At 42.1% G+C, this 144,179-nt stretch overlaps 1 protein-coding gene and 1 pseudogene across 8 annotated transcripts; both read right to left on the bottom strand.

The window, feature by feature from the left end:
• Positions 1-52,302: 52,302 nt before the first annotated feature.
• LOC116274132 lies at positions 52,303-53,343 on the bottom strand (annotated as a pseudogene).
• Positions 53,344-65,074: 11,731 nt separating this feature from the next.
• TMEM154 (transmembrane protein 154) lies at positions 65,075-119,647 on the bottom strand. Of its 8 annotated transcripts, none has more exons than XR_004182646.1 (8): positions 119,357-119,647; positions 91,840-92,100; positions 91,711-91,749; positions 83,234-83,261; positions 81,911-81,996; positions 79,791-79,848; positions 74,847-74,950; positions 65,075-67,523 (listed from the first exon to the last, which is right to left on the bottom strand). XR_004182646.1 is itself a non-coding variant. In XM_003899270.4 (7 exons), exons 1-7 carry the CDS (start codon positions 119,418-119,420, stop codon positions 67,508-67,510), a joined length of 552 nt encoding a protein of 183 aa, XP_003899319.1. In that variant the 5' UTR covers positions 119,421-119,647; the 3' UTR covers positions 65,075-67,507. The 8 variants fall into 8 exon arrangements, 3 of the variants coding, with proteins under 3 accessions (XP_003899319.1, XP_021794555.1, XP_021794559.1); XR_004182645.1 differs by lacking the exon at positions 74,847-74,950 and adding an exon at positions 67,869-68,027; XR_004182647.1 differs by lacking the exons at positions 74,847-74,950; positions 119,357-119,647 and adding exons at positions 67,869-68,027; positions 102,382-103,815.
• Between the last annotated feature and the right edge of the window lie 24,532 nt (positions 119,648-144,179).

Below are 144,179 nucleotides of genomic sequence, written 5' to 3'. Positions count from 1 at the left end.
GCAAAGAAACTAAAAATCTTGAAAAAAAAGTGGAAGAATTGACGGCTAGAGTAATTAATGCAGAGAAGGTCATAAACGAAATGAAAGAGATGAAAACCATGACACGAGAAATACGTGACAAATGCACAAGCTTCAGTAACTGACTCGATCAACTGGAAGAAAGAGTATCAGCGATTGAGGATCAAATGAATGAAATGAAGCGAGAAGAGAAACCAAAAGAAAAAAGAAGAAAAAGAAATGAACAAAGCCTGCAAGAAGTATGGGATTATGTAAAAAGACCAAATCTCCGTCTGATTGGGGTGCCTGAAAGTGAGGGGGAAAATGGAACCAAGTTGGAAAACACTCTTCAGGATATCATCCAGGAGAACTTCCCCAACCTAGTAGGGCAGGCCAACATTCAAATCCAGGAAATACAGAGAACGCCACAAAGATACTCCTCGAGAAGAGCAACTCCAAGACACATAATTGCCAGATTCACCAAAGTTGAAATGAAGGAAAAAATCTTAAGGGCAGCCAGAGAGAAAGGTCGGGTTACCCACAAAGGGAAGCCCATCAGACTCACAGCAGATCTCTCGGCAGAAACTCTCCAAGCCAGAAGAGAGTGGGGGCCAATATTCAACATTCTTAAAGAAAAGAATTTTAAACCCAGAATTTCATATCCAGCCAAACTAAGTTTCATAAGTGAAGGAGAAATAAAATCCTTTACAGATAAGCAAATGCTTAGAGATTTTGTCACCACTAGGCCTGCCTTACAAGAGACCCTGAAGGAAGCACTCAACATGGAAAGGAACAATCGGTACCAGCCATTGCAAAAACATGCCAAAATGTAAAGACCATCGAGGCTAGGAAGAAACTGCATCAACTAACGAGCAAAATAACCAGTTAATATCATAATGGCAGGATCAAGTTCACACATAACAATCTTAACCTTAAATGTAAATGGACTAAATGCTCCAATGAAAAGACACAGACTGGCAAACTGGATAAAGAGTCAAGACCCATCAGTCTGCTGTATTCAGGAGACCCATCTCACACGCAGAGACATACATAGGCTCAAAATAAAGGGATGGAGGAAGATTTACCAAGCAAATGGAGAACAAAAAAAAGCAGGGGTTGCAATACTAGTCTCTGATAAAACAGACTTTAAACCATCAAAGATCAAAAGAGACAAAGAAGGCCATTACATAATGGTAAAGGGATCAATTCAACAGGAAGAGCTAACTATCCTAAATATATATGCACCCAATACAGGAGCACCCAGATTCATAAAGCAAGTCCTTAGAGACTTACAAAGAGACTTAGACTCCCATACAATAATAATGGGAGACTTCAACACTGCACTGTCAACATTAGACAGATCAACAAGACAGAAAGTTAACAAGGATATCCAGGAATTGAACTCATCTCTGCAGCAAGCAGACCTAATAGACATCTATAGAACTCTCCACCCCAAATCAACAGAATATACATTCTTCTCAGCACCACATCGTACTTACTCCAAAATTGATCATATAATTGGAAGTAAAGCACTCCTCAGCAAATGTACAAGAACAGAAATTATAACAAACTGTCTCTCAGACCACAGTGCAATCAAACTAGAACTCAGGACTAAGAAACTCAATCAAAACTGCTCAACTACATGGAAACTGAACAACCTGCTCCTGAATGACTACTGGGTACATAATGAAATGAAGGCAGAAATAAAGATGTTCTTTGAAACCAATGAGAACAAAGATACAACATACCAGAATCTCTGGGACACATTTAAAGCAGTGTGTAGAGGGAAATTTATAGCACTAAATGCCCACAAGAGAAAGCAGGAAAGATCAAAAATCGACACTCTAACATCGCAATTAAAAGAACTAGAGAAGCAAGAGCAAACACATTCGAAAGCTAGCAGAAGGCAAGAAATAACTAAGATCAGAGCAGAACTGAAGGAGATAGAGACACAAAAAACCCTCCAAAAAATCCATGAATCCAGGAGTTGGTTTTTTGAAAAGATCAACAAAATTGACAGACCGCTAGCAAGACTAATAAAGAAGAAAAGAAAGAAGAATCAAATCGACGCAATTAAAAATGATAAAGGGGATATCACCACCGACCCCACAGAAATACAAACTACCATCAGAGAATACTATAAACACCTCTACGCAAATAAACTGGAAAACCTAGAAGAAATGGATAATTTCCTGGACACTTACACTCTTCCAAGACTAAACCAGGAAGAAGTTGAATCCCTGAATAGACCAATAGTAGGCTCTGAAATTGAGGCAATAATTAATAGCCTACCAACCAAAAAAAGTCCAGGACCAGATGGATTCACAGCTGAATTCTACCAGAGGTACAAGGAGGAGTTGGTACCATTCCTTCTGAAACAATTCCAATCAATAGAAAAAGAGGGAATCCTCCCTAACTCATTTTATGAGGCCAACATCATCCTGATACCAAAGCCTGGCAGAGACACAACAAAAAAAGAGAATTTTAGACCAATATCCCTGATAAACATCGATGCAAAAATCCTCAATAAAATACTGGCAAACCGGATTCAACAACACATCAAAAAGCTTATCCACCATGATCAAGTGGGCTTCATCCCTGGGATGCAAGGCTGGTTCAACATTCGCAAATCAATAAACATAATCCAGCATATAAACAGAACCAAAGACAAGAACCACATGATTATTTCAATAGATGCAGAAAAGGCTTTTGACAAAATTCAACAGCCCTTCATGCTAAAAACGCTCAATAAATTCGGTATTGATGGAACGTACCTCAAAATAATAAGAGCTATTTATGACAAACCCACAGCCAATATCATACTGAATGGGCAAAAACTGGAAAAATTCCCTTTGAAAACTGGCACAAGACAGGGATGCCCTCTCTCACCACTCCTATTCAACATAGTGTTGGAAGTTCTGGCTAGGGCAATGAGGCAAGAGAAAGAAATCAGGGGTATTCAGTTAGGAAAAGAAGAAGTCAAATTGTCCCTGTTTGCAGTTGACATGATTGTATATTTAGAAAACCCCATTGTCTCAGCCCAAAATCTCCTTAAGCTGATAAGCAACTTCAGCAAAGTCTCAGGATACAAAATTAATGTGCAAAAATCACAAGCATTCTTATACACCAGTAACAGACAAACAGAGAGCCAAATCATGAATGAACTTCCATTCACAATTGCTTCAAAGAGAATAAAATACCTAGGAATCCAACTTACAAGGGATGTAAAGGACCTCTTCAAGGAGAACTACAAACCACTGCTCAGTGAAATAAAAGAGGACACAAACAAATGGAAGAACATACCATGCTCATGGATAGGAAGAATCAATATCGTGAAAATGGCCATACTGCCCAAGGTTATTTATAGATTCAATGCCATCCCCATCAAGCTACCAATGAGTTTCTTCACAGAATTGGAAAAAACTGCTTTAAAGTTCATATGGAACCAAAAAAGAGCCCGCATCTCCAAGACAATCCTAAGTCAAAAGAACAAAGCTGGAGGCATCACGCTACCTGACTTCAAACTATACTACAAGGCTACAGTAACCAAAACAGCATGGTACTGGTACCAAAACAGAGATATAGACCAATGGAACAGAACAGAGTCCTCAGAAATAATACCACACATCTACAGCCATCTGATCTTTGACAAACCTGAGAAAAACAAGAAATGGGGAAAGGATTCCCTATTTAATAAATGGTGCTGGGAAAATTGGCTAGCCATAAGTAGAAAGCTGAAACTGGATCCTTTCCTTACTCCTTATACAAAAATTAATTCAAGATTGATTAGAGACTTAAATGTTAGACCTAATACCATAAAAATCCTAGAGGAAAACCTAGGTAGTACCATTCAGGACATAGGCATGGGCAAAGACTTCATGTCTAAAACACCAAAAGCAACGGCAGCAAAAGCTAAAATTGACAAATGGGATCTAATTAAACTAAAGAGCTTCTGCACAGCAAAAGAAACTACCATCAGAGTGAACAGGCAACCTACAGAATGGGAGAAAATTTTTGCAATCTACTCATCTGACAAAGGGCTAATATCCAGAACCTACAAAGAACTCAAACAAATTTACAAGAAAAAAACAAACAACCCCATCAAAAAGTGGGCAAAGGATATGAACAGACATTTCTCAAAAGAAGACATTCATACAGCCAACAGACATATGAAAAAATGCTCCTCATCACTGGCCATCAGAGAAATGCAAATCAAAACCACAATGAGATACCATCTCACACCAGTTAGAATGGCGATCATTAAAAAGTCAGGAAACAACAGGTGCTGGAGAGGATGTGGAGAAATAGGAACACTTTTACACTGTTGGTGGGATTGTAAACTAGTTCAACCATTATGGAAAACAGTATGGCAATTCCTCAAGGATCTAGAACTAGATGTACCATATGACCCAGCCATCCCATTACTGGGGATATACCCAAAGGATTATAAATTATGCTGCTATAAAGACACATGCACACGTATGTTTATTGCAGCACTATTCACAATAGCAAAGACTTGGAATCAACCCAAATGTCCATCAGTGACAGATTGGATTAAGAAAATGTGGCACATATACACCATGGAATACTATGCAGCCATAAAAAAGGATGAGTTTGCGTCCTTTGTAGGGACATGGATGCAGCTGGAAACCATCATTCTTAGCAAACTATCACAAGAACAGAAAACCAAACACCGCATGTTCTCACTCATAGGTGGGAACTGAACAATGAGATCACTTGGACTCAGGAAGGGGAACATCACACACCGGGGCCTATCATGGGGAGGGGGGAGGGGGGAGGGATTGCATTGGGAGTTATACCTGATGTAAATGACGAGTTCATGGGTGCAGCAGACCAACATGGCACAAGTATACATATGTAACAAACCTGCACGTTATGCACATGTACCCTACAACTTAAAGTATAATAATAATAAATAAATTTAAAAAAAAAAATGTAATAAACATTAAAAAAAAAAAAAATTTTTTTTTAAGAGATGAGGTCTTGCTGTGTTGGCCAGGCTGGTCCCAAACTCCTGGCCTCAGGTGATCCTCCTACCTTGACCTCCCAAAGTGCTGGTACTATTGGTGTGAACCAACACACCCAGCCCTCAAGATAGATTAAAACAAAACAAAACAACAGCAACAACAACAAAAAAACCCCACAAAAACCAACAACCCACACACAATCCCCAAGATTCCAAGCATTGGGAAAAGCTTCTTAAAGAGTTGAATTATAACAGATTCAGGGCATTTTTTGAATATCCCTAATGAGGAAGTAATATAGAGTTAATGCTTTATAGTTGAAGGCTCAGTTCTACTACTTACCAGCCAGGAAAGTCACACAGAGTGTCTGAACCTCATTGTCCACATCTCTAATACAAGGGTTGTAATAACACTTATCCTTTACAACAGACAGTTGTTATAACAAAGATAAAATGAGATCAATGAAAGCAAAAGTATCTCTCTATCATTGTCATCATTGTGATCATTATTCCTTCTCTCCCTAGAAAAATACAGATTCCCCAAGAGATACCCAGGAAAGTGCCTACATATTTTTAGGGTATAATTCAACCCTTGGTGAAACCTTGAAAAACTGGAAATATGTAGGTTTGCTTTCAATTTCAGCAGATTGTTATCACCAAAGCTGCAGCATTCCGACATGCTGGTTATGCACTGCACAGCTCCAGGGGACACCATTCATGTGATTCAGGACCCATAGCTGAAAACTAAGGTTTAGTAGGTGAAGATTTCAGATCCTACCTTCTGTAATAAACGCGTAAATGGTTAAGCAAACCAGATAGCTAGCTATCCAAACAATTGGCACGTGGCCCTCATATTTTCAAATAAATTTGAGAAGTGTAAAAAATTCAGTGAACAAAAAGGATCTCTATTCTGGAGATGTAGCTAAGCCTTTTTTATTATTCATTTATTTATTTATTTACTTTTTCATTAAAAAGCTAAGCCTTTTTTATTATTCATTAATATTTATTATAAATAAATATTATTAATTTAGCCATGGCCCAGGCTAGAGTGCAGTGGCGCAATCTTGGCTCACTGCAAACCCTGCCTCCCAGGTTCAAGCAATTCTTGTGCCTCAGCCTCCTGAGTAGCTAGGATTACAGACGCCCACCACCATGCCCAGCTAATGTTTGTATTTTTAGTGGAGACGAGGTTTCACCATGTTGGTCAGGCTGGTTTCAAACTCCTGACCTCAGGTGATCCACCCGCCTCAGTCTTCCAAAGTGCTGGGATTACAAGCGTGAGCCACCACGCCCAGCCAACTGACCCTTTTTTTTTTAAAGTGATAAAAGATATATACAAATACTACAACTAAAAAGAGACAACAAAAAGTGGAGGAATTTTAGCTAAAAAAAAAAAAAAAAAATCCCACTTATTTGGAAAGGTATCCAATCTTATTTTACTACAAAGAAAGTGCTAAAAATACATTAAGTCCTACCTCCAATTCTGATATCAGCCACAACAGAAATGTCTCCTAAAATGCAAATTTTAAATAGTGTCCTAAGAGAAAACAACACAAAGTTTCTTCCTCATGCAAATGAATTTTGCCCTCAAAAAGAGGAGACTGTGATACCAGAGCCTCACCTACTTGAGGGCAGGAAACTTTGACCCTAGACAAATTTGGACATTTTCCAGAAGTTTTCGCTCCTAAAGTATATGCAGTTCCAACCAACAACTCAAAGCAATTTTTTTTTAACTTAAAAGTTATCCCAATCTTTGTCTGAAAGAGTAAACACATTAAAATAACATGAACATTCTAGAGCGAAATAAAGTAGGGAGCTAGCTCTACCAGGCACTAAAACATATCATAAAGCAAGCTTGTCTAACCCATGGTCTGAGGGCCGCGTGTGGGTCAGGATGGCTTTGAATGCAGCCCAGCACAAATGTGTAAACTTTCTTAAAACATTATGAGGCTTTTTTTGCCATTTTTTTTCTTTTAGCTCATCAGCTATTGTTAGTATATTTTATGTGTGGCCCAAGACAATTCTTAAGCCAAAAGATTGGACACCACCTGTATATAAAGCAATACTAATTAAAACTTGGTGGCACTGGTATGTGAATTGAGTTGACAAAGCTCTCCGTGAAACATAATAACCTATAGTTAAATTCTAGTATGTATAAAACACAGTTAAAAATTGTATCACAAATCAATTCACTCCACATTACTCTCACTCCACATTACTCTCCTTTATTTACTTCCCCTTACTTATTTCTATCATAAATTATCTTACTTATTTGCTTGTTTATTATCCGCCTTCTGTTTTAGAATGAAGGAAACATTTAGGATAAAAACTCGTATGTACACTAAGAATATAGCAAGGGAACAATAAGCATTTGAGAAAAGATTAAAAGAAAATACATAGATTTACAACATTGGGGTGATGGGGATGGATTGTGTCTTAATTTCCTTCATCTTTTTTTTATTATCCACATTTCCTGTAATGTGTTTATACTGCTTGGTGATTAAGACACAGATAGAAAAAGATCATATGTTTTTCAGAATCCACTAAACTTCCTGGCATTTTAATAAAGAATTTCAGTCTTAATTTTCAGAAATTGTAGCAACAGGTTTTGCCAACAACTACCCTCACAAAAATCTCTTGGTTAAAAAAGAAGGGGGAAAAAACAGAATAAAGCAAAAAAGAACTGAAAAGGAACATCAGGATGGTGGTTCATTAGAGTGCTCCTAATCACTAAGGATAACACTTGCATTGGATTATTCGTTAAAGCTGCTGATTCACAAAATATAACTGTGGTGGGTTTCTATACATAAACATCAGCGCCCATCAAGACCTATCAAAGATCAGCTACAATAATAAAAGTTCTTAGAATTATCTGGCCCAGGCCATGTGCGGTGGCTCACACCTGTAATCCCAGCACTTTGGGAGGCTGAGGCGGGCAGACCACGAGATCAGGAGATCGAGACCACCCTGGCAAACACGGTGAAACCCTGTCTCTACTAAAAATTAAAAAAAAAAAAAATTAGCTGGGCGTGGTGGCGGGCACCTGTAGTCCCAGCTACTAGGGAGGCTGAGGCAGGAGAATGGCATGAACCCGGGAGGCGGAGTTTGCGGTGAGCTGAGATCATGCCACTAGTCTGGGCGACAGAGCGAGACTCCGTCTCAAAAAAAAAAAAAGAATTATTTGGCCCAATGCCACAGCCAAGTGCATGATGAACAGAGTCTGCAGCCCAGTAGTTAATTGAGAATAAAAGGCCTAGGGTCTATATGTTCTGCAATTTTTATAATTTCAGTGGTATTCACTTTTTCTTTTTTCATGTAACACTCCATGCTATGGTTTGAATGTTTGTGTCTCTCAAAAATTTATGTTGAATCTGAATCCCTAGTGTAGCACTATTAAGCGGTGAGATCTTCGAAAAGTGATTAGGTCATGAGGGCTCTACCCTCATGGATGGAATGCATGACTATGTAAGAGGTCTTGTGGGAGTAAATTCATCTCTACTCATTCTTCTGCCATGTGAAGACACAGCATTCATCTGCTCCTGAGGACACAGCAAGGCGGCGCCATCTTGGAGGCAGAAAACAAGTGCTTACCAGACACTGAATCTGCCAGCACCTTGATCTGGGACTTCTCAGCCTCCAGAACTGTGAGAAATAAATTTCTACTATTTGTACATTACCCAGTCTAAGGTACTTTGTTATAGCATCAAGAATGAACTAAGACACTCCACAAAAGTTTTCCCAGCCTAAGGTTCTCACATCTGTTTCTTCAACTCCATGGTGATCTACTTCCTGGAAATCACATTTCTCTCTTTCCAGGCCCTCTCCTAACCTTGTCATACACATGGACCTTGGGCCTCTCAGAGATCCCCAAATCACCTCTGGTTTATCTGAGTTTCATATGTTTTTCAACTACCTAGTCTCACCTTGATGGATAACGTCATTTACTTTTTCTATAAACAGTTACTGAGTGCCTATGTATGGTAGATTCTAGCCATTAACAAGGGATGCCTCTTTTCTTAGAGCCTGTAGTTTGCTAGAAGAACCAAGCAGAACCAAGTGAACAAACAAAGTAAGTATAAATTTTGGCAAGTTGTAGGAAGGAAACAAATAGGATTGCCTGTGAGGATGATTTGGGAAGGTCCTCTGAAAAGGTAAGATGAGATCTGAAGTATGAGGAGGGATAGCCTGGGGCAGGAAAAAGCACAGCTTATTTGAAGGCTTATATAGCTGGAGTATCATAAGCAAGGAGCTAAGTGGCACAAAAAAAGATGAGTGTGGTTGGAAGATGCCAGATCAAGCGTGGCCTTATAGGTCCTGGTAAGGAGGTTGGCTTTTATTTAAAGTGCAATTTGAAGCAATGAAAAAGCTTTAATCTGAAAAACAACATGTATAATTTACTTTTAGTTTTGTTTTACTCTTTTCCTTTACTTATCAGTTCTCAAAATAAATGAGTGGGTTCCTAAGGATTATTTCCGTATAAACTTTATAATGAGTTTGTCAATATCCATAAAATAACTGGGTGAGATTTTGATTGGAATTGTATGGAATCTATAGATTAGGTTGGGAAAAGCTGACACCTTGACAATATTGCATATTCCTATCTATGAATATTGAATATCTCTCTCTCTCCATTTAGTTGTATCCTTGATATCTTTTAACACAGTTTTTTTAGTTTTCCTTATCCTGCAACCTTGCTTTAATCACTAAAAAAGTCCAACTTTGCAGTAATCACTAATGAGTTTCTTTTTTAATGATTCTTTGGGGTTTTCTACACAGGCAGTCATTTAATATCCTTCAGAGTTTTTTTTAGTACATCATTATTAACTCATGAATTTAAACATTTTGATCTGGTTCAATCTCTTATAATTACTATTTTATCAATACTTAAATTATCCTTTCTTGGGCCAGTGGGATTCTCTTTAAGTGGCCTCCTGAGTCCTTTTGACATGACCTCAGTAGCCTTGAATTGCTTCACTGCTAACTGGTATGACAAGATATTCAAGGCTAGTCTTTCACATTTCTTGCTCCAGACCTGTAGTCAGCTTATTCTCCAAGTTGCCCTAATTTCTTTTATTGGAAAATTGTAGTTAGAAGTCACAATTCTGGATGTTATTTTAAAATAATCCTTGCTTTTATGTGAAGAATGAGATAAAAGAAAGCTGAGTGGAATCGGAGAAACTGGTTAGGAGGCAGTGTGTGTTACCCCCAGTGAAGAGACAATGGCAATCTGGACTGTGTTACTGGCAAAGAAATTGGAGCGAAATGGGTGAATTTGAAATATATATTCGTGTCATGGCCAATGAACTTGCTATTGGGTTAGATGTGGGGAAATAAAAGAAGAGAAAAACTTGAGGACAACTTTCAAGTTATTGGGGGAAGACAGACGGAGCATATCATCAGAATAATGACTCTTCTGGGATAGACACGAAGTGGAATATTAAATCCCTATTTCAAAATCCTAGTGGCTTAATTTTATTGTAAATATATTATACAAATACTGTTTCAAAAAATCCCACATACTTTGTAACTGTTTATATTACTTTGTCTTCTCTTGCAGTCCTTGTTGACTAAATCTGCAATTTAGCAGTTGCAAGCAATATGTTCACGCAGTCTAATGGTCTGCCTTTTTCCATGTAGACAATTTAAAATATTGCTTTAAAGAGTACTCAATATACAATAAAAATATTTGACATACAATAATTTATTTAAGTATTTGGGGGTATTTCAGTTGCTTCCAATTTTTAATTACTGTATTTTAGTTAAGACTCAGTTATAAGCAACAAGTGATTTAAGTTACTTTAACTTGAAAAAGGTGATTTATTGTAAAGATAGAAGGGTATGCCATGGGGTCAAAGAATAGGAAAGTAGTTGGGCATCTGGAAGGAGACAGAAATGGGTCGGCCTTTTCTTTGTTTCTTACCTGTTTCTCTTGGTAAATCTGTTTTGTTCTTCTTTCCTTTACCCTAATTACCTCTTTGTAGGGGAGTAGAGTTACCTCATAGCCTGAGATTATTTTATCACCCTGACCACATACAAAGACTAACCTGCAATTCTCTGGTCTAGTTTCACATTCTAGCTTGTGTTAGACTGATTTCTGGTTGAACTGTAGATCAGGAGGTGGGATTACCCAAGACAAACATGGCTGCTAGCGACTCACCCTCTCGAATGGGAGTGGGAGGAGTTCTAGGGAAGAGAGGATGGCTCATGGGCTGGGCTGACCCCTAAAAGATGTCTCTGTATTTTGAATAATGTTACTATAAACAAATTTGCAGAAGTTACTTTTTTTCTTTGTACATTCATCGAGGCAAAATTACGGGGTCTCAGAATTGGAACAGTTTCATGACTTACTCCCTATGCCAGCCGGGCTGTGTTGATGACATGAGAGGAAATAAGGAAGTTAGGAAATACTGGTCTGGCAACTCTCAGGAAACTCTTCCTTATCTCCATGATTCACCTTTTAAATCACTGCCTCTTCTACTCTCAGTAAGTACCAGAATGAATATATGCTCTTCACTTTTGTTTTTTTTGTTTTGTTTTGTTTTGTTTTGTTTTGTTTTGTTTGGTTCCCTCAGTAATGTTTGTTGAACAGAAGAAATTAGAGGGCAATCCAATCCGATGCTCATGTAGTAGCATCACATCATTAAGGGAATTATGAAGTCACAAATTAATTTCTTCTCACAAATAAATAACCCATACCCTCTAATTTTCTTATTGGTCCCATTGTTCAATTCTTGTAAGCACTTTTCTGGTCTTTGCCATCCTCTTTCTAATTTCTCCCCTCAGACTGATGATCTGAAAACATCCCCTTCAGAGTACAATACTAAGAAATGCTCATCAGCATGAACTATTAATTTCTCTGAGTAAATGATAACTTTCAAGGATATTGATCACCTAAGTACTTTACATTTTTTTCACAAAAGTTTTTCCACAATTTTTCCACATGGTTCATTTTCAGTCAGGTCCAGAATTTTAACCTACCCTGGGATTCCGTAGCTCATGAATTTGGGAATTGGACAGGAGTCGGTACAAGATCACAGGAATTGGGAGGAAGAGTAGAGAGAAGCAAGTCCAAGGATTTCCCAGGTCAACGCTGTCCAGGATGACATGGGTTGGTAGACCCTGAAAGAGGCCACATGAAGGCAGATAGGAAGTGAGATGTCAGCCAGTTGAAAAGATGGGAGGCATCCAACTAAACTAGAGGAAATGGCAAAGTATGGCCTCTGAGCAGGATAAGTAGCTACTGAAACAAAGGGTCCTGACTGGGCAAGGAGGCAAAAGCAGGCATGGGGTCCAGGTGTCCAAATGGGAGTCAAAGGGGTAAATAAACCTGGTCCAACCAATGGACCAGGCAGATAGCCAAAAAGGTTTGATCCCATATATTGAGGGAAGTATTTGACATGTGTTTTCAATACATTAAAGTGCCAAAAAATTGACCTTTTTCTTCACTCTATTGTGATGTCCCCATGTTGCTTTATTAAAATAGTGTAATTCAGAATTCACCAAGAGCCTGACTCTTGGTTCAAAGCCTCATCCTTCTGTCCTGTTTTTAAATGCAAGTGAAGAGGGCTGACATAGTCTGGCAGGCATGTTTTTGTGCGCAGCAAGACAGAACTCGTCATGTACCATTGTCTGGGGCTGCAATGTCCTCTGGAGGGTCACACAGTCCTTAAAATTTGAGTATTTCCACAGTTATAATGGGGAATGAAGAAGTCCTTTCCTCATATCATTCATTGTTTTACACACCCCAACCTAATTTTAAGGGTACAGAGGGAATGGCAGCTGGTTTCTGAGTTTGTAGGAAAAAGTACTAAGAGCAAATAAGTAGTTGGGAAATTGTCTTGACATTTATGGAATGAACGAGGCATTATTGTGTAATAGAGGGGCTTATAACTGTTCTGGGAACACTATTCCAGTGTGTTAGAGATGGTTGGCCATTTATTTTAAAGAATTAAAAGAATAGCAAAAGCCACTCTAGCGGTTTCAGAGGAATAGCTGTGGGAAAAACTTACAGAAGAGGAGGGGGAGGGGAAATGTATGAGGGCTATTAAGCAGCTGTCTGTTAAGGAACATTTAATTTAAAATAAGATAAACATTCATTGTGCTGTAAACAAACAAACAAACATTTTTTGCAACATTTTCATTCCCACCTCCTTACGTTGGTGTTTTCAGACTTTATTAGAGTGTAGTGTTGAAAAACGATGTGAAGCTCAGATAGATTATGGTTTTATTCCATTTGTCAGTATTGAGGGAAGTATTTGGCATGTGTTTTCAATACATTATAATTTTAAAAAATGCTTTTTTCTTCACTGTATTGCAAGTACCTCCATGTTGCTCTGTTTAAAATTGTATAGTTCATAATAGATTAGGAATTACTCTAATAAATATGGTCAAATTTCTCATTTGACACAGAACTGTGTGTTCTTCTGTCTTTGTTAGTTACTAGACCCCTCTGTGTACTTAGTTCTTAATAAATATTAAGTTATATATTTGCTTTCATGTCCTTGGCTAGAAATTACATGACTGGCCATACTCTGAAATTTTGTACCATTTTGGTTAATGCACTTTTTGTAATAATGAATCAAAATAGATTTATTGTCAAATGCTTTCTTCAATTCAAAGTACAGAGAAAGGAATTCCAGGATCTTGAAAGCGCTAGGGAAATGTGACTCTGTAATGGAATTGTGTCTAATGAAATCTCCAGGACCAACTGAGGAATGTTCTTCTCACCATAAACTCCAGAATTGGAAGAATTCTTTTAAAAGAGGAATATCTCAAATGAGATGTTATTAGCAATTTTAACAATTATTTCAATTATCCTGGGTTATGCATGATAACTTGAATCTATTAAAAGGAATGAATTGGGCTCTGAATTAACTAGATGGGACTATAATTTTTCAAAGCAGCGAACTCCAACTTGTATTTAGTAGTATTTTTTTTTACTATGTTTCTGACCTAGTTTCAGACATGGACTTGCAAACCCCAGGTCCCTAGGAGAGTAGGAAGAAAAGTTACTCACTTATATTCTGCAATTTATTACACTAATTTATGGTCCTTCAAGTCTGGGCAGGGGATGGGCTGTTGTTTTATAGAAGAACCTTTTTGTCCTTTGTTGGGGACATTTCCAGCAATTTAACAATTGACTCTAATAGAATCTTATGAATAAAACTAATGAAAACATGAAGAAATGAACTCTAGAGACCAAACATACAGTAGCTTATTGTTCACTCTCTGGAGAATAGAAATACCTTCTCTAACAAGGTACAATGGTGCAAACAGGAACTAACACTCGGGTTTCAATGCACCAGGCACTCAGGGTCAGGAGACGGCCAATACTGCTGACCTTAGTCAGGTCAGTATGAACAAACTCAAGAAACTGGATAAGGGAACAAATAAATGTGCTTTAGCTTTTGGATGAGTTCATATGATTATTAAAATTATTTTAAGAGAGAACAAATTATCAAATCTAGTTCTTTGTCCTTTGACCCATATCAATGCTTTTTTGTTTATTTATTTATTTATTTATTTATTTATTTTAGGGGCCTATGTATAATAAGCAGTGCTTTCTTCTCTTTCTGTAAGGCCAGTCCTTATTTTGATTACTGCCTTGGATCTTGGGGAGTATATGGCTAATATGAAAAGGAAGGATTAGTACAACTGAAATACCTAGATGGTTTTTAATTACCAAATTCTTCAATACGTCAAGCCTTTTACTGGAGTTGCAAACATAGAGAGACTCCACCAGGGCTAATTACTTCACTTGCCGGGGTCTGAGTGTCCTCACTTATACAATAAGGGGTATATGTGATCAGTGCTATCCAAGTCTGTTACCCATGCCACTGGTAGTATAGAAGATGACTGTAGGTGATAATGGACAATTACTTTAAGTGACCCAATCTTGGCTCACTGCAACCTCCACCTTCTGAGTGATTCTCCAGCCTCATCCTCACAAGTAACTGGAATTACAGGTGCCCACTGGCTAATTTGTGTGTGTGTGTGTGTATATACATACATATATATATATATATATATATATATATATATATATATATATATTTTTTTTTTTTTTTTTTTTTTTTTTTTTTTGAGATGGAGTTTCACTCTTGTTGCCCAGGCTGGAGTGCAATGGTGCGATCTCCACTCACCACAACCTCTGCCTCCCGGGTTCAAGCAATTCTCTTGCCTTAGCCTCCCGAGTAGCTGGGATTATAGGCATGCCCCACCACGCCTGGCTAATTTTGTATTTTCAGTAGACACGGGTTTCACCATGTTGGCCAGGCTGGTCTCGAACTCCTAACTTCAGGTGATCCACCTGCCTCGGCCTCCCAAAGTGCTGGGATTACAGGCATGCACCACTGTGCCTGACCCAACATTTCTGAATATTATTGTTTAGTAGTAAAGTAGGTAGTTTTTAAGGGAAAATTTTAAATAAATGATATAAGGATGACAAAACAGTGACACATTATTTTCTAATGAGTGATATTCGGGAGACACTAGACAAGCTAGTCCCTAAAGTATATTTTAGCTTTAAGTCTAAAGTGTCTATAATTTTTAAAGCTTTTCTTCCAAACTTTACTCAATTAATCTCACTAGAAAAGCCATAATTAAATAAAACAGATGAATGTTAAACAGTAGAAGTAGAAAGAAAGAAATGCCAAGTGCTTGGATAATTCTTAGACTTGAAAATCACTCAAGAATTAAAACTGGGCCAGGCATGGCAGCTCACACCTGTAATCCCAGCACTTTGGGAGGCCGAGTTGGGCGGGTCCCCTGAGGTCAGGAGTTCAAGCCCAGCCTGGGCAACATAGTGAAATACCATCTCTACTAAAAATACAAAAATTAGCCAGGCATGGTGGAGCGTGCCTGTAGTCCCAGCTACTCAGGAGGCTGAGGTGGGAGAATCACTTGAGCCCGGGAGGCAGAGGTTGCAGTGAGCCAAGATCGCACCACTGCACTCTAGCCTGGGTGACAAAGCAATATTCCATCTCAAAAAAAAAAAAAGAATTAAAACTAAATACCTTTCTTCTTACATAGGATTTTCATGCAATTATCTAAGCAACTTCATGCAACACTTTCATAAAAGCCTTTAAAAAATCCCCATCTTGAATTATAAATTCTGTAAATATGTCCCAAATGTTTATATTATGATCAACACTGGTGTTCTAAGAGAGTTGTAAATTCCATTGTGGTTACCCTTTAGCTGCTTGTTGAGATGGTGGCACTTATAAGAAAGGTAATAATAATACATATACTAATTTTGTTTCTTGAGTGCCCAGCAATAGCCTTGCACTTCATAAACTTTACCTTATGTAATCCTCACAACAACCCTACAGATGTATCAGTTCCCCTATTTGCAGGTTAAGAAACTGCAGTTCTTTGAGTTTCCTAACTTACTATTACTCAAGGGCTCACAGCTAGACTGTGGTGAGCATTTAAAAAAATGCTACATAGGTCTGTCTCATTTCTAAGCACATGCTTTTTCTACAACATAAAAGTTTTATGTAAGAGCTTTAAAGAAACATCCCTCTGTCTCTCTACATAGGAAATAAAGAGCCCTTTGGACTTGACCAAGAAAAGCTTTTGAAGGAACTCAAATTCTTGAAGAGTCAGTCAGAGACTTAGGCTGGAGAAGTAACTACAGGGTGGGTCACTTCAAAGAAATAAGTGGCTGCCCTAGATATCTGTCATCTCATCTTAACAGTTGATGCCAGCTCCCAGGGTCTCTGGATTGAGGCTCTTCCTCGCCTCTGCAGATCACCACTCCTGCCAGGGTAAAAGCTCGCTTCTTTCCTTCCTGCAGTGGCTTTTTCCTCCCCCACAACTTATCTGTTCGAATCCCTAGGTAGGAGCCTGCCCTCTTACCGCCCTTTCCACCAACTGTTAACTTTCAACAGACAGTCACCACGCTATTTGTCAAGGTAAAACATCACCCCCAACCTTCCGTCCCATTTTATCATCAAGGAGTCCCCTTTAGGATGCTCTTAAGAACTCAGAGGAAAACCGCCCATTCATTCCTTTTCTTTGATAATTCTCTATGTCATCCCAAAACAATGTGGGGAGATCTGAAGTTAGAAATTATTTCTGAAAATAAAATGACCAACCCTCCGATCCTCGCAAGAAAAGAAGTTTTTACATATATATATATTTTAAATAAATAGACCAAAAGAAGTATCTTATCAAGTGAGGAAATAAAACTGAAAACATCTCTGGTATTTGGAAAGCAGTCTTAATCATCAGGATGCTAAGGTGAGAAGGAAGCTACCTGTAGGCATACCTTGTTTAAAACACAATGGTTTCAGTTATAGACAGCTGACAGGTGCTGAGAGCAGTTGCTCAAGGGCAGAGAGCCCAGCAAAGAAACTATGGATGCAAATCCTTGGCTTAATCTCACTATAAATTATCTCTTATCAGCTCCTTTCTCACTCATAGGCAAAGCCCTGAAGGAGGTTGCATCCATAAGGTGCCTCTTCAAGGCCCCCCCGCCAACCCAATATATGGATTGACATTTTTATAGCTCAAAAATGGCTGAATATCGGGAACACCAATCTGTACCTTTCCTCCCCATGATAGGAGGTGGGATGTGCACTTCTGTATTTTACTAGGTCTCCGCCTCTGTCACTTTGCCTCATCCACACTGCACACTGCATGTCTGCATGTGGATTGTCCCTTTGCAGTGCCAACTCCCACATCCAGACATCATCTTAGCTCAGATTGACCCCTGAGCTTCAGCCTGGGCAGATACTCCGCTCTTTGGCCCCTGTCCTTGTGCAATCTGCTTGGGAGAGAGTTTTAACTTTACAAGGATCCCATCCAGAGAAAAGTAGGGACAGGATGTTCTTTAGGGAATTCCCAGCACTGAACAGGGCCCAGAGGGTCACTTAGTATACATATACACACCAAAGCACAGATGCCCTCACCCCTATTACATACTGTACACTGACGTTTTCTTTTCTTTTCTTTTCTTTCTTTCTTTTTTTTTTTTTTTTGGAGACAGAGTCTGTCTCTGTCGCCCAGGCTGGAGTGCAGTGGTGCAATCTCTCACTGCAACGTCTGCTTCCCAGGCTCAAATGATTTTCCTGCCTCAGCCTCCTAAGTAGCTGAGATTACAGGCGTGTGCCACCACACTAGGCTAATTTTTGTATTTTTAGTAGAGATGAAGTTTCACTATGTTGGCCAGGCTGGTCTCAAACTCCTGATCTCAGGTGATCCGCCTGCCTCTGCCTCCCGAAGTGCTGGGATTACAGATGTGAGCCATCATGCCCAGCCACACTGACATTTTCTAGTTTATTTTTTTCTATTTTGTTTTACTTTTTTAATGCATGTGGGTACTCACTAAATTTACGTCATGATCTGTGGATGGGCCATGACCTACAGCTTGAAAATTACTGCTCCATGGGGAAAATGTAGGCGAAGGCCTTCGGGATAAATTATTTGTACAAACGAAAACTTATTAAAGTGAGCTCCTTTGTTAAAGTGATCTCGCTTTCCTGCATGCCATGACCTGGTCCTTTGGTCGTATCTCACTCATTTTTTCAGGACCATGACCCAGCGTTCTGTGACCAAGGGGGCTGGATGGTGGCTTTCCGACCTTATCCTTGCCGTCCTTAGGCCTCCGCTCCCCAGCTTTACCCCGGGCTTTCTTGCCCCGTGGAAATGTATGTGTGCTGTGATACGAAATTGTAACTTCAGAGACTCAACTGTTTGCCATTTTAAGGAGTCTATGTTTTAATCTAATTCTAAACATTCAAGATGTATTTGGCACAGTTTATCTTAACCAATAACACCACACACAACAAGTGGACCCGAGCACTAACATCATCTCAATGATGAAGAAGATTGAGATTGAGAAATGGCAAAATTACACTTCCCTAGTATAATATTTTTCAATGTCTATTCTATTCTATGAGATTAAAACTAAGTTAGAATTTGTCTTCGTAACTTTTATTATAGATTGTGTTACTTATTTGTGGTATTTGATTAGTCAGTCTCCTCTGCTAGAGGAGTTCAATGAGAACAGAGATTATTTCGTTCACTCCCCAGCAACTAGCACACTGCTTGGTACACAGTAGTTTTCAATAATTATTTATGGAATGAATAAAGAATTCCCTTTAAGAAGACATCTGTAAGCTATTTTTTTCCCCACAAAGGCTTTAAACTTTCATGCCTTATAAGCTAGAGTAATGAATGTGGATTTGACATTGTATCTAAAAACTTGTAGGGTCCTACAAGTTTGGGTTATCTTTAGAATCCCAATTGGACCCAAGATTCAACTGTCACTTTCTAATTATGATAGCTGCCATCTATTGCAAACCTCACAATAACTCTAGGAGGTGGGTAGTAGTATTGTCCTCCATTTCGCAGAAGAGGAAATTGAGGCCCAGAAAGGTTTAATCTCTATCTCTTAAGGCAATGCAATTTTGACTTTATACTGCCCTTTTTGAAAGATCTTGTTATTCTAAAAAAAAACAAAACAAAACAAAACTTTTTTTCTCCCTATTCTTGTGAGAATCTTTTGTGCAAAGGGAGCATTAAGAAATGGCATGGAGAGGAATGACTTTAAAATCAAGTTACTCTGGCCGGGCGCGGTGGCTCACGCCTGTCATCCCAACACTGGGAGGCCAAGGCAGGCGGATCACTTGAAGTCAGGAGTTTGAGACCAGCCTGGCCAACGTGGTGAAACCCTGTCTCTACTGAAAATGCAAAAATTAGCCGGGTGTGGTGATGCATGCCTGTAGTCCCAGCACTCGTGAGGCTGAGGCAGGAGAATCACTTGTACCTGGGAGGTCGAGGTTGTAGTGAGCTGAGATCACACCACTGCACCCCAGCCTGGGTGACAGAGAGTGAGGTTCCATCTCAAAAAAAAAAAAAAAAGATTGGATATTAAGACAGAACTTTAAGGACCAGGCTAAAGCTGCTCTTGCCAACACCTAGATAACAGTGAAGGTTGACTGTTGGTTCTTCCACTTTCCTTCCACTCCTTCTTTTCCCTTGTCCAACCCCACCTCTGACCTTAGGAACTACACTGACATTCTATCTGCGTGCTCACAATGGAAAGGTGTCAATAACTAACGAAGTATTAGCTGATAACATTCAGGCAACAGTCCCCTTAATTTCCTCTCCCAGGTAGCACAACTAGGGCTTGGACAGCTGCTGGAGATGCCATGGTGGTCCAGCCACCAGGCGGAGCAAACCCATGGAATGATATTTAGGTGTAAAAATCAAAGAGGGAAATTACACAGATACCGAATGATCCTTTGGTGGCCAACTCTGATCTTTTATGAAGAAGAAGTTAGGAAACAGGGTGAGAAATAGATTTTAGGGCTACTGGAATTGATTATTTTGCAATGCTAAGGAATGGCGGGAAAAGGATTATACAACATAATGAGGGAGACCTGTTACTGGTCTTCCCACACTGACTCACTCTGACCCAGGGTCATTTCTTACCTATCTGGCCTGGTGATTTCACATAAAATATATATATACATATATGTATATAACATACACACATATATATGCAAAAATATATATATACATATGTTAAGCAGAAACTACAAAAACCCGAGTTCCTTTTTTTCCATGTCATGTAAAATAAATTTTTCTTTTCCTTCTTTTTTGAAAAAGAGAATACAGTGGCGATATAAACATCATTTTTTTTTAAAAACATGTAAATATTATAACTAACAAAATTTCTTCATTTTTGCTTGTTACTTCCCACATGCATCATTCAAATATAGTTTTATTTGTAGTGTACATACATTTTGTGCAGAAATATTTAACAGTAAATAAATCCACCCACTTGAATAAAAATCTGTGCTTCTATCTGTTTATTAAAATTTACTATATACATTGCCAGATCCTTTAATTTACAAATTCTCCACAGGTTCGTTTATTCTTCTTGTTTCCAGGAATGAAGGCTACTACAGGACATTAGACATTTTGCTTAACTTTTGGACTTGTGCTGTCAGGGAGATTTTACTTGTAAACTAAACCTGATACACAATTGAACCAAACAGGGCATTTACAACCACAGTGAATTCACAATAGCAAAGATATGGAATCAAGCTAAATGCCCATCAAGTGTGGAGTAGATGAAGAAAATTTGGTACCTATGCACCATGGAATACTATGCAGCCAGAAAAGAGAACAAGATCATGTCCTTTGCAGCAACATGGATGGAGCTGGAGATCATTATCCTAAGTGAATTAATGCAGAAAGATAAAACCAAATACCACATGTTCTCATCTGTAAGTGGGAGTTAAACATTGAGTGCACATGGACACAAAAAAAAGGAACAATAGACACTGGAATCTACCTGAGGATGGAGAGTGGGAGGAGGGTGAGGATCGAAAAACTACCTATTGGGTGCTATGCTTGTGACCTGGGAGATGAAATAATCTGTACACCAAACCCCTGTGATACCAAAGTTACCTAGATAACAAACCTGTGCATATACCTCTGAACCTAAACAAAAGTTGGAAAGAACAAACAAACGTAATAAATCAAGCCACAGTGCCTTTTGGGTTCTCCCTAGCTTTCATATGGCATCAGCTTTGACCACTCCATTACAGTTTCTCGTCTTGCAATGAGAGACCATCCATCTCCACCTTCTCAGACACTCTCTTGCCTGCTTTCCTGACTTCACATTCTCCTGGCGCCCTTCCTGCTTCTTCAGCCGTTCCTTCTCAGGCTCTTTTCTGGCTTCTCCGCAACACAGTCTTTAAATGTTGGGATTTTCCAGGCTTCAATTCAGGGCCCCCATTTCTTCTCTCACAATATTCTCTCCCTAGGGCAGTTCATGTATTCTATCTATTCTCATTATTTTAATGACTTCCCCACCCTCCTCTCTAGGCTCATATACCCCACATATTCACACTACCCCAGCTTATCAAACCGCCCACCTGCCATTTCCCTTGTTTTACTGAAGGTGGAAGATGCTGGTGGAAATAATCACAGAAACATCATAGAGCAAGCCATCTTTAAGAATTCTGAACTTTCCTCTGCCAGTGTTTATGGGAAGAGATAATGTCAATAACTGTGTTAGCCAAGGCTGCTCTTGTTGAATTATCAGTAAAAATAAAGAAGTCATTTGATCTGACAAAATGAGTGACAAAAGGGGTTTATCATCGTGAAACGGGTTCTGATAAAATGTTCAAACATCTGGCATTCTCTCAGAGTTGGATATCCCTTTCTGGTTTATGAAAAATGCATTTTTAGAAAATACCTGGCTTGAATTCCTTCCGTTTTGTTAATTTGGTAGGCAGTTCAAAATACTAAATAGTGTGAGTTAGCCAGTCTATTCAAGTGTTTTGAAAGGAAAGGAGTGTGCATTGAGTGGCATTACAGAACTAGAAAGCAAGATAATTTTATAATATTCCTTTAGATTTGCATTACTTTATTTAACTATACAAAATGTATGCAACTTCTTTATTATCACCATAATGGCAAAGATGAACAGACTTTTTTTTTTTTTTTTTTGAGCCAGAGTCTCACTCTGTTGCCCAGGCTTGAGTTCAGTGGCACAATCTCAGCTCACTGCAACCTCCACCTCTCGGGTTCCAGCGATTCTCCTGCCTCAGCCTTCTGAGCTGGGATTACAGGTGTGTGCCACCATGTTGGGCTAATTTTTGTATTTTTAATAGAGATGGGATTCCACCATATTGGCCAGGCTGGTCTTGAACTCCTGGCCTCAAGTGATCCACCCGCCTGGGCTTCCCAAAGTGCTGGGATTACAGGTGTGAGCCACTGTGCCTGGCCTAGAAATATTTATTGATTTAATTAATTACATGTGTATCTTTGGCTGTAGCATTATATATAAGGGTTCTCTAGAGGGACAGAATTAATAGGATAGATGTACATGTGAAGGCGAGTTTATTAAGGAGTATTGACTCACATGATCACAAAGTGAAGTCCCACAATAGGCTGTCTGCAAGCTGAGCAGTAAGGAAGCAAGTCCAAGTCTCAAAACCTCGCTGTAGGGAAACCAACAGTGCAGCCTTCAGTCTGTGGCTGAAGGCCCGAGAGCCCCTGGCAAACCACGGGTGTAGGTCCAAGAGTCCACAAGCTGAAGAACTTGGAGTCTGATGTTCCAGGGCAGGAAGCACCCAGCACAGAAGAAAGATGAAAGCCAGAAGACTCAGCAAGTCGACTTCTCCCACCTTCTTCTGCCTCCTTTATTCTAGCCGTGCTGGCAGCTGATTACATGGTGCCCACCCACACTGAGGGTGGGTCTGCCTCTCCCAGTCCACTGACTCAAATGTTAATCTCCTTTGGCAACACCCTCACAGACATAACCAGGAACAATACTTTGCATCCTCACTCCAATCAAGTTGACACTTAGTTTTAACCATCACACATTTTAGCAGCATGTTTCAATTGATCAAAAAGGAAATAGCTCAGATACATAATCAAGTCTAAGGGGAGCTGGGCTGAGTGACCAAGCAGGCCCTCCCAGAGCCCCTCAGTTTTTCTTTTAAATGGAATCATCCCCACAGCAGAAGTAGCATTTTTGCCTGAGTGTGTGGGGTGGTGGGGAGACAGGGACTTGTTAACATGCAAAGTTACCAACCCAAGGGAGCAAATACACCCATATATAAAAACAGAAACTGAGGAGAGCTGACACCGAGAAGGGTTGAATAACAAAACCAGGGTGCTTATATCAGCCATGACTTCTAGGCAAGATAGGAGATTTTTTAAAGATTGTACTAAAACTAGATGTTATAAACATCCTCTCTACTTCTATGAGAGCCTGCGGGGACAGCTCAACACAGAGCAAAGGATCAACTGAGAGAGAGAGAGAGAATTTCCTGGGTAACAGGTGGCCGCTGCAGGCACTTGCTGCGTGTGTATTGACAGAGGGAACACTTGCCTTCTGCTCCACACTCATACATATCTGGCTTACGACAGAAACACAGTCGACGAAGGCTCTGTTCTTAAAGGGAGCGCTTTGGGCAACTGCAGATGGAGAAAGAAAACTAATGAAGAGCCTTCATGCAAGGAAATGACCATTTTGATGATTACAGGCATGGATGAAGAACAGCATGGAGCCTAGAAGAAGATTCTTAATGAAAAATATCTAGGGGAAAGTAGATCCTGAGAGGCCAGCATGGACACAGTAACCTCTGTGAAATCTGGCTAAGAATCAAATGAAATCCTCAGTGAGATTAAAGGTTAACATCAGAACTGCCCTGTACATTTTTATACGTTTAGTAGATATACATTTTGATTGGGTTAACTATTTGGTTAACTCTATATTGTTAGCTGTCAGAGTATGGATTCAATCCGTCTGAACTTATTTTCTGAGGTGTATGTAAAGCTCTGAGTTAAAAAAATCTAGAGGCTTTGTTAAAGAAAGAAAGCTGTCCTTCATGAACCCCACTATCAACTGCAATCAAGACTCCAGAGTGGACAGACCAGCCTGGAGAGCAGTAAAACCAGGTAAGCAGCACCTCTTCAGGAACAGGGATGTGAGGAGGTTTATTCCTGCCTGCTCATAGTTGTTTTACTTCGAACTCGTAAGAATTGAGGTTAATGAACGTGACGGCTTCTGATTGTACAGTGAGAGGTTAAAGAAATAAGGAGAAGGACTAACAGAAGGTTCTTACTTTACCATCTGCCATAGTTCGGATGTTTGTCCCCTCTGGATCTCACGTCGAAATGTGATCTCCAGTGCTGAAGGTGGGCCTAGAGGGAGGTTTTTGGAGCGTGGGGGAGGATCCCTCATGAATGTCTTGGTGTCCTCCTCATAGTAATAAGTGAGTTCATGCAAGATCTGATTGTTAAAGAGTCTAGGGTCCCTCTTACTTCTCGCCTCCTTTTGCCATGTGTGTCACGTTCCACCATGAGTGGAAGCTTCCTGAGGCCCTCACCAGAAGCAATGCTGGTGCCATGCTTGTGCAGACTGCCAAACTGTAGCCAAATAAAACTATTTTCTTTACAAATTACCCAGCCTCAGGTATACCTTTTTAGCAGTGCAAAATGGACTAATACAGAACATTTATGCTGAGGAATGTGGTGTTGCTGTAAAGACACATGAAGATGTGGAAGCAGCTTTGAAACTGTGTAATGGGCAGAGGTTAGAAAAATTTGGAGGGTTCAGAAGAAGACAGGAAAGTTTGGAACTTCTTAGAGACTGGTTAGTCTTAGAGACTTCTTAGAGACTGATTGTGACCAAAATACTCATAGAAACATGGACAGTGAAAGCCAGGCTAAGCAGGTCTCAGATGGAAATGAGGAAGTTATTGGGAAATGGAGCAAAGGTCACGCTTGTTACACCCTAGCAAATAACTTTGCTGCGTTGTGCCTATGTCCTAGGGCTCTGTGGAAGGTTGAACTTGAGAGTGATGACCTAGGGTATCTGGTGCAGGAAATTTCTCAGCAGCAAAACATTCAAGAAGCTGAGTGGCTGCTTCTAACAACCTACATCAGATATGAGAGCAAAGAAATGACTTAAAGTTGGAATTCATATTTAAAAGGGAAGCAGAGTGTAATGTTTGGAAACATCACAACCTAGCCATGTAGTGGAGAAGGAAAAAGCATTTCAGGACAGAAATACAAGTAGGCTAAGGAGCAACCACTTGGTAGAGAAATTTGCATGATTAAAAAGGAGTCAAGTGCTTATAGCCAAGATAATGGGAAAAGTGCCTAGAAGGCATTTTGGAAATCTCTGAGGTAGTCCCTCGCATCACAGACCTGGAGGCCTAGGAGGAAAGAATGGCTCCAGGGGACAGGCTCATGGCACCTTGACCTGTGCAATCTCGGGACACTGCTCCCCCCATCCCCACTGGGGCTCAAAGGGTCCCAGGCACAGTTTGGGCTATTACTTTGAAGAGTGCAAGTCACTGTAAGCCTTGGCAACTTCCATGAAGTGTTAAGCCAGCAGGTGCTCAGAATGTAACAGCAAAGAAGGCTCAGCGGTTTCCACCTAGATTTCAGAGGGTGTATGGGAAAGTCTGAGTGCTTAAGCAGAAGCCTGCCACAGGGGCAGAGCCTCACAGAGAGACTCTACTTCCTCTTGCTCCTTTTTGCCATGTGATGCGCCTGATCCCCCTTTGCCTTCTGCCATGAGAGGATGCTTCCTGAGGCCCTAGCCAGAAGCAGTACTGGCTCCATGCTTTTACAGCCTGCAGAACTGTGAGCCAAATCCTTTTTTCTTTATCAATTGCCCAGCCTCAGGTATTCCTCTATGGCAATGCAAAATGCACTAACACATCACCTTTTTTACTTTTGTCTTTCACCTTTTCAAAGTATAGAAGGTCCTCAATTTATAGTGGTTTGACATACGATATTGTGGCTCTATGATGGTGTGAAAGGGAAATGCATTTAGTAGAAACCATACTTTTTTTTTTTTTTAGTTTACACTGATAAGAAAGATATAGACTTTATGTTAGATTATTTTGCCCAACTGCAGACTAGTGTGAGTGTTCTGATTGCATTTAAGGTAGGTTAGACTAAGCTGCGTTGTTCAGTAGGTTAGGTGTATTAAGTGCATAACAATGCATATCCTGTCAACAGACTTAAGATATTTTCAATTTAGGATGGGTTTTTCAGGATATAACCCCATCGTACATAAATCAAGGAACACCTGTATGTGTTTGTCCCTAAAAAACAGGCTGCAATCTCCCAAGACCACTGGCATCCCTTGCTGGGGATGGTGTGCAATGCATTATCACCTTCACTCCAAGGGAGTGATGACTGAGCTGAGAGTCAGAAAAACAGATTTTAGTTCATGTTCTGTACTAGCAGCTAGCTGGAATGACCCTGTTCAAGTCTTCTGATTTTTTCATGTCATTTCATAATCTACTTCTGCTGACAGTACTCTCCCCTCATCAGACCCAGGGCCCTTTCTAACTTGGCTCTTCCTACTCCCACTCTATTTAACTCTGCCTGGAGAAGCTCTCCATGGGCTGGACCCATAAACTCACCTGGGCTGGGGCCTCTTTCCAAGAAAGCCTCTGTCAGCTTGCAAAGGATCTAAGACATTTCTCTACTTCCATCCCCTCTCCCAGTCCCCCTTACTTATCTATAATTCCAATGCCTTCCAGGCCAAGTCAAATCCTGATTTCCCCAAGAAACATTGCCAGAGTCTCTCAGAATCTGTCCTCTGTCCTCCAGGGTGATTTACGTACATGTCTCTTTCTCCTGCTCCTGCTTAATTATGGATTCCTCAAAGGAGGGGTTAAATCTCCTTTGCCACAGCAAACATTTTGCTTTGTTGAGTCTGTTGGACAAAATAATTGGTTTGAACAAAATAATTTGTACTAAATTTGTATTAAATAAATGTCATTGGGATACATGTAGAAAATTTCTGTTTAGGTTATTTAATACACACACAACATATTCTAAGTGTTTCTAAAATGCCTTTATTGAGATATAATTTACATGCCATAGAATTCACTATGTAAAGTGTACAATTCAATGTTTTTAGTATATTCACAGGGTTATGCAACCATCACCAGAATCCAATTTTAGAATCTCTTTGTCTCTCCAAAAGGAAACCCCGTACCCATTAGCAGTCACTCTCCATTTCCACCTATCACCCAGCCCCTGACAACTACTCATCTACTTTCTGTCTCTATAGATTTGCCTATACTGGACATATAAATAGAATCATACAAGACATGGTCTTTTATGACCTAAGTTTTATGCTATTGAAACGCTCCGAAATTTTTCTTTTTGAAAGGTTGGCTCCTTTAAATAAACCTCTGGCAAAATCCATTCCAGAAGGGAGAAATCATTAATCAGGCAAGAGGAACACTGAATGACCTTTCTAAGGGTATTTGTATTTTAGCAGGGAATGACAACAACGTCGCACAAATACATGATTCTTATTTAAGAGGAAGACACTTTGGGCAAATGTAGAACACATCATAGGAGCAGTTGTCCCCTCCTAAGGCTGACTCTTGCTTCTGGCATCTTCTGCTCCTCCCAGTCCTCCAGCATACCCTGCTTGGAGAAATTGTCAAGCTCTTGGAAAGGGCCAAAATTCACTATGTACCTTCTCGCTAATAGGATGAGGCTGAGGGTTTTTTTTTTTTTTTTTAAATAACTCTTGAAAAGTTTCCTGAGAAGTAAACGTATCCTCTCTAAGAAATAAGTATAAATTTTTATCACCAATCTCATGTATTCTAAGATGCACATTTTTTCACACTTAAATGTTCCTCAAATTGGGATGCATCTTACAGTTGCTGCTGGCCTGGTGACAGTCAAGGAGTTGCCATTGCTTACAGGAGCACAAGCCTATTGTAGCTGTTCACAGGGCATTTTAATTAAGATGTGTGCCTGGTTGGTCCCACCCATGTGAGCTCCCAGGCTGCTGGCAATGTGTATGCTATGATTTGACATCAACATTCTACACAATGTCAATGTGTAGGAATTTCAGGAATACCCTGGCCTTATATTTTCCTGTTAACAAATGCACAAGAGTGATATGCAATCTAAAAATAACCTGTGTCTAAAGAAGTCTGAAGGAGCATTTTCAAACTGATTATAAAGAAAAAAGCTTATGTTAGAGTTTAATTAGGTATCTGTTCCTTTTCTTAGTGATACAAAAAAAAAAAAAATGATACATTTTACGATCTTCCATTCTGCATCTTAAACTCAGTATATCCCTGGTGTGTTATCTCAGTCTATGCTCTTCATGCATCAGAGAAGGGTTGTGAAATGAAGCAGAATTCTGACCGAAGTAAGGGGAGCTGAAAAAGGGAGCTTTGCTTTAGAAACTTTTGAGGTTACTTCTCATTCCCTGGTGCTTGTACAGAAGACAACAACAACAACAAAAATCATGACAGAGAAAAACAAGTTGGGTTACACAAGATTCTAGTGGGATTCAGTTTTCAGAGTGCTGGCAAATAGCCTGGAAACAGCTCTATAAGCTCCTGGAATCCTCCAGAGGACTGCAGAACTCCATAAACCATATGCTGACATCATCCCTGTCTGGGCATAGACAGGACCAGCAGCCACCCAGGAATGGCCTTAAAGAATCCCTAATGAATTAATCATCATAAAGCAGCTTGGAAGCAGGAGAACATGCTCATGCCGTCAGTCTGCCTTTGCCCAGGAGTTCCACCTCCCATTCACCAATTAACTTTACAGTTGCATCTGCCTTTCCTGCCAAGCTCTCCCATAAAGGAATTTATCACCTTCTGTTCTGCTTTTCTTCCCAAATGTGAATCAGAAACCAACAGCACTGTTTAAAAAGGCACTTTCAGCAATCCAATTATGCCCCCAAGCACCTTTACACAGAATGAGTGAGCTCTTCTGCCCGTCCTTTTGTGGCTTTATTAAACCCTGCTGGCCCAGAAGCTCACTGCTAGCTTGGGCCAATCATAATAAGAAACACTTGTTTATGTGCCAGGTACTGTTCTAAGGGTTTCATATATATTAACTCATTTCATCCTCATGACAATCCTTTGAGATCAGTACTATTATTATCCCGTGTTACAGATAAGGAAACTGAATCATAGAAAAGTTAAGAAACTTGCCCAGGGTCACACAGCTCCAGGAAGATGAGATGAGGGTTGAACCCAGGCAATCTGGCTCCAGAGTCCATGCTTGTAACCACTCCACATGCTCTATAATGAAGAAAGATGGTCAGACATTTTACTTTGCTTTTTTCTAAGTAAAGATGTGAAAGTTAGCTGGTCCTGTGGCGTTCACACCTTAATCAGTCTTGCTTGGAACTCAGTATATATAAAGGATCCAATCAGAGATGCCTTGTTTGAAATGTGGGTAAGGGCCTGCAGGCATTGCCCCTGTATGCCTTCCTGCTGAACCCCTGCAGTGGCCTTGGGTATTTCCTAGGACACCAGGGTCTTCCGGAAATCACAACGGGGAAACCTCCACCTAAATGCCTCTTCTTACAGATGAGTTACCTGAGATCTCCAAGCAGCCGGAGTTCCCAAGGCTGCAGAGCTCAGCAGGGGCAGAGCTGCTGGCAGAGCCCAGCTCCCCTGACGCTCCACCAGATTCTGGCTCCCTGGCCCCACCCCAGTATGCTGCCTCTGCATGTCAGTTAGCGCCTGCAACACCGCACTTAATGAGGACAAACAAATGTGCTCATCGCATTGAGTTCAAGTGTGAATGATGTGGTCTTTCTGCTCCTGCTTAGCAATCCTTTCTCTGGAAAGATCTAGGGCAGACACCACAGAGCTTTATACATTAACTTCCAGAGAGCAGGGGTGGGTTTACTGGGAAGCCCTCAAAATCAGAGCTGCAGCAGTTCCGATTAATCTCAATTAGTCTCATCTTCAAGGGAATTTCCACTATCACTATTATTTCATCCATGGATATTGTTTGGAAGCCTGTCCTTCTAACCTATCCCTAGTACGATAGGGGATAGAACCCTTAAACCACCTGAGAAATTTGGAAGGGCTCATGCAAGTTAGTAATATCTCTTTTTTTCTGGAGTATACATCTCCAGTTTCTTCTGTATGGATCACTTTGTATTTGCAGAGAGCCCACAAAGCGTCATTGTTTTTGAAAGCATTGCCTCTTGAAAATAAATCTGTGTCCTTGCCTCGCAGCAGGCGCTATCAAGACCTTTTCTGAGGGCTCAAACCAGACAGACGGAGTAAGTGGCCATGAAGTAGTAGTAACTTACAATTACTGCTGTGTATTTTTAAGTTAATAAATAAATAATTGTTCAATTGCAACACTTTCCTTTGTGCTAACTGAACTTTTACACATGGTGTACATCTACTGTGATAGTAGGAGTAATATCTCCCTAGGATATTATGAATAATACCACAGGCTGTACATCCACTGTAATATCCTACTCCTAGTAATATCTCCCTAGTATATTATGATATCACATCACAGGGTGTATACCCACTGTAATATTAGAAGTAATATCTCCATAGGATATTACAAATGATATCACAAGGTGCACACCAACTGTGATATTAGCAGTAATATCTCCTAGGATAGTAGGAATAATACCACCAGGTGTACCACTGTGATGTGAGGGTAAATATACCTAGGATATTACAAAATGGCATCAAAGTTGTACACCACTATCATCATGGGGTTATATGTTACAAATTATTATAGTTATATGCAGAATTGTACACCGCTGTGATGAAAGTAGGGTAATATCTCCCTCACGATGGCCCTGGATAATATAGGTGGGTACACCTATGATAGCATGGTGGTGGCGCACCCGCAGATGTGAACAACCTCTCCATAGGATGTGCAGGTAATCACAAGGTGCACCAGCTGCTTGTGCGTTAGCGGTAATATCTCCTAGGATAGTAGGAAGAATACCACGAATTTATTTTTCCCGCAGGTAATTGGAATTAATACCTCCCTAGGATGAGTAGATATGTCATGGCACTCCTCTGTGATGTGCTGAGTATTGCTCCTAGGTCATCTCCATGTATCACGGGGTGCCCTGTAAATATTAGAGTAATATCTCCTAGAATGTTGAACTCTGTATCTGGAGTTGTACCCACTGTGATATTAGGAGTAAAATATCTTCCTAGGAATATATCAGGGCCGTAACAGGTGCTCCTGTGATACTGAGGGAGTAATATCTTCCCACAGATATATCAGATAATATCTACCTAGGATATTATGTATAATATCATAGGGTGTACACTCACTTTGGTATGAGAAGTAATTTCTCCCTAGGATATTATGAATAATATCACATGGTGTATACCCACTGTGATATGAGGAGTAATATCATCTCCCTAGGATATTACAAATAATATCACAGGGTGCACACGAACTGTGATGTTAGATGTTAGGATATTATGAATAATATCACATGGTGTATACCCACTGTGATATGAGGAGTAATATCATCTCCCTAAGATATAATGAATAATATCATAGTGGGTGTACACATATGGTATATACCCACTGTGATATTAGGGGTAATATTTTTCTAGGATGTTATGAATGATATCACAGGGTGTACACCCACAGTGATATTAGGAGTAACATCTCCTAGGAAGATATTACTCCTAATATCACTGTGGGTGTACACCCTGTGATATCATTCATAATATCCTATTGATATATTACTCCTAGTATCACAGTGGGTGTACCTGACATGGTCATTTAATAACTTTTTTATAACTCCAGTCACATGCATAAAAAAATCGACATTGGCCAGGCACGGTGGCTCACGCCTGTAATCCCAGCACTTTGGGAGGCTGAGGCAGGCAGATCACAAAGTCAGGAGATTGAGACCATCCTGGCTAACACGGTGAAACCCTGCCTCTACTAAAAATACAAAAAATTAGCTGGGAGTGGTGGCGGGTGCCTACAGTCCCACTCCTTGGGAACTAGGGAGGCCAAGCTTGCAGTGAGCCGAGATCATGCCACTGCACTCCAGCCTGAGCGGCTCCAACCTTGAGACTCCATCTCAAAAAAAAAAAAAAAAATCGACGTAGACTTGCCTCCCTTTCTGACATTGTCTGATGGTGTTTTGATAACTTTGATAGTGTGATACATTTATGCAGGATAGAAGGAAAAAAGGAAATAATCATATTTTTTGCTCATTACTGATTTTTTAAAAATCCTCCCTTCCTCTGCCTGAATAGATGCGTTATATTAAGAGTCAAATGGCAACCACTGTATTAGGTTCGCATCTCTGGCCATCTTCAGATATGTCTGTCTTTGTCTTTTGTAAACTTAGCCAAGTTATTTATGCTCACACTTAACTTCTCTCTAGAAATAATGCCATTCCAGTCATTAAGAAATAGGAATTCTTAAGAGAGAGAATTCACAGGTATGGCATTATTGTGGGGAAATTGAGCTGCTTATTTATAAAAGACATTATTAACAAAGGAAGAGAATTCCACTTTATGTTCAGATGGCTATTTTCTTGGATCTCATGCAAATCTTGATGTCATAGTCTGGGGCAGGAATGAGCACCAAGTAAATGCCTTCTTAAGTAGATGCAGCCAAGTATAAAAGAAAATATATACTGTCCCTTAAAATTTAGTCTATGGACCATAAATGCTATTAGAATTGCCTCATTTCTTCCAGCAGTTTTCTAATCTAATTGCCGTAAGTGGAATACTTTCAATACACAGATGTTCAGTCTCCACCCAAGACCTCCTAGGTCAGAATCTATTGGGATCTGTCCCAAGCAGTGTGTGTAAAGGTTTTCTGCTATGCCTACCCTAATTGGCTAAGAACAACAACTGTCAATGGTTCATCCTTTGATATCCTTTAAAAAACAAAAACAAAACAAAAAAACCCTAAAGCATTTTTGTAACTTTTTATAATGTTTTCTTGATTCCACTGATGCCAAAATTAATTTTCCTGGTTAAAACATCACAACTCCAGGCTGGGCCTGGTGGCTGGTGCCTGTAATCTCAGCACTTTGTGACGCCAAGGCGGACGAATCACAACTTCAAGAGATCAAGACCATCCTGGCCAACATGGTGAAACCTGTCTGCACTAAAAATACAAAAATTAGCTGGGCATGGTGGTGTGTGCCTGTAGTCCTAGCTACTTGGGAGGCTGAGGCAGGAGAATCGCTTGAATGTGGGAGGCAGAGGATGCAGTGAGCCGAGATCCTGCCATTGCACTCCAGCCTGGGCAACAAATTGAGACTCCATCTCAAAAAAAAAAAAAAAAAAAAAAAAATCAGAACTCCAGAAGATGATTTGAAGGGTAAAATTGACAGCAAACGATCCTTGGGGGAAAAGACGGGATAGAAAGTTTGGGGACTTCACCAAGTTTCAATTTGAAAGAAGTGCAGTGTATGCAGGTTAAAACCTCTTGTCAACTGCTGACTTTATGAAATGACTTGGTGTCAAGCCAGTAGCAGACAGGTGCCTCTGTGCCACTAAGTATTGACTTGACCCTTGTCATTAACAGGCAGGTTTAAGCATAGTGGCCCGGCAGCACAGCCTCTGAGGCATGTAGATATTCCCTTTCCTGGGTGGGACCTCCAAACCTTGGGAAGAATTGGACTGAGTATCCGTGGAGAGGGCCTTCCAAAGCTGTCATTCCCAACCAGTGCTCAATTCCTTCTGGAAGCACATTTCCATACACACCCAGCATTGCTGATAAGACAGGTTGCTGTCCTGGAGTGTGAGCTGTGCAAGGGTGAGAAATGGTTAAACAAGGCATAAAAGGTAGGCAAGATTATACGAAGCTTAGGTTAACAGGTATTTTCATATGTCTACAAAGCCATTTTACACAAAAAGATCATTCTCCCTTATGTAAATCAACACCCTTTCAAAATGGAAAAACATGAAATAAAAAGGAATCACAATAGGTTGAATATAGTCTGAGCTACGGTTTTCTATGTGCAGATGCCTGTCGTGAGTAGCTTGTAAAGTCAGTCACTGTGACCGTTCATGCATAGGCTTTGCTGATTTTACAAATACATAGTAATGCAGCCGCCTCTCCAAGGGCAGGCTGCAGCCTGACGTTTGCACAGCCAGCAGAAATAATTTCTTGTGGGAGATAGAATTTCGTCGTTTAGCAATATTCCATCAAAGGAAGCTGCACCCTCAGCCACACACGCTGTCTATTTCAGGGGAGTTGGCTGCCCTTCCCCTGGCTGCTTCCCTTCTAATTAATAGGCAGCCAGCAGGTAAATCAATGCATTTTACACAGGATGGCAGAGTAGATTCTGGATATCTCTATATTAGGAATATTTATTATGTGATGTAGCCACAAGGTTTTAAAACATATGTGTTGATTTTTCTTGATTATTGAAGTAAATCATGTTCAAGAAAGAAAGGTTGAAAAATAATAAACCTTGAAAAAATCATTCTTAATTCAGTCATTCAAAGATAACCATTCTAACATAGTAGTGTACTTTGTACCCTTTTTTTTTTTTACAGTATTGGCATTATAATATAAAATCAGTTTGCCCTTCTGCTTTCTTATGTAAAATTATCTTGTACATGCTGGACATTTAGTTGCTCCTTTTTGTGATTATAAATAATGTTCCAGTGAATATTCTTCTATGCAATGTTTAGTCTATATCTCTGATAATTTCCTTAAGGCAGAATTCAGGAGGTAGGATTTCTAGATCAAAAGATGTAAATAAATAAATAAACAGCATGGCATTTAAACAAAGATCTTCTGGGTTCATTGGAAAACACACTGCTGGGCTTACTGGTTGTATACTGCTGTTTCTGGGTAAGAAAAAACACTGCCATCCGCTTTCCTCATACCAACTCTTCTTAACACTAAGGTAGCAGGTTTGATGCTTTCTCTAGAGGGGAGATGATGGAATGAAGGGACCAATGCTGTCCAGCTTCCTCTGTTCCTTCTGATCTTCCTCTCATCTCTACCCTGTTCTGTGCCCTGGATGCTGATCTTTGTGAAATACATTAATGGGCTCCCTTTGCTCATGAATCTCAGTTGGGTTCAACCAACGGGAGACTCTGGCTGTGGATTGGAGAGGGGTAGGATGGAGAATAAGGGACTTTATTCCTCAGGTGCTCCCTGAAGAATTGTTGTGGGTTGTCTGCATCTTTTTCTTTTCTTATCTGCATTTTTTGGTGTCATGAAATATACATGATATTTACCATCTTAACCGTTTTTAGATGTACAATTCACAATGTCAAGCAACCATCGCTACTACCCATTTCCCAAACCTTTCATCATTCCCAACAGAAATCCATACCCACTAAACAATAACTGCCCATTATCCACCCTCCTCCCCGCTCCCGGTAACCTATATTCTACTTTCTGTGTCTATGAATTTACCTTTTCTATGTACCTCATATAAGTGGGAATCATATAATATTTGTCCTTTTATGTCTGGCTTATGTCATTTAGCATAATGTTTTCAAGGTTTATCCATGTTGTTGTATGCAGGAGGATTTCCTTCCTTTTTAAGGCCGAATAATATATTATTGTATGTATAGATGCCACGTTTTGTTTCTCCATTCATCTATTGATGGATTTGGGTTGTTTCCACCTTTTGGCTATTGTGAATGATGCTGCTATAAATGTTGATGTACAATGGCTGCATCCTTTTACAAGGCCAGAAATCCTGCCAGGTGGCCCTGTCCATTCAGCTACCCTGTGTTTGTTCCAATAACTGCTCCTTTTCCTTGGCCCTTTGGGCCTAAAGTGGTAGTGGCCCCCTACTGTTTATAATCTTAGAGTATGGTACCATCCCTTGTGGGTTTCTCTACACCCTATCCATGACTCTGTACATCTTCTCTATTAATTTCTTCAAATTACCCAGTTTGAGTATGCCATCTATTCTCTGCCAGGATTCTGACTTTCACAGAAATTTTGATGTAAACTGTCTTCACTTTAGACCTCTCAAGTTGTATCTGAGTATATGGCCAATGCATCCCATCTGTAGATCCTGACAAACATCTGGAACTTCAAAATAATACAGATGCTCAGGCCTCATTCCACTGCAATCGATTCAAAATACCTACTGCTATGACCTGGAAAATGTTCATTATAAAGATGTTTCTCAGCGATTCTAATGCTGGGAAGGTCTAACATGAGTCCCTGCCATTTCAACTCTTGTTTGCAGCCCTGACCCAACATGTAGTTCTAGGTCTATTTTAGGAACTTAGGCCAATTATCCTAAGTGAATTAATGCAGAAACAGAAAACAAAATACCCCATGTTCTCAGTTATAAGTGGGAGCTAAACATGGACACGAAGATGGAAACAATAAATACTGGGGATTCCAAAAGCCAGGAGAGAGTGAGAGGGATAAGGGTTAAAAAACCACCTATCGGTTACCAGGTTCACTACTTAAGCAATGGGATCATTAAAAGCCCAAACTTCAGCATACCCATGTAACAAACCTGCACATGCACCTACTGAATCTAAAATTTTAAAATGAAAATGGTTGGGTGCAGTGGCTCATGCCTGTAATCCCAGCACTTTGGGAGGCCGAGGCAAGCAGATCACTTGAGGTCAGGAGTTCAAGACCAGCCTGGTCAACATGGTGAAACCACTTCTCTACTAAAAATACAAAACTAATTAATTAATTAATTAAAATATAAAAGAAGAATTTAGGCCAGCATTTCTGAACTAAAATACCTAAGGTGAAAGTATTTGAAAATTAATCACACTTTACTCACATGTACATTCTAAATTCACTTTGTTTCATATTGGATTGTCTTCAAAATGATCAAGCTTTTAGGAAGAACAGAGAATTACTTTCATACCCAGAGACTGTCTTCTAAGCTGCCAAAATCTTGTCCATTTTTCTCCAGGCATCGTCTTACTGTGTACTAGACTTTTTATGATTACAATTCTATGGTAGCAGTAAAGTGCTAAGTCTGAGGAGATACCAGCATGCAACCTACATACTTCTAAAGGTTGCTTTACTAACAATACTTCTTGTGTATACCTCCCAAAGTGTACAAATACAGCTGTCCTGAGTAGAATGTCAAAAACCACACTAGATAGCATTTCCATTCCTTTCTGGCAAACTGGCTGTGAATCTGAAGAGTATTCAGAGATGAGGGGGAGCTGAAAGGCGAGATAAAAAACAGGCTTTATTTACCTCAATATTTTGCCAAAGGCAACTCAATTCAGAGTATTACATAATTGTTTGCTTATTACTTCATTTTTATTATCAACCCTGGGAGGTGGTAGATTTGAGTAATTCATTTAACTTCACTGATCTTCAATTTCTTCATCTTCAAAAAAGAGAGACAGAGAGACAGAAAATATTTTGCTGTACGAAAAAGCATCCAAGATCTTATCAAATTAAAAATTCTTGGTTCATGAGTTCTATATTGCAAATGAGAAAATGAGGTGCAAAGGGGTTTAAATGCCATCTCCAAGTTCAAAAAGTGATATTATAGCAGGATTAAGTTCAAATCCCAGCCTCCTGGTTCCTAGCAGAGTACATAGGCCAAAACAAAGCCAGTCAGAAGGTTAAGGGGAATTTAATTTGCAGTAAAATAAATCAACAGCAAAAAGGGAGAGGAAGCAAGCAAACAAGAACCGATGCTGCAAATACTGGCTTTCCCTCATCACTGGCTAGACTGAACAGGAGTGTGGTTGCCATGGTTAATGCAACCACTAAGTCCTGAGGTTTTAAAAAAATATTGCAGATCAGGTGTGGTGGCTCATGCCTGTAATCCCAGCACTTTGGGAGACCGAGGCGGACAGATTGCCTGAGTTCAGGAGTTCAAGACCAGCCTGGGCAATATGACAAAACTCTGTCTCCACAAAAAATACAAAAATTAACCGGGCATGGTGGTACATACCTGCAGTCCCAGCTACTGGGGAGACTGAGGCACGAGAATCACTTGAACCCAGGAGGCAGAGGTTGCACTGACCCGAGATCATGCCACTGCACTCCAGCCAGGGTGACAGGGTGAGAGATCCTGCCTCCAAAAAAAAAAAAAAAAAAAGCAAAAAATGTTGAATACCTGTAACCTTAAGTGAACTGGATGGGAGCTATTAAAAATGGCCAAGAGGCCCTTGTCTGGTTCACTGTGGCATTCACTCAGTTCAGGTCAACCACTAGAAATAAGCCATGGCTCTAGATGCAATCTGAGTTGCTCCACAGCCAGATGGGGATTATTCACAGGGCTAAAAAGTATCCCTTCTCTGGCTTGATGAATCGTTCAACACTTAACAAACCTCTTTTGTCCTCTCATTTATAATATAAGAAGTTGATTTACTAAGTTTCTTTTTCCTTTTTTTTTTTTAAATGAGATGGGGTGGCGGTGGGGTCTCATTACGTTGCCCAGGCTGGTCTCGAACTCCTGGGGTCAAGTGCTCCATCCTGTCTCAGCTCCCCAAAGTGCTGGGATTACAGGTGTGAGCCACCAGTGCCTAGCCCAGAATCACTAAGTTTCCTTGCTGCTCTTTAACTTGAAAGATCAATAACCTTCATTTTCTAAGCATCTTTTTTGAGTCTGCAAGAGGCTGCCTTATAGTTGACAAAATTGCTTGCATAATAACTCAGACTATGAACTGTTGGTAAATCGAGTTTTTAATGTAATATTTAAATGTAATCACATTTGGGAATATCACATTTATCACTTGAAGAACTCAATCGTAAAACACTATCATAATCACTACAGCAAGTTGCTGTTTTTAACCAGAAGTGGTTAAGAGAGATAAATGTGCCAGGTGCAGTGGCTCACGTCTGCAATCCCAGCACTTTTGGGAGGCCAAGGTGGGAGGATGGCTTGAACCCAGGAGTTTGAGGCCAGCCTGGACAGCATGGTGAGATCCCATCTCTACAAGAAATTGTTTTAAAAATTGGCCAGGTGTGGTGGTGCATTCCTGTGGTCCCAGCTACTCAAGAGGCTGAGGCAGGAGGATCACTTGAGCCCAGGAGGTGGAGGCTGCAGTGAGCCATTTTTGTGCCACTGCACTCCAGCCTGAGTGATAGAACAAGACACTGTCTCAAAAAAAAAATTATTTTTAGCACGTAACGCATAACTTGTGTTTAGTTTAAAAATCAGAAATAGGACCAGTGAGGTGGCTCACACCTGTAATCCCAGCACTTTGGGAGGCTGAGTCAGGAGGATCACTGGACGTCGGGAGTTGGAGACCAGCCTGGCCAAGATAGTGAAACTCCATCTCTACTAAAAATAAAAGAATTAGCCAGGTGTGGTGGCTTGTGCCTGTAGCCCCAGCTACTTGGGAGACTGAGGCAAGAGAATCACTTGAACCTGGGAGGCAGAGGCTGCAGTCAGCCGAGATTGCGTCACCAGCCTGGGTGACAGAGCAAGACTGTCCCCCCCCCAAAAAAAAAAAAAATAAAAATAAAAAATACAGAAAATAAAAATTAGAAATAAGTTTCTACTGGGGGGAAGAAACCCAAAAAACTTCTGTTGCTCATAGGTACTGGTTTAGGAAGGTGTACTGCAGGTTGTCCCAAATACAGAAACATACTTTCACTTCTGCAGCCTGTGCAGCCTTTTACCAGCACTGATAGGTAACTAAATTTGAAATAATTTTGACACGCCACACCCTAGCATTAACTGTTGGAGCCACTGGCACTGGCAGGAACTAGAAGGCAGTACGGCCAAGCCCTAACATTTTTGGCTGTGAAGACAAGATAAAATGAAGCATGTATGCTCAGGACAGCTTCCTGGAAGCCAGGTGTTAGCTTTTTCCTGCCAGTGTCATTGTCAGATTCACTTTCTGCGTGTTTTGGGCTAATTGGATAGCACCGTGAGCCCACTGAGGCCTTATGTCTTCACACTGCAATGAATACATGAAACAAGAATTGAACATTCCTAATACTCCTCAGTAATTTTAGTTCCTTTTGTTCCCTATTCACCTCTTTAAAGAAACATCTTTTTCATTATAGCAGTGAGGAAATGGCTCATTGAAATATGAACAAGCCTACGCTGACAAATTACAAGAGGATGAACGGAGCCAGGCACAGTGACTCATGCCTCTTAACACACTGAACCTGGTAAATCCCAGCACTTTGGGAAGCTGAGGTTGGCGGATCACTAGAGGTCAGGAGTTTGAGACCAGCCTGGACAACATGTTGAAACCCTGTCTCTATTAAAAATACAAAAATTAGCCAGGCATGTAATTAGCACGCCTGTAATTCCAGCTACTCAGGAGACTGAGGCAGGAGAATGGCTTGAACCCGGGAGGTGGACGTTATAGTGAGGCAAGATCATGCCACTGCATTCCAACCCGGGTGACAGAGCAAGACTCTTTCTTGCTTACAAAAAACTCTGTTTTGTTTACAACAAACAAACAAACAAAACACAGAGGATGAAAGGTGGTGAGCACCACCTTGCTGATGAGATGGTAAAAGACTGCTTCCTCCATGGTAGATAGGAAGGATGGGCCTGGGGGGCTTGGCGGTGATGCCAGGTTTATTGTGTTGGATCACGATGTGGGCTCCTGTTGAGAGCATGTGGTAAGGCTACACCCTTGAAGTCAGAGGGAGGAATTTTCTTAATGGGGGGTGTGTGTGTGTGTGTGTCTGTGTGTGTACCGTGGGGATTATCCCAGGCAAAAGGCTGGCCTTCAGTAGAGCGCCAGAAGTTCGAGGGCAGGCAGGCGAACAGCACCAGCAGCCCCTTCTTCTCACAGCCTTCCCTTACTCCTCAGGCCAGGAGTTAGATGTAATTTTTTGACCCCATCTCTCTGGGGAGAGAATAAGACAGACTCTATTGTGGAGGCAGCTCAGGAGCAAAGCGTCAGGGTACCTCTGTCTGAGAGCCAGAGGAGGTGGGGACCTGTTGTTACTCTGAGTCTCCAGTCAGTCTTGCTTTAAGGATTTCAGCCCAGCTGTGGTTGTGCTGTGAAGAATTAAAGGTAGAACTGCGTGTCTTCACCAGGTTCAGTGTGTTACGAAGGTAAGCTTCAGTCTCAAGTGGGATCGTCCCAAGGGATGGTGAACGTCAGGGAGCAGAGGAGAGGCATCCGGCTTCTCCCTCTGTTGCTAACCTTGAGACCGTTTGCAGAGCAGGTAGGCATGGGACACTTGAGCCAGACTTTGTAGATTTATGTCTCATTCCCCTTACCTACTACTTATTGACTTTGGGCAGGTTACACAGCCTCTCTGGGCCTCCATTTTATTGTCTGTGAATGTGGCATAATAAGTAACAGGTCGACTGCGAGAATTAAAGGAGTTTATCTGGTAACCTGTTATACTGTGTAGTGTTGGCTTTTAAGATGAAGAATGCTGGTGATTTCCTTACAATAGGATTCACAGGAACACTGGTGAAGGGTGAGCAGCTGTGGAAGGCAAAGCCAAAGAAGAGGAAGGGTGGGAAGAAGATCAGAGAAAAGGAAGATGTGGCCGCCCATGGCAATGGGTGAGAAAAGGTTAAAAAGGACACCCTGGCAGGGTGCAGTGGCTCACGCCTGTAATCCCAGCACTTTGGGAGGCCGAGGCAGGTGGATCACGAGGTCAGGAGATTGAGACTATCCTGGCCAACATGGTGAAACCCCGTCTCTACTAAAAATACAAAAAACTTAGCTGGGCATGGTGGCACGTGCCTGTAGTCCCAGCTACTCGGGAAGCTGAGGCAGGAGAATCGCTTGAACCCAGGAGGCAGAGGTTGCAGTAAGCCAAGATCGCACCACTGTACTCCAGCCTGGTGACAGAGCGAGACTCTGTCAAAAAAAAAAAAAAAAAAAGGACACCCTAAGCTGCCACCTCCAGCGAAAACGTCATGGCATCTTTGTTTCTGCCCAGTGGGGAAAAGGGCAGGGTGGGCTCTCAGCTCGGACTGCAGTATTCCCACTAAACAGAGCAGAGGATAACTCTTCTCTTGTGCCACAAAAAGAAGCCCAGAGGGGTTGAGCAAGAGTGCCAAGGTTGGAGGCTCAAGCCTGTAGAAACGGAGACTCTGTTCCTAGAGTGAGAACAACCAGCAGCAGGCAGTTTCCCCAGCATGTCACAGGAAGTATCTCTTTTGAGTAATACAGTTTACATAATTTCAAGGTCTATGAGGCATCCCAGTAAAGCCTGGCTTGGAAAAAGAACACCCAGATAGTGAGTGTAAGTGGATTGAACTATGGCCCCTTACAAATATGTCTAAGTCCTCGGTCCTAGTACCTGTACATGTGACCTTATTTGGAAAAATGGTCTTTGCAGATATAATTCAATTAAGGATCTTGAGGTGAGATTATTCTGCATTAACCAGGTGGACCCTAAATCCAAAGGCAAGTGTCTTTGTAAGAAGAGGAGAAGACACAGAGATACAGACAGAAGACCCTGTGGAGATGGAGGTGGAGACTGGAGTAATGCAGGCACAAGCCAAGGAATGCCAAAGATTGCCTGCAGCTGCTAGAGGCTAGGGGGGAGGCCTGGAACAGAGAGGGAGCACCAATGTGTGGATTTTGGACTTCAGCCTCCAGAACTGTGAGAGAATATATGTTATCTTCTTTATGGTACCCAGTTGGTGGGTAATTTGTGATGGCAGCCCTAGGAAACTGACACAGTAGGGGACCAGCAGACCTTGTATGTCACACGAAAAGCACAGATGAGAACCAGACTCCCCTGATAACTCACGGTTTTCATCAGTTCCTTTGGGAGTTGCCACACCAGATATCCTTTAGAGCAGGGGTCCCAAACCCCCGCCAGGTACAGTCTGTGGCCTGTAGGGAACTGGGCCTCACAGTAGGAGCGGTGGGGGAGTGAGCATTACCGCCTGAGCGCTGCCTCCCGCTAGATCGGAGTGGCAATAGAGCCTCCTAGGAGCACGACCCCTACTGTGAACTGCACATGCGAGGGATCTAGCTGGAGCACTCCCTATGAGAATCTAATGCCTGATGATCTGAGGTGGAACAATTTCATCCCCAAACTATCCATGCCCCTCTGCCTCGTGGAAAAATCGCCTTCCATGAAACCAGTCCCTGATGCCAAAAAGGCTGGAGACTGCTGCTTTAGAGTCTGGGTTTACGGTCACTCTATTGTAAAGCACAGAAAGTTTTCATTCCATAGGGAGGGTTGGTTTATCTGAATCCACTCCTGTTACACTCCAGGAACCCTGAGTGGGAAAGCCCTGGGGACACAGACATTCCTTTTAACTCCTGCCAGGCAGACAGCCCATGGGAGAGGCTGCTGCCTAGCTATTCTGGCTCATTTCTGGCTGCTCCCTACTGTTTGCAGAAGACTCTACTAATGGAAAGTTCCGGCGCAGATGGGCCTCTTGACACGAAAGGTTTCCTGTCAAGGAAAGGGAGAGCCTTGCCCTCCTGGGTCTGGGTTGCAGTCATTATTTCTGCTCTAAGCAAACACCCATCTCTCCCCTAAGCTGCCTTACAGTGGGCTTCCTAGAAACACATGTGAGATGGTTTCTCTTGCAGTCAGAGAAGGCTGGGAAGCCTGCCTTCATGAGGGGAGGGCCCCTGCAGTGCAGTTTGGTAAGCATCTTGATGGCAGACACCCTGCCCTATGCTCTGCCCCATCTCCAGGGCTCTCCAGGCACCCAGCACACGGTTCAGGTTCAGTGCGCACCTGTGGAACCCTTTTCTCCAGCTGCCAATGAGAATTTCCACAGGAGCCAACTCCAACAGTAGGGTGGAGGGCTCCTGTGGTGGGATTAGGGTTTGCACAGACCAGCTCTGGGGCAGATGCTTGAGGCAGGGGATTGCATAAAAAACTGCATCCCCATCTGTTTCTGCTGCCCTTTCCACACCAAACTGCTAAGCCTCTGTAAGAGAATTACCTAGCTGGCCACAGAGAGGAAGGACAGAGAGCCCAGCAGAAGTCCTCTGTCCATAAAAACAGAGGGGTCAGCTTCCAATGTGAAGGATGGCCCGTTGCTAGATGGATGCAAAGATGACATTCGGAGCCACTTCATTTTCAAATGGGCAAAAGCAAAGCAATAGCCCTTCCTCTTCATCTGGCAGGGTATTTTCTTCACGCAGCAGCACTTAGCAACGGCTTCATCCCTCCTGATTAGTGCTGCCATTAGAGAAATGATTCCTCAGCACAGTGAGTCATCTCGGAGCCTGACAACTGTAACCATTCCAGATGGTGAGAACATCAGTGACCATAATGGCCCTTCCTGTCAGTGTTTGCTGCGGATTGTTCTCGGAACCGCAGGGGACAGACACAGGCTTGTAGCCCGTAGAGATTTACAAGGGGTGACTGCAAAGTGATGACACTGAGTCCACAAGCCACATGTGGAAGTCAGTCGCCTTTTCTGTATAGTCACAGTTTACATGAGGGGGCAGAACACAACACCAACTGGGAGAGGCAAAGAACAAAAAGACGCATGCGACCCAGCAGACTGCCAGGCAAGAAACAAGAAACAGGTGCTCAGACTGTCTCTGGGACAGAGCTGTCAACATGAGGGCTCTTTGCGGGCTTCTTTCACAGACAGACTTGCAGGCCTCAGAGGAAAAGAGAGGCGTCCAAGATGTGTGCCTTTCAGTGTGAAGGGAAAAAAAAGAAGCAATCTGTGGTTACTCATGTAGACAGCAAAAAGTCCAACATCTTGGCATTTCAGATTTTCAGGGAAAGATATGCCAAGTTAAAGAAAAATAAAGCCAGTTTTTAGAATTTGTGGAAATGACTTCATGAAGCTGGTTAAATTAAGCAGCTTCCCCCCACCTGAATTTCTGGCTCCTTGGGAGAGCTACAAGAACGTTCTAAGCACAGCTGAATTTATTTTACCAATTTTCAGGCTTACGTTATAAAAAATAGTACAGGCAAAACCTCATCATCATTATGGCAAAGTGAAGTGCTCATTTCACAATTGGTTGTTTAAAGTTAATACTAAATCAACTGAGCAGCCGCTAAAAAGATGAGGCATTGGCTGAATTCCTTGTTGTTACAGAGATAGCAGCTGAGTTAATATATACATGGAGATGCTGGCAGACGGTGCCTTTTGGTAATAATATTCATTTTTATGAATGGCTCATTTATTTTTTATGCATTCCTCTTTAGCCCTGCCCTCATTTCTCCCCTCCGTACTAAGTCTGGGTCCCAGGACTCTGAAGGTGGAAGAGGAAGGATGGTGCTGCATGCTAATGGAGAGGAGGCTGCCGCCCAGGATAGCTCCAAGGCAGTGAAAAATGAGGAGAAAAAAAGATGAGGAAAACAACTCAGTGGCAGAAATTGGGTGCCAGTCAGCTGGTTATTTACTGAGTCTACGCCCAGTGTGTCTTCGTAGGTGTGTTTGTTTCAAATCCAGGCAGTGACGCATGGCTACAGTGAAGATCTGCCTGCTCACCTCCTGCAGGGGGAACTTAATATGCACAAGGCGTTTTATCTCTTTCATCTAATCAACTGAAGAACGAGAGGAGCACACTCTCATTTGAGGTACAACCCTCAAAGAAGAATGCATCAGACCTTTGTCTTCAAAGTCACTGAGGCAGGATGGAGAGAGGCTGTCAATTGCTCCAGCTTTCCTTGCGGCTGCCCATACGTTTACAGCAGAGCCCTGAAGGGTCTGATCAACACTATTAAACAGTTTCTGTGATTTGTCTGCCCACCAGGCTATTCGCTCTCCCAGAGTGTCTGAGTGTTTACCAGCACTTCAGCAGGAGGGCACTGAGACTGCCCCTGTTATCCCCCAGAACATTTCTTCCTCTCTGCTTGGCTCTCCCTCCGCATAGCCGTCCTGTGGAACACAGATGCCAATGGGAACACCGGAAAAGGGATGGTTAAGGAGCTCTTTGGGCTCACAGGCCACAGCTGCAGGAGATCTGAGACTCCTCAAACAGATGAGAGGCAGTTGAGCAAAGTGGTTAAGAACTTTAGCTCCAGAGGCAAACTGCCTTGCCTGGAATCCTGGGTCTCTGCTGACTAGATGTGTGACCCTCAGCAAGTTGCTTAACCTCTTTGTGCCTCGGTTTCTGGGAGATGAATAGAATAATAGTACTTCTCTCATAGGCTTGTTGTGAGGTTTAAGTGAGTTAGTGCGGGTAAATTACTTAGAACGTTACCTGGTGTTAGGGTCTGAACGTTTGTGTTTCCCCACAATTCATATGTTGAAATCTAATCACCAAGATGATAGTATTCGAAGCTGGGACTTTTGGGAGGTCATCAGGTCACAAGGACAGAGCCCTCAGTAATGGGATTAGTGCCATTTTTAAAAAGACCCCAGGCTGGGCACAGTGACTCATACCTGTAATCCCTGAGAGGCTGAGGCCACAGGATTGCTTGAGTCCAGGAGTTTGCCCAGCCTGGGTAACATAGTGAGACCCGGTCTCTACAAAAAATAAAAAAGTTAGGCCGGGCACGGTGGTTCATGCCTATAATTCCAGCACTTTGGGAGGCCGAGGTGGGAGGATCACTTGAGGTCAGGAGTCCTAGACCAGCCTGGCCAACATGGTGAAATCCCATCTCTATTAAAAATACAAAAATTAGCCAGATGTGTGGTGCATGCCTGTAATCCCAGCTACACAGGAGGCTGAGGCAGGAGAATCGCTTGAACCCTGGAGGTGGAGATTGCAGTAAGCTGAGATCGTGCCACTGCACCCCAGCCTGGGCAACAGAGTGAGACTCTGTCTGGAAAAAAAAAAAAAAAAAGTTAGCTGGTGTGGTGGCACACGCCTGTAGTCCTAGCTAGTCCAGAGGCTAAGGTGGGAAGATTGCTTGAAGCTGGGAGGTTCAGGTTGCAGTGAGCCGTAATTGCACTGCTACATGACCCTGGGCAACACAGCGAGACCCTATCTCTAAAAATAAAAATAAAAACACTCCAGAGAGCGAGCTAGCCCCTTCCACCATATAAGGACACAGCAAGAAGGTATCACCTGTGATGCAACAGGCCCTCACCAAATACCAAATCTGCAGGCACTTTGATCTCGGACTTCCCAGCCAACAGAACTGTGAGAAATAAATTTCTGTCATTTACAAGCCACCTGGTCTATGGTATTTTGTTATAGCAGCCCAGGTTGACTAAGACAAATGGCACAAAGTTTTACCTACTGTTATTATCTCAGCTTCCTGTATCAGGCAGTTCCTGATTTAAACACCAAGAAATGCCTGCTTGTACTTATCACCCTAAACTTCACTAGCAATAAGAAGACCCCATCAGGGAAAATTAAGCATTCCTGTCTCACCCTCTCAGATCCATAATGAAGAGAGCTGGTCTTTTAAAGTAATTGTCCTTGGCTGGGCATGGTGGCTTGTGCCTGTAATCTCAGCACTTTGGGAGGCAGAGGTAGGCGAATCACCTGAGGTCAGGAGTTTGAGACCAGCCTGGCCAACATGGTGGAACCCTGTCTCTACTAAAAATACAAAACTCCCAGCACTTTGAGAGGCCAAGATGGGCAGATCACAAGGTCAAGAGTTCAAGACAAGCCTGGCCAAGATGGTGAAACCCCGTCTTTACTAAAAATACAAAATAATTAGCCCAGCATGGTCGTGGGCACCTGTAATCCCAGCTACTCAGGAGGCTGAGGCAGAGAATTGCTTGAACCCAGGAGGCGGAGGTTGCAGTGAACCGAGATGGCGCCACTGCACTCCAGCCTGGGCGACAGAGTGATACTTCGTCTCAAAAAAAACAAAAACAAAAATCAGCTGGGCATAATGGTGCGCACCTGTTAGTCCTGGCTACTCAGGAGGCTGAGATAGAAGAATCTCTTGAATTCGGGAGGTGGAGGTTGCAGTGAGCCGAGATTGCACCACTGCACTCCAGCCCAGGCAACAGAACGAGACTCTGTCTCAAAAAAAAAAAAATTAATTAAATTAAAAATAATAGGCCAGGCGCAGTGGCTCAAGCCTGTAATCCCAGCACTTTGGGAGGCCGAGACGGGTGGATCACGAGGTCAGGAGATCAACACCATCCTGGCTAACATGGTGAAACCCCGTCTCTACTAAAAAATACAAAAAACTAGCCGGGCGAGGCGGCGGGTGCCTGTAGTCCCAGTTACTCGGGAGGCTGAGGCAGGAGAATAGCGTAAACCCGGGAGGTGGAGCTTGCAGTGAGCTGAGATCCGGCCACTGCACTCCAGCCTGGGTGACAGAGCGAGACTCTGTCTCAAAAAAAAAAAATTAAAAATAATAAAATAAGTAAATAAATAAAGTAATTGTCCTTGGATACTAAGGGAGAAATGCTGGAGGGATGTTCTCTTTCTGGTGGAAAACTGGAAAGTGCTCCTCTTCCAGGACTCAAAGTTGGCCATCACCCTTCTTGTATTATCTCATCAGGCCTTTGGGGGCTCAGCTGGCACCGTTCAGGGACTGCTAAAAATGCCCAATAGGTCAAAGCAGATCCTGCGGCTGAAGGACTCACACTTTAAAGGAGATAAGACATTCATTCATAGGGAGCAGTCAGATAATACAGAAGGCAGCCTCTGATCAAGCTTCCCCAATGTGTGGTTGAGAGTGGGGTGCTCAGGGGAGAGAGAGGTCAGTGCAAACAGCTCAGCTCTGCTAATCTCAACACTTGCCCTTCAGACCTCTTTCTCAGGGATAATAAGGTTTTCTCTTATTTTCTTCTCCTCCTTCTTCTAGAATTTATTTGCCATATGTTTCAGAGAAAGACTCAGAATATTGAGGCTGGATAAGTGCTTAGAGTGGCTTTTCTCAAAGTGTGGTCGTCAGACTCCCTGCTTGAGGATTATCTGGCGTGTTCATCAAAACTGTTGATTCCTGGGCCAAACCCTGGGCTACTGATTTAGACTCTGGGGTGGGGGGTATGCACTGGGACTCTGCATTTTTAAGAAGTTGCATAGATGCTTTTTATGCACACTTTAGCATGAGAACTGTTGATATGGAAGTAATTTAGCTTCTTTAATTTGCTAATGGGGAAACTGAGGCCCAGAGGAATGAAACTGCTTTCCCAAAGCCACCCAGCTAGTTACTGGCAGAAGCAAAAGTCCATAGGAGAGGAAATGTGGAATGTTCTTATTGCAGAGAGGGCTTCAGGCTTTCTGGATGTGAAACCTTCATAGACAAGCAAATATTGAGTTCCATTTCCTCTCCAGCTGGCATGTAGTCCTGGCTACAGCAATGTGGGACTTATTGCCATATTTTACAACAGACATAAATTCTGCATTTCCAAATAAAATTAGAATCTAGTTTATGCCCAATGAAAATAAATTAATTTTAATGAGAATCTCACTTATAGTGTTTACAGATTTTTGCATCTTTCATTTGGTAATTTAATACTATTTTACCTTGAGTGTTGATATTAAGTTGATGAAGTGGCATTTAAGACAATAAAGAAAAGACCATAAATATAACTGTTTCCTAGCCTTTTAAATTTCAAAATTGTTACTAGTTATAACACAAAACTAGGTAAAGTAGCAAATGATAGAGAGATGGGAAAATGGCAGAGGTAAAGGGGGAAGGTGGGAAACGTACAACTACAGGACAGATATCTGTATATCTGACTCCAAATCCATGATGTCTGATAAAATGGCACTGCATTTTTCTTCATATTGCAAGTAGCGTGAGGCCAGATTCTATGGTTTCTGCCTTCTTTAGGCTGTCCCTCAACATTAAGTTCAGTCTTCTGTAAACACTCAAAATGTGTTGCATGAACAGGAGAAGAAGCTGATAAAGATGGAATAGTGAGAGAGGGGGTATATGAGGAGATGTGAGGGCGAGAAAAGGAAAATGAAATCCAGGAGTGGAGGAAGCCTGTGTCTAACTCTCCTTTATGGGACTGGTATATTTAGAAGGGGATCAAATGTCACAGAGGAGAGTGGCATGGTTTGGCAGGAAGGCCACAGGAAGTCTAAGGAAACATCAATGTTTGTAGGGCAAATATGGGAAGCTAGAGTAATGTAATTTAAAGCTAGGGTATATAAGAAACCACCTATCCAGCTTTATATCTGTTATTGAGCAAATCACCAAACCATGTAAGATAAATAGCTTTCTGTTCTAATTTCGTTCATTAGTGTTTCATTTGTTCAGATTCAGTTATTCCAAAAATATTTGTTGCTTTCTAAAAATAATGATAAGAATGACTGCCATTTATAGCGTGCCTGTTTTATGCCATTACCCCATTACCCAGATGAGGACCGAGGCTCAGGGAAGCTGGGTAACTCACCCAAAGTCACACAGCTGGGATTCAACCCCAAGCCTGCTCCATCCCAGACTCTCCTCTGAGTTGCTGTAGTGTTGCCTAAAGTCAGCCCTTACTCAGGCATGCTCAGGTGGAGCTTCTGCAAACTCCCCACAGTCTTTTCTGCCACTTACTTCATCAGGGGGAGCTAATTCTGGCCCCAGCTCTGCCACACACGTGCTGTGTGGTCTTGGCCAAGGCGGGGACTGGACTAGGCGATTGCTGAGATTCCTTGCTCCTCTAAAATTCTGTATGTCTATTACTGGCTACTGTCATTCCTCTCAGTCAGGGGAGCATTCTCTCTAGACCTTGGCTGTCTCCTGTAGTAGTAGAATAAGCCATTGCCCACCTAATAGCTCTTCTTCTCTTTCTCCTTCTCCTTCTTTTTTTTTTTTTTTTAGACAGAGTCTTGGTCTATCAGCCAGGCCGGAGTGCAATAGTATGATCTCGGCTCACTGCAACCTCCGCCTCCCAGGTTCAAGCAATTTCTCCTGTCTCAGCCTCCCGAGTAGCTGGGACTACAGGCCCGCGCCACCAAGCCCAGCTAATTTTTGCATTTGTTAGTAGAAACGGGGTTTCTCCATGTTAGCCAGGCTGGTCTCAAATTCCTGGCCTCAAGTGATCTGCCCGTCTCAGCCTCCCAAAGTGCTGGGATTATAGGTGTGAGCCCCGGCACCCGGTCCATTATTCTTTAGTAACAGAATCCCTGACTTTAAGGTAGCAATGTGCCTCCTAAAAGGCCACATTTTCCGGCTTTCCTGGAAGTAAATGCACCCTTTTCTAAATTTTGCCAGTGAGATGTAAGTGGATCAGGGTTTTTGGAGAGTTCACTTCACCTTCGCCCTTCTTCCTTCGTGCTGCCAGGAAGGAAGTTTTGACGACTACCAAAGGAGAATTTGAGGATAGAACCCACATGCTAACAACGGTGGCACAGAGAGCTGGAGCACGATCTCAGATGACCATGGAGCCGGCCCACCCACCCTGGACTTTCTATCTTTGAACTGCTTCTTTTGTTTTGTTTCTGAGATAGGGTCTCGCTCTGTTGCCCAGGCTGGAGTATAGTGGCATAATCAGGGCTCATTGCAGACTTACCTCTTGAGCTCAAGCAATCCTCCCACCTCAGCCTCCAGAGTAGCTAGGACTATAGGCACATATGACCATGCCCAGCTAATTTAAAAAAAAAAAAAATTGTAGAGAGGAGCAGTGGGGGTGGGGATTTTACTACGTTGCCCAGGGTAGTCTTGAACCTCTGGGCTCAAGTGATCCTCACAACTCAGCCTCCCAGAGTGTTGAGATTACAGGCATGAGCCACTGAGCCCAGCCCCAAACTGCTTTTATGTGGGAGAAAAATAAACCCTTACATCATAAGCCTTTATTCTTTCTGATTTTTTTTTCCTACATGAAGCAAACTAATTCTCATGGATACATCTTCAAACTCTTCATTCTTTATTTCTCTAGCTGTAATATTTCCCTTAAACTGTGGTGGTAAATTTGTTATGGCCTGCTGGACAAATTGATAACCTGCTGGCACCTCCAAGTCAATATGTACAATGCCGGATTCATAATAACCTCTGGGAAACTGTTTCTCCTGTGTTCCCTGTTGCTGTAAATGGCAGCACCACTTTACCTGTCACCAGTGATTAAAAAGCCTGATGTTATCTTTCATCCTCTTATTCAGTCAGTTACCAAATCTTACAGATTCTCCATTCATTGATCTAACATTTTAAGAGCATATTATCTCAAGAGATGATTGGTATTGAGGATACAAGAATAAGCCAAACAGATATTTACCCCTTGTCAGGAAGCTTATAATCAAGACAGGCATTATTTAAATAATCATGCAAACAAATGTAAAATTGCCACTGGGTCAAGTGCTACAAAGAAAAGGTACTGAGAATACACACTGAGCTAATATCTGAGGATGAATGGAACCTAATGTGGTAAAGAGTAGGGAAGGCAGTCACAGTTCTGGCAGAGTAAACAGCAGGTGAGAAGGAAGGGGTTGATATACTCCATGAGTGAAAAGAAGGCTGTTGGCTGAAGCTCTAGGAGCCAAAGAGGCAAAGGCAGGGTGCAGACCGGGCTGACTTTGAGCTTCCTTTCAAACCAATGGGAAGCCATTTGAAAGGTTTTAAGCAGCAAAGAGAGGGTTGGCAGTGACCTGATCACTCTGCAGTGCCCTTCCTCTTTCTTTCCGCCTCTTTTCTTGATTCCCCCTGCTGCTGCGCTCATTTTCTCTCCCCTGCCATCTCTTCCTGAACTCCCCCTCCACAGGCCGGGGATCATTCTTCAAATCCCAGTGTTGATCATTTGGCTCCCACTCTTATTTGTTTTGTTATTGTTGTTGTTTACACGTAAAGGCAATTTATTAACAGAAAATATTTTGAGGGCTCTTGCTCCCAGGCGGTGACCATGGCAATCCTCCTTCCTCTAGTGCTGTCGGAGGGGAATGGGAGTGGCGTCCTCGATCTGCTCTGATCTTTATCCCCAAGCAGGCAAGGACTCTGAGGGCCGACTGGGCCCCAGGTCCAGGATGCTTGGTCCTATTTCCTGCTGCGGCCTGGAGTTTGCAGATGTGTAGGGCAGTAATGCCCAGCTCCTTGCACTGCTGGGCCACCTCCTGGGCAGCCAACATGGCAGTGTGTGGTGAGGATTCATCCTGTCAGCTTTCATCTTCATCCCGGCAGCCACATGGCAGGTGGTTCCCTTGCCAGAAACATCAGTGACATGGACAAAGGTGTCATTGAAGGAGACAAAGCTGTGGCAGGCACCAACTACATTCTCTCCTTCAACCACCTGAGGTCCAAGGCTGATGACGTGTTCTTCCTTTTTCTTCTTCCTCTTGTAGGCACCATTTCTGTGCACTGTCTCCAACCTCCACAAGGGGAAGAGGACCCATTCTTAAAAGCCTCCATAAGCTCCTCACTTCCTACTAAATGCAATCCAACTTGCCAAACCAGAGTTCAAGGGCTCTTCAAGGAGGCCCTAGCCACCGGTACAGCCTTCATTGCCTGCCACTCCCCCTACGCACCCCGAGTGCTGCAGCCGAGCTGTGCAGTCCCGTGCTTTCTGGCTTACATCTTCCTCACGCCCTCCCCAGGGTGGGAATGCCATTTTCTCGAAGGGCCTTTTGTCCTTTAAGATCCAGCTCAAACTCAACTGCTGTCTCCAATCCAGTCATCCATCCCTCCTCCCTGTGTCTGAGCACTGTAAGTGCTCCTCATGGGAACCTGCCACTCTGTGTTTGGGCACAGCCTTATCTCCCGAATCAACTTGTTGACAGGAGGATCCTGGCTTTCTTTTTGTACCAAAGAGGGCTCACTGTGCCCTCCTTAGACAAGGGGCTCAGGAAATGTCAGCTGAAACAACAAATGAATGACACTCAAATAAGTGGGTGAATAGCGTCCAGGGTCACACTTGGCATAATTCTTTTGCAGTTGATGTTCACAATACATCTGCAGCGTGATGCTGGTGACATGCAGGCTGATGTGGGACACAGACTACCTGTGTTCAACTCTCAGCTCTGCCACATGCTACCTGTGTGACCATGGACAAGTCGCCTCATTTCTCTGTGCCCAGTTTCCCTATCTGTAAAATGGGGGCAATAGTTTATCGTTAACCTGGGGAGTTAAGCGAGTTAATTCACATGAAGCACTTAGAAAAGTGCCAGTCATGGAGTGAGTACTCAACACACATCCGCATCGTCTCATCATGCCTGCTTCGAACGCCTCTCACTGTGGGGGAATGCCTGCTCTGACCCAGTGACCTACAAAATAACACTTGGGCTCAGACTTCAGGGCAGCGTGATCTACCAGCCATCTAGGAGGGAGCCACCCAGCAACGCCCTATCTTAACAAAATACACCTGTCATGTCCTCTGTCTTGTCCCACAGACTTCCAGTTTGTGTCATTTCAGCTACTGGACTGTGAACTGCTCAAATGCAGAGACTGTCCTGGTAACAACCAGCATGGCAGAATCTTAACCACACTCTAGGCACTCACTGTTCAGAGCATTCGTATCTATTAACTCGAGTCGTTTTTCCAAAAGTCTTGTGGGGGACCTGGGGCACCAAGAGGCTAGGTAACCTGTCCAGAGGCACAGAAGCAGCTTTAACCCCAGGCAGTCTGGCTCTAGGGGCCATTGGCTTTTCTGCAATATTTCACCTCCTTTCTATATCTTTAGCTCCTGGTGCATAGTAGGCACTCAGGAAAATGTTTGCTGAAGGAGTGAATCCCAGTGGCATCTTGAGGGAAGCTTTCTAGTATTTTCTCTGTCCAGGATTTCTGACTAGTTTCCTCTCCCACTGACCCTTCCACTACAGCTGATAAATGCTCCTTCTCTTTTCAGGAAACCGTTGCATGCTCCCCCTGGGCTGCTGGAGGAAGTCATCCTGTGTAACTCCACACTGTGGTCCACTTCCAGACCCTTCTCTCTTTCTCTTTCTTAGAAAGAGATAGGTGGAGACTCCGGCACACTCCTAAAACGAAAATTGCTTTGCTAGGCTGGTGGAATTCAAAATGATTTTTTAAAAAATTTAACTGGATTTTATTTACAATATACATTTTGTTACTCTGTGAAATATGTATATGTTAATTGTAGACATTATAGCAACTACAGAAGTATACAAGGAACAGAATTTAAAATGGAGGCTAGTTTTGCTCTTTACTCAAAATATTCTTTCAAGTTAAAAGATCCTTACAGCAAAAAACATGAAAAGAATCTAAGTGATTAGACATTATGCATTATGGGAAGAAAAAATGTTTCCAGTTCTGCCTTGTTCCCATTTAGCTTCTCAGGGTCTTGACAACTGCCTTAACATCCTCCTCTCCTGCCCTAACTGGTGAATTGAGCCACAAGGTGAATACAGAGGCCCAGAAAGTTCCCCGATTCTCCCATAGTTTCCAAAGGGAAATGGGCAGAGTGTTCAGCCTGGATTAAAGGAATGCATGCAGAAAAAGCCTGTACATTCCATACCAACAAGCAAGTCTTTGAGGGTTTTCTACCTTCCCTTTCAGGATCCTTTCTCTTTCCTACAAAAAAATGGTTCTGGTCACATATACCTCAATATATTTGTTCAGTTTTGCAAATGAGTTTCAAGCGACATTTATGCTATAAGAATGATAGACCTAAAGTTAGGATTTTTCTGTTTTGGTTCTTAATATTTCTTCTTTGGTTAATAAAACGTATTCACCCTATTTTTTAAAAAAAACAACATATATTACAAGGTAAAATGTATGTGTCGTAGAACATTTGGAAAATATTAAAAATGTACAAAGAAGGAAATGAAAAGCATCAGTAAATCCACCATCCAGAGAACCTGGCTCATTTTCAACTTCTGACTCTCTAGATGCGGATAAGTAAGTACAGAGGGAAAGAAACATATGCATGGTGGATACCTCTGCGTTTGGCTGCTCCTGAGTGCCCGGCATCTGTTCCTAGCACTCTGATTCCCTTTAGAAACTGCTTTCCCCTGTATCTGCTCCCCACTGCCAACACCCAACCACCCACCACCTGCCCATCCACTCACCCACCCACGGGAATAGAGAAAAATGTCAGGCCCTTTCCATCCCTGTATGCATTTTTACTGGGTTAGCCATAAAACCGAGATAGTCCAATCAAATTCCTCTTGGGGGCAGGGGCGGGCTTTTAAATATTGGACCCAGGGAAGGAGTTTCCCTTCTACTCCGGTGGTAAAGACGGAAGACTCCTGGAGCTCCCAGCTGCAATAATTACAGCCCTGTAGAGAAAGCTGGTCCCAGAGAATGAATGAAAGACAAAATACTGGAGAAGCCTGATGGGGTTTGAGTCCCTGGTCTCATTGTTACTCATGTCAGTTTTACCTGGTTCTGGTTGTCCCTGGAATTGGCAACTTCTTGCCCTTTCCCAGCGTGATGACATGAGCCAATAAATTTCCTTTTGGTCTGGACTAGTTTGAGTTGGACATTTTCTCATTGGAACCAAGAGTCTTGTTTAAACAAACACACCACTATTGCACTTACAGAGAGACAATTAGAAGTGTATTTATTTAGTATATATATAATTTATTTATGTATTATATATGTAATACTATATGTACGTGTGTGTGTGTCAGCCCCTCCCATGGTTGACCCAGTTAGCTCCTAGCATTTGCACAGCTCTTGTGGGAGTCAGCCTGTGTGCCCTGATGCTGTGGGAGCGTGGGTCCAAGTTTAGGGTCTGTGATTCACACTGTTTCTCTGGAACTGGGCTTTCTAACCTAACAGGGAAACTGGGCAATGCTGCCAAAAAGAAGGTATTGACTATCCAGCATCCTTCCCAGTCTTGCACTCTCAGGCCACACTGACCCCTGTTTACTGTGCAGCCAGCGGCCAATAAAGGCAGACTGCATAGCTCAGCTCCGTTGTGGAAACCACCTCTCCTCACCTCATACCTGGCCCTTTCCAGTCTGCCTCTGTTTCCCTCTTGCCTCTAATTTATAGCCCAGATTTCGACCCCTCCCCTGCCCCTTTGGTTTTAATAACGAATCTTAGCTTCTCCTGTTTAACCACATCCTCCCACCCTGCTTCTCCTGCTCATGCTCTGGACGCCCCTGGAACACTAATCCTGATGTGAATTCATGTGGCTGCTTCTTCAGAATCTTCATCTCAGTTGCCGGAAGGCAGAGGGTCTGACAGTACGAGCCAAGAGGAAGCATGGGAGTCCCTTAGGAATGGGATGGAGTGGGTTGTGAATGGAAAGGCACATTCACGTCAGGTAGAAAGCAATCAGTTGGCACTTGTAACAAGATGGAGTATTTCTGCATGGATTTCATGGATTTAAGAGGTAAGTGGATCGTACCCATTAACTGGCTTAGTTGGTCTCATTGACATTGGGAGGTGCTGGGGAACATCTCAGGAAGGATTCACGGTGCCTCTTATTTTGTGAATCTGTCCTCCTGCCCAGAGAAGAAACAATCCATCTCTTGTGCTTGTATCATCACCTAAAATAGATGCTTTCCTCTTTTTCTTAATAAAACTTGTATTTCCTTTTTCTGTGAACCCTCCAGAGGTCAAAGAAGAGAAGCTCAGAGGTGGGTTGGAAAGAGCCACTTCAAGCATTTTAATGATCTGCTAGGCTCCATCCGCAGTTTTCCTTCACCTTCCAAATTGGGGCCACTTTCTCTCCACCTCCACTTGCTTGTTAGTTAAATTATGATTGTTCTCTGCTTCCTTCCATATTGGATTGAATGTAGCTACAAATACAATACAATACACACAATAGGACACTATGAAATAAAGATAAAGAATGACATCAGGATCCATTGGGTGGAAAGTGAGGAAAATGCAATTAAGCCAGGAAACTTGGGAGGAAATGGTGATGGAAGATGAACAATGCCATATTTTGGTTCTGCACTCACTGATCATAAAGACTGATTAGGTACTTATGGAAAGAGGCTATGTAACTCCTAGCTCATTAAATAATTGTTTTTTCCATTATTATTGAGCATTCAGTAGTGCCAAGCACTTTTCAGGATACAGAGATAAGTAAGACTGATCCCTGTCCTCAAGGTGCTCAGTCTAATCTGCTCCCATTTTAACCTCAGGCTTTGAGAGTAGTCATACATTTCTATGTGTCTGATTCACCTATAGCCCATTCAGTCCCATGGCTCATGACTCATGAGTTGGTAAAACTAGTTCTACCACCTACTACAGACTACTGGATCAGGGGTCTGTGTCCAAGCCAAAGAGCATATAGGCACTGGATTCAGGGGAGGTCAAATATCCACAATGATCCTTGACATGAAATTACCTAATATATTTCCTCGATATTGCATGAAGATACACCAGTTTGGGCAAATCACCTTTTCCAACGCTGCCTGCAACAAATCCCTTATCCCACTTACTCTTCTTATAATGTGGCTTTGACACACCTCCAAGGACAGATGGGGTTTATCTGGGGTTTCCACCTTGAACCTAGGTAGACTTTGTAACTGTCTCAAACAATAAAGTATGGCAGAAGTGATGCGATGTGATTTCTGAGTGTAGATTATAAAAATGCCATGCATTTCTACTTTGCTGTCTTGGGACACTTGCTCTTGGAACTCAGCTGCCATGCTGTGAAGAAGCCCAAGGAGTCTGTGGAGAGGCCCACATGGTAAGAGCCAAGGCCCCTGGACCACAGGCTTGGCTGGGCTCCTACCTGACAGCCAGCACAAACTTGCCAGCCATGTGAGTCATCTGAAAGTGGGACTCCCAGCTCCAGTTGAACTGCCCAGCAAGTGCCATGTGGGAGAGAATTGAACCACCTGCACCGAGCCTCATGCAAATTGCAGATTCATGTGAAAAATAAATGAGTGTTGTTTGTTTAAGCTGCTAAGTTTTGAGGTGTTTAGGCAGCAATAGATGGCTGAAACCCCCATCCAATCAGGTTTTCTCTCTTGGGAAGTATGAACACTGGATGCCTCTGGGGTGGGCCACTTGAGCTCAGGCTGAATCCCAAGCAATGCTGATTTTGCTGTTCTCCACAGTCCTATGTACATTCTAGGCTGGGGTATCCTGCAAGTCAGCATGACTATGGCTGTGAAGAGGCAACATTCCAGGCTGCTTTAATGTCTTTCCAATTCTAGCACTGAACACACCTGTCTCTAACTTGAGAGTCCCTGGACATGCCTCTCCACTGCAACCTTAAAGGGGATCATGTGCTGTTTACGTCAGCTCTAGTAAGTGGAAATTTTATTTTTTCACCTGGTGACCAAACCTTTACCAGTACTTAGATTTTAAAACTAGGCTTTTTACTTATCACCCCTATTCTAAGCCCTGGCTTTTTTCTCAGCATGATAGACCATTGCTTCTGGGCCTAGGGTCCTGCCTTCACTGCCTCTGTTCCTTCTTATCTCAGCCTGCAGCCGCTGTTACTTCTTATCTCAGGCTATGCTCACCTTCAGGCGTCCTTGACAATGACTGAAGCCTTTTTTTTTAGACGAGGCTGGAGTACAATGGTGTGATCTCGGCTCACTGCAACCTCCGCCTCCCCGGTTCAAGTGATTCTCCTGCCTCAGCCTCCCGAGTAGCTGGGATTACAGGTGCGTGCCACTAAACCTGGCTAATTTTTGTATTTTTGGTAGAGATGGGCTTTCACCATGTTGGCCAGGCTGGTCTCGAATTCCTGACCTCAGGTGATCTGCCTGCTTCGGCCTCCCAAAATGCTGGGATTACAGGCGTGAGCCACTGCATCCCGCCAAGTGATGCCTTTTAAAACACTTTCCTATGGCTAATTACTGGGGAGGCAGTGCAGTGCAGTGCGGTGATTAAAAACTTGTGCTTTGGAGCTGGGGAGACATGGAACAAGGTATAAGTTCTCTAAACCTACCTCCTAAGTATATTATTAGGATTAAAAAGAGATTATGTATGTTTAGTGTTAAGCACCTTCTGGCCAGGGTGGCTACCTCTTCAGATACCCAATATTCTTCCACCACTTCGTGAGACAGAAGCCCTTATTGTTGGAAGTGATAATGTACCAACCATAGAGACAACTGTTCCCTGCTGCCTTGCAGAGATTGGCCAATGAGATGTAAGCAGAGTTGCTTCACTGGGCTGGCAGGAAAGCTCTTTAAAAGTGGCTGACCTACTTGGGAGGCTCACCCTTGTGCTGGTTCCTTCTCTTTCCTTCTTGTGAATATCATGCTGGAGTTACAACCATCACTTTGGATCATGTGGCAAGACAGGAAAGAAGCCCTGTACTAATGAAGGTGGGGAAGAGTTAGAAGGGACTTGTGTCCTAGATAACCAGGGAGCAGCCATACCAGCTCACCTTGAATTAGGAACTTAATTCCTAACTGATCCACATGATGAATGCTAGTCAAGATGCATCCTTTCCCTAACTCTGTGGGACTGCAAGCTCTTTGGGTCCATGCTGTCTCCAGTCTGGCTACGTTCTAGTTAAAACAGGGAGGAGATACACTCTGTATCAGTTTCTAAGGGTAGATTGATGCCATAATGGACTAGGTTTCACTTCAGTTGAGACTTTTAGGAGAAATCTTTCTGCCTGTTGTTTGTCAGTAATACTGACTGGTCTTTGTGAGCTGAAAGAATAAATCCTTATTCAAGGAAGTCTTCGTGTAATCTACATCTTACGAATCTGCCGTTCAGCCTAGGGCTCTTCTAATGTCAAGGTGTGAGATGAGGTTAAAATTAAAGGCATGAAGAAAAAAATAAAAAAAAAAAATCAGGAAAAAAGAGAAGGTTTTCTTGTGGATTTCCATTTTTACTAGAATTTTATTTTTTTTATTTTTTTTATTTTTATTTTTTTTTAGACGGAGTTTCACTCTGTCACCCAGCCAGGAGTGCAGTGGCTGAATCTTGGCGCTCACTGCAACCTCCGCCTCCCAGGTTCAAGCAATTCTCCTGCTCAGCCTCCCAACAGCTGGGATTACAGGCGACTGCCACCACACCTGGTTAGTTTTTGTATTTTTAGTAGAGACGGGGTTTCACCATATTGGTCACACTGGTCTCGAACTCCTGACCTCAGGTGATCCACCTGCCTCAGCCTCCCAAAGTGCTGGGATTACAGGTGTGAGCCACCACACCTGGCCTACTAGAAATATTTTTAAAAGTTGTATTCTCATAAACAATTAAAATTTCATTCCTTCATTTAAAAATGTTTTGTAAGGAAGAATAAAGACAAGAATATGTAATAATATATTTTAGATATGCAGAAAGTCTACTTAATTTTTAGGTTAGACAGTTTAATACAAAGCAGGTCCCTTTTTGAACTGGTATTGTTTTATTTATTTAAAGAATTATATGGATCAAAAGAGTGCAATTATGAAGATAAAAATTCTTTTTCATAGACACAGAAATTAAAAGAACTTTTCCTCGGAAAGATGCACAATTCACCTCTATTCATAGTAAATAAAACGTTTTAGTAAACAAATATCTTACCCTCAAATACACTTTTATTCTAAATATTGATATTCATTAATTACATAAGAATTAATGTAGAAGCTATTCATTCCTCATGTCTTGTAGTGCTTTATTATTATTTTTTTAAATTATACTTTAAGTTCTAGGGTACATGTGGATAACGTACAGGTTTGTTACATATGTATACTTGTGCCATGTTGGTGTGCTGATAGTGCTTTATTTTTAAATATATAAATGTTGTTCAGTCTATCACTGCTAAATGAGCAATTTAGCACACACACATGTACTTATTTTATTAAAAAAACATGGAGTTGAGAATAATTTATATACATACATGTATACTGACATTTATAAAATTGTAACTCATATTGGAAAAATACTATACATATTATTCTCAGTATGCAAAGTAGGAGAAAAACACCTAAAACCTTTAATCAGTCTTAAAATTCTGATAATTTTACAAATTAGTTCTAATCCATAGCAGTGAGACCATTTCCTTTTCTTTTTTTTTGAGACAGAATCTTGCTCTGTCACCCAGGATGCAGTGCAGTGGCACAATCTTGGCTCACTGCAACTGCCATCTCCTGGGTTCAAGTGATTCTTGTGCCTCAGTCCCCTGAGTAGGTGGGATTACAGGTGAGTACCACCACACCTGGCTAATTTTTGCATTTTTGTAAAGATGGGGTTTCACCATGTTGGCCAGGCTGGTTTTGAACTCCTGAGCTCAGGCAATCCACCAGCCGTGGACTCCCAAAGTGTTGGGATTACAGGTGTGAGCCACTGTGACTGGCTGAGGCCATTTCTTACATGAGGCTTACAAGGTAGACTTTATATGCTGCTGGGACAAAAGTTAAGTGGTAAATATGACATCTGATGATCTAACTGACGTTCTCAGCAGATACTTTGCATCACTTATAAAACAAAAGAAAGTCAAACACAGAGTTTTATTTTTAACATAATTTTAAGTTAACTTTAAGTACAAGATACATATCTGTTAAATTATTACTGATCTACCACATTATTTTTTAACTTGTTGAATACCTATAATCTCTGTTCTTTCTGAAAGCTGGCATTTATTAAACATGTGGGGTTTTCACATGTTCCTGACATTATTTATAATTTCAGGTGTTTCATCTAAGTCAGAGTAATAAAACGCTTACTCTCCACTGATTTTTACACTGGAAAAATGTTGTTTGTGGCAATGCAGTAGCTACATATCATTCCTTTAGTCCTTTACATGCAGACCGAAGAAATGAAAACTGGCTGGGCACAGTGGCTCATGCCTGTAATCCCAACATGTTGGGAGGCCGAGGTGGGCAGATCACTTGAGCCCAGCAGTTCGAGACTAGCTTGGCCAACATGGCGAAACCCTGTCTCTGCTAAAAATACAAAAATTAGCTGTGTGTGTGGTGGTACACGCCTATAATCCCAGCTACTTGGGAGGTCGAGGCAGGAGGATCGCCTGAGCCTGGGAGGTGGAGGTTGCAGTGAGCCAAGATCGTGCCACTGCACTCCAGCCAGGGCAACAGAGCAAGATCCTATCTTAGAAAAAAAAAAAGGAAATGGAAAACTGTTAAGAATATGCTTTTCATAAAAGTCCAGTTACTTATTTACAAAATACTAAAGACTAATGATAAGGTGATATGAACTGAGGAGTACCATTACCCAAGCCTTCTGTACCTGAAGTCCAGTTGTAAAAAAAACACCAAAGTCCATCCACCTTTGTCCTAAACAGGTCTGCATTGTACCTCTAATCTTGTACAGTCTTCATGAAATTAACGTCTTCATGTTATCTTAAGCACTTTGGTTTAGAAACTTCTTAAAATATCATTCAAAAAGAGCTTAGAGCATGTACAGAGTGCATATAAAGCTCTATTTTACATAATTGTATGTACGGCTATCTCAGGAACATGATATGTTATTTAGAAAAGGTCATAGGGCAAAAAAATAAAACAAAACACCAGGTCCAGGTACAAATAATCCCAGTCAGTTACGCTGGCTCATGCCTGTAATCCCAGCACTTTTGGAGGCTGAGGTGGGAGGATTGCTTGAGCCTAGAAGTTCAAGACCAGCCTGGGCAACATGGTGAAACCCTATCTGTACAAAAGACACAAAAATTTAGCCGGTCCTAGTGGTGCACACCAGTAGTCCCAGCTACTTGGGAGGCTGAGGTAACAGAATCACCTGAGCCTGGGAAGTTGAGGCTGCAGTGAGTCATAATCACACCATTACACTCCAGCCTGGGCATCAGAGTGAGACCCTGTCTCAAAAAAAGAAAAATTAAAAGAAACACCCAAAAACAATCCCCAAGAGGACTAAGAGGGAAATAAAACTTTGGTGCCAGACAAGACAGCATCAAGATAAAGCCAAAGAGTTGCTAAAAACAAAAAATAATAATTCAGGCAATTGGTTGTCTGGGTTCTGCAATTTGACAAATTCCACTCGACACTAATATACAGAACTCTTTTGGTCATTGTCACACAGCAGAAATGCTTCTATATGTGAAGTTGTTCTGGACTGCCTGTTACAGCTATTAAATGGAAACCCCAGAATTCATCCTGAATGTCTCTGAACGTGAAAAGTCACATGTGTTAATTTAATTCAGTATAAAATTTCCATGTTCTCCCACAAGACGAATTTCAGCAGTGTCTTCCCAGTATGAAACCACGTCTTATCACTCCACCAGATTCAGAATTGGTATTAATTCTGACAGAAGCTGAAACTAAAGCCTATGTTTTCTTTAGTCAACATAAGGCCTTTTTTCAGAGATGATGTGAATTAATAGTTTAAACAACCAAAATAAAAGAACAGACAAGAATTTTTTTTCATACATCCATTTCCATTGCTAGAGCTGCAGTGATCAGCAGAAGCATCTGCCTGGCTGTCAGTATCAAGGTGGATCCAGGCTGTTGGAACCGGTGGATCCAGGGGTTGGAATGGAGGATCCAGGGGTTGGAACTGGTGGATCCAGGGGTTGGAACCGGTGGATCCAGGGGTTGGAATGGAGGAAGGCTGACTAAAAATGAGACTCGGAACTTGGAAGGCCTGTACCACGAAGGCCAATTCTGCCATAAGCCCTATTGCCCAGGTATGTTACATAAAACATCCAGAGATTACAGTGAAAGTCAGGGTGTGTCTGGACACAGTGGTTCTCAACTGTAATCCCAGCACTTTGGGAGGCCGAGGCCGGTGGATCACTTGAGGTCAGGAGTTTGAGACCAGCCTGGCCAACATGGTGAAACCCCATCTCTACTAAAAATACAAAAATTAGCTGGGCATAGTGGCACAGACCTGTAATCCCCGCTACTCAGGAGGCTGAGGCAAGAGAATTGCTTGAACCTGGGAGGCAGAGGTTGCAGTGAGCCGAGATCATGACACTGCACTCCAGCCTGGGTGACAGAGTGAGACTCCATCTCAAAAAAAAAAAAAAAAAAAAAAAAGGTGAGAAGTAGCACATAGTGAAAATGAATATAGTAATTTTACAGCTGGTCAGGCTCAGTGGCTCATGCCTGTAATCCCAGCACTTCGGGAGGTTGAGACAGGAGGATTGCTTGAGCCCAGGAGTTTGAAACCAGCCTGGGCAACATAGTGAGACCCTGTCTCTAAAAAATAAAATAAAATAATTTTACAGCTTTTGGTTCTCCTGTATTATATAGCATAACTGGGAATAAAAAACTATGAAATTATTTTCCCAAGACCAGTTTTACTCATGTTTAGCACACCTGTTTGCTGTGGTTATCCAGGAGCCACCTACATCAAGGTGGATCCAGGCTGTGGTCTTGCATTGGGTAACAAAGCCCTTCCCAGAGGGAGGAGTCACACCACTGGGTCAAGAGTCACGAATGAGTATTTTTACACGTTTATTAAAACAAGTTTCCTGAGAAGTTTGACTAGGCTATGTTGTTGTTAACCTAGTTTGCTTAAAATGTACAAAAATGCAATCAAACTTACATATCTGCTAAATATTCTAAAGTCAGATTTTGTTCTGATTGGCTATTAGGGCAAATTAGTGAGGGATTTTTTTGTTTTTTTGTTCTGTTTTGTTTTTCTAACAATAGTCTGAAACATAAAATTAAGTTTGGGTTTAAAAACAATTCTTGAAACTGTCATAAACATATGATATCTATTGATTAAACAGTAATAAAAAGACACAAGGTACAAGAATTGAGGCTTGACTGTTGTGGCCGTATACTAACTTCATATACCTTGATAGAACAAAGCATCTTCTTAAAAAGTGATTTGTACACTGCACAAGTATAGCTTTACCAAATAAAAACTCAATGACATGTCACTGAAATTTGCTTCTTCTAGAATTGGAATTATGTAACATACTGAATGATACTATTTTTATCGTATTATAAAATATGACTTCATCAACATGAGATTCCAGGACCCCAGATACTTCTCTGAACTTCTAAAAGTTCATTATTTGATAGGGTTGGATCAAATGTAAAGGCCCAAGTGTTCAAAGATCTTAGATACCTAAAGAGAGAAAGAGGCAAATGGAGGCTCTTCTGAGAGTCAAAATGTTGATGAGAAACAAACTGGAAGTAGCACACATAGGCAGAAAAATAGACAAGTTATGATTCAGAAAACAATTGTATGCAATTTTGGCATAAATATCTGAGAGTCACTGTGGGCCATGAGTTGAAAAGGAACATGCAAGAGAGCAAGGAAAACACAAAGCCTCATTCAGATGTGCTGGTGAGAATATGACAGACAAATCTGTTGAAGTTATGTACCATGAAGTCTGTCTTTTGTCAAAGCTCTATGCGGTCCCAGGATAGCGTGATAACAGTGGTTAAACACAACCAGCTAGTTATAGCTTTCATTGTATGGAAAGACCTTTCTGGTCTGGAACTCTGCCTTTGAAATTATCCACGTAGTTCAGAAGGCAGATACTTGTTAAAGGGATCCCAAAAGGTAGGAGACAAGTACTTTTTGTTATGCATTAGGGCAGACTTTCAAGCACAAGACACAAAACTGGGCAGCAAATGTTTGGGTAGTCCCATCTCCCCTTGGTTCATATGTGGGTAGCAAAATGAATAAAATTTTCCTTCTTTGTCTTTCTTGAAATAAAATATCAGGTATCCAAGGAGAGCTGAGGACTCTCAATTTGCTAGATTGATTTAAAGGGGTCAGATTTGGAAAATTAAGGAATAAATGGAGATCGGTTTTATTGGAGTAGGTGTGGTCAGTGGGCCCTTTTCCATTTTGTGCCATTGCTTTTAGCACAAGGATGTCAAAAATCCCACATAGAATGTCATCTCTGATGGATTGACAGAGACCTCCTGGGGTGCTGTGTTAGGACATGAGGCTTATCCCAGCTTGGCAGGAGAGAATGCTAAGCATGATGAGTGATACCTGCCACGGGCACAGATATTTCCTGCTTCTCTTCTGTTTGTTTCAAACCACCTTCAGGATCTCTGAAACATAGGCTGACAGATGACTCCTACCTGCACATACTTCCTACCCACATGTCACATCCAAGGGAGGGATGGTGAAACAAGTGTGAGCTTTGCAGAAATGCTGACAAGCAAGGGAATTTCAGCTGAGGAGTACATAAGTTCTTTCACCGAAGATTCCTAGTTTCTCTGAGAAGTTCTTAAGGGTGACCAGACCTGGCCATGTCAGGGTCTACAAGTTACCAAACGCCATCTCATCAGGACTGTGGACCCTCTCACTGTGTCTTCTTGGCAGGCAGAGCACACTGACCCCCTGGGATGGTGTTTTCATTAAAACACTTGCTGTGTTTGGTGTCTTTTCCATGACATAACACTCCTTGAGAAAAGTTCTGCTGAATGTAGTTTACCTGTCCGAGGACTTGAATAATCAGAGGAAATTATCCAAAGCTGGTTAGTGGCCCAAAAGGAAACCATTGATAGAACGGCTTCCTGATTTAGGCCCTAAGGAATGAAACAGAAAGGTGACGAACATTTAGCATGAGCAGAGTGAGTGCAGTGAGCTAGAAGCTGGCTGAGAGGAGGCAACGCGCATTGATCAGAAGTGAGCACATCACCCGCCTCCTTCTCCACCCTCAGAGGCAGCGATGGATGGCAGCCAGGCCTTTTCCTAGTACTTCTCAATTGCACATTCTTCCAAGTGCAAGTGATGCCATCATTAGGAAGAGTGGGCGTTGGAAGAAACAGCAAAAGGTTCTTGTGTCTATGTTGATTTGAAATTAATTAAATTTGTATCCTCTTCATCCTCAGTTGGCAGGCTCAGCGGACTCCCTCAGGGGTTGCTTCTCTTGGAAAACATGAGCGCCATTCAGGCTTAGGATTCATTATCACTGTAAAAAAAACACACACAGACACACACAGACACACAAAAAACCAGTAATATATTTCTTTTTCTTTTCTTTCTTTTTTTTTTTTTTGAGATGGAGTCTCACTCCGTTGCCCAGGCTGGAGAGCAGTGGCACGATCCAGGCTCACTGCAAGCTCCGTCTCCCGGGTTCACGTCATTCTCCTGCCTCAGCCTCCCGAGTAGCTGGGACTACAGGGGCCTGCCACAACGCCCAGCTAATTTTTTGCATTTTTTTTTTTTAGTTTTTTTTTTTTTTTTTTTAGTAGAGATGGGGTTTCACCGTGGTAGCCAGGAGGGTCTCAATCTCCTGACCTCGTGATCTACCCACCTTGGCCTCCCAAAGTGCTGGGATTACAGGTGTGAGCCACTGTGCCGGGTCAACAGTAATATATTTCTAAGAAGCTAAAGAGAGCTGGTCACTCCATTGTGGAGGTGACTGAAGAGATCACAAACCATCAGGAAGCCAATGGTGTCCAGCTTACAATTTCTGAAACGAAGGTCAGTCTGAATTTTACATTTGATTCCTGAGGAAGAAATTAATGAGAGCCAAAAAATAATCCCTAGCTCTTGCCCCTCACAGCCCTCCCCAGTGCTGATGCAGAGAACCAGATGGAGTTGGGGGTTCCCCGTTTAATCAGTCTAATCCCATTCTCTATGAATACATGCCAAATTGCCTTTTTCTAAAACTAATTTTCCACATGCCGTTTTCTCTCAAGAGTTTGTGGTCCTGGCATGTCTTCAATAGCTCGTTTTGTTCATACCTACAAAGGAGCTGGAGGGGCCTTCTCAGTATCATTTAGAATTCAAATATTGGGCATCCTGGGGTGTGAGCAGACATAAATGATCAACATGGTATTGGAACATGACCACACTGTTGGCTGATTTGGTCTTTTGCTTCTAACTTGGCTGTCTTTGCCAAGTGTCTGGCTCCACAGCTTTTTCCTGGTGGGCTCACAGCTCCACCAACTCTCCTGGAAAACAGGTGGCACTTCCCTTCCTCGCATTTCTCTTTTTAGTTCTGTACTCCCTTCACTCACATCCTAGCAGGTCTCTATTTGAAGTGACCTCTGCTTCCAAGGGAGCGCTTGAATGATAATGATCAACAGATCTGGTATCTCCCTCGCTCATAAGTATAGATAGTCTGCAATAGGTGATATTCTTCTGACTCCTACTTCAGTGCTCTCCTACTCAGTGAAACTCCATGTGTTTCTAAAAGGACTTCGGAGCAACTAAGACACACATAGATAGATAGATAGACAGACAGAAAGACAGATAAATAGATAGATAAGTAGGTAGATAATGATGGATCTATCCATGAAAGGGCAGGAGACATTGTGTGTATGTTTGTGTGTGGTGTTGGTTCATGTTGTGAAGACAGAGGCAGAAGCTATCATAAGGAGGGAAGAACAATGGGAAAGGAGGGGGAGGACAGAATTTTATCTGAGGCAGAGAAGTGAACAAAAGGACAAACCAGGGTGGGTGTGGTGGCTCACACCTGTCATCCCAGCTCTTTGGGAGGCTGAGGCAGGAGGATTGCTTGAGTCCAGGAGTTTGAGACCAGCCAGGGCAATACAGTGAGACACACCATCTTTACAAAAATTAAATATTAGCCAAGTGTGGTGGTGCACACCTGTAGTCCCAGTTACTCAGTAGGCTGAGGTGGGAGGATTGCTGGAGTCCTAGCATTTGAGGCTGTAGTGAGCTGTGATTGTGCCACTGCACTCCAGCCTGGGTAAGAGACACACCCTGTCTCAAAAAAAAAAAAAAAAAAAGACAAACCATATCAAAATGTATTTCAAATGAAAGCCTGGTTGAAAGTTTAAAAATGTTTCATCTGAAGAGTAGATGTGACAACCCCTTTCACTTATGTCACCCTGAATAATTTTTAAACTGCCCCAGGAGGTTTAATTTCTTGGAAATTGGGTGGTGGTAAGAGAGTATTTCAAAGATCCAGGAGTCTATCTCTATAGAACATAAGGCTCTGAATTGCATGTTTTCCTTTTGTGACCTTATCTTGAAATTTCAGCCACTTGAAGCAGAGTATAATATACAACTGAACAACAAAGGCAAGGCCCTCTTTTGTCCACAACATTAATATTTGCTCAGCTGTTATAATAGAAGTGATTTTTAAAGTTAATTATTATAAAATTAGTCCCTATTCATTGGTTAAAAAAATAGAAAATACAAATAAGCAAAACAAAAATACCAATAATCTCACTACATTAACATTTTGGTATTTATTTCCCCAAAGATTTTCCTGTGATAATAATATATATCTTTTTTGTACAAAATGGGATATTTTATATATTGCTCTGTAATCTGCTTTTCTCACTCTCATTCACACGTAAACATCTGCCTCTCCTAATAAATATATACAACATCCTTTCAGTGACTACATAGCTTTCTATTGTCTCACTAAATCAAAAATGTTTTTTTAGCCAATTCCTTATTGTTAAACATTTAGGCTACTTTAAATTTTTAATTTTTATTTATTATAAACATTGCTACATCTTTGGAAACTTCCAATAGTTACCTTTGCATATATCCCTAGAAAGGGAATTGTTAGGTCAAAGTATACACAATTTTAAAGCTTTAATGGCTCATTGTCAAATTATCCCCCTTTCCTAGAAATTTTTACAATTTACATTCTTCTAACACTACTCTTTAGGGAAATATCCTTTTCCCCATGTCCTCTCCAACATTGAATATTATTATTTTCATTTTTTTTGTGAGTCCAGTAGGTGAAAATGGTATCGTATTTACCGTTACTTTTTTATTACTACAAAGAATAAACCTTTTACAAAGCTTAGTTGGTAATTTTAATTTCTTCCTTTGCTGAATTGCTTATTAATAGTCTCTGCTCATAAAGTAGAACAATTATTATTACATTTTTAGATAGGATCTTGCCATGTCACCCAGGCTGGAGAGCAGTGGCAAGATCTTAGCTCACTGCAGCCTCGACCTCCTGGGCTCAAGCAATCCTACCACCTCATCCCCCCTTCCCCAACTCCTCCATAGCTGGGACTACAGTTGTGTGCCATCACACCTAGCTAACTTTTGTGGAGACAGAGTCATGCCATGTTGTCTAGGCTGGTCTCGAACTCCTGGGCTCAAGCAATCCACCCACCTCAGCCTCTCAAAGTGCAGGGATTACAGGTGTGAGATACACAGCCAGCCTACTGTGTTTTTTGAAGTACAAGAACATTGAGTTTTTAATGTAGTTACATCTATCCTTTTATTTTTTATTTTTTGAGAGAGAGTCTCGCTCTGTTGCCTCCCCAGTAGCTGGGACTACAGGCGCCTGCCACCACGCTCGGCTAATTTTTTGTATTTTTTTAGTAGAGGCAGGGTTTCACCGTGTTAGCCAGGATGGTCTCCATCTCCTGACCTCGTGATCTGCCTGCCTCGGCCTTCCAAAGTGCTGGGATTATAGGCATGAGCCACCGCACCCGGCCACATCTATCCTTTTCAAATATGATTTCTGACTTGTGTATCATGCTTTCAAACTAGTTCCCTCCTTAAAGCTATATAATATTTTCCTGTATTTTTTCTGGCTTTTTTTCTTTCTTTTTAACACTCAAACTCATCTGGAGTCTATTTTAGTATAAAGCGTGAGGTTGAGCTCCAAATTTCCCCCCCAAATGTTAGTCAGTTGTCCCGAGACTATTTATTAAATAATCCACTTGCTATGAAATGTTAATTCTAATTTGGTTCCAAGTGTACACTGTTTTAATTGTTGATCAAGCATGACACACTCCCTGTGAACTCCCTACCCTTATTCCATCTTACAATTTCACTTTTTCCTTCTTTTAAAATTGTCCTGGCTCTTTGCACACAGTTATTCTTCCAGATGAAATGTGCATAGGGATTTTTAAGATGACTGGGTTGAATTTAAGATGATCATTTTTACATTGTTGAGTCTTTCATCAGGAACACAGTATACCTCTCCATTCATTCAAATCTTTTATGTGCCACAATAAAAATCTGAACATTTTATATTATCACCTGCATTTTTTCAGTTAAGTTGATCCCTGGGTAGTTTACGTTTGTGCTGTTTTTATGATATTACCAATGTTGGTGTGTGCTGAGTGGCTTTTTTAGCATAGTAGATAAGAGCCCTGGGTCAGTTGGCCTGAATCTGAATCATGGTTCACTTTCTTGCCATGTGACATTGGGCAAATTAACCTTTCTTAGCTGGAGTGTTCTTATCTCATCTCATCTGCAAAACATACATACCTATACCACGAGCTTTATTGTTTTGTAAATAATAAATGAGAAAATGCAGGTGAAATACCATACTCCAGGCCTGACACACAGACACATGAATGAATGTTAGTAATCCTTATTTTGCAGGTTTTACAGTAGCCAGTGCTTGTTGGTAAAACACTAGCATGAATATTGTTTCAAGTATCCAAAGGCTTTCAGCAACCATCTTCCAAAACAAACTAAATTTCTAAGGGGAAGCATTTTGAAGGCTCAGTGTGGGACACTGTCCATCAACAAGGACTTGTTTAACTTAAAGCACCAAAGAGGAAAAGAAGCTCAAGCTATGGTGCCCACAGCCACAGCTCCGTGGACCATGAGCAATTGACAAGCACTGCCACATAGGGTAATAGTTGCCTCACCTGTGGGACATCAGGCCACTCCTAGGTGTAGCAACTCTTACTGGTGCTGGGATGGACATCAGGCATGTTGGTAAATCAGCAAGCTGGGACCTGGCCCACCACTTGAGCCTGGAGGCATTCTCTCCCAAATGCTCATTCCTTTATTTAGTTAGGCATGTTTCCTGCTCTCTTTTTGGCTATTTATTCTCTCTGTGAAATCATCAAATAAACCTAGACATTTTTAATTCTGAAAATTCTTAGAGTTCTCTGTTAAAAAAATCTTAGCAAACTGTCACAGAATTGCAACAAATCAAATAAGTGATCCCTTTTCAAACCTTTAGTTTGAAAGCAGTTTTAGTAACTTATCTACAATGGTAACATTAGTGAGCAATTTTTCTAGGAATGTTAGACAGATATTTTAAGAATGTGGGCCAAGTGTGGTGGCTCATGTCTGTAATCCTAGCAACTTGGGAGGCCGGGGCATTTAAGCCTCAAGGACCACTTGAGCCCATGAGTTCGAGACCAGCCTGGGGAACATAGTGAGACATTGTCTCTACAAATTTCAAAAATTAGCTGGGCATGGTGGCTCGTGTCAGTAGTCCCAGCTATTAAAAGTAATGGCAAAAACTGCAATTACTTTTGCACCAACCTTATACCTTATGTTTGGGTGGCTGAGGTGGGAGGATTGCCTGCGATTGGGAAGGTTGAGGAGATGTAGTGAGCTGAGATCACACCACTGCACTCCAGTCTGGGCAACACAGTGAGACCCTATCTCAAAAAAAAAAAAAGAATGTGGAGCACCTTTCCCAAAAGTCTGCATAGTAACAGGCTGACAAATAAAACCAAATTTAATTGACTAAAAAGCATCATTGTATTGTTTTCTTTAAGAAGGCATGTAATGGGCATGCTACCAGTTGAATAAGGACTGATGCAACTGTAATACCTTGTTTCATAATTGCCCCTTTGTTGCAGTCAGGATTAGATAAGTCATCTTTGTTCTCCTGACCAGTCTATCTTGTAACAATCCCTCTTTATGACCACAGCTTGTGTACTCTGTCTCCAAAGATGGCAATAAACCTATGTTCAACCTTTCTTGTGTTATGATGCTCTCTAACTCATTTTTAGGGGGAGTGCAGAGTTCAGGTTAGCACAAAATCACATAACAATTAGATCAGGCTCCCTTTCTCTTCAATAGAATGTCCTTTCGCCTTCCTGCAAGAGGCCTGGTCTCAGGTGGAATGATTGAGGTAATGCATCTGGCTAGCATCAGAGGCAAGCCTAGTCATGCACATAGATCATGCCCATGTTGTAGATATAATCTGGGCCACTATTCAAGCAATGCTGTGGTTTTTAAAAGTAAGTACATCTTCCCTCATCCAACACATACATGCACACACACACGTGCACGTGTGCATCTGTGTTTTAATAATACTATTTGAGGTTATCATCCTGCAGGATTATAAACTGTTACTTTGTATCCCTCATAATATCAAGCTCAGATCTGAGAGAAACCGACACTTAATACTTGAATTACAGATGATCCCCGACTTACAATGTTTAACTTACAATTTTTTTGACTTTACAATGGAGCAAAAGTGATATGTATTCACTACATGCCTTGACTTACGATGGGGCTATCTCTAGATATACTCATTATAATTTGAAAATATCGTGCATTTTTGACTTAGGATTTTTTCACTTACAGTGTGTCTCTCAAGACCTAACCCCACTGTAAGTCAAGAAGGATTTATACGTTTTTAAAAGACTTTGAGGGACTAAAGAAGAAAAGAGGAAAGAAGCCTCTACACAAAGAAAAAAAAAATAGAAGTGGTCACAAAGATTGACTTGAGCAGACAGGCCAAAAAAAGCTCACACAAAACTGCTGTTTTCTTGCAATTAATGGTTAAGTGTTGTCAATGACTGTGCTGGGTGATAGACACATCATTCACCAAATACTTTCCTATATTAGCCTTATGGTGGTTGGCTTTCTTGCTGCTGAGTGTTCTTCTTTTTCTAATCTATAATTTGTCTTTTAATTTATGAAATATCTCTTATTTTAACAAAATAGTAAAAGAGAATGAAAACACACTTTTAAAAGAAACTTTTCTCTAGATTGAGCTTTATCAGATACTAACCTGCCATGTGAACTTGAACAAGCCACTTAACCTCTCTGAGTTCTAAGTTTACTCAAATTATATTATTTTTAACTGGTTGTTTTGACATGATGTCAACAGTGTCAGGCACATATTAAGTGTTCAACAAATGTCTTTTGAAAAACTACATCAAAAATTGTACTTTCTCAAAAAATGACAAAGAGAAGGGATGAAACAGGAAGAAATCCACAAAATTCTCTATTAAACTAACCTAAACTTTTCCTGAAAAATAGTGAAGCGACCCATTTTTATAACGACATTGAGCTCAGAAACATAAACTATAGAATAAACAGCAGAATTATTACAAGAACAGATATACTGTCACTCTCTCTTAGTTAATTTCTTGGGCATCTAGCATATAGAAAATGTGATGTAAATGTCTTACTATTGTTGTAATTATTACTGAATTTTCAAAATTATAAATCCACTTGAGCAGAATCAAATCTAATTCTTTCCCTAATCTTTCCCTATGTTGTTGCTCAATGTAAAATCATCCCTGTGGTCAAGAGATATAAGAAGAAAGAAGACAGGCATTTGGCTGATACTTGCGATTCCTTGTCTGTGGTTATTCATCTGAGGTTGTAGAGACAGAAACAGCAAGCTTTCAGGAAACCGTCTAACTGCAAATGCCTCCAGAAGAAGGAAGAGGCTGGCTAGATTGGAAGAGTCATGATAAAAGGGACTGTTTCTTGTTTGCACCACTATCTAGTAGCATTTGGGAGGGTGTTGTGAGGGTGGGGTTAGGCAATAAGGGAGTGTGTTTTCTACACGGAAGTTAAAACAATAATAAAACCAACCAAGAGGATCTGTTTTCTGTCATTACCATGTGTTGGCAATGCTTAACGAGATCAGGGATGAAATTCTCTTCAACTTGAGGGCAGACCCCTCCTAGCGCCCTCCTCCCACTGACACTATGCCCCCGTGCAGCGCCAGGCACATAGCAGGTATGAATCACGGAAAAGACGCTAAGATGGAAAATAAGAATATGAAACACTCCCCTCCCCCATGATTCCTTTGTTGCTTTTCCTATTGATTTTTTTAAAACATGAAAACCATAGCATCAACTTCCCATAGTATTTTGTACATCTCTGGTCCTTATTAAAATCCTGTGCTGTCTTTTGGATTCCACAGCTCAGGAAGAATATCCATTCAATGAGGACGGAGGAATGTAATGAACAAGGAGTGGCCAATCAGACGTGGATAAAATTCTGAAAGCCCTGAGACTATGGACCCTAACAAGACAAGGTTGAAGTCTTTGCACACAATGTGGTATATTCAGTGTAGGGTGGTTATCAGATTAACTGCCTTTTCCCAGAAGCATGGCGGATTTAGGTTCTATGGACTTAATAGATAACAGAGGTTCTTTGTCAGGGATGTCTTTCTAGCATCAATGAAAGTGGAACCCTGTAAATGAATTCCAGAAGTCTTTGTTTATCAGGAGAAAGAAGTGTGTTTTCCACTAAATTCAATTTTTAATGACTGTTGCATACTTTCTGAAGCATTAAATTCACCTGTATACTACTTTGATGACAGAGGAAGAATCATGCACAAGGTAAAAGCCAATGGAAAACTTTGGGTGATAATGGTGTGTCAATGGAGGTTGATAGATTGCAACAAATGTAGCACTCTGATAGGGAACATTGATAATGGGAGAGGCTGTGCATGTGTGAGGGCAGAGGGTACATGGGAACTCTGTACTTTCTGCTCAGTTTTGCTGTGAATCTAAAACTGCCCTAGAAATAATCTTTTAAAATACCAGTGTGGGAGGGGAAGAACTATTGCCACTGCATAAAAATAATTAGTTTCACTTGCATAGTGCTTTAAAACTTAGCTACTGCTGGGCACAGTGTCTCATGCCTGTAATCCCAGCACTTTGGGAGGCCGAGGTGGATGGATCACCTGAGGTCAGAAGTTTGAGATCAGCCTGACCAATGTGGTAAAACCCCGTCTCTATTAAAAATACAAAATTAGCCAGGCGCGGTGGTGGGCACCTGTAATCCCAGCTACTTGGGAGGCTGAGGCAGGAGAATTGCTTGAACCCGGGAGGCGGAGGCTGACAATAACTATTGCACTCTAGTGCACCATTGCACTCTAGCATGGGCAACAAGAGCAAAACTCCATCTCAAATAAATAAATAAATAAATAAATAAATAAATAAAATAAAAACAAAACCTAGTTAGGTGGTTTCATTCTCTTATATCATCCTGTGAAACTAGAAGGACAGATGTTCCTATTTCCATTTTTCAAGATGAAGAAATTAAAACTCAGAGAGCTAAAGTGACTTGTTTTTGTCTAAAGAACAAATAAGCATTCAAATTAGGTCTGAAAATGAGTCTTCTGGTTCTAAGTCTTATGACCCACTAATGCACTTTCCACCTGTATTTATAACAATTCACAAGCTTTTAGAGACAAAAGAAATCTTATTTTTGTCCCAGGGTAGATACTCAAAGTAAACATTTTATGGATTATCAATGTAGTTAAAACATAAGAAAAAGAAATGTAACTAAAATTATGACAGAAAAGAAAGATTATCCAAATTATAAGGTGCTAATACCCTTTTAAAAACTTCAGAATGGGCCAGGCACGGTGGCTCACTCCTGTCATCCCAACACTTTGGGAGGCCAAGGCAGCAGAAGGATTCCTTGAGCCCCAAAGTGTGAAACCAGCCTGGGCAACATAGGGAGACCCTGTCACCACAATAAAGTAAAATAAAATTAGCCAGGCATGGTGGACAAACCTGTGGTCCCAACTACTCGGGAGGCTAAGTTGGAAGACTCACTTAGGCCCAGGTGGTTGAGGCTGCAGTGAGCCATGATCACACCACTGCACTCCAGCCTAGACAACAGAACAAGACTCTGTCTCAACACAAAACAACAAAACACCAAAAAACTCCAGAGTGATAAGTGGACTATTCCTAAATCACCAACATTAATGGGCCTATGCCAGTAATGAAGGAGAACAGAAAGTCTCATAGTAGATCAAACAAATTCCTGATTTCCCAGGATTGGGAGGTCCAGAAAGAAACCATAGGGAACACAGGGACAAAAATAATGCTTTGCCCACCAGTATTGATGTGTCTGGGTCTTAGGATAAAGGAAGTGAGGTATTTTGTTTGTTTGTTTGTTTTTTAATCTAGTGAGCTGGGTCTTAGTATAAAGGCAGTGAGTTTCTGTATATCAGTTTTAATTTCCTAATAATTATAGTAGCAATAACCAGTGCTTATTGAGAACTTACTTTGTGCTGGATTTTGTTCTAAATCCAATGTACTTTTCTTAGATATTTTAGTGAATAAAAAATTGACTTTGCAATATCATAATAACCTTTGAAGTAATCAGAAAGTGCCTGGCTTTACAAAGATCTGGGACTTGCCATTCTTGGTTCTCAAATGCTAGTGCTGGCATCACTGAGAGGGCATAAAGTGAAGGCCTGACAGCCATCCTGTGAATGTCAGACAGCTCTGGACCCACAGAGGAATGTAAACATTCCCTTTTAAAACAATAATTTAACTATGTTAAGGCTCTAGCTCATTTTCTCATTATTTCAAAAATCTGATTTTTTTTTTGAAACAGAATTTCGCTCTTGTTGCCCAGGCTGTAGTGCAATGGTGTGATCAGCGCTCACCGCAACCTCCGCCTCCTGGGTTGAAGAGATTCTCCTGCCTCGGCCTCCCAAGTAGCTGGGATTACAGGCACCCGCCACTTTGCCTGGCTAATTTTTGTATTTTCAGTAGAGACAGAGTTTCACCATGTTGGCCAGGCTGATCTCAAACTCCTGACCTCAGGTGATCTGCCTGCCTCAGCCTCCCAAAGTGCTGGAATTACAGGCATAAGCCACCATGCCCGGCCAAAAATCTGATTTTTAAGGAGCTTTCACTGCCATACAATTCTGTAATGTTAAGCTTCTTCCATATTGCCAACAATTTCAAAGAGCAAAAGGCAGGTATGTAAAAATCACTGAGGGTGGTTTGTAGCATCATTGAAGGTGCTCATTAGGGATAGAGTAATAAGATATTTAAGATATTTATGGAGGTTTAGTAGTGATCTGAGCCCTATACCAGACATATATAGTTACAGATTTCCAGGTAAGGTCAAAACATGGGGAAAATATCCCTTTGTAATATTCCCCCTGGCATTTGTTTTCTCCACCTGCTTGTTTCTCTCTCTCTCTCTCTCTCTCTCTCTCTCTCTCTCTCTCTCTCAGAGACAGGGTCTTGCTCTCGCTTGTTGCCCAGGCTGGAATGCAGTGGTACAATCATAGCTCACTGCAATCCTGAAATCCTGGGCTCAAGCAATCCTCTCACCTCAGCCTCTCAAGTAACTAGGACTACAGGCAAGCATCACCAAGCGTGACCTGGAATCTCTTTTAAATAGGATAGAATCCTTTCTGAACTGGCAAAGAATCTTAACATGAAAATGCCTAGGGGGGTGATATTGACCTAAATCTACAATAGGTATAGACTTTGGCATCAGAGCTGAGGTTTGTCTGAGTAAGACTGTGTGGTGTGATGTGAGGAGAGATTTGGGATGGTGAATTCTTAAGTAAGGTTTAGGGGGAGATGCAGAAAAAGGGTCCAAAGATAAACATCTGACTGCCCCAACCACTGCCTAATAATCAGTATTCCCTTGCGATGCTCAGGCTTCAGGGATTGCCCAGTGACAAGTGACTGCAGTCTGGAAGCATTTAAGATGACTGGCACCAGACTTCTGGCGAACACAGAGGGAGAGCATTTATCCTGCCTGAAGGTTTATTCCATTTATTCCAACAGAAGTGTGATATCTCAGGCATAGGCTCAAGTCCTCTCCTCTCTGGGTATCCATGAGTGATTGCTGCCAACCACTCAGTACCTCCAAGGTCACAGCAGAGCTCTGCAGAGCAAGTCCCCAACCTGCTGAACCATCAGTCCTTTTTCCTTAGAACACTTCCCATGTCCTGACAAAACAATTCTCTAATCAAAACACCCACAATGTGGTCATTTCTATCCTCACAAAAGATAATATAATTTAAATGAAATTGTGGAATGCTAAACTAGACCCAAACCCCAAAGCACTAAAATTTTCTATCAAGCAGAGCCACCTAGTGGTATAATGGAACATTTTTTTAAAATTCCCATTTATTTTCTCACTCTAGTTTACAGTTACCCACTTTAAGACTGTCGCCTCCATCTGTTTTCCTTACCAAACATCTATTTATCCAAGGTAAACAAACCTACAGTTTGTCATAATTGGAAAGTTTTATGACTAAAACAGAAGCTGAGGCAACAGTGTCTCCTTAGAAGGGCAAGAAAATGTCAATACTAATTTATTTCTAAAGATAAAGAGCCCCAGGATATTTACTTTATAGCCTTCTATTTTCTGTAACACACTTCCTCTTCTCCACACTATGCACATATCCACCCATGTAAATGGTCTCATACAATTTATAGGCACGGAGAAGCCTGGTTGCCAATCCCCTCCCTGCTATATACATATAATCTGTGGCAGAAATGAGAAGTACCTTGGGTTGTGATTTGATTCCTTCTCTTCCTTCAAGGTAGGTAAACATTCATAGTCGGCTAGGAAAGAATAAAAGCAAACTCATTGTTAGTTACTGAAATTGTATCTTCTATCCACAATCCTGATACAGTTGAATACCATAGTTCTCTGATCTGTGTGGTTACTTGCGCAAAAATGGCCTCACCAAGGAGTGACAGTGGTGAAAAGATTAATGATGTCAAGGTTCTTGAAATGGAAAAAGCGCTAATAACACAGATACAAAACTTCAACATGCCTCTGACCCTGGAAAGGACACAATTCATCACTGCTTGGTTATTCTGTCCCTGTAGCACCCCAGTGCTCCAAAAGCTAGAATCTGCACGTCTCAGGATAGACACTGGCATAAGATGGCTTCGCCTGAGGTTCCAATGTGTCTGCAGAATGATTTCCATCAGATTGCATGGTAGACAAGAATTGGGTAAAGTGGGAAAACAGCCAATCTTCCTATGGTCATGAGTTCCTTTCTATACACCACTCGTTATTTTTAAGGGCAAAAAAATTCTTTGATTCTATCACCTATATGTCAAAATAACTCAGCTTTAGTTGTCGAATAGAAATGCCTTTTCCAGTTTTCTGGTTTTAGTGAGTATGACAGAATCATGATTTTATATTTCACAAAATCTCTGGCACAAAACGTAATACAGCAACATAATAAGAAGAGATTGCCTTTCTGTAGTGAATTTTTTTCTTCTACTTTTTTTTCTGCATTTTAAAAATTCTACTATGTATGCATATTACTTTTAGCAACTGAAAACAACAAAATGAGATTCCCGAAGTACTATCTCAATGACCCGCCCCATCCTCAAATAGAATGGCTTTACAGAGTCCTTCTTTCCTGTTAGAAATTGTACAGGTTAGCTGAGTGGCTCTTTTTTGAAATCACATCTTGATAAGCCTCTGGTAGTAATAATTCTTTGTTTGTTTGTTTGAGATGGAGTCTTGCTCTGTCGCCCAGGCTGGAGTGCAGTGGTGCGATCTCAGCTCACTGCAAACTCTGCCTCCTGGGTTCAAGCTATTCTCCTGCCTCAGCCTCCCTAGCAGCTGGGAGTACAGACATGCGCCACCACACCCAGCTAATTTTGTATTTTCAGTAGAGATGGAGTTTCACCATGTTTGCCAGGCTGGTTTCGAACTCCTGATCTCAGGTGATCCACCTGCCTTGGCCTTTGAAAGTGCTGGGGTTATAGACGTGAGCCACCGTGCCTGGCCTGGTAGTAATAATTCTCATAACCAGTCTCTGAATTTTCCAACTCTACTATAGAGTGTTGAATTTGACAGACTCTAGGGTATTCTTTTTAAGATAAATGGTAAAAAATACAAATGATATGATAATGCTGGGTTTTTATTAATTTAATCTAAGTAGTAAAAATAATTAATTTTTAAAGGGAATTTAAAAAAGAAAAAGCAGCTGTCATCATTTTAAAGTCCCATTATTGATTTACTAAAAAGTAAGGAACATATACTTCCATTACTGCCAGATATCAATTGTAAATTGTTATATGGGTTATGTGTATCACCATCTACATGAGCAATGTCCAATAGAGCATTCTAAAGTGATAGAAATATTCTACATTACACTGTCCACTTAAGTAGCCATTGGCTACTAAACACTCAATATTTTTAACTTTAGTCTTAATTAATTTAAATTTAAATAGCCACATTTGGTGATTGTCTATTACGTTGAACAGCACAGATCTATGGCTACTACATTTGATAAAGTTTTATATCCATAGTCAGTTTATACTTATAGATCTCTAAATTCTGTAATGTATAAGTTAATGCCAGATGCTAACTTTTTCCAGATCATTTGGCCTCAGAGATTTCCTTTCTTGAGTAAAATACCATTTTCTGCTTCAAAAAGACCATTTCAACAACTTGTACAGAAATAAAAACAAGTGGCAACAATTAAGCTGAATATTTAAATATTGTCAGACCAAGTTTATTATCTGCATGTACCAGATCTAATGTGGGTTTGGGCTCTGTCTCACTCCAGGATTTATTGAGATATTTATAAAGCTGTTGCAGCCTTCTGTTACTAAAGAGGAAAGAAAAAAAAAAAAAAAACTTTAGGTTACCACATACCATTTCTATTCATGCTGTTCATCCATTTATCAAGCTCTTCCATTTCAATTTCCATAACAGAGGGTGTATCTTCCTCAAAAATAGGGCTAGAAATAGAGAGCAAAAGGCTTGTTGGAAAGAAATGTGAAATGTGTCTGATTTCATTTGGAAAGAGACTAGAGTGCTGATCCTGAGGAAGATGAACTTGATTCAGTGCCTTATGCTCTAGGGAAGCCTGAGGGCTTGCCCTTGTCCAAACTATCAAACTTCAATAGGAAGAAAGGCTACCACACAAACATACATTTATCACAGGTCCAAAAGTGGGGTGCCCACAGGCCCAGCAAGTGGACTAAAAAGGGAACCCAGGAGACTGACTGCTCCCCTGAAGGTACAAAGTCAAGTCTGCAAGGCTCCCAGGGTGAGGCCCTTCCGGGGAGTTGCCACATTAAGCATTTTAGCCTTGCTTAATTTCACTTCCTCTTCCTTGGGGTTTTTTGATCAGTGCCCCAGGTCAAGAGGCCACTGTCAACAGGCTATAGTTATCACCTGTCCCTTCAATTCCCAGGCCTTTCTCTCCTGGAGAAATGGAGCAGTTGCTTTCAGAAATTCCCCGCTCTCACTTGCAGAAGCTCAAAGTGCACAGTCAAGGGACAGAGCCCATGGTTAGTGGAGATGGGGCTGGGGAAGGAGGGACCACCAGCTCTGAAAGCAGCGTAGGCAGTACACTGTGTAGAGGAAGCCACAGTTTCTAAACCAGGAGGCTGCTTGGAAGGTGGGGAGGGGATGGCATCACCCCAGAACATGCTTCTGAGTGGAGGCTTGTTTTTCTCTCTCCCACCCCTCCTTCCCTCCCTCCTCTCCCTTCCTCCTGCTCCTCCCACTCTTCCCTTCTTCCTCCTCTCTCTCTCCCATCCCTGGGGGTTCTTGCTGTGCAAACTTCTGCTTCGACCAGGGCTCCCCTGCTAAATACCAGCTCAAGTATCTTTGCAGGTGATAAAATTTCTAATCAGAGTAAATGAAACGACATCCTTGAAATACAACTAGGGATGGAATATTTAACTGCTATGCACTTGAAATTGGCAGCAGTCAGAATTCTTTCCTGAATGTAGGACAACGAAATAAAGCAGATGACACACTGTCCTTGCCCAGATCACATTCACACGCTGGACAGGGTTTGGGGATGCCAGCACATCCTCCCTTAGGCTACCAGGGATCTCCAGCCCAGCCTGGGAAGCAGGAGAGCTCCGCAAGGTGTCAGAACAAAAACACCTGAAAAGGCAGCTGTCTGCCCTAACTGTTGCTGTTCACACCCCAGGTGGATCAGAAGCAGCAGGGAAAACTTACACTTTCACGTTTTCATTTCCCAGTTCATCTAAAAGGAAATGAACATAAAGGTCATGTTAGCTTTGTTCTTCCGTAACAACTTTTAATCTCAACAACAGCTGAAGTCTGCTTTACAAAGAGAGCAAAATGACATTAAATAATGTTTTTAAAGGAGCGATCCTTAACTTAGAGTTAAACAAGTGCGGATTGCCATATTGAAACGAGGTCCTAATCCCTGTGAAATCTGCTTTCTTTTAGATGTGGATGGTCAGCTGAGAACACTCACTTCAGATCAGATGTTCATCTGTCTTTATGTTTGACATCCACAAGAAGAGGAAAACAGTGGTAAGGAAAGGCAAGGGAGGGTGAAACAAGAGGGCTTGCTCCTTGGCCTCCTTCAGTAAAATGTCCCAGATCTAAAGGTTGCTGCTTCATTTCCTGTGATACACCATGCTGAGCACTGTGGCACTGTGCCTCACTCCTGGCAGAGGATGTGGACTCTTCCATCAAGGGCTCCCCTTGGAATTTTCCTTTTACCCCTGCTCTTTGCATGGCCGGATCCCTCACATCCTCAGGGTCCCAGCTTAAATACTCTTTCCTCAGGGAGGCCTTTCCCACCTCCTCTATATAAAGCAGGGCCCGTCTTTCCTGTTGCTCCCCAGCTCAGCACCTTGCTTGCATCCTTCATAATATTGGCCACAATTTCTCATTGGTCAACTCATCTGTTTGATTTTTTTTTTTTCTGTCTGTCTCTCTCACTGGACCATAAGTACAAAGGGGCAGTGATCGTGTCTGTCTTACACATTGTGGTATCCCCTCAGCTCTGAGCCAGCTTGCACAGTACCTGGTAAATGCCTAGTCAATATCAGTAGAATAAATGATTAGGTGTTAACCTCAATTGTCCAGCACTGGGGTTCAACTCATGTCCAATATTTTGGACTTAGCATAGTGAAACTTCCAAGAAGCCTGTTTTTAGTTCCCGTTGGTTGAGGTGAGAGTCAGGTAACTGTTTACAAAATGCCTCTAACGCACATCAGACTCCAAATGAACAAGTGGTGAGAATTGGAGCCTGATGTCCCAGCTGAAGCCCTGTTTCATTTGGCAGGAGAACCAACACATCCAGAGAAATGAGGCAATGATGTTGAGTGGATAACATAGGCCTGCTGCACGATTTATGATGTGAAAATGATTGAAAAGCAAACTATTTTGTAGGGTCCACCCAATAGTCAGAGGTTTCTGATCCTTGGCAATCAGAGGCCTCCTATTGTCTGTCCTGGAGAAATGGAGGTCCTCAGTGAAGGAACACAACCAGCAGACACCTGGAACTGAGTTCCTGGCGGCAGTGAGCTGCTGTAATTTCCTGTGTGTTGGCAAGCTTGAATGGCATTGCTAATCCAGGAAAGCTGGGCACAGATGTAAGTTTCATGCCATCACTGCTTGCCTTCCAAGAGCTGCAGGCTACGTCCTCTTGCCCTCCAGTAGGAATCTAAAGCTTCCTGCAGGTGCCTGACTCCTCAGAAACTTAGATGGGAAAAGGAGAATACACACACACACACACACATCATAAACACACACTTTCTATCTAAAATATACAGGCCATTTCCTTAAGGAATTTTACTATAAATAAAGCTCCTACACAATTGAACATCCCTACAGGTGACCCATAAAGATCCTCCTGTTTTGTCACCCCCTCCTCCTCCCTCTCCCTTTTTTCCTGCTGAATAACCCCTGAGTAATTTCCCAGAGAGCAAGTGGCTGCATGGCCCCACTGCTGTCGGCATGGATTTATCTTTATTATCTGGGTTCCCCACAGGCTTCAGGGTGAGCAAAAGCTAGCCTGCATGCAGATGAAGGAAAACTTTTAAAAGCCATTACAAAAGTGCTCCAGATGCACCAAATGTGAAGCTCCTGTAATCAGTATTAAAACAGAGCAAAAAGCTTTCTGTGGCCTCATCTTCCCTGCTCCATGGCTATTACCTCTGCTCCAGCCACCATGGCAACAGAAAAACATCTGGGAGGGCACACAAAGAGCAGAGCATTAAACCAGGAGGGAGACCAATTACTTGTCCTCAGCAGTCAGGCTCTGCCCGCTCCACTCCACCGGCCTACATCTATTTGCGAATAGCCACCTATTCCCTTTGCAACCAGGAGGCAAATGCAGCTCTTACAAAGCTCCATCTCAACCCCCCTTTCCATTTTCCCTCCAACAACCCTTCCATTTCATCTCCTCCGACCCACTTTGTCCTCCTCCTTCAGTTCCTACGTGACCCCCACTTAGCCTGACAGTACCCTCCTCTCAGATCCTCTCCTTTGTGCATTTGATAGTGGGGTTGTCTGGTGGAGGCTAGGGGAGGGCAGGAGCTACAGGAGCCTCTGTCTTCCTTATCTTGTTTCCATGCTGAGCAGTGAGCAAGAGAAAGAGTCTCTTTCCAGAAGATTTACTGAGCAAGCCAGGCATCATGTAGCCACAGCCTGTTTAAAGTGGTAGTTTATTGCCAGCTGTTTCCCCTGCAGCTCTTTCAGAGAGACCTCGCACATCAAGACACTGCAGATTTAATGCCGGGAGGTCTAGGAAGAATGATAGCAGAACATCACATTACTACACCATGTTTCCCTTTCCCTGGACATGAAATGGACAAGCCCAAAGGAAAAAGTAATTTCCAATCAGATGAAGTGTTCTAAAAGTTTTGGCCAAGTCCTCTCCCAGTGTCGATAATAAAGACTTATTTCCTGGTATAGTATAACAGACCAGGCTCTATCCATGTGGGGTAAGAAACAGTATGTCTGCTTCTGACTTTCCCAGGGGACGTAGTGTGCAGGTATCCATGCCCTCCTGTAAAGCATTTCTGTGGGAGCTTTCCAAGCAACATACTGCTCTGACCTTCCATGATAATTGTATTTTACCTGAAAAAAATCACATTTTGCTAAAGTAAACATTCTGCTTTTATGAACTTTGAGCATTCAGTTTTTCTGAAATGATATCCCTCTGTTAAGCAGCTAGTGATCATGTCTGTATTAAAGCATTGGCTGATAAGAGAAAAAAATTCAAATAAAACTGTCTATCAAAAACTTTCGTGATAAGCCAATTGTTTTGAAATTCTAAGTTTTCTCTGTTGTATTTTTTAAAGTTAGGCATATTTAAGGTAAAAACAATGTACCAATTCATAGTAAGGATAATGTACAAATTTGGCTTTCCCTCTGAGAGTAGATGTTCTTTAAAAAACATTCTAACAGTCTTTAATTAAGTCACTTATTCAACAAACAAACAAACAGCTAGTGTGTGTTGGGCTAGGCATTGAGTTAGGTAAAGGGATGATAATAAGCTAGCACTTAGCACTTATGCCAGGTTCTGACTTTTTCTAAGTGATTTGCCTATATAAACCATTTAATTCTCACAACTCTATGAGGTAGTTATTGAATTTGCGCATTTTACAGATGAAGAAACTTAATCAGAGAGTCACAGTGCCAGGAAGTGCAAGCCAACCAAGCAGTGTATGTGGTTTGAGTCTGGACTGTCAACCTCAATGCCACACTGTCACACAACACAAATAAGACCAGTTCTTGGTTCTCTTGGGCCTTAACGACAACATAACCCAGAAAGAAAAGAAGAAAGATAAGAAAAGAAAAAAGGAAGGAAGGAAGGAAGGAAGGAAGGAAGGAAGGAAGGAAGGAAGGCAGGAAGGTAGGAAGGAAGGAAGGAAGGAAGCAAGCAAGGAAGGAGGGAAGCTAGTCACCAACTTATGACAATATGAATACTGTGAACAAAGAGTGTGAACAAAGTATTCTGAGAGCACAGAAGAGGTGGTAATTAATTTTGCCTAGGGAGGATTATTCAAGGCTTCCTAAAAACTGGACCCTAGCAATGGGGTGTGGTGGCTCACACCTGTAATCCCAGTGCTTTGGGAGGCTGAGGTGGGAGGATCACTTGAGCCTAGGAGTTTGAGGCTTGCCCGAGCAACATTGCAAGATGCTGTCTCTACAAAACATTTTTTTAAAATATAAAAAACTACCCAGGCATGGTTGTACAGGCCTGTAGTACCAGCTACTCTGTAGGCTGAGGTGGGAGGATCGCTTGAGCCCAAGAGTTTGAGGCTGCAGTGAGCTAGGATCGTGCTACTGCATTCCAGCCTGGGCGACAGAGCAAGGCCCTGTCTCTTAAGCAAAACAAAAACAGACCTGGGCCCTAAAAAATGGGATGGCAGTTTGCCAAGCAAACAAGAAGAAAATTCCAGATGGAAGAAATGGTATCAACCAGGCATGGAGGCACCCTGAAAGTCAAGTCATGTTCTGGGAACAGCAAATACTTCAAGTTACAGTGGAGGATACATGGGCCATGTCTGAGGTCGAGGCTGGCTCTCACTTGTAAATGGCTTTTGAACCATGGGACTTTCCCAATGAAATTCAATGAAAAATCAATTTCTGGATTTGGAGCCTAAGAGTCCCACCATGTGAGTGGATACCTCTGACATCCCCCCAACTCTTGACTCCATTAGGTAAAACCAGCCACGGTTTGGGGAAGGAAATCATGACTTTCCCTGAATTCTAAAAAATTTAAAAAGCTCTGTTTGTTTTTTTTTTCTTAAGCTTAGAAAGAAGCCTCCATATGACTATGTTATTAGGAAGTCCTGAAATTTCAAGCAGTGGAGAAACATGTGTATTTCCTACTTCCTTGGAATCTATTATGTCAGCCTCTGCCATGAAAGGAAATACTCTTTGGGGCTTCTTTCCCAGCTCACATTTGCCTCAGCTGCTGGCAATGAAAGGTTCCTGTGGCACAGGGACAGTGAGGGAGGCATGTGGGACAAAGGCATAGCCCCAAAGCCAGAGGTGCCCTGTAGTGGGAGTGAGGGACATAAAGTGAGTTTTGTATACATGTATGACTATGTATTGTATTAGAGATGTTCCTATCCTTTGAGTAACTTTTTGGGAAGACTATAAAGGCTTCAACTTAAAAATCAAATCTGAGCCAAGCACGGTGGCTCACACCTGTAATCCCAGCACTCTGGGAGGCTGAGGTGGGCGGATCATGAGGTCAGGAGATCGAGACCATCCTGGCTAACACGGTGAAACCCCGTCTCTACTAAAAATGCAAAAAATTAGCCAGGCGAGGTGGCGAGCGCCTGTACTCCCAGCTACTCAGGAGGCTGAGGCAGGAGAATGGCGTGAACCTGGGAGGCGGAGCTTGCAGTAAGCTGAGATGGCGCCACTGCACTCCAGCCTGGGCGACAGAGCAAGACTCCATCTCAAAAAAAAAAATAGAATCGAGTAATTTTTACTACCACAAGCCAAAAGTACCCAAGTCTGCTTTGGACCTAGAACTACCCTGACCCCTAGCACGTGATGCTTCTTAAATCAGAACTGAATACTCTCAAAGTGGGTCTCTGACTGAGGGAATTTCTATCTAATTGGTTTTCAGATTGATATTACTAATCTTTAGACAGTTGAAGAATTTGGTTATAAAAGTTAGCATAGCTTCAATGGGAACAAGAACAATGCTTCCTCCAGGACTTTTCAGGATCAGATTGGGATGTGGGGTGGCGGAGAAAATAAAATCTGTGACAGAAATATAGATGAAAGAATGCTCTTCTTGTGGTGATGACCCCAGGGCCTCTAACCTTCCCATCCCTAACCCTAATCTGACCCACTCCTTGATCAGCCTTTCTCTTTCCCCAGTGATGGGAAATGTTATACTGGCTTATTGGCCAAAATTATACGGGATCTTCATCTGGAGATGGCAGCAGCAGAAAAGCATCCCCCAGAAATATGCAGGTTCAGGTCCACACCACTGCGATAAAGTGAGTATTGCAATAAAGCAAGTCACATTAATTTTTTAGTTTCCAAATGCATAAAAAGTTACGTTTTTCCTACAGTGTAGTCTATTAAGTGTGCAACAACATTGTATCTACAGAGAGAATGCATATACCTTAATTTAAAATACTTTATTGCTAAAAAATGCTAATGATGGTCTGAGCCTTCCGCGAGTTGTAATGATTTTTCTGGTGGACAGTCCTGCCTTGATGTTGATGGCTACTGACTGCTCAGGGTGGCAGCTGCTGATGGTTGGAAAGGCTGTGGCAATGCCTTAAAGTAACATCACAGTGAAATGTGTCACATTGATTGACTCTCTTCCACAAAGATTTCTCTGTAGCATATGATGCTGTTTGATAGCATTTTACCCGCAATAGAATTGCGGTAAATGCGGTAAAACGATTGGAGACGATTCTCACAAAACCTGCTGCTGCTCTACCAACTATGTTTATGGAATATTCTAAATCCTCTGTTGTCATTTCAACAATGTTCATGGCATCTTCACCAGGAGTAGATTCCATCTCAAAAACAACAACAACAAAAAAACCCCATTTTATTTGTTAATTCAGAAGAAGCAATTTCTCAGCCACTTAATGTTTTATCATGAGATGGCAGTAATTCCATGGCATCTTCAGGCTTCACTTCTTATCCTAGTTTTCTTGCTATTTCTACCACATCTGCAGTGACCCCTCCACTCAAGTCTTGAACCCTTCAAAGTCATCCGTGGGTCTTGGAATCAACTTCTTCCAAAATCCTATTGATGCTGATATTTTGACCTCCTCCTATGAATCGGAAATGTTCTTAATGGCATCTAGAATGGTGAATTCTTCCCAGAAGATTCCTTCCCAAATTTATCAGAGGACTCACCACCTATGGCAGCTATGGCCTTACAAAATGTATGTCTTAAACAATAAGACTTGAAATTCAAAATGACTCCTTAATCCATGGGCTGCAGAATGGATGTTGTATCAGGAGGCATGAAAACATTAGTCTCCTTGTACATCTCCATCAGGGCTCTTGGGTGACCAGGTGCATTGTCAATGAGCAGTAATAGTTTTAGTGGAATCTTGTATTTTGAGCAATAGGTCTTAATAGTGGGCTTAAAATATTCAGTAAACCATGCAATAAACAAATGTGCTAACATCCAGGCTTGGTTGTTCCACTTACAGAGCACAGGCAGAGCAGATTTAGCATAATTCTTAAGAGCTGTCATATTTTCAGAATGGTAAATAAGAATCGGCTTTAACTTAAAGTCACCAACTACAGTAGCTTCTAACAAGGGAACCAGCGTATCTTTTGAAGCTTTGAAGTCAGGCAGTGACTTCTCCTCTCTAGCTATTAAAGTCTTAGATGGCATTTTTTTTTTTTAAGTAGAGACAGGGTTTCACCATGTTGGCCAGGCTGGTCTCAAACTCCTGACCTCAAATGATCTGCCTCAGCCTCCCACAGTGCTGAGATTACAGGCATGAGCCACCATGCCCAGTCAGATGGCATCTTCTTCCAATAGAGGACTGTTTCATCTACATTGAAAATCTATGGTTGAGCGTAGCCACCTTCATCAATGATTTGAACTAGGTCTTCTGGATAACTTGCTGTAGCTCCTATATCAGTCCTTGCTGCTTCATCTTGCACTGTTATGTTATAGAAATGGCTTTTTCCCTTAACCCTCATGAACCACCCTCTGCCAGCTTCCAATTCTTCTTCTGCAGCTTCCTCACCTCTCTCAGCCTTTGTAGAATTAAAGAGAATTAAGGCCTTGCTCTGAATTACGCTTAGGCTTAAGAGAATGCAGTGACTGGTTTGATCTTCTCCTCAGACCACTGAAACTTTCTCTGTATCAACAATAATACTGCTTTGCTTTCCTATCATTGTATGTTCACTGAGTAGCACTTTTAATTTCCTTCAAGAACTTGTTCTTTGCATTTACAACTTGGCTAAATGCTTGGCACAAGAGGCCTGGTTTTCAGCCTATCTCAGCTTTCAACTTGCCTTCCTCACAAGGCTTAATCATTTCTAGCTTTTCACTTTAAATGAGAGATATGTGACTCTTCCTTTCATTTGAACACTTAGATGCCATTGTAGGGATATGAATTGGCCTAATTTCAATATTGTTCTGTATCAGGAAATAGAGAGGCCTGAAGACAGGGAGAGAGATGGGGAATGGCCTGTCGGTGAAGTAGTCAGAATACACACAATGTTTATCCATTAAGTTCACTGTCTTCCGTGAGCATGGTTTCAGGCACCCCAAAACAATTACAACAGTAGTATCAAAGATCACTGATCATGGATCACCATAACAGGCACAGCAATATTGAGAACATTTGAAATATTGTGAGAATTATCAAAATGTAATGCAGAGACACAAAGTAAACATGTGCTGTTGAAAAAATGATACCAATAGACTGGTTCGATGCAATGGTTGCCACTTCAATTTGTTTAAAAAAAAAAAAAAAGCAATACCTGTAAAGTGCAATAAAGCAAAGTGCAACTAAACAAGGCATGCCTGTATTTTAAAATTCCATTAAACTTTTTTAAAGAAAGGAATATGCATATATTCACTTCTGGAAAATTTCATTGAAACGTATTATTTATTACTATTGTAAGTAGTCCTTGTTGCTTAATTTTAAAACGTCTCTACTCCTTCTCCAATCCCACCCCCAGCTGCAGGCAGGTTTTAGGATAATACTCACATGTCTGTAAAGCACTCTGAGATCCTTGGCTAGAAGGTTCTGTATCAAAGCAAAGAATATTTTGTTTTATTGATTTTTCACTAACACATGAAGCAATTTTCTGGAAATGGGAAAACACCAAATATTTACCTTGCTTAGTTCTTTTTCTTTTATAGTATGTTGCAAGGAATACCACAGATAAAAGTAAGAGGACCAATAAAATCAAAGGGATCAACACCATCAGTATAAACTGTAACTGATTTTCATCCGGAGCAATGTCGGTAGAATTTATATTTGCAGTTAATGTTTCTGTGGCGGTCACTGCAGCAAATATGCTTGGAGTAGTCACTTCATTTGGTCTTTCAGATTCCTCAGTTGTATCTCCTGAGTGTTCTAATTCCTCAAAATTACCTGTGGGAACAGATACAAAATTGAGATTGCCATGGAGACGAAGTTAGTATGTTATATTGTCAATGATTTTAAAATTATTCCTAGATACATTCTGTGATAAACTTGACCCATTATACCTGGGCTCCAAGCTAAGTGTGACACAGAGCATTGATTTAACATAAATGAAGCTCAAGCTGGGAGTGTATTGAACATGGAATCAGAGCTCAGAGAAAAACCTTCCGCAAAGGTAGGCAGTTTTGCATTGACCAGACATTTCAGATGCGCTTAAGCAAAGGGCATTAGGAAGCTGCCCCATGTTAAGGGTGATGTTCCAAGCCAAGTTATGTGATATTACAGGACGTCTCCTGTAGGGTATGATAATATTTTAATAAAATGTCTGAATAAATTTAAGTTCACATTTACAAAAAGTTAAGTACATGCCATACAGCACTTTTAGATGTAAACAAATGCACTCTGTGTCCTAATTTTTTTTTTTTTTTTTTGAGGCAGAGTCTTGCTCCATTGCCCCGGCTGGAGTGCAGTGGAATGATCTCAGCTCACTGCAACTTTCACCTCCTGGGTTCAAGCGATTCTCATGTCTCAGCCTCCAGAGTAGCTGGGATTACAGGCACGTGCCACCATACCCAGCTAATTTTTGTATTTTTAGTAGAGACAGGGTTTCACCATGTTGGCCAGGCTGGTCTCAAATTCCATGCCTCAAGTGATCCACCTGCCGCAGTCTACCAAAGTGCTAGAATTGCAGGTGTGTCTTTACTAAAAATACAAAAATTAGCCAGGCATGGTGGCACATGCCTGTAATCCCAGCTACTTGGGAGGCTGAGGCAAGAGAATCGCTTGAACTCAGGAAGCAGAGGTTGCAGTCAGCCAAGATCGTGCCATTGCACTTCAGCCTGGGCAACAAGAGCAAAACTCCGTCTCAAAAAAAAAGAAAAAGAAAAGGAAAATAAAAACCATCAGGATGGGAAAGGACTACTGACTTGATGACTATCTGAAAAACTTTTCCTTACCTGTCTAAGCAGTAGTTATGGTAAGGTAAGCTGAAGGTCTTTTTCCTAATATCATGTAATGTTGCCTACCTTTCAGAAGGGGCCAACTGAAGAAAATACCTTGTAAGTTATCAAATGAGATAATTTATAAGAAATTATAAGAATTTATAAGAAAGTTCTTCTAAGGTGAAAGGAACTATGCAAATAGAGAAGTCAGCTGCTTTAAACCACACTCTGTGGTATAGGTTAGGCAATTACTGCATAGAATGATCGAACTGGACAATGCAGAGCCAATTCAACAGTTCATCTATCTTCATAATCCCGTAACAATGGAGTCCTCTGATTTTGGTTGAAACAAAAATGTTTGGTCACGCTATGAATTGAATGTTTGTATTCCCCTCTAGTTCATATATTGAAGCCCTAATCCGCAATGTGATGGATTAGGGCTAAGAGGTGAGGCCTTTGAGAGGTCATTAGGTTTAGGTGAGGTTATGAGAGTGGGGCCCCTGTGATGGGATTATTGCTCCTACGAGAAAATAAGAAAACCAGAGTTCTCTCTCCTTGCCATGTGTGGATACGGAAAGAAGGTGGCGACTGCAGGCCAGGAAGAGAGTTCTCACCAAATACTGAATCTTCTAGCACCTTTGATCTTGAATTTCCCAGCCTCCAGAACTGCGAGAAATAAATGTCTGTTGTTTAAGTCCCGCAGTTTGTGGTATTTTGTTATGGCATCTGAGCTAAGACAATAAGAATCTAATTGTGTTGATTGTATGAATAAATACTTCAGTCTCCCACAGCAGGGAATTCATTTGATAATCCCTTTAGTAAATGCAACCCCAAACCATCAGAATCAATTACAAACTGCAGAGTAAACTCGCTGGCGTTTCTCACGTGTATATGCCAAAGGCAGGATTGAAAAAATAACTACCAAGTTTTGAAGAGAGGAGGGGCTTCAAGATGGCCGACTAGATGCATCTGGCACTCATCTCCTTCACAAAAAATAACAAAAGTTGTGAGTAGACAGGCTACATTTTGAATTGATCATTTAAGAGAGAACACTGGAATTCAACAGAGTAGTGACAGAAAACACTTAAAGCAAGGAAGGAGAGGGAAATAAGACATCCTTCTTGGCTGAAAACGGTTGGGAGCCTGGAGAAGCTCCCCAATGTGGGGAAAGGGTAAGTGGTCCATATTTCCACTGCAGACTCCTGCAGCCTAGCCATGGGACAGCCCCTCAACTATCACAGGCCCTAAGACTAACATTGAGAGCTGCCTGTAGACTGTGCAATGGCATTTCTCCAGAGAGGGATCTTACGCAGAGTCTCACACACCCCTGAGCCCTAGTGGCTGCAGCACAGTGCCACTGTGAGGGCCCAGCCCCCATCAGACTGTATCCTGCCCTAGGGCCCAACAGCCCCTGCATCTCCATGTCTCTGGAGCCCCTGCCTGCAGCCACCACTGCTGCTGCTGCTGCTGCCAGGGTCAAGGTAGGAGCCACTGGCATCACCCCTCCCCCGATCCCCGGCCAGCAGAGGGGCACTCACACATGTTTATGTGCCTCAAGGACAAACTCCACTGTTCGCAGCTAATTGCTGCTATAAACTGCTGCTGCTGGGGCCAAAGCATGAGCAAAGCATGCCCCTGCCCCAGCTGGCTGCCTATGGTTGCTCCCACCGAAAGCAATCCCATCCTCCGCAGTAGTGGACAGCAGTGTAGTCACTGCTGCCTTCACCTGAGCTTTCCATCAGCAGCCTGGGGATTGCTTAACTGCTGCCTTTTATAGCCAGATACTGCATGCACCACCAGAGAGTCAAAGAACAGGTCTGCACAGGCCTGCTCTCTACCAGTGCAGTACTTGAGCGTGCCACTTGGGGCCTGGTGATTGCCCAGCCCAGTTCAGTCCATCACCACTGACACAACAGCATTCCTCCCAGAGACCTGAGGTTGGGACTACCCATTCTGCTGCCACCATCATAGTTGGCATCCACCCTCATGTACCAGCTACAGGCCTGGGGACTGGCCTGCCCAGTCCATTGTAACCACTGCCAACACCAGCACAGGTATTTGGGACCCAGAGTGTTGTCCTGCCAACACCCACACCAATCTGCCTACCTGCCTGGTTAACCGCTACCATTTCTAGCACCCAAGCAAGACACCTGGAGGCCAAAGAACCAGCCTGCCTGGACACACTAACACCAGTGCCAGTGTATGCTGCCTTGGGACCTAGGGACAGATATGTCCAACCCACCTCTGTCACCACTGGGGCCCGAAGGCTGGCCCATCTGGTATCCTAGTCCCCAGCAAAACTTCACCACAGCCTCCACTAACAACCATATCCTAAGCTGCTGGGGAAGCCACAGATACTACTGACACTGGTTCCAGCAGAATAAATCATATGGAGACTACACTAATGTACATACCCAGAATCAAAGCCAAAGCACTCTACCTAACGAACATCATAGAAACACCTTACTTTCATAGGGGAGAACTTTTTCCTCCCCTATGAAAGTAAATTCAGAGGCCGGGAGCAGTGGCTCATGCCTGTAATCTCAGCACTTTGGAAGGCTAAGGCAAGCAGATCACCTGAGGTCAAGAGTTCGAGACCAACCTGACCAACTAAAAATACAAAATTAGCCAGGCATGGTGGTGCATGCCTGCAATCCCAGCTACTTGGGAGGCTGAGGCAGGAGAATCGCTTGAACCTGGGAGGTGGAGGTTGCAGTGAACCAAGATCACACCATTGCACTCCAGCCATGAGAGGATACAGAAAAACAATACCCAAATTAGAAAACAATTCAGGGTATGAATGAGAGAAGTTCACCAAAGAGATAGAGATAATAAAAAAGAACCAAACAGATTCTGGATCTGAAGAATTCATAAAATAAAATACACTTGAAAGCTTCAACAATAGACTAAATCAAGCAGAAGGAAGAATCTCAGAATTTGAAGACAGGTCTTTTGAAATAACCTAGTCAGATAAAAATAAAGAAAAAAGAATGCAAAAAGCCTATGTGACATATGGGATACCATAAAGCAAGAAGGCAAAGAGAAAATGAGTGTTAGAAAGCCTATTAAATGAAACAAGGCCAGATGCAGTGGCTCATGCCTCTAATCACAGCACTTTGGGAGGCCGAGGAGGGAAGACTGCTTGAGCTCATGAGTTCAAGGCCAGCCTGGGCAACATGGCAAAATTCCATCTCTACTAAAAATACAAAAATTAGCTGGGTGTCGTGGCATGCTCCTGTAATCCCAGCTACTCAGGAGGCTAAGGCAGGAGGATCGTCTGAGCCCTGGAGGCAGAGGTTGCAGTGAGCTGAAATTGTGCCACTGTACTTCAGCCTTAGCAACAGAGCCAGATCCTGCCTTAAAAAAAAAGAAAAGAAAAAGAAGACCTATTTAATGAAACAATAGATGAAACTCCCCAAGTCTAGCAAGAGATTTAGACATCCAGATACAGGAAGCCCAGAGTTCTCCAAATAGATACAATTCAACAAAGGACTTCTCCACAGCACATTACAGTCAAATTGTCAAACATCAAAGACAAAGAAAGAATCTAAAATTAGCAAGAGAAAAGCATGTAGTCACCTATAAAGGAACCCCTGTCAGACTAACAGTTAATTTCTCCACAGAAATCTTATAGGCCAGGAGAGAATGGGATGATATATTCAAAGGACTGAAAGAAAACAAAACAACAACAAAAACGTTGTCATCCAAGGATTCTATACCCAGCAAAGTTATCCTTCAAAAACAAAGGAAAAACAAAGTCTTTCCCAGACATACAAAAGCTGAGGGAATTCATTACCACTAGACTGGCCCTAAAAGAAATGCTTAAGGGAGTCCACTGAGAAGCAAAAGTACAATATCTATCATCATGAAAACACGTGAAAATACAAAACCCACTGGTAGAGCAAACACACACACACAAGGAAAAGACTAAAATGTTACCACTACAGAAAACCACCAAACCATAATAAAGACAAATAAGAGAGAAAGAAAGGAACAGTGGATAGACAAAACAATCATAAATCAATTAATAAAATGAGAGGAAGGAGCCCTGATATATAAATAATAATCTTAACTGTCAATGGATTAAACTGTTCACTTAAAAGATACAGGCTGGCTGAATGGATTTAAAAAACACACAGACACAACACAACTACATGCTACCTACAAAAAACTCATCTCGCCTATAAAGATACACATAGACTGAAAGTAAAGGGATGGGAAAAGATATTCCATACAAACAGAAGCCAAAAGCAAGCATGAGTAGCTATACTTATGTCAAATAAAACAGACTTCAAGTCAAAAACGGAAGAAATAGACAAAAAGGTCATTATATAATAATAAAGTGATACATTCAGCAAGAGAATATAGCAATTCTAAACATATATGCACCTAACATTGGGAGCACCCAGATATATAAAGCAAATATTATTAGATCTAAAGGGATAGGTAGAGTCTAATACAAGAGTTGAGAAATAGAACACCCACTCTCAGCATTAAACAGATCATCTAGATAAAAAAAAACAATAACAAAGGAACATTGGATTTAAATGGCACCTTACACCAAATGGACCTAAAAGAACATTTACAGAACATTTCATCAAACAGTGCCAGAATATACATTCTTCTCATCAACACATGGAACATTTTCCAGGATAAACAATGTTAGAACACAAAACAAGCTCAACACATTTTTAAAAATTGATATCATATCAAATATCTTCTCAGACCACAATGGAATAAAACTACAAGTCAATAACAAGAAGAACTTTAGAGACTGTACAAGTACATGGAAATTAAATAGGAAATTTTTTAAAAAGGCTTGAAACAAATAAAAATGGAAACACACCATACTAAAACCTATGGTATATAGCAAAAGCAGTGCTCAGAGGTAAGTTTATAGTAACTACCTACATCAAAGAAGTAGAAAGATTTTAAGTAGACAATCTAGTGATGCATCTCAAGGAACTAGAAAAGCAAGAGCAAATCAAATCCAAAATTAGTAGAAGGAAAGAAATAATAAAGATCAGAGAGAACTAAATGAAATAGACTAAAAACAAACAAACAAAAAATAAACAATACTATGATGAGCTATTATCTCATTGAATGGTTATTTTTGGGCACAGTGGCTTATACCTATAATCTCAGCATTTTTGGAGGTCAAGGCAGGAGGATCACCTGAGGTCAGGAGTTTGAGACCAGCCTGGACAGCTAAAAATACAAAATTTTTAGCTCTACTAAAAATATAAAAATTAGCTGGGCATGGCGGCACACATCTGTAGTTCCAGCTACTTGGGAGGCTGAGGCAGGAGGATCACTTCAACCCAGGAGCTAGAGGTTGCAGTGAACTGAGATCACACCACTGCACTCCAGCCTGGGTGACAGAGCAAGATTCCATCTCAAAAGAAAAGAAAATAAAAGGTTATTGTTGAAAAGGCAGAAGCAGTAGATGCTGGCAAGAATGCAGAGATAAGGGAACTCTTACACACTGTTGGTGGGAATGTAAATTAGTACAGCCACTATGGAAAACAGTATGGCAATTTCTCAAAAAACTAACAATAGAACTACCACACAATCCGCAATCTCACTACGGGATATTTATCCAAAGGAAAATAAATTAATATATCAAAGGAATAATTGCACTCGCATGTTCATTGCAGCACTATTCACAATAGCCAAGATATGAAATCAACCGAAGTATCTATCAGCAGATGAATGGATAAAGAAAATGTGGTATATATACACAATGGAATACTATTCAGCCATAAAAAAGAATGAAATCATGTCTTACGCTGAAACATAGATAGAGCTGGAGGTCATTATTTTAAGTAAAATAAGACAGGCACAGAAAGATAAATACCTTATGTTCTTGCTCATATGTGGTAGCTTAAAAAGTTGATCTTATGAAGGTAGAGAGTAGAATTATAAATACCAGAGGCTGGGAAGGGTGTGTGGGTAAGAGCAGGGGAAGAAGAGAGGGTAGTTAATGGGTAGAAACATACAGTTAGATAGTGTAAGTTATAATGCTCAATAGTAGAGTAGGATGACTGTAGTTAACAATAATATATTTTATATTTCAAAGTAGCTAGAAGATGGGACTTGAAATGTTCTCAGCACACAGAAATGATAAATACTCAAAGTGATGGCTACCCCAAATACACTGACTTGATCATTATAGATTCTATCCATGTAACAAAAAATACACATGTGCCCTATAAGTATGTAAAATATTATGTATCAGTAAAAATCTACCACTTATTGATCTCTGCCTTCTGAGTTAAGCGACTTTGTCCTACATTTACAGTAGTCCCCCATTATCCAAGGGCAACATGTTTCAAGGCCCCAGAAGATGCCTGAAATTATGGGTAGAACTGAACCCCACATACACTGTGTTTTTTTCTAAACACACCTATGATAAAGCTTAGTTTTGTAAATTAGGCCCAGTAAGCAATGAACAATAACTAGTAATAAAATAGAACAATTACTACAATATACTATAATAAAAGTATGTGCATGTGATCTCGCTCTCAAAATATCTTATTGTACTATACTATTTTTAGCCACCATTGACCATGGGTAACTGAAATCATGAAAAACAAAACTGTGGATAAGGGGGGACTACTCTATATGTCTTTAAAATTGGGTGAGTCAATAATGTATTCACATATATGTTAAAGCCTTTGATATGTCATGTATCAACCTGGACTAGTAAATGACATTTGTCTTCCAGAAAACCTCCTCATTAAAATGATTCTGCTTGGAGAACTACTGCAGCCAGATCAAACAGCATCTTTCACTGGTGACCTCAGCCAGTGAAGACTGGTACATATGGGTAGGATGAGGTTGGGTGTGGGGTGGGGAATGGGGTTGGTGGTTGGTGCAGCTGGTGGTGATAATCCTTATACCTAGAGGTCAGTGAACCTTCCTTGAGTATCCAGACCCCGTCCCCCCTCACTTTACTTCTTTTGGTTACTTCTATGAATACTGTAGCTGCTGCTAATATTTCAGCACCTTTTTTTGAGAATTTACTAAGAACCAATCTCTGTGCTCTGCCTTGTACCCGGATTATCTCATTTTTGTCCCCACCATTTGTTCAGATAGACACTAGGGCAAAGAGGCTACACAACTTGCCCAAGATCACAGAGCTCACATGGAGGAGTGATGATTTGAAACCAGGGGGCCAATGGCAGAACCAGAGCTTATAACCCCACACTATGTTGTCCCTCCCTCAGGGAGGAATGCGATGCTTGCAAATCATAAAGTTTGGCGTAAAGTGGTGAATGAGAGGGAACCTCCTGCTCCCATTCCTCCGCCTATCCTAGGAGGTGGCTGTCTGGCACAAGGCAGGACAGAGGAAAGGGTTCCCAGAAACCTCGGCTTTACTGGGGCCCTTGCTAAGGCTCCTCAGCTCAGACGTGCTCCCAGCCAAGCTGCCCAGAAGGACAGGGTCTTTTCAGTGCCTCTCTGAGGAAGGTGAACGAAGTCCCCAGAAGAACGCTTTGTACTCTTAGTCACCATTTGACCCGTGGCCCCAGGAAGAGAGAAAATAGGAAAGGAAACAAGCTAACAAGAATAATGGGGACATCTAGACAATCGAGAATAAAAGAGAAATGGAGAGAAGCATACCAGATGGTCCTGGCCTGTGTACATTTACTTTTCAGCATGAGACAATGCTGCTCACAGGTGGCCCTTGGTGGTGGAAGGTGGAGTTAAAGAGGCTGAAAGTTCTCTCTGCAATGCCCCCCTCCCACATGCCTTCACATATGTTTCCTGCATTAAGCATCATTTGCTCTCAGATTCTCTAGGGGCTATTTAAATAAATGAGAATCAAGGGATTGTTCTTGTTCTCTCTCCTCTCTCTCTCTCCTCTCTCTCCTCTCTCTCTCTCTCTCTCTCTCTCCGCCCCCAACTCTAAGATAGCTTCAAAATAATAAACAGTAACTGGGATGTATTGAATGCTAGCTACTAGGATAAAATGTGCTATCTAATTCAATCTTCACAACTTTATTGTCCACATTTTATAGATGAAGAAATTGAATCTTGAATGTCTTGCCCTGGGGTGCAATCCTGTCATTTACATTGTTAATTTCTATTGGGTTTTGAAGGTGCATTTCCTCAAGCATAGGTGACAAATAACAGATGAGGGTCTGCACATAGCTCTGCCACTTTGTACTTATAGAATTTGGACAATTTACTTTTCCCTTAATGACTTAATGCTCTAATCTGTACAACTAAGGAGTGATCCCCAAGGTCCCACCTATTTCCACATCTCTGTTGATTCCAAAGTGTCTACCTTGTTTTTAAGTAAAGTTTTTGAATAGGTAATCTGCACATGGTGCTTAGTTCAGAAAGGAAGCTTCACTACCACCCCTTCCCCAAGCTACTCAGTTTCCTTCCCCAGAAGTAACCACCGTTTCTGCTCCCTTGAGAGAAACTCTATGCATATACAAGTATAAGTGTTGTTTCCTGTTTTCTCTTTTGAACACAAATGGTAGCACAATTTATATACTTTCTGCCCCTCGCTTTTTTCACTTAAAATTTTATCTTGAAGATCATTCCACGACTGTATAGAGAGCTTTTTCTGCCCATTATTTGAATGTATTATAATCTATTCCTATTGATAGAGATTTAGGTTCTGTTGTGTTTCCAACAATACTGCAATAAACCTCTCTGTTCATCCTTCAGTTTGCACACAGGCAAGCACGTTCTACAGTGTGTCTAAAAATGGGGAGAGCATCAGAGGGTGTTAGGTGCAGGGTAAAGGGGCACAGCATCAAACTACTCTTGGTGGTCTGACCTGAAAAATTCTCTAAGACAACCCTAGTACTCCAGTTTTCACATAATGAGAATTGGCAGAAACTAAGGGAAGAACCGAGTGTGCAGGGAGTCTGGGATGTCAAAGGGAGGAAAGTTGAAAACACGGGGGACCGGTTCCAAGAGTCTGTGCAGGGAGGAATCAGATGTCATCAGAAGGGGGACTGGCAAACAAAGATGAGCCATAGAATCAGATCAGCAGCCAGGAGCGGGTTGCCAAGGTGACAAGGGTTAGAGTTAGGTAGAAAATCAGAAGTGTACAATGACAAGGTGGAAATCAGAGGAGGTGCCAAAGGCCATAGAAGTATGGATGCAGAGGGCAGCTTGAGGGATTTTCCCCAAAAACATGAGAGGTGTCCCTCCCATGGCCTATGGGTTAATAGCCACTCTTAATCCAGTGCACATGAGGACCTCTAAAACCACTGTACAGCCTCACACACCCCTTGTGGGGCTACAGCCTTTTTAAAGAAACACTTACTAAGGCCCATAATCATCCACGGAGATTTCCTGCGGGCGGCATCCTGGGCTTCTTGGGTGAAAGTGACCTTTTACAACCTTGGGAGTCCAGCCACCGTGAAGGAAGGCAGAACTCTGTTTCAGGACGTAAGTCTGGAGATGAACCCTCCAGAACATGCAGGGGTACTTCCTGTGCTGCGCTCCAGGACTCCAAGGACGTAACCACGGCATCGCGGAAGGAAGACAGGATTTGAATTCAGAATAGCTGGGCTTGAGACTGGCTGCTGCCCTCTGCACCCTTGGGGCCTGGGAAGAATTCCCTCCCTCTCTAATTCTCCATTTCCTAAAAGTCAAAAAAGTAGGCCTTCTGCTCTGTCTAGCCCATAGCGTTTGCATGAAAGTAAATAAAATAAGAACTGTGAAAATGCTTTAGGAGCCATAAAGCACCACACACAGGCCAGGTATTTGTGTCCTTGTTATTTTCTTCATCCATCACCTGTTCTCTTTCCCCCATCTCTGTACTTGCCTGTTTCTCTGCTGTTCCCCAGAAGGTTAATCTGCCTGGTATAACTTCCTCATTTTACTGCTGCTTTACTGCCTTATCTAAATTTGGGCATATTTCAGGGTAAAAGAGGTGGGGCGAGAGGTAAAACTAGCAAAGCTGCAGAAGACAGGGATAGGACATAGCGTGAGAGGGCAAAGAGAGAGGCATTAACAAGCAAAAGAATAGAAGAGAAGAAATAAGGAAGACAACAGGTTAGAAGCAGAAAGGTGTGTGAAGATCAGTCTTGCGTGTCTTCACGCCCTGCATGGGCGTGATCACGGGGTGTGAGGGCCGAGGCTGGTGGCCTCATAAGCCGCAGATTTGGCAGAAGTCCCTCCTGTTAGGTGGCCAAGTCACAGTCATCTCAAGTGACCCCAACACAAACTCTCTCAGGAAGTCTCCCTCCGTTTCACCATTTATCTTTCTCTGTGCTCAGATAATGTAGCATTTTAAAGAGATAATGGAAGTGGTCAGTCATGTGAATGATGAAACTAAGCTGCAATACTTCACTTTATTGTTAATCCAAAAATCTTAAGATCACTCGATAATGAACTGCACAGTGTACAGAGTCACTTACAAATACTGACAATATTCATGCAAACACATCTGGGACTCATCTTTCACACATCTGGTGAGGATGTCTGGGGAAATCCTTGTAAGTGGGAAGAAATGTTTGAGGTAACGCCTGGCAGCCCCAACAGCTGGGCAGCACAACGTCCCCATTATCCCTGCTCAGGGCATCATCACTAAATGGAAATGACTCTGCTTCTCAGGGAAGCAAACTAGCTAACTTCTCTTTTTCTGAAAGTGAAACAAATGTGCAACCAACACGTATGTGCGCTATTTACAATAGCAAAGACATGGAACCAACCCAAATGCCCATCAGTGATAGACTGGATAAAGAAAATGTGGTACATATACACCATGGAATACTATGCAACCATAAAAAAGAATGAGATCATGCCCTTTGCAGGGACATGGATGAAGCTGGAAGCCATCATTCTCAGCAAACTAACACAGGAACAGAAAACCAAACATCAAATGTTCTCACTCATAAGTGGGAGTTGAACAATGAGAACACAGGCACACATGGAGGGGAACATCACACACTGGGGCCTGTCGGGGGTTGGGGTGCAAGGGGAGGGAGAGCATTAGGACAAATATCTAATGTATGCGGGGCTTAAAACCTACATGATGGGTTGATAGGTGCAGCAAACCGCCATGGCACACATACACCTATGTAACAAACCTGCACACTGGAACTTAAAGTAAAATTTTTTTAAAAAGCTTAATTAACACAAAAATATGTTTTAAAACAGTGCAACCAAGCTCTAGCTTTTAAAGTTAGAAGAAGAAGAAAGTATTATAAACTGACTGAAAGACTGTCACACTAATAATACAATGTGAAATAAAACAATGACAAGAGAATGCTACTAAACTCAGGATGTCATGAAGTATGTTGGACCACAGTCAGATGCCCCATTCTTTCATTTGTCAATTATGTGAACTCCATGCACCAATTATTTAAACAATTTTATAGTTAAGATGGTGAAATGAAAGAAAACATGTCAGATGTCAAGGCTTCAAACTCTTCCCTGCTTTGTGGAGTAACTGACAAGTTTGAATTTCAGGATGATCAAGAAAGCAAACCCAAAAGCCTGACTCCTTTTCATTCTCTCCTGTACCTCGGTATACAATGAAGAGCCTGATTAGCGTTAGAAGGAGGAGAGAAAAACAAACCAAGAAGTCTTCCAGTGGTTCTCAGCCTAGTCTGCACATAGAATCACTGAGGCATCTTCCAATAACCTGATGCCCACACCATACCGCAAACTTATTACATCAACATACCTGAGGGTACAGCTTCTAGGGAGGCCGAAGCAGGAGGATCACTTGAGTCCAGTCCAAGGTTGTGTGAGCTATGACCACACCACTGCACTTTAGCCTGGGTAACAGAGCAAGACCCTGCTCTAAATATCAATCAATCAAAATATTTAGGGGTAGAACCCAGGCCTCAATAATTTTCACAGTTTTCCTTGTGGCTCCAGGATGCAGCTGAAGTTGAGACGCACTTCTCCAGACCCTGCCCACTTCTGGCCTCCCCTGAGCCATACCAAATCATTGTTCTCCATGCTCCTTGGTGAATTTGAGAAGAATCAGAGGTCAAGGAGTTGGGTGCCAAAGGCTTGCCTAGCAGCTGCCAACTCTATCACCAGAACACAGTAGCTTAAAAATCATCACTGAAGTCTCAAGAAGCTGGAAGAGTCTAGCTAGGACACACTGAGAGAGTCCTGTGACCATCACACCTTCCCGAATAAGTCTGAAGTAGAGAGATGCATGCCAGCGTTTAAACCCTGCATATCCAGAAAATGTTATTGCTAATAGAACAACTATCAGCAATAGCTTTGGTTGGTGCTTTAAGCCAGTGGTCCTCAAACCTCAGTGTGTATTGGAAACACCTACAGGGGTTCTTAAAGCACAGACTGCTGGGCATAGTCTTATACTTTCTGATGTAATAGGTCTGGAAGGGGGCCCAAGAATTTGCTTTTTTTTTTTTTTTTGAGACAGGGTCTCACTCGGTTGCCCAGCCTGGAGTGCAGTGGTATGAACATGGCTCACTGCAGCCTGGCACTCCTGGGCTCAAGCAATCCACCCACCTCAGCCCACCAAGTACGTGGGACTACAGACGTGCACCACCACGCCTGACTAATTTTTGTATTATTTGTAGAGACAGGGAGTCTCGCTTTGTTACCCAGGCTGGCCTCAAACTAATGGTCTCAAGCAATCCTCCTGCTTCAGCCTCCCAAAGTGCTAGGATTACAGGCATGAGCCACTAAGCCCTACCAGAATTTGCATTTTTAGCAAGTAATTAGGTTGTGCTGATGCTGCTGGTCTGCAGGTCATACCGGTTGAAGTTGCTCACACAATCTCATTTAGTTGTGTCTAATTATCAGTCACACCTGTTGTTGTTCTCCACATTTACTGTGCATCAGCATCACCTGGGAAGTTTTTAAGCCCTAACTAAATTAGTTATTTGAGAATATCTGAGGGGGTGGCCTGGGTAACAGTATTTCTTAAAAGCTCCCCAAATAACTGCAGTAAGTATGTATGTTAGGTTGAGAATTACTGAGTTAAATAATAACTGAGTGGACTTTATTTTAATTTGCTATTGTTCATGAAGACAGTCCTCATTAGTTTTAAATGTGATTAGAGAACCCTACACAGAAGCCTTTGGGAACAACATTAATGGAGTATGCACCATTAAATAGTTTAACTCTTCAGTTGATCTCTTTTTAAAAATCAATTGTTCAGCATCTGTGGAATCTGACTGTGATGTGGTCAGGAACAGAATGGAACTAAAATGAGAATGACCATGCCAGACTCTTCAGGACACAGCCTGGCTGTGGGAGGCTGACTGTGTTTGCATAGAGACACTAACTGCAAGTGGATGGATGACACCACTGGGACACTATTGATCATGGACCACAGACAGTGGTGCTGGGACACCAATGCTCACAGACCATAGATGGTGGTGATGGGACACCATTGCTCGTGGACTGCAGATATGGCACTGGGACACCATTGCTCGTGGACTGCAGACATGGCACTGGGACACCATTGCTCATGGACTGCAGACAGTGCTATGAGGACACTGATGTTCATGGACTACAGATGCTGCTCTGAAGTGCTCTGCACTTTTCTCTAGTTTACTTCATTTCCAAATGATACTAACTTATTGTTTATTATCTGGAATTACTTCATTTGTGTGCTTGTCTGCCATCTGTCTCCTTCACTGTTTAGAACGTATCCCCAGCACCTGCAACCCCATCTGCTGTGTGTGGAAGGAATGACTGAAGGTAATGTCCAATAGGCCTGGTGGGTCTGTGGTGAAATTGCCAGTCACGCTCTCACATTTTTCTCCAGAGTTTGATCTCCTTCCCCTAACAACTTCCTTTCAGTCATACATACGCGGTGTATCTCTAGTCACAAAGAAACAGAAATCTAAAGTGGTTTTCTCTCAAAAAGCTATCTAAATTTTTCAAACATACTAGGGAATGCAGGAATTGCTTAATAACAACTTATGCATCCTAAATGATGAAATTTCATGTTTATAGTTTTTTTGGCAAGAGCAATGAGGGTGGTTCACGCATTTGCCCCCATGTAAAGGTCAGGTGACTTGATTCTCTCTGGTAGTAGGACTCAAGGAGAGGAGGGATTGCTGTTTTCTTACAAGCTCAGTTGTTCTGCATATTTGCCAATTTTATTAAGTGAAAGTCTTCACCTAATACGTTTTTTTTTCTGACTAATTTACTGGAGAAGATATGGACAGAATAAATAGGTGGTTGAACAGATACAAGGCAGAAGCATTGAAGGTTAATGGCAGCTTGTAAGTACAGGAAGGTATTTGAGATCAGCAAGCAATGCCTGTGTTTTGTGCACTTTTTCTCTTCAGCCACCCAATAACTAGAGGTGATGATGCCTTTCATCAAAAGAATATAAAGAAAGGATGCTTTCCAGCACTTTGGGAGGCCGAGACGGGCGGATCACGAGGTCAGGAGATCGAGACCATCCTGGCTAACCCGGTGAAACCCCGTCTCTACTAAAAAAAAATACAAAAAACTAGCCGGGCGAGATGGTGGGCGCCTGTAGTCCCAGCTACTCGGGAGGCTGAGGCAGGAGAATGGCGTAAACCCGGAAGGCGGAGCTTGCAGTGAGCTGAGATCCGGCCACGGCACTCCAGCCTGGGCCACAGAGCGAGACTCCGTCTCAAAAAAAAAAAAGAAAGGATGCTTTTTTCTAGTTTTGAGGAGGCTGTCTGGTAAAACACTTTCAGCTAGTAGTCTGCTCTGGGAAATTACTTGTGAGGCTGTGTTGTATTTTTACCTCTTTAAATTGAGAAGCGCACCTGCAATTGTAATTTACTATCAGATTAACACATGTTTTACAATGGCGACACCCACAATGTTCCAATGTCTTTTTCATTTTTAACTTTTATTTTGATGTCCTCTTAAGAGAAAGCTTGCTCACATTTAATCAGATTTGCTCAAGCCCTAAAGCTGTTTCTGGTTTAAAGTCACTCACTTGGGGAAGCTATATGTTTGACCACCTGACTATCTTTTTATACACTGGATTCCTACAGTGGCCTGTAGCACCTGGCAGTTTTAAAGAATGTGTATTTTTATGAGACAGAATACAAATACATTTTAAAACCTTAAAAAAGTTCTTCATACCATAAATGAGATAAGTGACATGAAAGTGCTTTGAAATGAAAAAAAAAAAAAGCATTGTTAAATGATAGTTATTGCCAAACTGAATACTTTCCTATTTTTATTTTATTTCTATTTATTTTATTATATTTCTTCTTTTCAAGGGCCAATTTCAAAATTGCAATTGAAAAGAGTAACTTGAAAACAGACACTCCCAGCCATGCCCTTGCCTCAAGACACCTGCTATCTCCCTGGCCTCTGAGACAGGGTGGGAAGACACCGCCACCTCATTCCACAGGTGAGGGGCTGTTTCCTGGGGTTCATGGGCATCCCACTCCTTGCTCAGCTCAGCACCAGCTCAGCATTGCCAGAGAGAAAAACGGGAAGACAGAGACAAACAAAATGATAACTGGTAGGTGAGTGCTTGATAAGTTAAAGAACAGGAAACCAGGGAACACTGTGGGCTCCCACCCCAGGGGCTTGGTTGCCACCAAGAGTGAAGGAGGAACAACAGGGAGAGGATGTGCACCAGAGTCCCCATCGCCAGCCTAAGCAGGAGCACAGGAGCAACAGCGTTTGGTGCTTTCCTACAAGAGGCTGAAGAAGGAAACAAGTTGCTGAGGTTTTGAAGTGCTGTGTGAAGGGAGCAGAATCATGCATCCCATTTCCTTGAATAAGCTAAACCCTGAACAGGTCCCTAAAGCCACTGGGCTTCTGGTCCTATTTTACCTTCAAAGAGAATCAATCCTGTCTTTCCATCCTGAACAGTCTCCAATGCTCAAGCACTTTGAATTTTAGTATCGTGGCTGGAGCTATTGATGTGGTGCTAGTCTCACTGTCTTTGTCAACCTCTCTTGTGCATTTATTAATACAAACTTATTATTTTTCCCTAACATAGTTGTTAATGTGATTACGTTCATAGATTTTTTAAAAGTTGATCTACTCTTGAATTCCTGGCTTTATTCTATGTAATTATCAGTATTTTTTTTTCAGAAATGGTCTCTTTTTATTTGAATGGTTGATCTAGGACTCAGCCTAAGTATAATTCTAACATGTAGCTGTACGTAACCAACATATCTGTGACATTAGTGATGAACCAGAACCAACACAGAGATGGTCTTTGCTTGATAAAAGATAATCACAATCCCAAATAAAATTACTGGATAAAATACAGGATGCCTAGTTAAATTTGAGTATCAGATAAACAATGAAACATTTTTAGTATTAGTATGTCCTGTGTAATATTTGTACTAAATATTTATACTAAATTGTAATGGACATCCTTATACTAAAGAAAAGCATTGCTTATCTGAAATTCACATTTAACTGGTTGTCCTATATTTTTATTTGCTAAATTTGGCAATCTTAATCATAAATAAGCAAACAAGTATAAGTCTTAGAAAAGAATAAATCAATTTTTAAATGAATGAATTTAGTGTTGTCAGGGAATGATAATAACATGTCAACAAATCTTGGAAACCATTGGAATCCCGTTTCTGAAAATTATAATGTAGTGTGAAGTAGAAAATAACAACGATGGTTTAAACTCATATGAAACATAGAAAAAAATTCAAAAACAAACTAGATTTGTTGGTTTTAAGGAAAAGAAGCCAGAACAACGACCAGAATACTGTTCTGTTAGGTAACTCTTCTGTTAAGCACTTTCTTTAATTACTCAGGAAATATTTCTGTGTTTTTCCTCAACTACTGAAGTAGATTTTCCCATGAGTTTTATGTTACGCAAAGTTTAGTTATTTTTAAAGTTATCAAATCAGCTCTTACTGGCTTGAAGTTAAGTATCTATGGAACTTGTATTTCCTTTGTTTTCCTTTCAAATGTCTCCCCAAATTGCTTGTAACTGTGTGTCCTTTCTGTAAATAATTTTGCCACTTAATGTGTATTTTTCTGGGTCTGAACTTGTGTTCGTATTTTCAGAAGGTGGGTAAAAACATTTTCTCTGCAGCTACACAGTATTCTCTCCAGGAAGGCTGGCGGGGGTGGAGCGCAATAATTGTTTTAGTTTCAAGGGACAGAAGTGAACTGTTCATACATTAAAAGATTTGGGAGGCCGGGTGCAGTGGCTCACGCCTGTAATCTGTAATCCCAGCACTTTGGGAGGCCGAAGAGGGTGGATTACTTGAGATCAGGAGTTCGAGACCAGCCTGGCCAACATGATACAACCCCGTCTCTACTGAAAATACAAAAAAATGAGCAGGGCTTGGTGGCAGGTGCCTGTAATCCCAACTACTCGGGAGGCTGAGGCAGGAGAATCGCTTGAACCCAGGAGTCGGAGGTTGCAGGAGCAGCACCACTACACTCCAGCCTGGGCAACAGAGCAAGACTCCATCTCAAAAAATAAAAATAAAATAAAGTAACTAACTAACTAAATAAAAGATTTGGGATAGTTAGCTAATATTCTGGAATAAAATTATAAAACTGAGTTAACTAAAAATAACATTTATCCAAGTATTGCTATATTTTGATTTTATTATTTAAATGATTATAAGATCCTCATAAATACAAGTAAATATTGGGGCATATGATAAATTTCATGTTGTTTATGCGTTCATTGAGTCAGCCACTACCCTTTTGTTGTGTGACTATTAACATGCAAGTCGCCATTCTAAGCTTTGGCATGTGAAGGTGAATGAGACCAGCTTCTGTCTCCCAGGGAAGTGGCCGTTAAGTAGGGACAGTGGCATGCAAATCAGTAATTATAATACAGATTAATAAAAGCCATCATGTGTTTGTATACAAAGTCTCATGAGCACATGGGAGAGGAGGACATTCACTGCATTTGGGGCTAAGGGGTACTCAGGTATTTGATGCAGGGGAGTGGACCAGTCAATTGAACACTGGGAGTTCTTCAAGCAAAGAGGGAAGAGAAAGGCATTAGGGTTGAGGGCACAGCATACAGAAAGACTCAGTGGCCTGACAGAGCTTGGCACACTCAAGTGGCTGTATTATAAGACTCACGGTGGGAAGCAGGACGTAGCAAATGTAAAGCAGGAAAGGAACTTAAGACCAGCTCATCATTAGCTTGTAATGATGCCAAGGGGATTGGACTCTATCTCAAGGAGATGAAGAACCACTGAGGGATGAGTACAGGAGGAAATGATTCCATTTTTATTACAGTACCACTACTCTGGAAGTTATGTGAAAATGGGTTGGAGATGAGAGTAGAGGCAAGAAGACTGGTTAAGAAGTTAACAAAATAGCCTAGGTGAGAGCCCACAAGAGTCTGAACCGGCAGGGAGCCAAGAATGAGTATTGTTTTGGAACTGAGTTTAAGGTCTCTGTGACACGTCCAGGGAAACCTGGTGATGAAAATACAGGTCTAGAGTTGGGCAGATAGGTCTGGCTGGAGGTGGTTATTTGGGAATCCTCAACCCAGGAGTGAGAAGAAAGTGGGTGTGGCTGGGCTCAGTGTCTCACACCTATAATCCCAGCACTTTGGGAGGCCTAAGTGGGAGGATGGCTTGAGCCCAAAAGTTCAAGACCAGCTGAGCAACATAGAGAGACCCTATCTCTACAAAAAAAAAAAAAAAAAAAAAAGCAAAAATTAGCTGAGAGTAGTGGCATGTGCCTGTATCCCAGCTACTCAGGAGGCTGAGGTGGGAGGATTGCTTGAACCCAGAGACTTGACTCCAAGATCATGCCACTGTACTATACAGCCTGGGTGACAAAGTGAAACCCTTGAAAAGAAAAGGGGTTGTCATGACCCAGGACTGGTGTAAGGAGTGAGAAAGAACAGAAAATTGACATGAAATGAGCAGGTGGTAGAGAAAGATCCATAACCAAACACTGGAAAGAAGCAATCAGAGTCACAGTAGGAGACCCAGAAGAAAGAGCATCATGAAGATCAAAGATAAGAGAACTGCAATCACTGATTAATTAGGACAAGTGCTATGGAGAAAAACATAAAACAAGCACAGAAATGGGTCTTTTCGGTTTAGCTTTTAGGAGGCACTGGTGATGGAGACAGAGCAATTTGAAATCCGTACCTGACACAGTAGCCACATGGCAGAGGATTGAGAAATGAATGGAACATGAGAAAATGAGGGTGTATTGACCATCTTCAAAGAGGCTGGGAGACGTGAAAAAGAAATATGGAGGAAAGCGAGAACTCACAGGCTGTCTCATTATTTTTCATTATGAAAGTATACCTACTGAAAAGAATAGAGAATGATTTAACAAATAACAAGGCATTCATCCTCTAATTATCTTAAATTTTTTCATATTGACAAGAGCAGAGGTTGGCAGACTTTCTCTTAACAGGCTAGAGAGTAAACATTTTCAATTTTGCGGACCAAGAGGCAAATACCAGCTATTAGTAAAGCACTTATTTATGTAAACATTAAAGATATAAGCATTTACAGATGTAAAACTCAATCTTAGCTCAAGGACTTGGAAATAAAGGAAGCTGGCTGGGTTTGGCCCATGGGTCTTAGTTTACTGAGCCCTGGACTACCATGTTTTTGCTGACAGAAACAATATTTTGGATATAATTGAAGCCCCCATTACGCCCCTCCCTGATCTCATTTCTCTTCCTCACTCATCAGTAATGATTTTCCTAAAGTTACTGTGTATCATTCCCACTTTTCAAACATGTCTATATCCCTAAGCAATATATAGCATAATTTTGGATGTTTAAAAATGTTTAAATAAATATAATTATTCTATGCATAATAATATATTTTTTTCTTTTTTTTCCCACCCCGCTTCTGCGTAATAATTTTATTTACTTCTTTATTTGTTTTGAGACAGAATCTCACTCTATTGCCCAGGCTGGAGTGAAGTGGCACAATCTCAGCTCACTGCAAACTCCGCCTCCCAGATTCAAGCAATTCTGCCTCAGCCTCCCGAGTAGCTGGGACTACAGGCATGCGCCACCACGCCCAGCTAATTTTTGTATTTTTAGTAGAGATGGAATTTCACCACATTGGTAAAGCTAGTCTCGAACACCTGACCTCAAGTGATCCACCTGCCTCTGCCTCCCAAAGTGCTGGGATTACAGTGGTGAGCCACCATGCCTGGCAGCATAATAATCTTTAACTGACTTCTTCCTGAACATGACTTTTGATACATTTGATGCATATATCAACATGACTTTTGAGACTGATTCACCTTGATACGTCTGGCTGGACTTCATTAATTTTACTTGTTCTGTTCTACTCATCCTGTGACTACACTAAATTTTATTTTTCCTCTTGTTGGTAGACATTTAGGTTGCTTTCATTTTGTTTTGTTTTTCATTTTTACAATGTTATCATCGACAACCTCAGCCATATCTTTTGACTGCACATTTGTGAGTGAGCTAGGAGTCAATTCTTGGGATTGTGGAGCATGAACATATTCTGCTTATGTAGTATTTCCAAATTATTCTCCAGAATGATTGTAGAGAAAAATTTCCCTTTTCATATAATCTGATAAACGTGGTAACCTGAAAATTCTCCCAATGTGCAACACCTAGAAATGCTGAATAAAATATAAAAAAGCAATATTTTAAATGCATAAAGAAATCTCAAGAAAGCAAGAAAATGCCTAGGGCTCAGGAAATATATATATTTGTAAGTGCTTATAGAGGAAGTTGAAATTCAGAGTTATATCTACCAGTGGAGATTTCCTCAACAAAAGTGTGGGCCCAGGGAGATAACAGGCTATATAATGTTTTCAGGGAGCTCCTGTCCATTCACTGGGTCAAGAGTTAAAGCTAAAACTTCAGACCACGGTATAAGAAAGAAAAAAAAAAGGTCACTGAAATGACTTTGGCAAAGTTCAGAGTCAGGTCAGCTACCCCAGGCTGATCTTGCCATCATCCTGACACCTGTGGAACCTGGGCCCTCCTCTGATTTTCAATTTGGATTGCTCTACTCCTTTCTTCTTTCTTGAGGGCAATCAGTTCAGTCTCCTTGGTTACCTACTTCTGGCACCTGACTTAGCTCCACTGCCGGCTCTGGTCTGCCAGCTTACCCCTTCATGGAGGCTTTGTTGCTTCCTCCTGCAGCTTAGAAGCTGACCTCTGATGCCTGCCACTTCCCATTCAAGGCTGAGAATTACTGAGGTTCAGTCATGGGCTCCTGTAAGCACACCCCTGTCTCAGTTTCTTCCAAATCCTAGTTTGTGATGACAAAGCTGGGATTATATTTGAAAATAATTGGGGCTTAGAGCACTTGATAGTAGCTTGGTGATGGGATCAGATAATTTGGGGTTCTGTTAAGCAGGGTGAGCCATCCTCGGCGTATCAGGTTCTGCTCTCAGGGCCCCCAGGATTTCCACCAAGAATGGGAGGCAAGGCCGGGCGTGGTGGCTCATGCCTGTAATCCCAGCACTTTGGGAGGCTGAGGTGAGTGGATCACCTGAAGTCAGGAGTTCAAGACCACCCTGGCCAACATGGTGAAACCCTGTCTGTACTAAAAATACAAAAATCAGCCAGTGTGGTGGCATGCACCTGTAATCCCAGCTACTAGGGAGGCTGAGGCGGGAGAATTAGCTTGAACCCAGGAAGCAGAGGTTGCAGTGAGCCGAGATCACACCACTGCACTCCAGCCTGGGCAGTAGAGCGAGACTCCATCTCAAAAAAAAAAAAAAAAAAAAAGAATGTGAGGCAACAGATATGACAAGCAGCAAGATTATGTCTACACAAACTTTAGCTAAAAGTTACTAAGTAGATAATAAGATGTTTAAAATAATGACATAAAAGGAGGAATAAATAACACAAGGGGAAAAAAAAACCCAAAGCACAATGTGTATTAAAAAAGAACACATAGGCCAGGCGCGGTGGCTCATGCCTGTAATCCTAGCACTTTGGGAGGCCGAAGAGGGCAGATCACCAGCCTGACTAACAGGGAGAAACCCCATCTCTACTAAAAATACAAAATTAGCCGGGTGTGGTGGCGCACGCCTGTAATCCCAGCTACTCGGGAGGCTGATGCAGGAGAATCGCTTGGACCCGGGAGGCGAAGGTTGAGGTGAGCCAAGATGGCGCCGTTGCACTCCAGCCTGGGCAATAAGAGTAAAACTCTGTCTCAAAAAAAAAAAAAAAAAAAGAACAAATTTTCTAGAAATGCCAAATAATGATGATTAAAATTAAAAGCCCAATGGATGGATCAACCATCAAGATAGACAGACAAGGTGATCCAGGTGATTGCACTAATCTCCCCTCAGACCAGTAGTGCAGAGTTCCTGTCTGTCTTTGCCAGCATTTGAGAGTGGTACAAACTACATACAAATAGGCAAGTTGCAAGTTGCATTGTTTCATTACAAAACTGAGCCCATCCCAGTCAATATCTTTATGGTTTCCTGGGATTCCAAATTTGAGACACAGAAGGACTTTAAAGCTCATCCACTCTGTTTTTTTGGGGGGGAGTCCCTGAGAGTATTTGGTCCTAATGGCCAGTTCTCAGTAGGGCTCCCCCACAGTGACTGCCTGACATGAGGCTGTTCTTCCTCTGTCTGGTTCCCACACCCTGAAGCCTCTTACCCAGTGGCTTCACCATTCTGTTTTTCCTGCTTCTAGTCTTAAATACACTAATCCCCAGATTCTCTTCTGCTCACTCTGCACCTCTTTCAGCCCCTCCCTTCTTCCTCAGCAGTCTGAGTTTTAACCCAACTCTCATAATTCCTCTTCCTGTCAGCCAGTCTCTGACCCAGTGCAAACAAATGCAGCTCTATATTTGACATGCAGCAACCGTAAAGCCTAGCCAAGAGTTCTGTGCTGCACCTACAGCTGGAAAGTTTCAACAACCACAGTTTTCTAAACCCAAAACTAGACGAGTAGCCTGGCAGAGCCTGGAAACCCAGAGGCAGTATGGAGTATGGTTAGAGTATGGACTCCTGAGGCAGAATCTTACTTAGAGCCACTAATTAGCTGTGTGACCCTGGGCAAGTCACTTAGCCTCTCTGTGCCTCAGTTTTCTCAAATGTAAAAACAGGGATAATAGTGCCCACCTTAGAAGGTTGTTCTGAGAATTAAATGAGTTCGTGTATGTAGCGTCTAGAACAGTGTCTGAACTGTAATGAGTTCTATATATGTTAGCTACCATTGCTCTTAATACTTGAAATTGGGACTGTCCCAGGAAATGGCAGATGTCAGCCATGTTCATTGAAATGAGATATGAGATACTACAGTGTCAGAATGTGTAGCCTTACTTACATAGCTAGTATTTTCTTCTATTCTTTCTCTCCTTGCCAAGATTCATCCAATACTTATGTAGTTCTTATTCTCCTGAACCAGCCCAGAAAATCTCCCATTCCTCTCTGTTGGGCCACCAAAACAGTCACAGCATCCTTGTTTCTGCCTCATGCCCTTTAGCTCTCCCTTCTGCAACAATTCTGCTTGTAGCAACTAATAAATCCCATGCTTTTGGTATTTAGGAAGTTGCTTTTGGTTTTCTGGTAGTGTTAAGCTGACACTAACAGGGCATAAAGAACAGAGATGGGGACCCCCTGCCCCTCTTCACTCCATGAGCAGAATGTCTCCTTGAGTTTGAACTTTCTTAGGATCCTACACTGGCCAAGACACCCAGGCCCAAGCTTTCCTTTAACTATGCTCACCCATTTGATTAGAGTCCCAGAAAAGCTGCTTTCTTATTTCTCTCCTGGTGACTTCCAAGTGAATTATTTCTCTTGGGGTAGAACTCAATTCTCTGTCAGGCTATCTATCTATATAAAAGAAGAGGTCGCTGACTCAGAGGTAACAGTGCTGGTCTCATGCAACTGCAGATATTATCTCACGTTGCCTGCTTGTTGTTAATAACGGCTTAATTTGGGATGCATCTCAGAGTATGCTCACAGACAAAGCACCAGGCCGTTCAGTAGGTTGGATTCTTCTAACAAACATCCCCAGGTATTTTTTGAAGAATTCAAGGAAATACACCTGTGACACCTAGAAAGTAACTCATCTCCTGAAGCCTCAGGCGCTATTAGCTAAAAGTAGTGTACATTAATTAATTTTTAAAATCTTTAATTTAAAATCACCTTTTCCATGACTAATCATCTCAAAGTCATAGCTTTCATTAAACAGCTTTTTGCAAGTGGGCATTTTGAAGACATTGGGAATCCCGGCAGGGCCCAATTAGCATATTGGATTATTTAGGCAATCTCTGCACTCTACTGAAATGCAACTTCTCATCTTTGACTTCTCTTTACATTCCAACACTACCTGTTTTCAGGAGCTATCAGGTTTTTTTTTTTTTTTTGTAATCAGCCTCATATACATTCTAGGGATGATTTTCATATTTATCAACAATTATTTTCTAATTTATGCTGAGCCCTTAAAGGATTTTGGAAAGTCAAAGATGAACTACAGAGGATTTTCCCTGGAGTTGTTCATAGCCAGTTGGGAGGCATGGACACAATTATGGTTCAAAGTGATTAGCAGAAGTTTAGGTCTATGGGGGCCCAGCAGCAGGTACAAGTAGAACTGCAGGGAAGGGGCAGAGAAAGGAGACATCAAGGAGGAGATCACATTTAGTTTTATCCTTTTAAGGTGATATAAGAATTCGCTAGGTAGGAAAAAGAATGTATTCATCATAGGCAAGAGCCATGGAGTGGGAAGACACCCGGAAGCAGGTGCCACTGGGAGGGAGGTTGCAGTGAGAGTCTAAGGGGCAAAAATGAGGAACAAGTGAAGGGGCATAAGTGAGGGGTCCTGAAGGGGAAGATGTGCATGATCAGATTCAGGTGTCAGAAAGGGAACTTTAACCGAGTCTCTTCGGATTCTCCTTTTGCATCTCCTGAATTGCAAACACTAGGATGCAATCATTTTTTAGAAGCTAAGAAAAAATTCAGGCAAGATGAATTATTATTAAGGGAGTGTTTGAGGCACCTGTGGCAGTGTTGCACAATAGAAGAGGTGGAAGGAGGATGGCTAGGCTTTGCTCCCCTGATGTCCTACTAGGAAAGTTTCCAGAACTCTTGGCAGAGACAGTGATTGGTTCCCCGGGGGGGCCGGGGGCGGGGCATGGAGGAGCTCAAAAACCCTGGAGTAGAAGCCAGTAGAGCTGACTAGCAGCAAGACCCAGACATCTCCCTTTTTCCACCTCCGTTTCTTCACCTGTATGCCTAATATGGTTTGAGCTGCATCACCTTCAAGTTCCTTCCAGCTCCAAAACACTGGGCCTAAAACAACACATCAACTTCCAAACCCACTCTGAACACTAAACTCAATTTCAACCAGACATCTTTTCAGCTGGAATGGTTTGCCTTCCACTTCGTTTTCTACTCAGATGCCTGGAGAGAAATTGATGGGGTGGGGTGGCTGGCTGCTGGCTGCTGACCTCCAGGAAGTTGTCACATCTGTTAGGTCGTGGTTGATGTCCTTCATTCTATCTAAAGAACTGTAGCTTGAGAACTTTCCTTTTGCTTGAAATACTGCCCTACACTAAAAGCAGCCAGTGTCATTGACAGAAACAATGAGCAGCGAGTGTATTTGCCCAAGGGCGAGACAACAAGAGAGGCAACTGAGGGTGCTTGTGCTTGTTGCAGAAACTGGCAAGTCTCAGTTGTTGCTTTTAGCCCATAATAATGAGATTCAATATTTTGTTTTTCCCAATACCTTTGATTGGCTCCAATCATACTACTTTTTCAAACAAATCTTCATTAGTAACAGTCAATGCAAAAAAAAAAAAAAAAATCTGTAAAAGTAACAAGGAGCAATAAAAGTAGATGAAAGACCTTACTTGATGTGTTAGAGGGGGTACCCTAACACATAGTTCTTTGGTAGCTCTTTGGATAATTTCCCGTTTCCTTTTTTTTTTTTTAAGTTTATGTCGTTTCTTTAGTATGCTTTCTAGTAGTCAATTTTCACACCCCAGTTTTTCCAGGAGATTTTGGAACCAGCAGACTTCTCAGCCCACACTATTAAAAGCAAATTAATCATGTCTCTGTTTCAGCAGATTGAAGCTTTTTTTTTTTTTTTTTACATAAACTGCCAAAAAGTTTATGGTTTTCTTAATATGCTCATTAAGGCTGGTAAATTACAGGGACGCACACATCCTAGAAGACAAAGACTGAAAGAGGGGTAAATGAAGTGAGAGAGCTGGAGCCAGATTAGACAGCTGCAGCGAAAGCGAAGTCCTCCCTCCATCCCACCCCCCAAAAAAGGGAGTTCTAATTTTCTCCACTTCTTTCACAGAAAGGATTAGATTTTCCGGGTGTCACCCTCCCCGGCAGAGTTCTGTAGCCTCGGGCACCCTACCAGCTTTTGCGATCCTCCTTCCCAGGAGTGGGAAGTGGAGACGGCTTACCCCGGCCGACCGGAACGAGCGCGATCACCAGGGCGAAGACCAGGGCTGCGCGGGGAGCCTGCATGTCCGCTCGCCTCGGCGGAGGCGCGCTCAGGATGCTGCGCCGGGTTGCAGCCTCCCTGAAACGTGAACATTTCCTGTTTCCTGCTTGTTTGGGTCGGTGCTGACTTGAAGGAGAGGTGTTTGCCTGTTTTTTAGGAAGTGATGTAATTCTGCAGGAGCCTGTCAGACCAGCAAGGATTGCAAAAGAGAAGTTGCTGTTCAAGCACTGATTCTGTTGGCACGCCTCTCCAGCCCTTTGGAGTCTCGGCCTCCAGCTTTTGAAACCGACCCCGGGGCAACAGAGTCCCTTGCTCAGATGTCATTCGGTATCTGGGACTGGGAGGGGTCCTGGACCACAAGCATTCTCACTCTGTGATTTTGCCTATCCCCCAGGTGAGGCTCCGGGGCTGCCTAGAGCCTAGAGACAAACTGTCCTTTAGAACTTTCTGCCCTGATGGAAATGTTCCAAGTCTGTGCTGTCCAATACAGTAGCCATCAGCCACAGTGGTCACTGAGCATTTGAAATGAGGCTAGTGCTGATGGAATTTTAAATTTTATTGAATTTTTATAACATTTTAATAACTCCAAGTGGCTCGTGGCTGCTGTGTTGGATAGCGCAGGCCCAGACAGCAGGGACAACTGCATCATCAGAAAACTGCCAGACCACGTCTCTCCAGCCAGGCCCATTCTCCTTTCTCCACCCTTGAATGCCCTCCTCCCACCAAGGCCCAAGCCAGATAGAGGTGGATGCCACACCCACACCTGAAGGTTATGTCCTGCTTCCCCAGAGAGAAATGATCTTTTCAAGGTCCATTTCCAGAGGAGAATGTGCTCTGAGGGTGGAGGTAGGGGTGAGTCTGCATCTCACCTTCCTTCCTTCTTACTTGACGATCAAGTTCTCAGACAACAAACAAAACAGGACTGAACTGAAATAGAATAATGGTGGAAATCCTATCCAATCAAAACAATACAGAAAGGTCATGTCTAGTATACAGGGGAGATTAGCATGTGTTGGGTGTTCTGTTGGAGGTCCTTCCCTTGGTTTAGGTTTAGGGACTAAGCATGCAGAAAGCAGTTTCATAATCTTGGTGCCAAGAGAGACAGACAGATGGAGAGAGGGGTAGTGTTGAGGCATCAGACACATCTCATCTCTAAACCTTTCCCTGCAGATTACCATCTGAGTCACCACTTCCCGTCGTTTGTCTTCAGTGATCTGGTTGGTGCAGACATATGAGGTGACTGGAATTCCTTAGCCCCTGACATAGTTGTTAATTTTTTCTTTAATGCATTGCTGCTTTTCAATGTCATTAGTCACTGTTTATCTCAGTTATTATCCACAAGAAATAGGTTGGTGATTCATGTAATGATCAGTTTGTTAATGGATTTACAGTATGCACTTTAATGTTTTAAACTGGCAATTAAGTTAACTCTTGATAAAATACGCTTTTTGCACCATAGGTGACAATACGGAACAAACAGCAGGAGAAAATAGACACGCTCAAAACTGGGTGATTGATTAGAAAACAACAGAGAAAGAACTATTAATTAAACACTTGCCGAGCATATGAATAGACCACGGGCTCCAAGACCCGCTAGTACTGAGTTGGGGTGGTAATTATTCCTGTACAAGCACGTGTTTCTGCAGCTGTGACACACACGTGCAAGAGAGCAGGCCCAGGGCTTGGGAGTTCTCTCCATTTTACCATTTATGCCCTATTAAAATGTTATTAAATGTTATTAAAACATTGTTGAATCCCAGGCTGGAGGCAAATGTTTGGCAAGGGCAAGGTTGTCAGCCTTCGTTTCTTTCATCTTAAACTTCAGCTCCCTGTGGAAGCTTTCGCAGTCAGGTATCTGTGGATTGGACCACAGACTGTCTTATTCTGTGGACCTCTGCTGAGCCCCATGACATGGCCAAACAGTTCATTACAGTTTCAACAACTGCATTATGCATTGCTTCTGAGCAGTACAACACTAAGTCAGAATGGGGTACAAAATAAACCGGAGCTGCAGAGAAATCCTCCCCAACCATGTAATTTTCTTTTGACCCCTGTGCTCTCTAAGACCCTAGCATGATTAAGCTGATCTTAGGGGGAAGAAAATTACCATCATTGATCAGAAAATGGTAGCACCTCAATGATCTCTTTGCTGCAGTTAAAATTCCAGGGAGGCTGTGTGGTAGGTAAAGGGCTATTTACCTCTGTTTTAATTTTAGCAACCATTAATTTGGACAAGTAGCCACCCGGCCTCAGATTAAATCCTGATGCACTGGTGGCAGGAAGTCAGGGCCTCAGTCCCAGATGTGGAGCACAGGGGAACCTCGGAGTGAGTGGCACACAGGCAGGGGTAATGCCACTTTGGAGCCTGCCACTGGCTGTCTGAAAGCAGGAAAGAAGTATGGTGCCTCATCATGTTAGGAGGGCAGGAAGGGACACTGGGTGCCACGTCTGGGGACTCTATTACTTTACACAAAGGAGTGTGACTTTTACAATCAACTGTCTGTACTACAGAAGTGACTGTCATCCAGTCCCCCAACCCGTCTCTCCACCCTCAACTCCATGGGCCATAAAAGAAGAGGGACTCCTAGGGAACAGATCCAGATAAATGGTGGGATCTTCCAGTGAGTGCAGACAGCCTTCTCCGCATTCCTCTTCACACGCCAATCCTGCCATTCCCAATACACACAGATGTGCACATGCACTCAGATACACACACAGCTGTCTCTCACACACACATTCATGCACATGGTGGAAATAAATGAAGACTAAATGAGCACAGGCAAATGAAACCAAGCAATGGTATTTAACTCAGAGCTTGCCATAGCAAGAGAGTCAGTCACCGTCACTGCATTTTTGCGGAGACCCAAAGGCAGGCCAAAGAGTGATAAAACTTTATAGTGGATAAAACGAAGGCTCGGGGCTGGGCGCAGTGGCTCATGCCTGTAATCCCAGCACTTTGGGAGGCCAAGGCGGGTGGATCACCTGAGGTCAGAAGTTCAAGACCAGCCTGGCCAATATAGTAAAACCCCATCTCTACAAAAATACAAAAATTAGCAGGGCATGATCCGGGGTACCTGTAATCCCAACTACTTGGGAGGCTAAGGCGGGAGAATCACTTGAACTCGAGAGGCAAAGTTTGCAGTGAGCCGAAATCCCACCATTGCACTCCAGCCTGGGTGACAGAGCAAGACTCTGCCTCAAAAAAAAAAACACAAAAATAGGAAGGCTCAGGTATGGCCTGAAGGGAGGCTGCTGGCATAGGGAACCAGCAGCAATTGGTGAGGGCATGCATATTTGGCTGCTTCTAGATCAGAAGAGGAGATTAAAATGAGGGAATCTGTCAGATGGTGCTCTGACCTCCTACAAGTTTGATTTCTAGCAGGCTGACTTCCTAGACTTGCTACTGAAGATAGTGAATTGGTTTCCTGGATTGGTTGCTGCAAGTTGGCAGTCAAGGTTCTGTTTTTGCATATATGATTTGGCCACTGTCCATTTGTACATCCAGTCTCCCAACACACACCACACTCACAGATTCAGAAACGTGCACACATGCTCACACACACACACTCTCACATCGACACTCACACACAAATGTTCTGGGGCGGCTTTCTCTGTCTAAATGCCAGCTAGCGGCAGTGGATGGCTCCTGGGTGTCTGGTTGGCTATGAGCTGGCCCTCAGACAAGACAACAGTAACATCAGATGGGGCCTATATATCACTCTGAAGTCAGTTAGGAAAGTTCAGGGAGGAAGCCAATTGAAATCCCAGGTTCTGAAGGAAAGGCCAGAGAGGTAGCCGGGCAGGGCAGAGGCTGGGGCAGAAGGATTAGGCTGAAACTTAGGGTGTGCAGAGAAGCCAGAGCTGGGAGAGGGGCTGACAGCTATTTCACTGTGTGTGAAGTGGGAGCAGCTGGAGCCTGCACAGCCAGGTCCATCTTGACCAGCCTATCTCCACTCTTGGGGGTCTCTGTCTCTGCATCCTGGCTGCCAATACTCTTCAGAGAAGCTGTTGCAAGGTTTGGATAATCCTAGGGGCTTCCATGACAGGGTCTTCCAGGGCCCAGGCAGATGGCCTGGTCACCACAACATGAAACTGTAAAGGATTGTGATTAGGAGCAAAAGTGGCAGTTGACACGTGGGACAGAGTGCAGAGCTCTGGGCTAGAGGGTGCTGTGGTGCATCTGAGAAGAGAGGGCATCAGCTCACTGGTGAACATCCATGGCCTCCTCTAATTGCCCTCTGAGAGCAATGGCATTCTCTGTCTTGCTCTCCAGTCTATCCTCAGCATTTAGGACAGAGAACAGAGAAGTGAGTAAATGGGGGGAAAATCCCTTTACAGCAGTGTTTTTTTAAGTGCACAAGAGAGGGCCACCTTGTCAGAATTATTCGGAGGAGCTTGCTAAAATACAGAGTCCTGGACCCTAGGCCAGAACTACTGAGTCAGAATCCCTAGAGCTGAGGTCCAGAACTCTGCATTTGTAATGTTCGAGGGGATTTTTATGCATGATAGATAAAACTTGAGACTCATTTGTTTTTTAGTTCCTGGAAATTATTGCTAGTTCCTAGAAAGGTCCTTTTTCTCCAAAGAAATAAAAAGCACATTGTATTCTCCTGTTTTGCCTTGACTACTAGGGAAGCCTGGAACTAAAAGTTTAAGCTTGGTTGTGTAACTTTTATTAGCCCAGGCGTCTTTACCATTTCTAGGAATATTTCTTTTCCTGGCTAACTCTAACTCATCTGTCCAGACCTAGTTCAGAAGACATCTCCACCAGGGAGTTATTAGAAGCCTTCCTCCTCCCCCAACCCAAGCTGAACGAAATGCTCATCCTTTACTGCCACCCACATAACACCCATCACAATATATCCAGAAGACCCGGCTGTGTCTCTGTCTCCCCACCTTAATCACCCCAGTGTCACTCATCTGTGGTCTCCTGTATCTGTTAAAAGGAACTAGACTTCCTTCTATTGCTGTTTGGTTTTTGATCAAATCATACCTTAAGGCCTTTTCCCCCCAAGTCTCTCCAAATATTTTGCAAGTAGGACATACCTCATTAATAAATATATAGTATTTTTACCAAAGTCCACTCCAGAATGATACATGCAGATTGATGGCCTCAATGTTTCTTCTTGTGCTTTTCTGTTGAATTTGACTTTCCTGATTCACAGTTGATAGTGTCCTTGCCAACTAAATCTTCAACACCAATGGAACTAGAAAAAAACAAAGGAACAAAGATTTGGAGGATACAGCAAATGAGAAAAGAAAGCCTGGGTAATACGGTGAGATCCCATTCCTACAAAAAATAAAAAAATTAGCCGGGCATGGTGGCACCTATCTGTAATCCAAGCTACTCAGGAGGCTGAGGCAGGAGGATCACTGGAGCCTGGGAATTCAAGGCTGCTGTGAGCTATGATTGCATCACTGCACTCCAGCCTGGGCAACTAAGGGAGACCCTATCTCAAAAAATAATAAAATAAAATAAAATAAAAGAATTAGGAAAGATGCTAGGAGGAACTCCAGTGCCAGGGTATATATGTGGGTAGTGCCAGAAATAAGCAAAACTTGAGAGGATATTGTATCAGGTGAGAGAAGGTAACAGGTGATTAGTTTTCAATTAAAGTAACTTATTTTTCATATTACAAAGACAATACATGTTTGTTGTGGAAAGACTAAAAATACATAAAAGGCAGAATCAAAATTATTCTGTTTTTAAATTCTTCCAGATCTTTTTCTATACATATTAACTAGCAGTATTATTCCACTTTGTTTCCTGTACTAACAGTTATCCTGCTAACTGGCCGGAGGTATAGAATTTACAGGTAACAAATTCAGACATGGGAAAATGGTAACTTGCTCTATTTTTCTATTACAGCATCAATTTTGAATTCCAATTCTTCTGCTAGTGGTAAACCAAATGCAGTCACTTACTAATACAATCAGTCAGTTTAGTGATTTCCCAGTTATTCGGGATTACCTTCAGTTATTTCCGGGTCCCTCCCTTGCTCCGCCCTTTACCCCCACTTCTGTTTTTCTCTAGAATTGCCTCCAGAATGCCAAAGAGTTGATAGGGAAAGTTGTCTCTAAAATACAACATTGGTTCGTCAGCTCTTAGAGGACCAAGAGCTAAGAATTAACTCCTTATGTTTATATTTCAGAATGGCCTCCTTTTTGTAGATCAAATGGTCTAATTTCCTAGTCTGGGTGGGTTTAGGTAGGTGTATAAACAGAGTGTTCAGGGCTCCCGAACACCTACTATGTTTATAGAATTTCATCTACTATCCTGCCACTTATATTCATGATAGTTTCAGTAACAATGTAACGCACTCTCTCCAGGGAAGGATGGACGTGGTGAGACATGGTGGGTCCGCTGGATTGAGCACCAGAAGTCCAAGGTCCCGGTCTTACTTTTTTCACTAATTAGATTCTCGTGGCTTCATTTGCCTATCTGTAAAACAGTAGGGCTAAGTAGATGATCTCTAAGACCCAGCACTCATATTCCACGAGTCTATCAGATTCCTGGTGAGGAGACACATACAAAGATTTTCAGAGGCAAAGGTAGACCTCAGCTTCTAAGGACATGTACCTGCTACAAACAACCCAGCCAGGTCCTCCAGCCTTTCCATCGTCACTGAGATCCAGAAACGAAGGCCTGTATTTACAGCAACATCACAGCCCTGGCAGGATAAGAAGAGAGGGTGGTGCCTTCCAGAACTGCCAAACAGCTGAGTATCACTGAATTGAAATAGAGCGGCTGTAAACAGGGTGGGTTGGAGAAGCATGACAGTTGTGAAATCAGGGCAGGAGGAAGGAAATAGATAGGCAAATACACCGAAAAGAACTGTGACGTGGTTTCTTCGCTATCGCGAAGCAGCAAGTGCAAAGCTTATCTGAGGCCAGGAACAAAAGTCTTCATGTCTGCAGTGATGATCATCTCAGCTACGACCACATAACAACAAGCACTGGTGTTGGTAACCATGCTTTAGCACCCGGAGGTCCACAACAACTTTACTGTGCAGCAAGAGGTCACTTGCTTACATATCTCGTTATTACATTCTCTCTTCGTGAAAAATGGCAATCGCTTGGAGTAGACTAGATCATTGTTCCCAGTTCTTCATGCCCTTTCTGAATTACAGTTGTTCATCTATGTCCTTGCAACTTGGAAGTTCCTTCCGCTAGAGTTGGCAAAGTTTATGTCCCTGCCTTTTTGATGCTGGGCCAGGCCATGTATGACTTGCTCTTATCAAAGATATATGGATGGGAGAGACAGTGGGCTGGGCGTGGGCAAAGGTCTCTAAGAACCATCACAGACTTTGATTTGCCTTCTTGTCTTTCTGTGATCTTGCATTTCTATGATCTTCGAAGATGAGCCCCATAATGTGAAGCAGAACACAAGATCAGAAACCCAGACTCCAGCCTAGTATAGCCCAAATCAGTCAAACCTCAGCTGCAGACCCATGAGCATGAAACTAAATGGTTATGATTATGAGCTATGGAGGGATATAAGATTGTTCCGTAGCATTAGTGCAGCAATAGCAAATTGATGTCTCTCTTAGGATTCTTCATTCAGGAGTTGCAAACCTGAGTGAAGAAAGTCGGAGAAGAAAAAAGAACTGCTTTTGGTAAGCAGGGAAAAACTGAGAAATTGGCTATCAGGTTATACTGTAAAGCCCTTGGAAGATAGGACTGTTCACACTTAACTTGCCACGGTCATCTTTTTCCCTTCTCCTGCAGGAACCACTGCTCAGTCTAGAGCCAGCAGTTACATTCAGCTGAGTCATGCTATGTTTTCACCCATGGCACTCCTGGATTCCTGAGTCACTGGACAGTTGTGTTAGAATGCGTGTTCACAGAAGTGTTTATTGGACTGAAAGGATATTAGTAGCACTTGCAGCATTTAAGCTGTACTCATGATCTTTACCACATTATATTCAGATGATATAATGTAGATGACCTCTTTCTGCACTAATTGATAATACGCTTCTGAAAATGCTCCTGGAAAGCAGGATCCATACCTGAGTTAACTTTATGACTTCCTTCTACTCAAAGCTGTGCCCTCCAGGAGAGCCTAGAGCCAAGTAGTACATGTTGAATGAATACAAGAATTAAAGAATCTTAAAATGGCCCTTATTCAAATGAGATTAAAAAAAAATCTCTTCTTGCACATGGCCACCTATGTTTGTAGATGGTCACAAGTTACTGAATCAGGAACAAATAAAATAATTCTTACTGTCTCCCTGCCAGGAGATTAACTCCTGAACCTTTGCAAGGGAGGCCATTCACTGGAATGAGCCCAGTACACACAGCCTGCCTAAATTCTCCTCCTCTGGTGTTGAGTTGTTTTTCTCCATTGCATAAACCTGTCTGTCCTTTCTCCTCAGGGTCCTTTGCAAAATACACTGCCTCCTTAAAAAAAAAAAAAAAAAAAAAAAATCAGCCGCAGTAGGATGGAGGTTTGAATGCCTGGCTTTTGTGTGTGAATACCTAAAGGTGTTTGCTTGGTGATGTCTGGAGGTTGTTCAGGCTGTCATCAATTACAGTGCATGCCATGCTCCTGTGGGGCTTTGGCAGGAAAGGAAGCTTATTTTAGATGCTTGCAGAGCACTCATAAAACCTCCTTCTTTGTTCATCTTTAGGGATTGAGGATTTTTCTGGCTGGGGACAAAATAAGAGAAAAAGCATTGTCTTCACATAAAAACATTAGCATGTTGAAAAAGCAAGGAGAAAAAATATGCTTGCATATGCGTAGAAAACTGGAAGGATGGGATCCTCCAGGAATTAAGAGTGCACCTCTGCAGAAGGAGATTGAAAGCTGAGGTGAGACGGGGCAGGGAGGGGGAGTAGGGAAAATAAAGGAGACACGTTTCCCTTAATACACTTCTGTACTATTTGAGAAAAGGTTAATACTGTGTATTACCTTCTTAATATTAAAAAACAAACAAGAAAAGATGTGTGAGGAGAAAAAAAGAGACGTACAATTATGGAATGACTTTTAGCCCTATAGGTAGGTTGGCGATGCTAGTGGAAAAGAAAACTTGGATTTTGGCCGGGTGCGGTGGCTCAAGCCTGTAATCCCAGCACTTTGGGAGGCCGAGACGGGCGGATCACAAGGTCAGGAGATCGAGACCATCCTGGCTAACACGGTGAAACCCCATCTCTACTAAAAAAAATACAAAAAACTAGCCAGGCGTGGTGGCAGGCGCCTGTAGTCCCCGCTACTCAGGAGACTGAGGCAGGAGAACGGCGTGAACCCGGGAGGCAGAGCTTGCAGTGAGCTGAGATCTGGCCACTGCACTGCAGCCTGGGTGACGGAGGGAGACTCCGTCTCAAAATAAATAAATAAATAAATAAATAAATAAATAAATAAACAAACAAACAAACAAACTAACTAACTTGGATTTTTAAGAGAAGCTATGTATCAAAGTCAGAAATTATATGTCAAAAGTAGGATTGCCTAGTAAAAATCAAAGGGATGAGAAAGAAAAGAGAAAGCATTTTTAAGTCAGGAAGTGAAGTTTTCTTGTTTTGTTTTGTTTTGAGATGGAGTCTCGCTCTGTCACCCAGGTTGCAGTGCAATGGCACGATCTCGGCTCACTGCAACCTCTGCTTCCCAGGTTCAAGCGATTCTCCTGTCTTAGGCTCCCGAGTAGCTGGATTACAGGAACCCATCACTATGCCCGGCTAATTTTGTGTGTGTGTGTGTGTGTGTGTGTGTGTATTTTTAGTAGAGACGGGGTTTCACCATGTTGGCCAGGCTGGTCTTGAACTCCTGACCTCAGGTGATCCACCCGCCTCAGCTTCCCAAAGTGTTCGGATTACAGGCATGAGCCACCGTACCTGGCCATGAAGTTTTGTTGCAGAAGATTCTGTGGATAGAATCCAGAGAAGCTACTGAGTCTGTACATAGATAACTGGAAGCATATCTTTATGAAATATCGGTGTGGGATAGGGGAAGGCATCCCAATATGGAATTTTTGTAAAGCCTTATTTGATGACCAGAAAGGACTGTAGGTGAGGCTGCAGGCACAGTTGGAGGGAAGAGACAGAAGGGTGACCAGAATGCAACTCTAAAAGCTCATTCCAAACCCCAGTGGTTCTCAACTGGGGCATTTGTTAATGTCTGGAGACATTTTCAGTTGTCACAACTTGGTGGTGCTACTGGCATCTAGTGGGTAGACATCCTGTAACACAGAGGCCAGCCCCCAACCACAAAGAATTATTTCGCCCCAAATGTCAGAAGTGTGGAGTGTGAGAAACCCTGTACAAAATGAAAGTGAATAATGAGGTTGCTGAGCTGTTAATGCCTCACATCATGTGTGCTTTACAGTTTACTAGGTGTTTCCACATCCATTTGCTTCTCATCACAAACCTGGTGGGTTGGCAGGGCAGACGTCCCTGTTTCCCTGTGGCTGCTGAGGAAGTAGAAGTTCAGAGACTGACCCAAGGGCACACGGCCTGGAGTCCAGGTCTTTGGCCCTGTCTGCACACTCTGCTGACTCTCCTGTCCCATGTGGCATGCCAAAGTCATCTTTGAACTAGGCGCTTGGGTGAATATGTGCCATGCCCCAGAAGGTGACAGGGAGAGGGGCTGCCACTGAAGCAAAAGTAGAAAAGTCACAGTGCCAGGGGTAACATTTCTGAAGGAGACTGATGGAAAATTACTCAAGTGCCAGTGAAACAGCTACAATGGGTTCCATTTGGTGGTAGCTCTTGGTCACATTTTGTCATACACCCACAGGAGTTTTTGATATACAGAGACCTGAAAGTGCTTGGCTTGCTCAAGGAAGGACAATTACATGCAGTTAGACAGTGGAGGTGTTGAAAGAGATGTGGTGGACAGAAAGGTTGCAAAGCAGAAACACGATCCTGGAGATCAAGTGAGAAACAGAACTAGACTAGGTCGTGTCGCCCAAAACACCACCTAATTGGCCAAACCATAGAAAGGAGAGCTTTACTGGAGATAACTGGTTTGCAAGCTGAGAAGATAAAGTGTGGATTGAAGGTGCTGTCTCTTTGAAGAGGGGAAGGACAGGTTGGGTTTTATGCCTTGCACAGCCTGCATCACACATATTCAGCAGGTGTGAGGGCAAAAGTTGTATGTATTTATAAGGGGAACAAAGTGCATGAGCAGTGGGTAAACATATGTAATATACATCCTGTGTTCACTTTGGGGTGGGGTTTCAGCATTAAAATGAGGTGGAATTTGGCTGTTTACATCAAAAAGTGAACCATCGGACACAAAAACAGTTTGTATGCAGCCTTTATAAGCTGCCTGAAACTGGCTTAAGGTCTGCAATTGCTTATCAGAAAAGAATGTTTGTAAGGCCCGTCCTCTGTCCAATCAGAGTTACAGTGGCCTGGGTTGTAAATCAGAGTTAGGAGGGGTATTGTTAGTGTGTTTAACAAGAGTGTGATTTTTTTTTCTTTTCTTTCTTTTTTTTGTTTTTTGTTTTTTGTTTTTTGTTGTTGTTGTTGTTTTTGTAGCTGTAGAAATTTAGAAATTTCTACACGTCAGCCAGGTCCTGAACCCTCAACCTGTAGGTAACTTTTGTTTCCTTAACCTTGGGGTCCATCATAACTGGTAAAGGAGCATCTATTTTGGTATCTCAGATCAGAGTCAGCAACCACGAGCCCTGGACATTTTGAAGGGCAGTAGTGACATGACCTGACCAGTGTTTTAGAAAGTCTCCACTCCATGAAGGACATTTTCTTTTAAATCACATTTATTTGTCTTGCCCATATTATAAAACTGATTGCTTTTAAAAGCATTGCATTTGATGTTGGTGGGTTTTCACTGAGGGCTGAGTACTCTGCTACAATTTGGATGACAGAACTTACTGAGAAATTGGAAGCAGATGAAAATAGCATCCTGCACAGGCTGTCCTTTTGGGTGCCTATTTAAGTACATAGTAAGTGAAGTCATAGCACAAACATTCTTACGAGCAGCCATCATCTGACACTAACCCAAATAGGTTTATCACTACAATGTTACATTCAAATGAACCAAAATAGCCTACAGTGTGTACACAGGGGATCTAGTGTCATTTACATTTGCTGTCTCTGAAATGGAGATCATCACCCTAAAAAGTGTAAGAAAGGAAAGCACTTAATTACTCATGGTATCATGCTGTGCACCAAACCCAATAGTGACTGTCTTTACCTTTGAACTACTTACAATTCACATTTTAATAAACATTTTAATATTTTTTCAGGTACTACATGCTCACTGTAGAAAAACTGGAAAATGCAGGTAACTAAAAGGCAGAAAATAAAAGACTCACCCACTATCCATAGCAATGCATTTCTTTCCAGAGTTATTATCTAAATTGCCCTTCTAAACACACTAATCATGGTGCCTTTTATTCCTAACTTCCTCTTACAGTTTCCGAGAAGATGCATCAGGATATTTTATTGTTCTAAAGTAAACACTGCTTAGATCAAAGGTGGCACTTGACCCAAAGCTGTCCAGTGATCCACAAGGTAGTGGGCCTGAGGCCTTCTGCCCTAGAGGAGTGATAATGAGCAAATCTAACTTGCCTTTCTGAAATCTGGACTAAAGGATTTCTGGCCCATTGGCCAACTGGCAGTGAAAAGGGTGGAACTCACAAACATGGAGCTAGAAGGAGAGGTCAACGAGAGAGAACATCTGGGTCAGAAGAGAGGGCGACACAGAGAGAATCAGTGGTCGGGCTGAGAGTGCACTAGGTCCATCCACAGACGGCCTTTTAAGAAAGTCCCTCTTTCCTTTCCCCTTAAGGCGGTTAGACACTTTGTTTTTGTTTTATATAATCAAAAGTGCTACATGGGCCAGGCACAGTGGCTCACATCTGTAATCCCAGCATTTTGGGAGGCTGAGGTCGAAAGATCACTTGAGCCCAGGCGTTCAAGACCAGCCTGGGCAATGTGGTGAAACCCTGCTCTACAAAAAAATACAAAAATTAGCCAGGCTTGGAGGCACACACCTGTGGTCCCAGCTACTGCGGAGGCTGAGGTGGGAGGATCTCTTGAGCCTGAGAGGCAGAGGTTGCAGTCAGCCAAGATAGCATCACTGCATTCCAGTCTGGGCAACAGACAGAACCTGTCTCAAAAAAAAAAAAAAGGAAAGGAAAGGAAAGGAAAGAAAAGAAAGAAAGAAAGAAAGAAAGAAAGAAAGAAAGAAAGAAAGAAAGAAAGAAAGAAAGAGAGAGAAAAAGAAAAACAGTGCTTTATTCTCAATTTTATTTTAGTGTTCCCAATCATTAGCAGGAAATGGACATGAAGTAAATCCTAATGTTTATGCAAATAAAATAATTCACCTGTTCTCTCAAACAACATTGTACTGTATTCAAGATCTTGGGAAACTCCAGGTAAAATGTCATGATTCCCAACCTCAAGGAACTTATTGAGATATAACTATAAATATCTACAGACAAATAAAAATATAGTTATTTTAAGAACGTTAAAATGACATATTTCATTGAGGATGCTTTTGGCTTCAAGCAACAGAAGACCTCACTTAAAATGCTTAAAAAACAAAGAGAATCTCACATAAAAAAAAGTCCCAGTCAGCCATGGTGGCACACCTGTAGTCCCAGCTACTAGGGAGTCTGAGGCAGGAGGATCGCTTGAGCCCAGTAGTTCAGGTCCAGCCTGGGCAACATAACGAGATCCCATCTCTTTAAAAAAAAAAAAAAAAAAAGTCTAGACATAAGGCAGTTCCAGGGCTTACTGGTCTAATGAATGTCTAAACAACATCATCAAGGAATCATCAAGGACCTGGGTTCCTTCTGTCTTTCTGCTCTGCCATCTTCAAAATTTTTATTAACTTTTGGTCCTAAGATTTGTTTCCTCATAGATGCCAGATGGCTATTTCTCCTCCAAGGATCAAACCCTTACACACAGTGTCTGAAGTTTGGAAAAGATAATGTCCCTGAGGTACAAGCAAACCTCTCTCAGAGACCACTAGCTGGCTTCCCTTCACACTCCATCACCACTGTCACTAGCAAGGGAAATGGACTTACATAATTGGTTTAGCCTAATCAAGAGTCACCCCTGAGACTGGAGAGGGCTCATGAAACACATTGTTACCCAATACCTCAACAAAATAGGGGTTTGGTTAACAGAAAGAGGGGGGCGCAAAATGATTCTTGAGCGGGCAACTAAGGGTGTCTGTCATATGGTTTAATAGGGCGGGCCGGGCGCGGTGGCTCACGCCTGTAATCCCAGCACTTTGGGAGGTCGAAGCGGGAGGATCACGAGGTCAGGAGATGGAGACCATCCTGGCTAATACGGTGAAACCCTGTCTCCAGTAAAAATACAAAAAATTAGCCGGGCATGGTGGCGGGCGCCTGTAGTCCCAGTTACTCGGGAGGCTGAGGCAGGAGAATGGCGTGAACCCGGGAGGCGGAGCTTGCAGTGAGCCGAGATTGAGCCATTGCACTCCAGCCTGAGTGACAGAGCGAGACTCCGTCTCCAAAAAAAAAAAAAAAAAAGGCAAATTTAAAAACTACTGATGGGGGTTGGGGAGATGTTGGTCAAAGGATACCAAATTTCAGTTAGATAGGCAATAACTTCAAGAGAGCTATCTTGAACTTACTTTACAACAGGGTGAGGATAGTCAATAACAATGTATTGAATTCTCAAAAACTACTTTAAAAAGTGGGGGAAATAACTGGTAAAACAAAAATGGAGTACAAAATTAGAGTTAAAATTAGTATAAAATCTAGATTAAAATACAGATTGGAAAAAATTTAAATACAGCATAGTTTAATGAGAAGAGGAAAACAAAGGCTGAGGAAAGTTGAGATCTAACTGAATCATTAAATCCAGGAAACTAAGATACCAAAAAGATGAAATGATAAAATAAATTAAGCCCAGCAGTTCTCAAAGGATGGTTCTTTGGCCAGAAGCACCAGTATAAACTGGGAACTTGCTAGAAATGCAAATACTGGGCCCCACCCCAGGGCTACTGAATCAGAAAGCTTGGGGGTGGGGCCCAGCAATCTGTTTTAACAAGTCCTCCAGAACCAACGAATCCCCAGGGGCTGATGTAGCTAACACCTGAGAATCCAAAAGAAAAACAGACACTTTAAAACATTCCAAATTGTAAAATAAGGCCAGCGTGGTGGCTCATACCTGTAATCCCAGCACTTTGAGAGGCCCAGGCAGGCAGATCACCTGAGGTCAGGAGTTTGAGACCAGCCTGGCCAAAATGGTGAAACCCTGTCTCTATTAAAAATACAAAAATTAGCCAGGTTGGTGGTACATGCCTGTAATCCCAGCTACTTGGCTGGCTGAGGCAGGAGAATCCCTTGAACCCAGGAGGCAGAGGTTGCAGTGAGCCGAGATTGTGCCACTGCACTCTAGCCTGAGCAACAGAGTAAGACTCTGTGTCATAATGAACAAACCAAAAAAATTGCAAAATGAAAAAAAAAATCAGTAGGCAAAAGGGCCAAATAAAAATCAGCACCTAGACCGATTCCAGGGTTAACATCTTTTTGCTGAGCAAACATGGTTCTCCGAGCCACTTTACCCCTCCCCGCTCCCCTGCCCCACATCTGACTGACCACCTAGTTGGTTGCCCTACCAAACTTAAAATGAGTGGTTCTCATTCTGGCTACACTTTAACATCACATGGAGAATATTTAAATATGTGGATAAACCAGCCTCTACCTCAAACCAAGCAAGTCAGAACTCTGAGGGTGAGGACCTGGCCTCTGTATTTTTAGGAAATCTCTTAGGTGCTCCTGTTGTGCAGTCATGGTTTTGAACCATTGGCTCAGAGCTTCCGGGCTGAGAGCTGAGGGTTGGAGAGGCCTCTTGCTCTTGATAGCTTCCTTGACCTCACACTTGCTGCCCATGTTCCTCAACGGCCTGGCTATAAGCCTTGGAGAAAACATAAAACAAGCATGCACGCAGCTTACATCTTTTCTCCAGCAGGTCTACGTATACTTGCCCGATGTACGAGCATCTGACCCTGAATTACTCCATCTGGTTCCCAGATTGTGGGATCTCAGTATGGAAGAGCATAGGCCAATGTTGAAATTCTTGACTGACATCTCTTGTGCTTTCTAAACACTGATGGGACTGGGCGTGGTGGCTTACGATTACAATCCCAACACTTTGGGAGCCTGAGGTAGGGGGATCCCTGGAGCACAGGAGGTTGAGACTGCAGTGAGCCATGATCGCGCCACTGCACTCTATCCTGGGCAACAGTGAGACTCTGTCTCTTAAAAATAAATAAATAAATAAACACTGATGGGAACATAATGTCCTCACTTCCAGCCTTTGCCAGTCCACCTTGTAGGGAGCAACCGTAATTTTACATATGCATAAAATATTATACAGATGGTCCCCAACTTATAATGGTTCAACGTATGATTTTTTTGACTTTACGCTGGGTTGATTGAGATATTAGATGGATTTTTGGCTTATGATATTTTCAACTTACGATGGGCTTATTGGGACATATACCCATCATAAGTCAAGTAGCATCTTTATATACTATGTAATTATAATATTATACGTAAATTCTTTTACACATAATTATATGTTATATGTAATTATTAGATATATGTGTATATACATATATACACATATGAAAGATGAAAATAATATATATTTTAGTGGTCTAGAATGGGGCCTGAGCATTTTAGAAGCTTCTCAGGTGATTTTCCTGGGCAGCCAGCAATGAGAACCACTGATTTAGAGTGAAATATTCATCAACTCAGATCTCTGGATAAGAAAATATAACATATTTTAAATGGAGGAGAGAAATACAGCTAACAAAAGTTTCCAAACAATATCAGTGGGAAGAAAGCCTGGGCTTTGCTTACTCTCTCTTCACGCTCTCAAGAGATGTGTCCACAAAGCACTCTCAATAGCTCCGGTAGCAACATTGATTCTTCCACTGGACCTTCATCTTTTCACGGTGGTCCAAAGGCTTTGCTCTCCCTCTCTCGCTGGTAGGCAGCTTGGTTCAATTGCTTCTTCGTATTTGCCTTCTGACCACCGCTAAGCCTCACCTGAACCAGCAGACACAAATCATGCTCCTGAGGTGTCTTCTTACCTCAAGGCTCAATTGAGCTGAACTTCCCTAGAAATGACAAAGCAAGATACAAGAGAGATGGGCCCTAACAGACCAGTGGGCAGCCATGGCGGTTCAACAGACAAAAAGGGGATGGCGGGGGCTGGGAGAGAGAGCAGCCACCTGTCCTGGTTTGCCTAGTTCCAAGGGCTAAAACTGAGACAGTCCTGAACAGTCCCATGATCAAGCACAGCTTTGTGTCTTGCAGGAGAAGACCCTCTCATATGGGTCTATGAGACCTTACTTAACACAAGCATTTTATATTTTCTTTGTTTTGTGAGCATGCAGAGAGTTAATTTTCCAATTTTCTTTTTTCTTTTTTAATAAAATGTTAACCAATAGATGTGTCAACCATCAAAAAACTTAAATATTCAGAGAAGCAAGAAGAAAACAAATGATATCACTTGTAATCTCACTTTCCAAGGAAAATTACTTTTAAGATTCTGGTGTTTCTCCTTCCAATCTTTTTATGCCCATTCATTCTAAATATCTGTGCAAATACAAATATGTTAAATTTACTTTCTATTTAGGAAATCAAAGAAGTTGAGAGAATAGAAAAGATCATTAGACACAAATAAAAGATGGTACACAAAGGGAAATGAAAGTAAAACATGAATGACAGGAGAAGTTAGGGTAAAACTGATCCACACCAGTGCTTCTCCGAGAGCCGTAGCCTTGATCTGAGGCATCAGGGCAGTGCTTTGTCCGTGGAGTGTGGTAGAACTATCAGGTCATCCCCTCTGTTGGTGGTCATCCTCTCTGGTGGTTCTATTACTTTTAATTGCAAAAACAACAATTACTTTTGCACCAGCCTAATAAGTATATGCTGGGCTCCAGAACTGAAGAGTACTGAACATCATAGGAGGCTGTGGCTAAAGAAGCTGGAAAGGGTTCAGAGAAGAGGAACCAAGATGACTAATACAGGGGAGCACAATGAGGCCTTTGAGCAGAGGTGAAAGAAAGCACAACTGTGTGGCCGGAAAGAAAGAAGGGCTGAGACAACGTAATACCGTTCATGTAGACGAGGGGTGTGCACCTCTAAGGGGTGACTTGCTGTCCTCTGTTTTCACTACGGACTGAAGAAGGAGAACAAATCATAAATGTTAGTCTGCATGTATAAGGGATTTTTACTTTGCCAGAATTTTTGTCTTCCCGGTGACTGATATCATCCTTACATTTTGAGATACTGACTATCCTTCCACAGGGATTTAGGTTTACACAGGAGAAAATGCCGCGGTGGCTAAAGTATCCAATGAGATTTTCCAAGGAGGGCACAGATTCTTCTTTTAATGATCAAAATAGAACCGTTCTTCATCTAATAGGGATGTTTTCTACATTGCCCTGCCTAAGAACTGAGAATAATAAGTATACCTTCCATTTCTAGAACACATTAATTGAATGTCTTTCTCCTTTCTAAACTCATCTGGCCTGTGAAACAATCACTTGAGGTCACAAGGAAGGTACTATCCTCCCATTGTCCAGGTGAGAAAATGAAGGTTTAGAGGAAGGAAGTGACCTGCCGAAGGCCCCACAGTGAATGGTGAGCTAGAGTATATTCCAGACCTAGTGATTCTGAGTTTCCAGGACTGTTGCCACACTAGTCAGTCTCTGATATCAGAATCACCTGCAGGGCTTGTTGAAACATGGATTGCTGGATCCAGCCCCAGAGTTTCTGAATCTGTAGGTCTTGGGTGGGGCCTGAGAATTTGCATTTCCAACAAGTTCCAGGTAATGCTGCTGCTGTCTGGGAACCACACTGAGAATGACTGTGTTACACCACACCTGCCAGCCAACGAGAGCTGTGAAAGGAAAACACTTCATTAAGACCTCAAACCCAGAGAATTTTCATTCAGACCTCAGACTCAGAGAAGTTTTATTTAACTTGAAAAATCATTTGCATGAAACTCACTAATTTCTGACCACCTTCCAAGCAACCGGCCCCTGTGTTACCAGAACACATTGGCACACAAGTCCACTCACAGTGCAGAGTCCAAGCCTCGCTTCCAAACACTTTCCCAGAGCCATACAATCCGAAGAGGTAGAAGTGGAGCAGGGGAACTAAGAAATATTGAGCACCTATTCTATGACAGGCAGTGTTCAGAGTCTTGTATAATTCCTTATTCTATGTTTACAGTCACTCTGATAGAGAAACAAGTATTCCCATTTTACAGAGGAAGAAACTGAGGCTCAAAAGGGTTACACAACTTGCCTAGGAAAACAACTAGAATATTCAGCTTCCAAACTATATATATATTTTTGACATCACAGATTCAATTATTTTAAATCCATTCCCTAACTTGTATGATATCCACCCTACCCCCTCAGCACATTTCTTTCGCCCGTTCTTCAGGGTTAATGAGCCTCCCGTCTCCAGCCTATGACATTGCACTTAATTTCTTTCTAATTCATAAAGCACTTTTCTGAACTTTGGTGCCAGAATCATTTAGGACTTATTAGTTGTCTATTTAGTTTGATCCAAAGACCTAACCTAGAGGGAATTAATTGAGTAAATTGTGGCACATCCATATGCTATTGTACATGGATATAAAAAATGGTTGTGATATATTTGAATTTTATTTTATTTTTACTTGTCTTTGTCAGGCAATATATTTGAATTTTAAAAAGCAATTTACAGGCCGGGTGTGGTGGCTCACGCCTGTAATCCCAGTACTTTGGGAGGCCAAGGTGAGTGAATCACGAGGTCAGGAGATCGAGACCATCCTGACTAACATGGTGAAACCCCGTCTCTACTAAAAGTACAAAAAATTAGCCGGGCGTGGTGGCTCGTGCCTGTAGTCCCAGCTACTCAGGAGGCTGAGGCAGGAGAATGGTGTGAACCCAGGAGGCAGAGCTTGCAGTGAGCCGAGATTGCGCCACTACACTCCAGCCTGGGCAACAGTGCAGGACTCTGTCTCAAAAAAAAAATAAAAATAAATAAAAATAAATAAAAAAGGCAAGTTACAGTCATGCACAGTATACTACTTTTTGTTAAAAAAAAAAAAAACCACATGCATGCAAAAATGCACATTCACACCTTGCAACCTCTGCAGTCTAGAAGAGTATACACCAAAATGTGAACAATGAGGAACTCGGAGTGGTGAAATTATGGGTGACTTTTAAATTTTCTTTATTTTGCTTTTCTAAATGTTATGATTTTTCTTTCTTTTTTTTTTTCTTTTTTTCTGTCTCTTTATTAGAGACGGGGTTTCACCATGTTGCCCAGGCTGGTCTCAAACTCCTGAGCTCAGGCCATCCACCCACCTCAAACTTCCACAGTGCTGGGATTACAGGCGTGAGCCACCAGGACTGGACAAAATTTTATGATTTTTCTTGATGGATATGCGTAAAAAACGTCTTCACCTGCCTTTAAACTTCTTATCCTTCTCTCTTCACACTGAGTTCTTTACAGGCTCCTGGTGTTTATTCTCCTAATTAAATATTTACTTCTGTATACTTCTCTATGCAAGAAAAGAAGAGTTCTTTGGAAGCAGGAAAGAGAAAAACAGCCTCCCACCTATTACAATTCAAGGAGAAAACAATCTGCCTACCAAAACTCCCCTAGGGCTCGTGTTTTCTATGCATGGTGAGAACACTATTCAAGGACATCTAAGAACAGAGCATATATAATAATTATCTCTTTAGGGTTCTTAGGCCCTGCAGGGCATGCATAAGAATGGAATACACCAACGCATAAATCTAAATGATTTATAACAACAGCATAGGTACCGCAATAAGTACTTATAGAAATCAATGAACAAAACTTACATGTTGCAGTAGTGCCTTAAAAACATTCAAAAAATTAATAGCTAGAGTTCGAAGCCCTGGATAGAGTAGTAAATACTCTATCCATGTAAGTCTGCTAGAGACCCTGGTACAGCAAAGGCTCAAAGCTGTGCAGGTTTGAGGGATTCTGCAGTGTTAAGCCAGGGCCCTGTGGAATGAGCCTCAGGTCCAGGCCTTTTCCAGTGGAGATCTTTCTCCAGCAGAACATGAGCCATCAGGTGAATGGCCTGTGTTGGGGTAAATTCATCCGGTCACACCCCATGCCCTGGGCCAAACCATGCACTTAAAGGGAGTGGGTGGCATTCCTGTATCCCCAAGAATAAAACCATCTGTGGCCTCTAACGCCATTGGAGCTAGAAAGGGAAGAAATATGCCTTCTTTCATGTGAGTTCATGTAAGGGGTGGGGATGGGGAATCATTCACTGAGCAAAGAGAATTATTTGCAACTAGAACATCCCTAAGCCTGCAAATACAAAAAAACCAAAACAAAACAAAAAAAAACACCACCTATAAATCTTCAGAATAGGACCATGAGAGTAAAAGCAATTTCTGGCCCAGGTCTCATGCCCTAAGCACTTCACCCAGACAATCCTCCTGAGAAAAACAAAAAAAGTCACTCCTTCCCTAGGCCTGCTGGTTCTGGCCTGGAGGCTGGTTGCTTAAACCAATGATTGTTTTCTAGAGAGCTCTCAGGGAGAGCAAAAGTAATGAAATCATTTCATGTTCTTTATCTGGGAGAGTCAGCCTGTGGCATTCTCAGCACTTCTCTTGAGCCGTATCCATCACTGTAAGACTGTCTTGTGGGAGTGGGGCATGCAGATTAAAAATGACTTCACAGCCCCTCCCCCGCAGGTTAGGGAGCACGACATCTATTGGTAGCTGAGCATCTGATGGCTGAGAGCGAGGCACCACATTGCTACATTTCCACTGCATGCTTGTTGAAGATATTTCTCCTGAATAATATCTTGGCCCTAATGTTGTACCGACTCCATCCCAGACTCACGTCCTCTCTGAGATGACCTTTTGGTCATCCTTCCTACTGTAATTCAACACTGTAGCAGGTTTTCCATGGTGTTTTGTAAATATTTTTAAGATTTTCTGTATATTGTGATGTTTTGACATCTTAACCTTTCTGGCTGGAGAAAGACTGCCCATCCAGGAGCTAGCCAATTCTTAGAGGTAGCAAAGGACCCAGCGGGGAACATGCCTTTGTTAGGCAGACTAACCAATCCAGAGCCACATCTCCTCTACCTGGCCCTCAGGAGGCAATATTCCACTGTTTAATCATCCCCAGGCCTGGTATCAGGAACCTAGGACAACCACTTCAGCTCAGAACCCACCAAAATTATATCCAAACCAGCCAGTACCACACTGTTCACCCTGCCCTGCCTTGCCATTCCCTCAGAAACCCCAATCAAGCCCCTGGCCTAATGTGTAAATGCTTAATGGATGGCAAACTAGCACATGAAAAGATATTCAACATCATTTGCCATTAGCAAAATGCAAATTAAAACCACAAAAAGTCCAGGCGTGGTGGCTAATGCCTGTAATCCCAGCACTTTGGGATGCTGAGGCAGGCAGATCACCTGAGGTCAGGAGTTCGAGACCAGCCTGACCAACATGGTGAAGCCCTGTCTCTGCCAAAAAGTACAAAAAAATTAGCCCAGCATGGTGGTGTGCACCTTTTGTCCCAGCTACTTAAGAGGCTGAGGAAAGAGGATCACTTATCCCCAGAAGGCAGAGGTTGCAGTGAGCTGAGATTGAGCTACTACACTCCAGCCTGGGTCACAGAACAAGACTCCGTCTCAAACAAACAAACAAACAAACAAACAAAAAACACAACAGGATACCACCACATAGCTACTAGGATGGCTTTTTTTGTTGTTTTTTGAGACAGGGTCTCACTCTGTCACCCAGGCTGGAGTGCAGTGGTGCAATCTCGGCTCGCTGCAGCCTCTGCCCCCTGGGCTCAGGCTCAGGTGATTCTCCCACCTCAGCCTCCCAAATAGCTGGGACTATAGGCGTGCATCAACCACCACACCCATTTTTTTGTATTTTTTTTTAGAGATGGGGTTTCAACACATTGCCCAGGCTGGTCTCAAACTCCTGGACTCAAGTGATCTGCCCTCCTTGGCTTTCCAAAGTGCTGGGATTATAGGCATGAGCCATCATGACCATCCAAATGACTTTTTTTTTTAAAAACTGGCTGGGCACAATGGCTCATACCAGTGAGGTCCCTTGAGCTCAGAAGTTCAAGACCAGCCTGGGTAACATAGTGAGACCACTGACTCTACAAAATATTTTAAAATTAGCCACACATGGTGAATGGCACAGGCCTGTAGTTCCAGCCTCTCAGGAGGCTGAGGCAGGGGGAGTGCTTGAACCCAGGAGATGGAGACTGCAGTGAGCCATGATTCTGCCACTGCACTCCAGCCTGGGTGACAGAGCAAGACCCTGTCTCAAAAAAATATTTAAATAAATGAATGAATAAGTAAAAACTAACTAACAATAAATGCTAAGTGCTGGTCAGGATGTTGTGAAGCAATTGGAACTCTCTTCTACTGCTAATTGGAATGTAAAATGGTACAACCACTTTGGAAAACAGTTTGACAGTTTCTTTTTACAGTTAAACATGCACTTACCATGTGACCCAACAATCTCATTCCTAACTGAAATAAAATCCTTTTTTCACATTAACAACCTTTGCATGAATATTAATAGTGGCTTTATTCAAAATTGTCCAGATCTGGAAACCCAAATGTCCTTCAACTGAAATGGATGAACAAACTATGGTACATCTGTACAATGAAATATTATTTAGTAATACGAAGGAATGAATTAATGATTCATGCTGCAACATGGATAAACCTCAAAAGCATTATGCTAAATGAAAGAAGTCAGACTCAAAAGTCTGCATACTATTTGCTTACAGATTTATGGTTTAGTCTGCATTTTCTGGAGTTTTATTTGTGCAAAAGCAAACGTTTAGGGACAGAAAACAGACCAGTGGTTGCCAGGGAATGGGGGTAGGGGAGAGGGGTTGACTAGAAGAATCTGAGAAAATCCTAGGAGTAATGGAGTGGATCTACATCTTAATTTTAGTGACGGTTACACTACGGTACACATTCATCAAAACTCACTGACCTATTCACTGAGGATGAATTTTACCATACGGAAATTACATTTTAATCTTCAAAATATGAAACCAGCATTGGCGTTTGTCTTCAATAGACCATGTAAATTCCTGTGATGTCATATCTATGTTCAGTCCTCTTCGGTGCAGCTTGTCCATGCTTCTCTCTCCCCTCTCAGAGCCACTGAAGACAAATGCAGGTTTCCCACAGGCTTCCAGCCCTGCAGGAAATTGCTATGACTGCTTAGTTAACAGAAGTGACACTAGTAAAGAAAGCCAGCTTGGGATGCTGGCTAAATAGGAAGGGAAGGGGCTCTGTCAGGGCTGCCCTTTATACATGGTGTCGTATCGTCAGTGATCACACAGAAAGTGGAAGTCACTGAGGTCGAGCATGGCCACCATAAGCCGTTTCTCACCTAGGCTCCAGGGTGAAAGGGATTGGAGGCATCCCTGCCTACCAGGTGGTCAGCACCTGACAAGCTTAAGCAGGTCCCCAAATCCAGCTAACTCCAGTCTTCCTTCCTCCCAAAAAGCACTGCATGCCATGGGGCCACTGTCTTCGTAAGCAATGCTGCACTCTTCAGCCAAACAGCCATCTGACTTTGACTTAGAAAAGAAAGAGCCAGGCATGGCCCTGAATGGATAGGCCCCAAATGCCCCTTGTTTCTGTGATGAGCAAGGTCCATTTCAAAGCCAGTTTGGGAAGGTGGCTTCTCTCCATCACAGGAAGCATATGTTTCTGGAAGCCAGCCTGCCACTGGTTCTGGAAATAATCCTTTGGACCAGAGATGAAGTGGGGCCTGGATT

This window comes from Papio anubis, chromosome 3 (genome assembly GCF_008728515.1).
Source record: "Papio anubis isolate 15944 chromosome 3, Panubis1.0, whole genome shotgun sequence".
NCBI classification, from domain to species: domain Eukaryota; kingdom Metazoa; phylum Chordata; class Mammalia; order Primates; family Cercopithecidae; genus Papio; species Papio anubis.
This window is presented reverse-complemented; position numbering and strand designations above follow the sequence as displayed.

Excerpts from the sequence above, each read along its gene's own strand:
- TMEM154 (XM_003899270.4), bottom strand. The coding sequence starts at position 119,420 with ATGCAGGCTCCCCGCGCAGCCCTGGTCTTCGCCCTGGTGATCGCGCTC. Across the intron at positions 92,101-119,356 it reads GCTCGTTCCGGTCGGCCGGG|GTAATTTTGAGGAATTAGAA; the intron begins GTAAGCCGTCTC and ends CTGTTCCCACAG. Across the intron at positions 91,750-91,839 it reads AAGAAAAAGAACTAAGCAAG|AACCTTCTAGCCAAGGATCT; the intron begins GTAAATATTTGG and ends GCTTTGATACAG.